Here is a 144,179-nt window from a genome sequence, read left to right on the forward strand (position 1 = left end):
ACTTTCGTACGTACCAAATTCATCAGTATCAAATGCATTCTGATTGAATTAAAATCCTATTTATCGTACAATTTAAACCCAAAGTAACATCATGGACAAAAAAAAAAAAATATATGGATAAATAAATAAATAAATAACCTGATAGACAAAGACAACACCAGTGTTTGTTTGAACTAAAGCCAATGTATTAGCATATATTAGCAGAGAGGCTGCACTGGACTCCTATTATCACAAATAAACCCTTTATGGAGGGGACAGCCCATTATCACTACACTTTTGACTAATTAGATGAAAAGGCATTGTTCACACAAAGAGCAGCCTGTTGGTGCTGGCTTCAGAGAGCAAGAGAGGGAGAGGGAGATAGAGAGAGAGAGAGAGAGAGAGGGAGAGGGAGATAGAGAGAGAGAGAGAGAGCGAGAGAGAGAGAGAGAGAGAGAGAGAGAGAGAGAGAGAGAGAGAGAGAGAGAGAGAGAGAGCGAGGGAGAGAGAGAGAAAGAGAGGGAGATAGATAGAGAGAGAGGGAGATAGAGAGAGAGAGAGGGAGAGGGAGAGGGAGAGGGAGAGAGAGAGAGAGAGAGAGAGCGAGAGAGAGAGAGGGAGAGAGAGAGCGAGAGAGAGAGCGAGGGAGAGAGAGTATGATGGCCCAGAAACAGCTTTGAGCAACACAGTGGAAATAGGAGATAGAGCAATGAATCCTTTGATGAGTTTGCATAAAAGAGGGAACTTTCACATCACAGGATCAAAGGAGGGACGAAAATTCAAGTCTGCGGAAGGTAGATTTTTTTTTTTTTTTTCTTCATGTGAAAGATACTTTCTCTTTTTTGGGCTAATTATAGCTTTTCATGTAGATTGCATCAAGTGTTGAAAGTAGCACATCAATCCCGGGATATACAACATACAGGGTGTAAAGATATCGTATGCTGTTTCCTGTGTTTCATCACTGAGCAAAGCTCTACCTACAGAAAACCAGATGACATGGTTTAAAATCTTCTTAAGTTTTAGTTTCTGGACATGTTCCCTTTCAAAATATGTTATCCTTGAAACTGGAGCAGGAAGAGCACAACCATCAAAGAGAGAGAGAGAGAGAGAGAGAGAGAGAGAGAGCACATGAAGGCAAGAGAGTCAGTCCCCCAAGTTTGATCTCCTCTTCTCTCTTTTCCTCCATCTCAACTCTTCATAACATACACTGACACATACGGACTCAGAGCTGGATCAATAAGAACAAACATAGAGAAATTACGTTGAACACAGACTGTACATTACCAGGGAAGATGTAAGTAAAAAAACAACAACAGCAACAAAAAAAAACAAAACAAAACAAAATAACCATAAAAGGAAGTCTTAACACAAATATTATTAAGATCAGCTGCATTTAAAAGAATATTCTGTGATTGACCCATTGAAATAAATAAATGAACAAACACAGGCATACATACATACATCACCTCACTGCATCTGATCAAGTGGTTTATCTCCAGATATATCTCCACAACGATACTTAGCTGGAATGAACCTTCCTAAATGAATGACTCAGTATCACATATAGTGACAGTATTAGGTCAGTCAGGAAACCAACGATTTTGAGCAAACAATACAACACATCTAAAGGTTCCTGGGTGTCAGGCTTCTCACTGTGCCTCACTGTTAGACAAATGGATTTATGATATCTGGCCGGCTTGTAGACTTAGCCAGCAGGTATGTGTCAAAACTCAACCTGCACAAACTGTCCATGCTCAACAATCTCAGTATGCCTATTTAAAACAGGAACTGAGAGGAGATAAGGGAAGTTTGGCAAAACATTGTTTGTATTTGAGAGAAGAAGAGGGCATGGAGGTATGGTTCAGCACACTGAAGAGAATTAGAACCGAGGAAAACAATAATCATATATTTATTGTCTTGTTTACTTTTAGATAGAGCAGTCCTTGAGACCCTGTACATTTTATTTCTAACTCAGCAGCAACGCATCTGATTCAACTAATTAAGGGCTGACTAATGATTGTCAAATTAGACCTCGCGTGCCAGTTTTGGTGTACAACAAAAATACAGTCTCCTGTTTCTCCAAAGCAAGAACTGAGAAACATAAATCTACGGTGTTAAGCCAAACGGAATGAATCGTTGTTGGTGAAAATGACTTGTTCCCGCTTGACAGCGGAGACGCTTTTAATCTTTTAATCACACATTCAGTTGATTCCGTCACATGTAAGAGTGGGGGACTTTCTATAATGGATATATAGAAAATGAGGTCCATCCTTAGAATGACGACAGCAAGCTTGAGATATACATGTTTCTCTCTCTCTCTCTCTCTCTCTCTCTCTCTCTCTCACACACACACACACACAGACACAAACAAGCGCGCACACACACACAGCGATCCCATACTGCCTAGAAAGACAAAATCGTCAATGTTATGACTGTCAACAATGTGATGATGCATGCACGAAAGCGTGTTAATCGCCCTTCCCCACTAATTCTTTTCAATGATTGTGGAAAAATTAAATCTGAAAACCTCATAAGGTTTTTGATCACCACTACATACCCGACCTGTATCAAATACTTCGACTCGCTGGACTTCATCTTCCTCGGACACACTGCGCATTCTAGCGTAACGTCAAACCAGCATGGAGGTGAGATGCATATGGTATACACCATCAGGTGAAAGTAAAAAAATGAATGATCAGTTAGGTGCCTCAAATAATTGTGAATCAAACAAATCGACTTACCTGGATAGTAAAAACCCTTCGATATCCAAAGGAAAACGCTGCAGACTTAATCCAAATGGCAATACACAGTATTTTCGACGTTCAGCATCATGAAGACGTACTGAGCGGGTAAAGGAGGAGGGAGAAGGACTTATAGAATGGTTAACGTCGGAGTCTATTGCCGCCTCTCGCTTTATTTAAAATGTGTTTCGAGCGCCGCTCACAGGTCGACATTGCGCACATCCTGTTTGTAAAACGACCAATACAATACCTGAACATTGAAATATAATATGAGCCTATGTCAAAAGCACTTCAGAATCGAGAAGCGTTAAAAGCTGTAAAACTCCATAAAACACATTTTTCTGACTTACTTCGTTTCTCTTATGCAGATAATCTTGGCCTTGATATTATAAAGAGTATATTATTACATACTACTTTGAATTAGGTGTTGCAAAATTCACTTGATCTCCACGTGGTACAGCTTGCGGTAATATGACTAATGACTAATATTGTTCCGCACAGCCTTTCATTAGGGGAAAATAACTACGTATTAACAGCAAGTAGTGCACAAGATCTCAGTTGTGTTAGGTTTTAGGATAGCTCGGATGTTCAATAATTGAGTGATCGGCATACAGCGAAAAGGAGAAAAAGATTTCATCGTAACACTTTATTTACAGTTTCTGTTTTACGCCGTACATACATTAATAGCAAAAGTACATTACACTGCGCACCCAATACATTTAGAAAGGTCAAATGGACAGTGAAATAAATAGATAGGAAATACAAACAAACATTAAAAAAACCCCAAACCTTTCACCTTTCCTAAAAACTCATCCAATGCAAAAACAATTTATTTGATGCTTTGGTACATTCCAGTGCAGTAACTGACACATCTATAAAGATCACAGCACTGCGTTTCTCATTTCTTTTTTGCTTTAAAGCAAAGGTAGTTTCTATTCACGCGCTCATGCACCAGCACACAAATGCGCAAAGACACAGTAACATAGTTTTGACTGAGATGACATCATCATCTCCTCTGATGATTATAATTTTAGACTGTATCCTCATTTTTTTATGAACATTGCCGTGATAAGTTCAGTTAAGGCACAGATGAGAGAAAACAAGCACAAAAAAACAAAACTGACCTTGTTGATGTGAACGTGTTGATATGTTGCACATGGATAGAAAGTGACAGCTACCGAAGGCTACGCATTCTCAGGTAAGCCTGGAAAGCCAGGTCCAAAATCCAAAATATTTCATAAGCAACACCAGGATCTCAACAGTTAACAAAGTAACCAATATTTCAATATGTTACACGCCAATCATATTTATGGCTTTCGATGTGCGAAGGAATTTTGCATCCACTTATAACAAAAACAAAACAAAAAGTAAATAAAACAAAACTCTGAAACAGAATTTGAGTGCAGCATACACACAAACGCGATTCATTAAAAAAGCCCATGATGATTTTTAGCAAGATAAGCAAAAAACGGTATTTACATTATATATATATATATATATATATAATTACATAGTTGCCTTTGTTTTGTTTTCTTTTCTGCATCCATACTATCCAAAGGTTCTAAACCTTTACATAACTTAAAAGGATATTACTGATAACAAACAATAAATAATTTTCCTTTTAAAAAAAGTATGTTTCTGCAGACTATTCATTTTGAAATTTGATTTTGTTTCATGGTAATGCACAGACATCAGGCAAATGTAACGGAATACATTTTTTGTAGTGATTCGAGTTTTTAAACGCAGTCTCATAATGCACGCAGAACCGTGACTCCGTCGTCATCCTCGTGTCCAGTAAACTTGTACAGTTAATATTCCAAATGGCATCCTTAAGTCATTTTTTTTTGGAAAACTGTTTGTAACGACACTTTAACAATAACCAATAACGCAAATGAAAATGTGATTTGAGCTCCGCTCAGCTCTACTGAGGGGAGAGGGGGTGAACGGGGGCACACGTTATTGTTACCGCACTGACAAGAGACACAGTTACTCTAGTGCAGCAGATATCCCTGAGAGAGTTCTAGAACATTCTATGTGTCTTCTTCCCACTTATCTGCAACGCTGATTTTGTTTTATACCAGCACCTAAATAAAGTAGTCATACGTAAACCCCACACCAACCCATATCTGACTCATGACGCTGAATAGTAACACACTGTACACAGTACATAAAAACAAATACCACTCAGTGATGTACCATTAGCGATTCCACTTCAAAATGTAGCACGTATTTTCATGCACTTTAAACTGTAAAAAAAAAATCTGCTAAAAGAACACTGAGCAGCATGACAGTGATATTTTGTTCAATATGGGGGTGTTCGTTGAGGTTTTTAGGAAGCAGAGAGGACCAGTTACGTGGTTATTGACATTCTAGCAAAGGCATCCAGACAGATGTTAACCTGCCACTCCCTTATTACATCATTCACTCACTGTGGATTTTGGCCAACCAAAACCTAAAAAAAAAAAAAAAAGCGTTCTCTTCTTATTAAAAACATTTCCAAACATTTTGGAGACAAGTCTATCGATCAGATTTTGAGACGTACAAGTCCCGTTAAGGGTCATTGTCTTCCTCGCCTGCGAAGGCAATGCCATTGGATAGAAATGCTGCCTTCTCTGGGATTGGCTGACCATTCATCATGGAGGCGGGCCTGTACGTGTTACTGCTGCTTTCCATGTTGTTCCTGGCCAAGGCTGCCTCTGCACTATTTCTGATCCCGTAGCTAAAATAGATGATAAAGCCTGGACCACAAGGGGAAAAAAAAGGACCAAATGCATTAGACCAGCAGTTAACCTCAATAAAAATAGAAAGTTATGAATCACTCTGAAATCACAGCTCTACCTTTAGGTTTAGGACTGATGTCAATGCAAAGTTATGACAAAGTTCTGCTGCAGACTGTGCCTTCAGCCCTCATATCTGCATAATATTAGCTACTTTACGGGTGACTCACACACATAATAGCTAAGGAAGTGCGTGAAATGACTTTGTTTCTTTCCCCCTCGCTCTCTTAAAATATCGCCCATTCAAAACTCAAGTAGGAAAAAAAAAAGCGCATTGTTTCGTTAAACTTCAGAGACTTACCTATAACCATCCAGATGGAAAAACGCATCCATGTGCCTTTGTCTAGCTGCATCATAAGGTAGAGGTTAATGAACATGCTGAGGACTGGGAGATACGGCAACAGAGGAACCTAAACCAAAACAGATCCACATCAGCAGCTGTCACTCAAATCCCTGTACAGATGTCCTGACAAACCATGTTATTACTTAATAACTACATACATGACTACAGTGCATGATTTGCATAGAGGTTTACATTGGAACGCCACTCTCGGTTTTTGTGTGACATAGGAAATTATTAATATTATGAACAAACCACATGACTTGTGAATGCTATCAAATACTTGAGTTCCTTTTAAGCAATACCGATATAAAAAATCTTTGACAACTCTAACCTTTTTACTCACAATGACACAAACTGCAAAATGACCTTAGGAATTTACTCATTACACTAGGAAAATGCAGAAATATTTCCGTATGGCTGTGTCGAAACAAAGCTTGTTGGGGATTTCACACTGTGCTGTGGAGTTCTGTGAAGTGTAGACACTGCCTGCTAAATGTTTTGCCATAACAGTTGGGTTTCTATAAAAAGAAAGGATTAAGTGGAGTGAATACATCTTTATATCTCCCTAAAACTAAAAAGATCCTTGGACCAGTATAGTAAGTATTGTTCTGATTGCCTACCCCTTAACTTGCAAAAGACACTATCACATTATATGAAACTTTATGTGATAGACTGTGCAAGGTCAACATTCACTCACCTTAAAGGAGAGCTTGGCTTTGCTCTGTGGCTGTCTTGAGATCAACAGTGTGATACAGAGAGAGACAACAATCAGCATGCTGAGAACTGCCAGGGACCAGATTTCAAAGCCGCCCTGAACTGCCACCACACAAAACACACAAACACAGACACCTGGAGAGAGAGAGAGAGAGAGAGAGAGAGACAGAAACAGAGAGAAAGAAAAGCATTTAACTCAAAGGATGTTTATACAGTTATTCTGGTGTGCGTCTCTTCGTCAGACGACACGTTGCATGTGAGTTTCTCTTTCTGTGTGTTGTGCATTGGTGTCTTCATAGCTCACCTAACACGCAGGTGCAGATGTTGACTATGGAGCCAGAGAGGCGTGAGGGTTCAGTGATCTTAGGGCAAAGCAGATTTCTGATGGTACAGCTCTCCTCAGGCAGGATGTCTGCACTGCTTTCATTAATGGAATCAGCCTCTTCGTCCTCCTGAGAGTTAGCGATCTGATACGTCACAATCACACTGGGCTGCTCAGGCTGGTACCTGCAAAGCAAAGAGCATCTTAGTTACTCCAATAACAGAGAGAAACAGACAATCATCGGTCAGGCAATTAAACGGCAGTGTAAACTGGGCCGCAACGACTCAAAATGTATCGTGATCCGTGTAATACAGAAAAATACATTACGATACCTTTTACAGTCTGACACGTACGCTCAAAGGATTTCAGCTAGCATCATTTTTACAGCAGATCTCAGTGTCAAATCTAGTACATCAGTGCTGTAACACTACGCCGTCCTGTGGCGCTGGAAAAGTCCAGCTTAAAGAACGGACCTGCGTTGAGAATGTAGGCTAACAAAATGCTGGCTATTTACTTTCCATTGCTGCCTTAGGTTTTCTCTCTGAGAGTCTTAGGCCTGGTATGTAAAGCCGCTTTACGACAATGTCCATTCTAAAAAAAGCACTGTACAAATAAAAGTGAATTGAGTCGTATGGCTTAAATAACCGTAGTTTGTCTTTTAGGGAACTGTCTGGTTTTTGTGCAGAGGGAAACTTCCTCTAAGAGGTATAGAACAAACCTTAGAACTAAGACACAGGCAGCCACTAAAGTGTATGCCAACAGTGTGCCAATGGACATAAGATCAACCAGATCCTTCAGGTCAAAGAGGAAGGCCATGACCGCTGGAGAGAGAGAGAGAAACTTGTATTAGAAGAATGATTCAGTCCTTTTAACAATGAGTTAAAACAACAACTGAGAGCAATTTATAACCCATCTTTATAAACAGAAGTGTGGATGCATTGTTCATTTTACAGAATGGAATACGTACTGTATGCATTTTCAAAAACACAAGACATGAGAAAAGTGTATTTTCAAGTTGTTTACATGCTGCAATCATTAACAAAAAACAGCCCCCAAAACAGTGTTTCATAGTGACTGTGTACTTCCGTAACTTTTCTCACACACACACACACACGCAGACACACACACACACACACACAAACTCTGTGGCGCAACTTCCTCCCTGTTCCTCGGTACGCTGATTACCAAACCCACATCACACACAGAACTGGTGCAGTTTTGATCAGAATGTGTGTTCTTGCCTTCATCGAGGCTACCACGAGGTTAAAACATTGTTGTACTGTTGGCCATCTGCCAAACCTAGCCGAGCTTACCGGACAGGAGCCCTGCCATCATGGTGGCAATGATGGGCGTCTTCCTTTCACTGACACGAGCCAGAAAGGAGAAGAGAAGCCCGTCTTGAGCCATGGCAAAGATAATACGTGGCAGGGGGAACATGGAGCCCAGGAGACTAGGCGTGGGGCGGACAAGAAAGGAAAGGCCAAGGATGGGGCAGGAACAGAAGCAAGAGACAGAAGAAACGGGGGGGGGGCGAGAGAGAGAGAGGAGGAGCAAGAAGAAGAAGAGATTGATCATCTAAAAAAAATAAAAATAATACTAATGTTGCTTAGCTATGAAAACGTGCCAAATTCAGAGAATTTCATACAGTGCAAAAAAGATGTGCACTGACAGAAGACAAAGAAGAAGAAGAAGAAGAAGAAGAAAAAAAAAAAAAAACATAGTTCTTTTTCCTTTTATTTATTATATGTGTTCCATCATTCGCTGTGGTTCTGCTTGACCACTGGGACAGTGTTGTAATTCTCTGAATGTTATGGCACAGCTCCCACTCAAATTTTAAACTAAGAGAAGGTCAACGTGCTTGCTGGGTTTTTCTGCTTGTAACGGGGTTAGGTTTTGGGGCCGGGGGGGGGTTGGGGGTAGTTGGAGCGTAACGCTTTGTGTTGACACGATGCAGATTAAACGCGTCTGCGGCATCCTTTTTTGAAATCTGTAAAGGAAATCCACTCCGTTAGCCGTATTAAATCCCCGTGCTCACCTGCCGCAACCCCGGATGTTAGTGTGGCTGTTACAGGGGTTTTACTTTTCTCACTGATCCTGGCCAGAAACTTGAAGAGAAGGCCATCCTCAGCCATAGCCCAGATGATTCTGGGCATTGGGAACATGGAACCTAGTAAACTAGTAAAGGGAAAAACAGATGGATGCAGACCATGCATGAAAGCAAAGCCCCAACACAGCAATTTCAGTATTTTATGTACACCTCAGAACAGGAATATTACTGAGAGGTAAGGCTTCATGCCAGGAGAGCCTCATTCCAGTAGTACCGTAGTTAGGCAAATTAGGGAAATATCAACAAAGGGCAGCATAGAGGTAACCGAAAAAGCCTTGAGTCTTTTCTCCATATGTCATATGAACATGAAATCATACATTTATAATTATGGATAGATTTAGCAGGTCTCTTGCACAGGCAGTGGTGAGTGGTAGCAGAGGGTGGATGACTTACCTGGTGGACAGGGCGCAGAGAGAGCCCACAGCCACCGCGTACGTGGCCCCGTCCCAGCCCACGTACTTAAACGCCACGGGAAGAGGACTGTTCTTATCCAGCATGTAGTACGGCATCATCATGGTGAGGGCGGCCGACACTCCAAAATAAGCCACAAAACAGATGAGCAGAGAGGCCACGATGCCAATGGGGATGGCCCTCTGGGGGTTTTTCACCTCCTCCCCTAAGCGTAGAGAAACAGCACAATGACGCTCGGGTTAGTGGTGGAACATTTTGGGTTATAACAGGACAGCTGTTATATACCTTTACTAGCTGAAGACAGACAGAACAACTGGTTTCCTTTGCAGTTGGAATAAATGTAATTTGAAGCAGGGTTTTAATAGGCTGTCGCACCCCCCCCCCCCCCCCCCCCCCCCCCATCAGTGTGTGTGTGGGGTGGGGGCATGAGATGTTACACAATGTTACACAAAAATTTTTACCAAACATCTATTCAGGCCAAAGTTCAAAATGAAACTAAAAAAGTACTAAATCCACTTCATTTCCAATTCCAAAGTATGTTAGTGAACGATGTTCCAGGCATCTTCTGCAGCACTCAACATTTTGGCAACTCATAAAATCGAAACCAGTGTTTATGGATCAACGTGACTTTACAGTGACATTGGTCATAACACAGAAATAGGTCACAGTCTTTCTGTGTAAGAGCAAACACTGATGTACACAATGTATACAGCAAACAATACCAAATAGAGTCTGTCACTCACCTGTGGTAGCAATGCAGTCAAATCCAACAAAGGCATAGAAGCAGGTTGCAGCTCCAGACAAGACCCCTGTGAATCCAAAGGGCATGAAACCCCCCACGCCCAGGCTGTCACTAGATAAAGTCTCTGTCCCACTGAAGATTAAAAAACATAACAACAAAAAAAAAAGACAGGTTACGATACATGGGGGAAAAAAAAGTAATCTGCTTTTTGTGGACACAAAGCACAGCACAGATTTTCCAACCCACAAACAATGATGGTTCACATAAGGTGGTTAGTGTTTACACAGAAAAAGTGCATCATCTGTTCTGCTAAAAAGTGATCGGTTCTACGCATTCTGTATGCTTTAGTATTCACAGCACAACAAAAAACCAATTACTGAGGGGAAATAAATGGAAAAAAAAAATACAAGGCACGGGAGATATTTGTATTGGGAAATACAAACTCACTTAAAGCTAGCTGTGCTGTTGAGAATTTCTTCCGTGACGAGATTCCAATTTTTCAGCGATCCTTTGATCAGGCCCGACACCACGACAAACATGAGCACCAGGACGTTAATGCAGGTGAACACCTTATTGACCAGGGCTGATTCCTTCACTCCGAATGCAAGTAAACCTAAAAGCAGAAGGTACACACTCAATACAACATCGACTGTTCATTCACATATTATTAAGGATCCTTACGGCGAAGTTGAAACCGTCGCAAATTGTTTTAAAATGGTGAAGTGCTTTGTCACCACGCGACGATTTTGATTTCTTTTTTTTTGCCTTACCGGTTAGAGTCAGGATGATAACGACGGCAAACATGTCCGGGTACTCGGCCAAGACTCCTGGAGCATTCATGCTCACGTGGAGCTTGCAGAACTGCTCGATGTGTTTCCCGATCAGCTCGTCAAACGTGGCGCTCCACGCTCGAGCCACGCTGGAGGTTCCTGAACAAATGAAACCACCAAACACATTTTTATTAACGCTACAATAACACTGGCATTAACACTTCTCAGCTGCTAAGATTTGTGTTTGATTCATTCGGATCACAGGCAGTGTACTGTGGGGTTTTGAGAGACAGACGTATCGCTGTAGATATAATGAGGAAGTTAAATAGAAGCCCAATATTAATTTGTCAGTAGCAACAGGACAACAAAACACCATAATCTAAATTACGCATTGTAATCTTATGGTAAACATTGTAGTTGCTATGCATTATAAACCTTTAGGCACTCGTTTAAAATCCTTTATCCAACGTGGCAATTACCATAATTTATAGATAGACTGCGACACTAAGCATAATTAAGCATGATTCAGTAAAATCTTAGAACAAGCACTTAAACTGGAACTGTGTCCTGTAATTCGCAGTAATATGTCTTGATACATGTCTTACCAATAATATAGGAGAGGATTAAATTCCACCCAGTGATGAATGCCCAGAGTTCGCCCACAGTCACGTAGCTGTACAAATACGCAGAGCCCGTTTTGGGCACTCTGGCTCCAAATTCGGCGTAACACAGCCCGGCCATGACCGAGGCCAGCGCGGCGATGAGGAAGGACAGCACGATGGCCGGCCCGGCGTTATCGCGGGCCACGGCGCCGGCCAAGACGTAGACTCCAGCTCCCAGCGTACTGCCCACTCCCAGGGCAATCAGGTCGAAGGTGTTAAGACATCGGGAGAGTCGCGATTCCTCCGTGCTACAGTCCACCACCTTCACCCTCAGTAGCTGCTTCCCAAACCCTCTGAGCATAGCAAGACCCATGGCTTTCTTCTTCTCTCGGCTAAAACGTGACACAACACAGCACGGTCAGAACGAACCAAACGGCAAAGCAAATACAGCAGGGTTACGCCACATGCTAACGCTATACGGATCTCTATGACTTAAGAGAACCTGGCACTACTGCATAAACCAGGGCATGATGGAGAGCAGCCATCATCAGTACTGTAACAGTCATCATTTACTGACAGGCTGGTGGTAAGTTAGACGGATCGGTTCGAGCAGTTACAGTAGGATCCTTTTTTAGCGGTTGGCAAACGCACGGGTCCTCCCAGCTATGCTAAAGTGGATAATGAGGATCAGTTTCAGCAGGGAAATACTCATGTATGGCAGTTAGGCTTTCGGCCGTATGTATTTTGACCCTGGTCCTGTTGGGTCTTATCCAAACGTGATGCCCTACTCAAATTTCCAGAGGGCTATCAACCCTGGATAGCAGGCACCCCTCTCAGACCATCCCCCAATATGGTGAAGCAAAGTAGCTGACATTTCCCCATACAACTATGTCCCTTACCACTTCTGAATGGCAGTGTACCAAACGGAAAAAGAGACACTGGATGATGTATATGAAGACCCTTGACATGAAAAATGATTGGTAGTATTTCAAATGCAAGCTCTACTTAAGATATGTTCAACTATTCAGGCAAGGACTAAGAAGATCAAAGGACTTCAGAGAGTTCTGAGTCAAATTAAGAAAGTCCCATCTACAGATCACAATGTAAGCTGGTAAACAAAACAAGAGCGAAAAAGAGATAAAATAAATCTAAGACGTTAGTTATACCTGTGTTATACGATACGATATATAGTTCTATGATGTTCTTACCAACTGAGATTCTTAGAACTTCACAAAAATCCTTGTATTAGGGGAAAAAAAAATCTGGAACACTTGCCACAAAATCACAGCTCAGTGCTATCCACCACTGCAATATTCAAGGCAGGATAACAACTTCAAATGTCCGTATGTCAGGTACAGTCCTAAAAGAAGTTCTTCTTCACACAAAGGATAAATAGAAGAGCAGGGAGGAGTTTACAATGTGCGTCTGACACTACCTCACGCAAGTCAGATACCTCAATGGCTACAACCCATTCAGACCAGCAGCCTACAAATAGAACCGCGTCATGTCACATGGCCTGGTGAGTCTGAGCAGCTGTGATGACCACACGCACTTTCTTCACTCTGTCACCTCAGCCCGCCACCCTGTCATTGCCACCTGACACACACACACACACACACACACACCCTTGCTATACACATGACCAATACTGTATGTACTAGTTGAAAGAGTTGTCGCACGTGCTAAATAAACTTCAACAGGTTTGAAGAGAAGGACATTTGAAGTACGGACACCTTCCTGTTTATGTTTTAACTACGACCAAAACCCTGTGAGAATTTTCAAAGTCGCTGGGGAGGTAATTAGGGAGGGAGGTAATTAGCGCTGGCAAACCTGAGCCAGGGATGGGCATGAATCAACAATTAAATGGAGTAAGATAGCCTATAAGTTGTTCAAGTGGCATGTGTAGCTACACCATAAAGTTATTTAACTGAATTTCATTTTAGCAGTGACATGAGGAAACTGTTATATTTACCTCTATCAGGCTTTACTTCAAGCCACTAACTTAAAAATACATTGCTGATATTCTTTTTCTCAGTACTTGGGTTAGACGTACTACAAATAAAATAGCCCTGTTTTGAGTAAATGACCAATCAATGGAATTAATCAGTTAATCCATCTGAAACATGTTTTGGAAATGTAAATCTTTACTCTCTAGGTAGAGAATCAGGTCACAACATTTTCAAAACAGTACGCTACTCTGAGCCAGAAAATGAAGTAGTGGGAATCCCTGTATGTCTGCCAATTATGTAAGTTATGATTTTCCTGGCAGGGCTTCACGTGGTAGCCTAATGTTTCTGCAGGTGGAAACCTAACATGTGGCCTTACAAGGAGAATACTGCAGGAATTCACTGAAGAACCGCCCATGAAAATACCTTTAAAATGCAATCACAGTAAAGGAAAAGCAGTCCTGAGATCGAATAAAGAGTGGAAGGGTAAACATGACTCCAGAAACATCTGAGCCAAACGAGAGAACACAGGACAAACTCGTTAGAGCTCCACACACTGTCTCAGACCAACAGTGAATGGTAGGTAGGCTATGGAAACATTGAGGTATTGTACAGTCCAGTGTTACACAAGATACCAGAGCATTTAACATTCTTTGCCCTAAGGGAGAAAGGACAGGAACAGCTTGTGGATGCAAACCCACGGAAGTTGGGCCACTGACAGCAATGCACGCATGTTAACTCGTGCCTCTGTGTGGGCTGGGAGAGGGCCCTGCCCTGCTCTCCTCCAATCATGAAGCAGAGCAGCCACTGGAACAGAAATAAGTTTGGAATGGCAGGTGGTCACACGGAGTTTATTCGCCAACATCTCCTCGGGGGGCTCAAAGTGTCTAGTCAGATCAAACACTGACTTTGACTCCTTGTTGAGGACAAAATCTTTAACCTGGCTAAACTCAGATGAAAAAAAAGAAAGAAAGAAAAAAATGTAATGCATTGTCACAGAAACTCATCATTTCAGTAATAAGAGGCAAAGGAAAGATTCTAGGATATGTTTAAGCAAACCTTGGGAACCCACAAAATAAACAGAATAATCTTTCTGTTCTTTCACAAAATGAACAACACAGAATGAACAACAATCTGGTTTGTGATACAGAGCTAAACTATATAAAGATTGATGCTTTAGCCTACTTTGACTGAGATTTCGGTTTCAGAGCGACATTTTGGTTTCAGAACGACATTAGACTACTTATATTTACGGGCTCCTGCCAGGAATCTCAAGGGCACAGCAGCAAAACAAACCACCCACCATGACACACCCCCAAACACCCCCCCCAAATACAAACACACACAGGTCCACCAAACAATGTGTCATGTGACAGGATCCAGTTAAGACGTTGGTAAGCTGTGTCCTTTCATCACCTTTCCCAAATAAAGCTATGTCACAGTGATCGACACGTTACCGGGTTATCCAAACACTACATGACCCTTTCTTCCGCCACTCTGTCCAGAAGAGCAAACAAATTTCTTTAGAAGTTCAATACAAATTTCTGTAAACCTGTCAAGCCTTGTCCTGCACATCTGCGGCTTAAAGACCTAGTGCTGCGTATTCTATGTGATTCAGAACCCAAAGGACCACAGGGGGCACCTGAATGAACTGATCATAGACCAGGTAGTTGGTTAAAAGTATACCGAAGCCAAACTGAAACACAAGACATACTGTGAAAATAGATACCTAACATTTTTCAAATCTTACAGATATAGGGCCTATATCATGGCAAACGAGTGCTATACTGATAAGGGTTTGGGATATTTACTTCTAGTGAGACTGATGTAGCGAATTCCAGTTCAAACAATACAGACCATCTGAGACCAGTTCAAGCAATACAGACCATCTGAGACCAGTTCAACCAATACAGACCATTTGAGACCAGCAGTTTCTATCAGCTGTTCAACTGGAACCAGACCAAAACATTCCAGTAGAAATTTCTATTGGTTTTTCTACTGGGCATTCCAGTAGATACCAGTTATGAAACCACTTGAATGTGTTTCAATTTCCCTATAAAAACCAATAGAAACCAGTTAATTGCTACTGGTTTTTAAATGGTTTCTACTGGATTTCAACTGGAATTTCCACTAGGGTTGTCTTTAATTTCTATGTAATGTCTTCTATTTCCTTTTATCCAAATTTTACATCTTAGTTTTCCTCTTAAAATTGCCAATTTTGGAAAAGCACTTTGTAAATTGTTCGTTGAAAAAAGTGCTAGCTTATTATAACAGCCTTGTAATCTTTTAGACATCGTGTCAGTATTGGAATATAAACAAGTACTTGATTAACCCACTGAAACACAGACACAAAATGTTATAACAAACGACGTGTGCTGCTATCAGTGACAGATTTTTCGTAGCAACATGGACAGCAGTGTTATTACTTGCTGTTACTGTTTCACACCATTAACTAAAGTGCAACAACAGAAGATAAACAGAAGTAAAGTCTCTGCGTGAAAGACGAATTTCCCGCACTTTTCACTCACCAATAGCAATCAGCGCCACGACACTACAATGTGGATAGTACGACTACATTACCACAGCGTCGCTTGAGTAAATCCACATAGCTATACCGATCAGATTAAAAAAAAAGAAAAAAAAAAAAAACACCTTTCGGAAGCGCTCAGGCCGGCCCTTCACTGACATGTGTTTCAATTGAAACAAAGTCAAAACTGTATTGTAAAGATCCAGATCCGAAATATATGCTGTATCTTAATTTCGTTGGCCATTTCATTACCGAGTTATATATTTTCATGCTATTGTGTGTAACATCTGGCATCCAGAAATTCGCGACATCTGAACTTATCTATATAAGGAAATGCAAGCACGTGCAGTTCGCCATCCCATCCAAGCCACAAAGAACATTCCATAAATCCCACAAATCGTGCATTTACCGCAATGAATAGGTAGGTACGTCTACGATAAAAAAACAAAAGTTAAACAAGCTACAGTCAAGTAGCCTAATGGCTCACATCACACTACCCAAAGTGTGATTGCATCAGCTAAGATGGAGACCATGTGCAACTGCAACTGCATTTACCCCTTTCATTCAACGATGGGAAAGATATTAAAAAGAATTAGTCTGAGCATGACGAAGTTACAACGGTTAATGCTGTGACTAACGAATGAAATACTTAATTAATTGTGGACGATGCTATTCACCCAAAAGAATGATGTTTAAAGTACAAACCTGGTTAGTATTTTAATGCAGTGGCGATGATAGGTCCAGAAATTGGGTTCTGATGATAAGCGTTCTTATTTTAAAAACAATATTACTAAAACTAAAAATAACAAGGTGGACGCAACCGCGCCCTCAGCACGCTACTTAACATTTCTTACTACAACCAAGGAACTACAACCTTGAATGGTGTACTGATTACCCCGCCCTATACATTGTCGTTGGTTGGTTGATATAATTCGTATGTGTGCCAACAACCAAACTTTTTGGTGGGCAGTTTGCAACACCATGCCGACACAGTCACAGAACAATGATAGTATGTTTGTAGCAAGAATTCTGGCACACTGAAGTTATGAGAGCTTTCTAATTAAAGGTTTCAACGATCACTGACAGTGTTACAAACATACAATATAACCGGTTCTCATTTCTCTTTCAGGAAATGAGTGGTTCTTTCTCGCTGCTTGCATGGGTGGATGTCTCTGACTATTTCCGCAGCCAAATAAATCTGAAGAATTGTCAACACATATACGTTGTCAAAGAAAAAAGGGCCAGTTTAGTGTAAGCACAGTTACTCTCTCTGGCACACAACAGTTCATTTTATACTGCACCACACAAAATACAACTGGAATGTGATATATTTTAATGACACATGGCATGTTGTGGATTTTACAATATTTAGATCATTCAAAATTATTTACTTGAAATTCTTAGGCTTCCTCTTTAGGAATAACATGCCTACTTGAAATTCTAAGTCTAATCATAAAATATGAATTTTATTTCAGTGCCTCAAAACTCTAGCTGGGGCCCCAAAAGAGGGCACATTTTGTTTCAACCTTGTACCAACACACGTGTTCAAAAAAAAAAAAAAAATTAATCATCAAGCAAGACATTTGGTAAATAAGGTATTTTTTCTTTCGGGCAGGGACGAAATTGTGCAATCTTGTCAGTTTGCTTTATTAAATGCAACCGCTTTGTGAGCCATGACCACCGAGGGGAGCCAGAACACTGTAAAATCTGTAGCCGGAACTCAGTATTAAAACTCAGTAGTTCAGATTTATAAAACTCTGAGGTTCAAGAATTACAAATGCTGAAGGAGATCTGCTATATAATCACATTAAACCGGCAGAGGATGAGCTTCCTCTCTAAGCTGGGTTCCTTTAGAGGTTTTGTCCTCACTGATGGCTGAAGGGAGTTTTCTTCATTGCACAGGCATGCTCACTGGAGTACTAGAGCCTGAGATCCGTTAAAGCCTCTTTGTAGCAATTTGTGGATTTTGAAAAGTGCAATACAAATCAAAAAGACCTGATCTGAATTCAGTTAATGTGTGTTTTACCAAGGCAGACACCCTCTTTTCTTTGCCCATGGTGTTATCAACTCGGTGCAAACTCATCTCGGATAAAAGTGCTAACAAAGCAACTGAGAAGGTCCTACGTAAGCGTTTGTCAATGTAAGTTTTACTTACGTCAAATATTTACATTTCCACTGACTTAAGGTTGTGTGAATAGAGAACAAAGGTATTAGTTAAGTGCACAGATATCTCAGAACTGAAAACTTTAGATGAAACAATGGAAAGAAAGAAAGAAAGAAAGAAAGAAAGAAAGAAAGAAATTTGAACTACTTTTTGACAGTGCCAGTAAAAATGCACAAACCTGTCACAAAGCCTCAGACATACAAACCAACAATAACAAATGCCAGAAACACGCTGTCGGATGCGTGAGAAATGACTGGCTTCCTGTCCACTAGGGAGCAGCAGTACAGCGTGGGTATCCATTAGCTCTTTAAAAATGAGAACAAATGTTCAGGCACTGTTTGCTTTGGAAGGGGCTTTCAGTCATCAGATCAGCAAATCAGAAAATAGAAATTCCTTAAGCACTGAAGGAAATTTAATGCAGAAACCGAAAATGCCAGTAGACCACCGTGCCTTGCAAGAGAGATTGAACTGCCAGTTCCTAATCTTGATGTTCTGAGCATACCGGAGACTGGGGAGCAAGTCAAGGTCACCAGTTTTAATTGCGTCAATATCATATCCTTTAAAACCCCCAAGATATCATTATACTCTGCCTCCAAAGATTACCGGATGAGGTCATTTTTTTTTTTTTACTGCAGTTGAAAAATAAGGGAATCAAACGCATTCTCTGCCAACTCTTTTCATTTATCATAGTGTTATATGCCCCTTACAGTGTTTTTATATTCTGGAAACGCAGCATCAAAAATATAAGATATTTGAACCTAGTTATACAAATTTTACAATGAACGTCAACATGGTTGCTAGGACGGAAGCAGAATGACATAAAATCAGTTCTTCTAATACACAATGTAAAGTGAATCTCATTTTCACAGCTGTAACTGTAGTGCTGGATGTGTCACTATATTATAGTCATGTGTTACAAGCGCATCCAGTGTGATATCACTGCAACGATTACCTTTTTCTTAAACAAAAGTGTGCAAGGATTACACATATTCTGGGTAAATGAAATAACTCAACATATGAACAACAGTGGAGAATAGAAATCTCTGCATCTCAATATTGTGACATTCTTTCATCAGTAGTTGTCTGCAATGGGATATTTCATCAGGTAATATGGAGAAATCTAATGTAATGCTGATATTATGCATTCATTTATCTAGCATTATGGTTTGAGTCTTTCTGGTCAAAAAACAATTATGAAGGACACTTCAGTTCTGGAGGTATTGAACTTGCAGTGAAATAAACACTAAATTAATCATACTGCCAGAGGATTAGGAATTAGGATTGTTGTTTTTTTTGACTGAAGTCAAGAGTCCAAAGACTCCATAAAGTGTCAGTCTCCAAAGATCCAAATTCACCATGCCCAAAGTCTCTGAATTAAAAACAAACAAACAAAGAAAAGCGAAACGAAACCGAAAAACCCCAAATCCATAACAAAGTCTACAAAACCTGAATCGATCAAAAAAACCTGCATGATGAAATCAACAAAAATACTTGAATTGGATCAAATTGTTATCTGTAAGCATAATACTCTACATAAGGTTGTACAGTGCCTTCTCTGCCCGCCAGTGGCTATATATAAATATATATACATAAACGAGGTATAGAAGGCATAGTATTTCTTTTTTAAGCTCTAACAGGAGATATTTCCCAGATATTTCACCACACAATACTGCAGCCATTTTGAATAAATCCGATTTGGTTCCATATCATTTTCATCTCTTTAGCATATGGGTAAGCCAATGAGATAATTGCTGGGATCATGGAGAAAACATCAAGAGTTTCAAAAGCCCACGGGGAAGCGCTCTGCATGGAAAAAAAATGCATACCGTTGCCTTTGAATAAAATCTTCCCAATCTGCATTAGAGCCCAGCAGGACTCCGTGTTTCAAAAACCTTATAATCATGCTACTGGATCCATGTAACCCCCCCCCACCATCCTTGAAAATAAATAAAGAAATAAATAAATAAATCTACGAGGTCTCACTAAGTCTCAGAGCATTGGAGGAGACTGAGGTCAGGCTGATGGCTTCATTCTACTTTGATTTTCATACCTGGTTGCTCACAGACTTGGCGGTGATTAATGATAAAGAGCTGTCCTGATTAGTGGAGAGAAAAGAAGCCCGTAACAAAGTAGCTTCAGTGCCGGTGGTGACCTCTCCGTTTATATTAACGCATTCGATTCATGAAGAGTCATGAAAATGCCACTGAGTAGGATGAAAGATGCGATTAAACACACGCTTCCTCCTTCAAAACTCACAATGGTCCTTGTTCGTGCGTTAGATACTTATGCAGATAAGGTTTTTCTCTCTCAAAGCTTTTTTTGGAGAGCTGACAGACATTTTTAAAAAGAAAGCCTACGGTTTTATATAAAAGGAAATGAGATGTTCGGAACACCTGTGCTAAGACATTATGGGTATGGCTTTGAACATACTTTTCTTCTTTTCATGATGGGGAGAACAGGAAAAAAAAAAAAAAAACAACTGTATGGTGGAATAGTTTCAAAGCCTGGGACCTTATGAACTGAAGAATAGTTCAACTGAATTACAGCAAGCAGAAAAATTTGCGACGGATTATCATCTTTTTGTTTGATGCTGACTGACACTGCTTAGTTGGAAAGAAAATAATGACATTTAGTAAGTTCCGATAATGCTGTGAGACCGAATTAATTCGTTGAATATGTTACAATGCTTGGAATTCGCCTTTAGTTTCTTAGCGTTGGACTTTAACATACAGCACCTAAAAAGCAGATTTCTCCACTTCACTACTGGACACATAAGACGTGGACAGTGACATACTTCCCTGCTGACTTCTAAAATAATGAATAAAAGGCAAAGACAGGGTTCAGTGGATTTATTTTCATTTGTTGAGCATTTTACCACAAAATAGCAAGTGACATCAACTTACAAGTATGGACGTGAGAACCACCATAAGGAAAATACAATGCAGTATTTAATGTCACTTGCGCTGGACTCTATCCTTATCTATCTCTCTGTTTATTGATTTATTTTGTACAAACCCACACATGTTCACTGCACTTTGAATTTCAGATAAGATGTTACATCAAAATCTTTGCCACCCAAGTAGAATGCGGAAGATCAGGGGAAAAGATCCACATTCAACCCATTAACCTGTGTCTCAATTAACTTTTAAATCATGAAAGTGAGGACAGCTGCATCTAATTATTGCTATGTAACCATTTAATTTTCTAGGCCAAATTAATCTTCTTCAAACCACAAAGCGGAGAAAGAAGAGCTGCTACAGAGAGCAGGAGGGAACAGAATAAGAGTTTCTTGAGGTGGACAATTTGCTGTAAAAGCCTCCAAAGTAGGACAACACTATCTTCAAGCTGCTACTTGAGGGTAATGAGAAATATCACTGATATGTTGTTGTGGGCCAACTATCTATCAGTTCTATAAGGCAGACCAATATTAATTGGGAGCCTAATAATTTTATGGTACAGACTGTCTGCTGCCTATTTTTATAATTCACAGTGCTTAACCGTGCTTGAATAAGATTTGCATGAAAGAAATCTGAATACTAACTACAGTCCCTGTAGCTGTTTAATTGAACACACTCATTTCTCCCACATACAAAATATGTATCTGCAACGTAAATTAATTTAAAATGCAAAATGCGTTCGAGAAGCTATTATTTGGACAGATATGCTTGACACAGTAGCAAAAGTTACTAGAACAGGTAAACGGCCTGAAAAAATTTGGTTTTTTGAGCGGTGATTTCAACAAGGTTACTTGCTGAATATACCTTGTGAAATTTCATTCCATTCGAATTCAGATCTCTGAAGCAGTAAATGGGTTTTCAAGTGTAATAAAAAAAAAAACACTGTTAGTATATAAATACTTATATACTATAAGCTGCAAAATCTTGTCACAAAGTGCTTGTGTCTTTTCAAATTAAATAGCATATTAAAAAAAAAAAAAAACCCAAATCTAAATCTAGCCACTTAATTTCTATGCTGTAACAATATTTTTGAAATTATTTTGCATACATAATTCAGTTATTTGAATACATAAATAATGTAACTGATTGAAACAACACTGTGTCTAATACTGACCTTACTCGACTTTACATTTCTATAATTAACACAAATGTGTCATGATATAGACACTGTGCATACAGATGGTCTGGGTAGTGGTGAGGGGCCATTTCAGTAGTTCTAATATTAGTGATATATCCCACTGGGCAAACAGGTCACATGGTCTCCGAAGACAGTTCTAGAAACACACAGCCGCTAAGCATTGTATAATGTGAAGCACAAACTAAAATAAGATACGACGTGGACTGATTACATATTGGATTCATAACACACCACAGTTATATCTGCGAGAGGCTGAAATTGGAGCTGGATGGAGCAACCGTCCGATTGCACTGGTATTTTCCATACTGTATGTTAAACCTGACCATTCAGTCAACACGTACAAACTCTTAAACAGACACATTCCTGATCCTCTTAGGATAGTGAAAAGCAATACAAGGCTCGTGTGAGGTGCATGGCTGGCACGTATGAGAGGAGGTAAAGTGAAGAAACGAGGGACTCTCGGTTGCCTTCCTTCTTCACAACACTGATTGTGTTTCAGTAGCAGTAATCGATTTCTTCGTTGGCCAGAACAATAGCTGTCCTGCAGGGAATGTAAACCTGGAAGACAGGGAGAGCGAGGGAAGAGACAGTAAGACTTCATGAAAGAGAGAATATTACACTTTGATAACAGGTGGATACTAAAAAAAAAAAAAAATCCTTACATTCTTCAACACAGTGAAAAAGGGCTTCTTGAGTAACAGAGTTGAAAAAGTAATGAGAGATTGCTGGAATGTTCTTCCATACAGTTCAGCGTTTCGATCAATTAACAAACTGCTGTAATCCAATATACTGCTGTCAATAGATGACGAAACAGTTTTCAAATCAATAAAAAAAAAAAAATGATTTGAAGACAGACAAAACCCAGTAATCTCACCAACAGTGCCTTGTATGTAAAGAAATGTAGTGTGCTCTAGCAGAAAAAAAAAAAAAAACCTCTGCAAAATGAAGGTTATGATTACAGCCACAGAGAAAAAAAACAACAACAACAACCAAAAAAAACATCTTATCCTCATTAATAACCATCTAATCATCATATTCAATAAAACCCTGTCCCTAATATTCTATCATGAATATTCTTTTTATGTCTGAAGAGGAAAAAGGCTAGTGGATTTTGTGTCGAGGCACAAACAACTGTTTATCTAAAGTAGGTTGTGCCAGCAGAGCTGGGAATGGAACTAGCTCTCCGGGTTACATAGTGATCTCAGCACAAAATATCAAATGATTTTTGGATTCAGTAGAAAAAAAAAAAAAAAAAAAAGGCTGGCCGCCTTAAAACAAGCAAATGCTACGTGTGCTGCTGGCCTTCTGGGCTTAGTGGTGAATCGGTAAAGCTGCCATCACTGGAGTATAGCATGACGCAAACACGCATGAAATCCCTCTGAGCTATTCTTGTTATGCCTTTGATACAAACCTATTTATTTTATTATTTTTTTTTTTTTATTCTCTTTATGCTTCTGTTTTGTCTTTTTCGATCCTGAGCCGCTGGTTTTCCCCACTGTGCTCAAACAATGTTTAAAATGGGAGAGATATGACTGTCTAAATACAATATGCACTTTTTCCTCACACACACACAAGAAAAGAAAAGAGCCTACAGTTTTTCCAAATCTGATTCACTGTAAGTCAGCTTTCTGCTCTATTTATTGGTTTCACAGCACTCCGTTTCAAGTGGACCTTAAAAGGCTGGAGAATCCTGTTCTAAGACTTTGACTTCTGTGCAAATAACACACGTTGCCAGTTAGTGTGAGAACGTTATGTTAAACAGAACTTCTTCGAGATTTTCTTGTTTTTCCAAGAAACAAACCTACAGTGCCTCGTCAACCTTTTGTGAAACTATACTGAGAGGTAATTGGTTTCTTTTGTTTTTTCCCCTATTTTAAATCAAGATCATCAGAACTTGTGACAAACCTCCCACATCTAGTTTAACTACAATTGATGGCAATCACAAGGGTGGGGGGGGGGGGGGCGTCTTTTGAAGACCTGTTTAGTGAAACAATTAGCAGTCTGCAGTCACACGTAGTGAAATTTGTGACAATTCAGCGTGCTAGTCGATACTGAGCTATTGAGTCACATTAATCCAAACTGTTAACTGCAGTCTATTAGAATGAGAAAGCATGGAGGCTCCTTCGGTTTCTCCTAACCCCCTGCACCCGTCTCTGCACATCAGTGAGCGCTCACTCTCAATAGAACATTCATCATTTAAATGACAAAGTGTGCCGGGTCAGTTAAGCTCTCCAGCATATCTGAAACTCAAATCTCAGCTCTGTAAGAGCGGGAGCTGCTTTTAATACTAGTCTCGCCCAGTGAAGCCCTCAATTCATCCCAACGCATTACTGTCTGCTTGAGACTGTGTGTGTGTGTGTGTGTGTTTTTTAATACTCAGATGGCACTATGGGAGCAGCTCAGCGCTACATTACTGACACACAGGAACGCACACATGCACACACACACACACACATATACAGAGACACAGAGACACACACACATATATAGAAACACAGAGACACACACACACACACACACACACACAGACTCAGACTGGTGACTAATTAAACAGACACAGTGGGGAAAAGAAGCTGAGCAGAGACTCAGTGGAGGAGAGAAAGAAGACAGAATGAATGACTGCACCTGTTGAGACAAAAGCTACCACTGTGCAAGAGCTGCAATGTGTCAACAGCATTTACTTTTCACTGCTGTTCAAAACAATGGTGACAAAAGCAGAATTAATCAGCAAACAAAAAGAAACAGATATACCTGATGTTGTTATTACAGACAAATCTGCTGCTGCTAATTAATATTCCACTGCTAAGCACACACACGTATACACATACACACATACACACACAGACACGTATACACACACACACATATGCCCATACACATACACACACACACACACACACACACACTTACACACACGTATACACATACACACACATGCCCATACACACACACACACACACACACACACACACACACAGACACATATACACACACACACACACACACACACACACACACGTATACACATATGCCCATACACACACACACACACACACAGACACGTATACACATACACACATATGCCCATACACACACAGACACGTATACACATACACACATATGCCCATACACACACACACACACACACACACACACACACGTATACACACAGACACGTATACACATACACACATATGCCCACACACACACACACACACACACACACATAGAAGACACAGATATACCTGATATGTTGTTATAACAGGCAAATGTACTGCTGCTAATTAATATTCCACTGCAAAGCACACACACATATATACACACACACATATACCCATACACAAACACACCCTCACACACACACACACACACACACACAAAAAACCTCCCACATCTCAGGATCAGACAGTGGATGATTCAAAATCACAGACAAGTTATGGTTCTTCTTCAGAAATTAGACTTTGCTCATAATTTGTGACTTTTTTCATGTTGTGATAAAAAAAAACAACTACATTTAAGACATGAAAAACCTTGAGGGCCTGGCGCCTGCAACAGTAACCGATGATCTTAGAATTCCCCAGGGCAAACAGTCAACAGAGGAAATCCCCTACTGATTCTAAGTGGTGAATGCCAATCCAGGTGTCCTTGAAATCCCAAGACCACCTTGTGTGCCCTATGAAAGAGAACATACTCACAGGCCTTGAACACCACTGTGCCTGCAGTATACTGCATAAACAAACAGCATACATTGAAAGAAGAAAACACTTTTGATGGGGGTTTCGTTTCATGACTCATGGCAACTCCACAGAGGGCTTTGATTCCACCCTACTGCATGATCTGGATCCCATGTTTTCTGAGGGGAGACTCAGCAAAGCCTTAAGATGCAGAGTTCAATATCAGTGGTGTTCACATGGCAGAGATAAATCCTTATAAACTGTATAGCATAGGCAAACACAAGGTAGACTCACACAGGCCTTCATGTCTGGTTATGTCTCCAGGCATTCAGAAGTACTCTTATGACCTTGTGAGAGGAGAAAAAAAAAATAAAAAACAAAAAAAAACTTGCCTTTGTTTCCTGAACCCTCAATCGAAAACATTTCAAACCTTCTCCCTCTCTCTCTCTCTCTCTCTCGAGTTTCTCAAGTACGCGAACCTCTCATCAGTCCATTTCATCTCTTTCACCAGTCTTTCAATAGTTTTCAATAGTTATTACAAAGCAGAACTAACTCAGAGAGCCGAACTGAACAGTGATTCACATGCGGATACTGTGTGTGCAAACACACAAAACAGATCTAGAGAAGTGAAGGGTCTAGAGAACTTATTCCACTCATTTCAATAGAAGTTAATCCACGTTAGGCCAGCGTGATGGAACTACACATGAAACGGAGCTTTTTGTGTTTGTTTTTGATCATTTAAACTGAAGCAAACAGGGTCATGATACTGAAATCCTTGAATATAAAAGCTCTACAAGCCATAAAGAGAGAGTGGTGTGACTATCTAATGCACAGAATATTCATGTTGTCAGTGAAGAGGAGCTGAGTTAGTTAAGCACCTCCTCTGCATAGATGAGTCACTGGCTTCTTTTGATTACTCCATCAGAATTGTAAAATCGGACCTCAAGCGCTCCACTCAAGACGCATAACTTCAGAATATAACCATTTGGACGCACTTACTACTTTAGAGCAAATAATGTTCAGAACCAGAAAGAGGAAAAAAAAACAAAAACACGTTTGTTTATCATGAAAGTGGAAAAAAAAAAAAAAGCGAAGTCTACATTAATCTTTCTCTAGCAGCTAAACTTCTGCATGCTTAATGCAACTGGATTCATCAGTTTATGTGTGTGGTGTGTCAGATACCCAACGCCTTCAGAGAGAAAATGAGAGTTTATTGTCACTCAAAGGAGGAGGAGGTGGGCGAGTTGATGGACCCATTAAAGGAGAAAGAAAAAAAATGGGAAAAAAAAAAGGAAAAAGAAAAGAAGTTTATGCAGACGACACTGACTTTGAAGTCATAGCACTTAAATAAATCATGGAGAAAAAGAAGAAGACCTTTACGTGGCACCTGCCAACAGTTGCGATGATTAATTCCCATCACACATAGACATGCCAGCGAAGGGCTGAGAGGAGCCGAGAAGCTGATAGGAATGTGGAAAGAAAAAAAAAACGTGCTGAAAACCTCCTTTGTCCCATCCACCACTCCCATGTGTCCCTGATGGGAATGAGATTAGGAGCAGACTTGTTAGCTAAACTTTACATTTGGCTGAGAGGGGTGGGAATGACATTGTGGTGTTTGAATTAATAAAAAGTTAGTCAAGAGAAAAAAGAGAATGCCTAATTTAAGAGCTTTTTCACTGATGAAAGCTGTCTTAATACAGCTGAGAATTACAGCGAAGATAAAAGGAGAGTTTTGCAGGGTAGAATAAGTCTTGAGTAGTATTGACTTGATGTCCTAAATGTGGGTGTAAGAACACGGCCAAAATCTGTTATTAATTTAAGTATAAGTTCCACAGAAAAAAAAAAAAAAAAAAAAAAAATCCAGTTTCTTTTTACCCAATATGTGACATCATTGTGCACTTAAGCTTTTAAACTGTAGTGATTTAAGAAGAACTAAGATTTCAAACACCAGGCTGTGATGGCTTGTGTAGCATAACAGCATACTGAAGATATGAAAGAAGCCTCTGGAGAGACTTTATATGATAATTTTATAGGATGATCATAAAAGACCTGAGACCCAGATCAAGTGCATTTTGAATAGACCCTTGTCAAGTCCACTACATGTTTAACGTATCTGAAGGACAAGAGTTCTTAATATGACTAAGATAATGTCCTTTTCAAAGAACGAGGAACATAAATGTCAAGTGTGTAGGATTAGCATTTGACATAAAAGGCAACAAATTCAGCCACGTTTTCAGTGAATGTAAAGGATTGGTCTATACGGTATTTCTGTGAATATTATACAGTAAAAATAAATTCTCTGTATGTTCATGCTTTGCTTTCTTAAAAGGCCTCAAGCTTTCTCCATAATGCAAACCTAAAGGTCTTCCTTCACTTTAAAGTTCTGCATCTTTAACAGTATAAAAATAACCATGTGTACTCCAGAGATCCGGCTGATGTTTCTCAGGTAACCGTTACCTCTTTCTCTAAAAGATCAAACAACAAATCTTAAATCTAACTCTTGTTTACTCAAGATTCAAATCCCTCTCGCTTACAAAAACAACCAATCCTTTAATTAGACAGCGTTAACAACTTGGTGACAAGTGAGAAAGTTTCACAGATACTTTACTGCTCATTGCTTTTCCTCTGTTCAACCTAGACCATGGTCTGGGTTTATATTGTATGCTGTTGTGGGTTAAATGTTTTAGCTACTGAACTCATTGTTTTTAAATCAAACCACACTAAAGTCATGCAAACCACACAACAAGATCTACCAAAAATAATCCAATCCAACACAACTAACATTGCAAGCTATGGCTTGCTTTAAGTCAATTTGTTTGCTTTGACTGTTTTGAATGAATAAAATAAGTACTAATCCTTACAAATCCTTGATTAAATCATATCTAACAAATACTGACCAATGCTTTTTTCAGTAACAAGTAAAAGTGCTTCAAAAGTGTTTTTATTTATTTATTTCTTTAAAAAAAAGTGGGAGAAATGGAAAAGTTTGCCAGAACCTTGTTAGAGCTTTTGCAGAGAGGAAAAGAGAGGTGAAGAACACTAGACAGAGAAACTGAGATGGGGCTTTGCAACACGTCACAGCCAGAAAATAGAGGTTTAAATTTCATGTTACGCACTTTAATTCAATCAGCCTTTTGGAAATGAAATATCTAAAGGAGAAAAAAAGCTGAAATATGAGAGAGAAAAACTTAAATGACAAAAAGTATATGACTCCCAGGTATAGCCAATTTTAAGACAGTGATTTATGGGCACCCATACATTTACGCTATGTAAAGAATATGCACCTAAGTAATATCTGCAAAGCCGCATCTAAAAATAAAACTAAAACCAAGTACTGTGTGTATTCTTGAGATATCCCTTACTATAGGAAAACAAATAATATATTTGTGGGAACAGGTGGTTAAGCAAACTAAACTAATGTGTTCACATTAGAAGTCATGCACAACCTAGGAAAACATTTTTTAACCATACACAAACAAGACCTCATGTGACATTAATATCTGTTTTACGTAATATAACAGTACTATTTGTTTTACATGATCGTTATATAAGGGACAAACATGAAGCAGAATTAACTCAATTAGGATGAGTTAAATCTATTATTTTCTAATATAGTGGTGGCCTACCTGCATAGAGTTGGGTTTCCCATTGTGAGGGACGGGCTCGGTGAAGAACTCAGTGTTATGGTCCAGTCTTCCATGGCCACCGTACTGAACCTCATCAGAATCAAGTTTGATCTTGTATCTGATGCAGAGGGTTAAGGGAGTTCAAACTGGAAGGACAAAACTTTCAAAGCGTTAAGAAAAAAAAAAAAAAACGCAATCAATTAAATTGATTAGTAGTTATACGAAATGAGAACTTTTTCCTTTCTTTATTTTTTTTGATGCATTCTTCCTTCTTTTAACCAGACATCCAGTCTGAAACCAACACAAACACCGCAAAATGAGAAAAAGTCTTCATTCTCATATTCAATCAGTTGATATATACGAGCTTATAGTAAATCAATACTGGTCTCAGTTAGAGAGTGTGAAACTGTGCAAATTAGGCAAGAAGGGGTTTAAAATAAAAACCTCTACACGCCAACATGTTCGTTCTATAGTTTCTCACTTTACATTTATATCTTCCTGATTGTGCTAGATGTGCACTGGTTGGCCACTCCTGGGGAAAGTTAGCATTCTCTTCAGCAACCTCACACGTCAACAGTTCTGATTGCTCTGAGGCCCCTGGGAAACAATGACAAGCCTTGTCCCATATAAACATGAGCTCTGAGCAAAATGGATCAGCAATGAAGCATCCAATTCCAGGCCAAATTATTCTTCCATTTCAATATATTAATAATGTATTCCATCAAAAAATGTTTCAAACAACACCAAACATGCACACGCACAATTTTTCTGTGTCTGTGCTACACTGACTAAATTAAATATTAAAAAAAGTAATTGCCTAGACTCATGACCAGAATAAGTAATTTCTAAGCAAAAAAAAAAAAATGGAGAGAGAGAGAGAGAGAGAGAGACGACAAAGAAGACCGTAAAAGAATAATGAAGAGAGAGAAAAACCATTTTGGTGGAAACCATTTCCATTTCTTTGGTGAATTCTCTGGTGTCCTTGTGAAATTCATTCTCTATGACCTCAGGGTTGACTTGGTAATCTGATATTAAGTTGAGGGAATATGAATGGCAACTTCTGACTTCTGTCATTAATCAATCATTACAGAAAAATATACATACTGTAATCAATACTGACACCATTCTGCATATTCATTACATATTTACTACCTTGTAACAATTCATGGATTCTAATATGTCGAAAGAGAAATACTACATATAGATTCGAGGCAAAATACAGTAACAGTCAATGTATATGTCAATGTATAAAACATGTCCCAATAACATCAGACACACATGCATAAAATATAATGAATCTCACATATGGGCTTATTAAGTGACACCAGCGAAGGAACCATTGGCACGAGCTTGCAATGATCTACTACACATTAAGTGTCACGGGAAAACAGCTATATCCCTACGATACAAGGAGAGTAAATGAGATACTTTACTCCCCGGAGAGTTGTCTCTCCTCTGTTTACCTCAGTCTCTCCGGGGTTTAAATTGTTGTGCGATATAACAAACAGGCATCTAATTGGCTGGCTGAATAATCACCTCATCTCCCTGCGGGTGAGTCTGGAGGTCTTAGTGTGATTCTCACACGTTCCCTCCCTGTGCCCCAGAGCTGAGACGGCTTGCCTTTTACTGCCTGCTTGTCGACTTTGATAGTGATGATTAAAAGGAAGAGCTGCTCTGTGCATTGTTTCTGCTGAGGAAGACGATATCCCTCCCCTTCTCTCCTCCCCGCGCCTATTTGCATAGGAACCTCTTACTGTCAGAACAAACTCCGTTTGTTATGGATATTTTGGGATGTTATCAAAAACAGAAAGGCAGAAAGAGAGAGAGAGAGAGAGAGAGTGAGGGAGTGAGAGAGAGAGAGAGAAAGAGAGTGCGAGAGAGAGAGAGAGACAGAGACAGAGAGAGAGAGAGTGAGTGAGAGAGAGACAGAGAGAGAGAGGGAGGGAGGGCGAGAGAGAGAGAGAGCAAATATAACTTAGCAACATGTTTCCAATCCTATATTCTATTCAGACACTCTCTGTCTCACATTCTTTTTGAGTAACTCTGATACTTCACACAACTTTTTTTTTTCTCTATTCCCTATTCATTCCAACCGGTGAGTGAAGTACTCCACAAAGTGTATGAAAACATCCTCCTAAAACATCTCAAATGCACTTTAACTGTGTACAGTTTGGTATGATCGACAAATATGACACATTTCAAGCCTTTTTTTTTATCTTTTAAAGTGCAGTAGGGCTTTTGGCTTCATGTAATATTGGCCTTGTCTAACTCACATTTACAACTTAACTTCAGTGTGATATACTATATAAGCAATATACTCTATCTATCTATCTATCTATCTGTAGATATTGCAGAGAGTAGAGTTGGCATTTCAGCCAAACTGCAAACATAATAACTCAATATTGTAGTTGTAATCCATCCATTCAAAGTCTAATTGTAAAACATAATTGTACGGCTTGTATGGGTGAACCAGCCTGTACAATGGGTTTGTTGTTGAAAAATATTGGCCATTAATGACCTGTGCAAACCATTAAGGAACCGTTTGTCCTAATTATCTGAATCCAGCAGAAAATTACACAAATTACATTTGACATTTACTGCAATAAATAGGCATTATACAATTTGTTTTTAACAGTTATTATTTGAGTACATATGCATAAAAAAACTCACAGAAAATGAAGTGGAATTTAGGTTTCCACTAGAACAGACAGCTCTTTTCATAAAATTACCTATTTTTCAGTGAATTGAACTCTTGTAAGAATGTACCATACCAGTACATCAACAGAGTATGCAATTTCAATGACAAAACCGATTTCCATTCTTCATTAGATTAGATAATGACTGAACGAATCATTCAAAGCAAGCCTGTTTAACACCTCATTTAAAGCCTTTACAGAGTGTAGTAATATAATGTGCCACAATAAGGATCATGACAGCTTACCTTAACTTTTAAACATAAACATAATCACACCAACACTGCCCTGATGCTTAGTGAATCACAGCTTTTGTCTCCTGATGCCTAGATAACATACAGATATGAATAGCTGTTTTTCACTGATGTAGAATAATTACAGAATAGAATGGTGAGACCATTAACTGAAAAGTTGTTCAAGTTTGAACTCTTATGGCTAGCAAGAACTTCTGGAACGTTCTGTTGGCAGTGTTTTCAGGCTTACTGAATGATAATCTTATTAGGAGCAGTTCTGAGCAGCATGTGATGTTTCAGCTGTAAGAGAGAGTGTTATCAGTGAGATTTGGGGTGGGATGGGGGTTGGGGGTGGTGAAACTGCTGTGTTACAGAATATCCGTATTCCCATTGTGAATTCAAACCACCAGTCTGTCTGAGATTCAAAAATGAACACAGAGAGAGAGAGAGAGAGAGAGAGAGGGAGAGAGAGAGAGACACAGAAACAGAGAGAGAGAGAGAGAGAGAGAGAGAGAGAACTTAAATGAGCTGTATGAATCCTTCATGAAAAGTGTCCCCCATAAAGTCGGCACTGAAGGATCAATACAACTGAGTTCAATTTAGAGCAAGGCCCTGGAATTCACCAAAGAACCAAAAATTTTGCAACGCATAGTGCAAAAGGACAATTCGCTGAACAAGAGACACTTTAGGAATGTGTCTATTTTTGTGTGTGTGTGTGTGTGTGTATGTGTGTGTATATGTGTGAACATGTGAACAGAATGAGGACGCTTCTTCCTGTATTCCCATTCAAACGCATCATGCCATAGAAATAGAAACTCGAGAACAGACTGGTAGATCTGTTGGGCTGTTACATTTTTTTTTTTTTCGGCAATTACGTTTTTTTTTGTTAGTAGTTACAGATGTCTGGCGCATCAGCATGCCCATCAGCCCTCAAGTATTGTAATCAATGTCGCCTTTGAAAATAAAGGGGCGGACATGGAAAGGCAGTTAATTTGCTCTTATGAGTCAGTCAGCCTGAGAGAGTGAGAGAGAGAGAGAGAGAGAGAGAGAGAGAGGACCATAGAGCTGCCAGATGCAAATAACCTGAGAAGATTCAGGCAATGACGGTGACCGCAGAGAACACGCCTGTGGCATTGTCATAAACAAACATCCTCAAGGCTACAGAGGGGCAACAGTAGTCTGTATGCAGATTAGTATGGCAAAGGAAGAGGTCTCTTGTTTCTTAACACACATCTGTGACTTGATTTATAACATTAGACTCTTTTTTTTTTTTTTTTTTTTTTTTGCACAATGCACTGCTTCATATGCATGATGCTATCATGTAGAGATAAAAAAATGATATTCATGAGTTTTTCATACGAGTGACAAAACCATGGATCATTCAATAAATAATGGGATCTCATTCAAAATAAGGCAGTAGGAAAAACAAAGAAATCATAGCAACATCTGCAACAGGAACCAGATAAGAGCGATGGATATCACCACATTAAGTGACTTACCACAGAGCGCTGTACCGTGTCACACTCTCCCTTAGTTGTGTTTAAAACAGAAAAGAGGGAGTTTCACGAGCATAACATAGATTTAGTGTGATAGCATTTACGAAGGTAATGAAAAAAAGTTTTATATAGTTTTACCTGGTTAGGCATAACATTAGGGACTTTTTTTTTTTTTGCCTGGGGGTGAAGATGCTTATTAGATATTCAGAAATGATTGCTGACACTGCTAAATTATTCAGAGTGGTATTCTAGTAAATGCCCCTGACAGGTAATACAAGAATGATGACCTGACACAATTGCAGACGCCTGTTGGAACGCTACATATCAAAGACATATCCGCTCTGACAGGTAGTGCTTTCATGCCAGCATCCAACTGGGATTTCAAATACTCACACCAGCTGGATGGAGCGTACTGCCTGAAGAACATGCCCATTGAGGGGGAGAGCAAGAGAGCGAGAAAGTGAGAGAGAAAGAGAACGAGAGAGAGAGAGAGAGAGAGAGAGGGAGAGAGGGGAGAGAGAGAGAGAGGTTTGAAGGTTTTTGAGCGTCTGTCAAAAAGCTGATGTCGACAGAATTTTAATGGCCAGTGTTTATTGTAGAGAGCTTCACCTGAGGAAAACTTGCCTTTTTTCTTTTCCTCTCTCTCGCTCTCTTTTTTTTTTTTTTTTACATAAGTGGAAAACTTTCAGAAATAAGATTACTTCTCAGCCACGGAAAGCTTGTCAAGCTTCTTAAAAGTACAATGTATATGTTCCTGTTATCCAAAATCTACGATAGGAATGGACTTTTTTTTTTATAAATGGCTTTACATCCTTCATTAAATCTTCGACGAACACCGCAGATAAAGTGCATGTTCTGCTCACCACTTGTAGATACGGACACTCTCTTTTTTAAATGGGTTCCATCCTCAGATATCATTCTGAACGTCGCTGCTCATTCCAGACAAAGTGTTGAAGACCCCCTAGGCCCGGGGTCTATGGGTGAGTTCTGGATTGAAACATCACTGATGGCTTTTTGATGTGAGTGACACAAACTCTACAATGCTGCTTTCTCTTAATGACCATCATCAGTTTCTGACTGTCTAATGATTCTCTCTCCTCAAGGCAAACAAAAAAAAAACAAAACAAAAAAAAAGAGAGAGAGAGAGGGAGAGAGAGAGAAAGAAAAAATCAATCTACAGACGGCAGACTGCACGTTGTTCCTGTGTACCTAGTAATAGACGTCTGTAATAGACGTGTGGGGAAATGTGGGTATGTGACTGCGATCGCTTTAATGAAAAAGCACTCTGGACTCTTTTGGACCGGCCTTGTTTACCTCCTCTGCCTCTGAGTGGCACTTTCATCTGTCTTTTCCACTAATTGGATCCTCTGCTCACACTCCCATCGGAGTCACAACACCGTACGGCAGCTCACGGCAATGCGTTTCACACACGCGCGCGCACACAGACACACAAAGACACACACACACACAGACACACTCACACACACGCACGCACACGCACGCACACGCACATAGACGCAAACAAACACAAGCCTGGGTGAATTTGCCTGCTTGCGTTTAAGGCTTGTCGCTGTAATGACATCCATTGCTCTGGCCCTTTCAGCTCTTTGCGTTTCCTGCCTGGTTTTTTTCCCCCCTATGTCTGAACACATCTCCTTTAACTTCAAAAGCCTGTGGGAGTCAGCGGGAGTGTCTGCTACTCTAGCTCAATAAAAATCTACCAGCGCTCAATGGCAAGAAAAGGAAAAAAAAAAAAAAAAAAAGTATGCAACTCCATAAAGTTACAATTAAAAAGAAAAAAAAAAGCCCATAAAGTTACAGTTTGATCGTTAAGGTGCTCTTTCTTGAAAGGAGTAAGATCAAATACATAGTAAAATTGTTTCTTGTTCTGCCCCTCTTCTTTCTTTTTCTCCTCGATTCTGAGCCGAACCTTTGACATACGCCTCTCTCTGGATGACTGGTCCTGGACAGGTCGAGAAAACGTTGTGGAAGAACGTGAAAAGGCATAGTCTTCGAATCTTAGCGGCGTAGCTCAAAACATAATCCACCTAGTCTAAATCACCGTCCGTCTTTGGTCCGGGGCCACCACTACTAGAGTGCTATTATATCCGTACATCTTATTGCTCTCCAACATGCTATTCACAAGATTGTGTTTCAAGCTGTAACGTCTCAGTATGTGACAGACACAACATATGGCTCGCCTTGTCATCACCCTCCCAGGCTTCAAAACGCTTACCTCCACAGTGTTTGACAAGATAAGACAGAGGACGAGAGTTGATAGAAAACAGAGTTAAAGGATACTTTCCCGGGGGTCCCGCGGCCACCCTGTAGTTGCTGTAGCTCTTGGTAGGATGAAAATTAAAAGCGAAGATAACGTTAGCTCTCTCGAAGATGATCACCTTGTCCCCTTCATGCTTAGCACTAACAAAAGCCTGGAGAAATGAACAGAGAGAAGAAGAGGAAAATGAATTAGTTTCATTTAGACACCATGATTTACTGTGTTTTAGTCACTTTCAACAAAAAAAAAAAGCCCCAAAAAATGAAAATCATTATTCTGCATAGAAGCATTCATAAAGAAAAGTCTGCTAAAACTGCTCAAAATGAAACTTTCATGAAATCGCTGACAATGTCCTGAAGACATTTACGTGAACATTCTGACTAAAATCATTGGTCCAAAGCAGTAGAAGAGAAGCAAAGTGTCAGCTCTAGACAACTCCACATGATTAAACTGCCAGTTTCCTGAAGAAAAAGCCACTGTGGAATGTGTCATTAGGAATGATTATCAATGCCACACTGGCTCTCTATTTTTAGCATCTTGTCCCCCTCGTCCATGTAGGAGCTGAACATGCAAAACAGAAAGAAAGAAAGAGAGAGAGAGAGAGACAGAGGGGGGTAGAGGAAGAGTAAGAGAGCATGAATGTGAACATAAGAAGGTGATGTGAGGTGGATGAGCAGACACAGTTGACTGGGATGCAAGATGGAAATTGAGTTGCCTCTAAAATCCAACACATCTTATATCTCTATTTATGTTTCTCTTTCATAATCTTCGTTCTCTTTCGTAATTGACGTGACATCTACCGAAACCATCTCAGTCCCATGAATAAGGATGAATATCAACTGGATCAGTCTACAACGGGACCATCCGGGATTGAATTCATATCACTTTTAATGCATGGATTCTGCATTTAAACTGTGTTTTAACTTTCTACGACTTCGCCGAGGAATACGAAAACGGTAAAAATAAATAAAAAAATAAATAACTAAATAAAAGGGGCGGGTTTCCTTTCAGTGTCTTTTCGTGTGGCCTGGGACGCCGAGCTGAAGTATTTGTGGAGCAAATAAAACATGGCACCAGTCAGGGAGAGAGGAGCCCGGTGGTGACTGCGCGTCCATGCTGTTTATATCACCGCGGGAGACGCCTATGATTCTATCACTGTTTCAACAAGACTAGCTTAGCATCGAGGTCTGAGCTCTTTGAAGCCTGCAGAGCCGTGTCTTCAAAGCTCCGGGCTCATATAGCTCTTTTAACTCAAGTCTCTATAGTTTTCTCCTTCCCCTTCATTTAGTTAGGCAGTCAACCCCAAAGTTATCACCCTCTCCATTCCACTCCTCTGTCCCATCTTGCTGTCCTTCAGATGACAAAATGCAGCCCTTCCGTCTTCAAAGAACGCTGCTCGCTGTTTAGCCAAGTCTGGGAGCTAGGGGCTCGGGGGAATTAGTTTGCAGGAGAAAATGAAATGATCAAACTACCGCTTTAATGAAAATGTTATGGTTAGATAATATTAGTGGAATACTCTACATCTGTGTATTTTGAATTCTCTGTAAAAATTCAAAGGATGAAGTAATGAAAGGTAGGAACTGAACCAGTAGGAAATATCTTAGCTAAAGTCAGTTTCCATGCATGCTTAAGCATGAAGATTTTATGCACTTTTATCTTTAAACTCCAGTGCAGTCGAATCTCACATAAACGCAACTTCATATATTCCGAAACTCACTTAAGACATCGCGAAAGTGACTAGCATACACATTAGTTAAACGAAACAGGGCTACACATAAATTAAGCATCGCCACAAATGTTCTCGATGAAATCATAATCTCTGCCTGTGAATTTTTTTTTCTCCTTTTTATCTATCTCTAAAATAACACATCAGTGAAGACCTTGAGCTTGAAATGCAAAAAAAAAGGAACACAAAAAAAATTGCAGAAGAAAAAATGCTTATTATGTTATTATTTCCTGCTTACTGCGGGTTTAAATAATACCCATAAAAACAACATCAAGGTCACAGTGTGCCAAGGCAAGGTGAAGTAGCTGTAATCTGTGTCCTGAATCAGTGGGAGAGAGAGAGAGAGAGTATTACTGAATCAATTACACAGCCTCAGTCCTAATCCTCACCCATTCAGCCGCACAATCTCCATTTGCACAATCCCATTACTCTAAAACTCACTGAACACACTATGGTGCGCTCCAAGGCAATATTACTCATACAGACTTCCACCGCTGTTGCTGCAGCGTAGAAACCAAATGCACCCCCCCCCCTCCCTTAGACTCAGACGGCAGTCGGAGACAGGCTTCTAAACGTGAGCCACACCGCATTACACAGCCAATAATTCACGATTCCTTTGGTAGCTCGGCTCGCGATGAAAACCGAAAGATTTAAAAGAAACCGAGAGACTTTTAGATGACCCTGTACTGTGTAACAAAGAATAGTGATGTATATGACAAAGACTGTGAGGTGCTTATCTGTTGTACTACATTGATTTTGTGTGTAAATAAAGTGTGTGTGTGTGGAGAGGGGGGGGGGGGTGATGTTTATTGCGATGGGTACGTCTGGGTGAGTTGAAGCTTAATGACTGTCAGTTTCCAAAAAAGGACCCGGGGAGAAAAAATGCTTGATGAAGGCACATTTCTGAAAGAAAAGGAAAATGAGAAAGACAGGGGTAGGAGAACAGACAGATAGGGAGAAGAACACTCGTGAGAGACAGCCTAAAAGAGAGAGTGAGAGAGCATACATAAGGGAGAAAGAGACAGAGAGAGACAGCGAGAGAGACAGCGAGAGCGAGAGCGAGAGCGAGAGAGAGAGAGAGACTAGAAACCCTGTGAGAAAGAGAGTAACATCATAAGGGAAAGAGTCTGTGTCCTTACAGGGGGGGCAGCCAACCAGCCATACTTGTCCTCAGTGCGGTTCATGTCTCGGTCGAATGCGTACAGCTGGCGGTACCGCAGGTGATCCGTGTCTATCAGGTTGAACTGGCGTCGGGCGTAGTGGTAGCTCTCGTTGTTTCCTTTTCGGGGAAAGTCGAGCCATTCGGGATGGCCAAACTCATTACCTGCAATTACATAAACAGAGGACTTTTTTCTTCCTTCCTTTTTTTTTTTCTTTTTGTTTTTTTTTTTTTAACATTTTCAAACACGCTCATTGCAATTACATCCCACTCCCTTTACACCAAATGCACTTTGCTGTTCACAAACTGGCTTAGCAATCCGGGTACTTAAAAAAAAAGAAAAACAAAAGAGCACATTCAAAGCCACCGATTCAAGCGAAAACTATGATCTGACAGCAAAGGAAAGGAGAGGAATATATGTCTCCCAGAAATCTGCTCCTGAAGCATTATTTGATTTATTTTCGACGATCAAATGTATGCTAAATTAATTCACTGGCTGCCATTTGTACCGTTTTTTTTTTTTTTTTTTTTTACCAAAAGCGGTGGGGGAGCGTAAACTATGTGGCAGAGTGAGGAAAAATTGAGAAAATGAATAAAACCTTTTGAAGAGTTGGAGTTATTTGGAAGTCGAACAACAGAATACTGGATAAGGTCTAAAAGTAAACATATCTATGCGTGCTTGGTGCAGTGTTTGAGCAGTAACAGCGTCATATCCCACAAATCCTAACCTGACCAGCAAAAGACCCGACAGACCTCCGGAGCCCAAGTGTTGTTTTTTTTTTTTTTGTCAATTCAATCAGTCAAATCTGTCTTCACAAACTAAACCTTCTTCAGCCTTGCTAAATATGCATTCGATTTCCGCCCGTGTTCTGAAAACAAGGGCACAATTGCAGCTCTCATTAAGTAAGCTCACATGAGAATAATGAGCGTTCCCATTCAGGATGTGCTTGGCTGTGAGTTAAAGTTTTGGGGAGGATGTCAAGTCAGAAGATTGACAAGAGCACAGAGAGCGTCAGAGCGGCGGGGAATACATTTACGAGCCTGTTCTGCAGTAGAGTGGGATAGAAAAAAAAAAAAAGAAGAAGAGTTTGGGGGGGGGGGGGCGCAGGGTGACGGTCTTGTCAGAGAGAGTGATGAGATAATGAATCCGTCATCAGCTGACGAGACAACATCATAAAACAACAGTCAGGATAATTGAATTCCGAGAGGAGGAGAGAACGCATTGACGAACGAAAGAAAAGAAGGGAAAACAATGGCGATGAAGCAAGTTGTTTATTCAGAGAGAGACAAAGAGAGAGAGAGACAGAGAGAGAGAGAGAGAGAGAGAGAGAGTGAAAGAGACAGAGAGAGAGAGTGAAAGAGAGAGAGATAGAGAAAGAGAGAAAGAGAGAAAGAGAGAGAGAGAGATAGCAAATAAGACGAGGAGAAAGAGAGAGCCAGAGAAAGACAGAAAGCATGAAAGAGAGAGATTGGACGAAGTGGAACGGACAGAGAGTGACAGTCTATTCTAATGAAATACATTAGTGAGCTGTTAAAGAAGCATCAAACAATACGCAGCCACTCCCGAGCGAGCACACACTGTTATGCATGCTTATTGGGAGATTTCAAAAAAAAAAATTTCAGTGCCGAGATACTGTCTGCTAGACAGACAGATCCACACACAGGCTTATCCCTAGATAGAGCCGTGATCTGAAATGCTGGCAATATGGAAATGGAAAGATATCAAGAGAATGTGAACAATGACAACCACAGCAGGTAGTGTATTCTCAGTACACAACAATGATGTCCAAACTTATTCATGCAAATGTAAACTTCATCTGGAGTAAAAAAAAAAAAAAAAAAAAATCTCCACTAGTTTGTTACATTTGATTTTTTAAATAGTGTTATTGCTGTTCAGTTATAACTTACAGTTTAGCTTACTTGACTTTTTCTTTTTCGTGAGTTTTCATTACTATGTGATAGGGCTGCCCCCCTGAAAGTCGACGAGCTGAATCATCTGTCGGGAACCCGTCAGTCGACTGAGATTCTTCAAGTCGAGCAGTGTTTTTTTTTTTTTTGTTTTTTTCTGGTCGGTCAGCGTGCATTATAACAACAGGATAAAACGGATAGAAGCTTCCAAAAATATACAGGGATAACATTTTAGTGAGGAATTATAAATAAGGAATCATGAATTTGTTTTTATATTCTAGCAGGGCTTGCTGTCGTGCTCGCTAAAAAAAAAAATCCACGTGACAACATGAGCTGGTGGTTAACTGATGAGAGAAGCTGAAACCTGAGGTGGAGAGGTGGGTAAACTAGGCTGGCTATAACCATGTCTCAGAAGAAGTCTAAAGTATGGCAACATTTCGAACTTTTGAAGGACAACCCTAACAAAGTTAAATGCAAGAATCTCTGTATGCAAGAATTAGCTTATCGTTCAACAACATCGAACAAGTAGCAAACCACTCGAAACGGTAAAGTTGCATAGCTAGGTGGCCATCGAAAAAGAGACTGAAGACAAACTTTTTTTTTTTTATCTTAAAGATTTCAAATCTAGTGTTTTATATGTTTATTTATTTGTTTACACACAAGACTGATTTATTATGTTGAAAGAGAAATACAGTAGCCTAATAAGCCTGTCCTGCTGAAGACGAGAAGTTATTTCATAGCGGGCGATGCCGTGAATTTATTTAGCGGGCGATGCTGTGAATTTATTTTCAACTGTTTCATTTGTTTATTCATTTACATGCTGTTTTTAATGTTTAAAGTGAAATTAAAAAAAAAAGCCTATAAGAGCTTGATTTAAACAGAAATGCATGCGTGCTGCCTGTCTCACTCTTCCGACAAATCCATATGGTAGCACGACATTATAGCCTACGTTGGCGATTAAAATGGGCCGCAGTTCAAATCTTGCATCATATGCAGCTGTCTTTTATTGATTTTTAAATGCTCAAAAACACGTTCCCATGACTCTGTTGCATTTTACTATGTTCATGTGGTCGAAATCATCATTGAAACTCATGCCAATGGATTTTCCGATCGCCAGGTAGTCTATATGAAAAACAAAAGAGGAACGAATAGTCGAATATTCGTATTGAACAGCCAAATCCGATTCGACAGACAAAACTTTGAGTTGGGCACAGCCCTGCTATGTGATGACCGTCTCTGTGTCTATAGGTTAGTGTCTAACTGAAATATATAACAGTGGACACTTTCACAAGAGTGGCTATGAAATTATTTATAATTTATTCATAAACAGTGATAACAGTGACAAATATTGTAAATAATGATGCATCACCCCCTATGAACCTATATTTAAAGAAAAAAAAAACAAAAACACATGTCGTATCCAGCTGAGACCGGCGCTTTTTGCGACCGTGATTCGGGAAAGCAGCCAGCGACATGAACATTTCAGATATTCTTATCCTCAAATATTCTTTACATTTTCTACTCAACAAACCTGCCCTTGAGCTTAGATCTGTGATAATACTCTTGTAATGTTAGCTAACTGCCTTCTCAGGGCTGAAACTAGAGGTTAAAAAGATGAGAACGTCCCTTGAAGAAGCATTAGATATCATGTGACTTCCATAGCTGAGTGAGTGTAGAGTCACCAGACACCACAGACCAATAAATCGGGACAGCTATAGAGGCCCCAGTGAGGAGCTGATCTTTTTCACACACACACACACACACACACACACGTTTGCACTCATATCCTTGGGGATTTCCCATTGACTCCCATTTTCCTGTAACTAAAGAATACTAACCTATCCCTAACCCTAACCCTAAGCTTAACCAAAGAAATGTTTTGACAATTTGTTTTATCAATAACAACAATATAGCTTAGAAAAGTGTTGCACTTTTCGTCAGATTCAGATCTTTTGGTCCCCAGAAAGATACCAATACCTGGTTCACACACACACACACACACACGCCAACAAAAAACTCATACAGATGAAGAGACCAGCAGCAATGTAAGCAAATCCATAATGAAATTGTTAGTAGTGCTTTTATGATGAACCAAATCCAGGGAGTCATTTGTTTTCTTCGTTTTTTTTTTTGTTTGTTTATCTGGGATTGGGGAGCACCCTGTAATTTTAAGTATTTTCTGTATTAACTGTCCCTCCCTCCAAAATCAATTGCTTCTCTCCGTTTCTCCTCCATTTATTTTTGCAGGAGTGAGAGAGAGAGCTATACTCTGTCATATTAGGGCCTGCGATTTCATCTATAAAAAACCCAAAAACTTTCAATTTAATGGGATTCTCTGTCAAAGAATTTAATTAATCTACAATCCAATTCATAAAAAACATTAATTCATTAAAACACTCACATTCCAACATGTACTAGTTCCATATCTAAGCCTTAATACAGCACCAACAGTGCATGAAGGTTAACACGACATTAATGTACTTGTACAAGACTGAAATTTTTCAGCATTAGAGGTGCAAAGAAATCAATATAAGTGAAATAATAGCTGACTGCTTATGTTAACAGTTCTCTCACTTGAGGAATTTCTGCAGCATTTTCGTTTAACGTGAGGTGCTGTTGGAGTTGCTTTGAGGTGAGGTCTTTGGACAAGTATTCTGAAGTTGATTTTAAGGGGGTTGTTTTTTTTTTTTTGTTTTGGCTCTGAAACCTAGGAGTAAATTCCATTTCATTCTCAACCATCGCACCAATTCAAAAGACAAAGGCACCGAGGCGCATCAACTTTGCTTGGCTCTGTGTGGTATTTTAATGTCAGTGACTTTAAAAAGCTTTACAGTGCACATCTCTCTGCATGGCAAACACGCTCTCTCTCTTCGTGGCCTTTTAGCTCATGAAGTTTTCTATTGCCCGTGAGTAAATAGATGGGCTTCTCTAGGCCAGGCGGTTCAAATTGATTTGCTTGCTCAAACAATTTGTTCTTGCTTTGCACCGACTAAATGACTCCACAGTCATTGATCCATTGACATGACATGTCATCTCGTATTTACCAACGCCCCCCCCCCCCCCCCCCCCCCCCACAAAACCCTTCGGGTCCTGCATTTTCCCTCGTACCTCCACGTCATTTAAAAAACAAAGACTTTTTTTTTTTTTTTTTTGCCCCGGGCACATAAACAGGTAGGAACTTTGATTTTGTAATTTGTTTTCTGTGTCTGAAAAAAATTGTCATCAGTGGAACACAACAGTCTTTTATCACTAAATTCTCATCAGGGAAACGTAATGACACGGTTTGAATTCGACCAGACCAAAGCCTGCAGAAAGCATGGAGTTTCGCTTCAGTCTCACTCTCTCTCTCTCTCGCTCTTCTGTTCTCCTTTTCATTAAGGCATCACCCACTGTGACAGTAAACAAAATCTACAGCAGTTTCACAATCAGGGACTCTAGAGCCATCATTGAGCAGATGGAAGCCTTTTACAGAGACGACGCGATTCTATATGTGAACATGGACTGTTTCTCCATTTTACATACAAAGCAGTTGAAATACACGAAAAAGGTGTTATAAATGTTCTCTGGATGTCACATTCACAAAGGTGTTGTTAGGACTGAGTTCACAGATTGTATTGTTTGTTACTCTGAAGCTGGGAAGACTCATGAAAAGACAATACAAGACTGTAACACTTGTCAGAGCCAAAATGGCTATTATTGCCAAGAGCTGTGATCAGTTGGTAATAAGAACTGTCAGTAGACACTCTCGCTAAATACACAATGCAACACAGGTCAGATAAATACAAAAAAACCAATACAAGATGTCAAAAATAACAGAGAATCTAATTTCTGTGCTTTGTGTTCAAATCCAGGGTACTTTCATTTAGCATAAAAAAAGGAAAACATCCATTAGGTGCCTTCAAACCTCACTGTTTTCTTAGTGGACAGTTCACCTGGTCAGTAGGTGGGGCTAGAACACTATGCAGAAGTCTAGCTGCTGAATGATCTCTTCCAGACAATTCAGCTGGTTTCAGCTCTAATGGTTTCACAGACAGCTATGTAACCGTATCAAAAAAAACCCAAAAAACAAAAAACAAGCACAAAAACAAAGGCTTCCAAAAGAAAAAAAGGCTATTTTTCATGAACTGAGGGCGTAGTTTGCAAACCTATCCTAAAAATCCTTAAAATAATTAGGCTCAAGCACCGCAGGACTTCTCTGAGATATATGTTACCTTTTATCTCTGTGATGGAACATCTGTCCTTGAAAGAGAAGCTTTGTTTATGCTTGTCACTTAAGCCCGGATTTACGAAAAGCTTTAGTCAGAGCCGAAGTTTTTGACAAAAAACTAAATCAATACCTCATTGAACCTTGTTTTTGCCTGCACAAACACCTTTTAAATAAATAATATTAAAAAAAAAAAAACAGCCTTCAGTGATGTATAAATCTCTTCGAAATCCCACTATATTTAATTCATCCCTTTTAAACGCCATGATGGATCTTCTGAGTCAATGTCAGGTACATTTAAACAGCATTCATTTGAATCAGTTTCATAGCCTCTAACCATCAGAAAATCTGAGAGTGTTTCTGTAGATACTCACCCATGAAGTTGAGGTAACCTTCCCCTCCCAGGCCATGGGTGAGGAGACGGATCATCTTGTGCAGCTGAATGCCGCGGTCAATGACGGGGCTCATGGGAATAAGGGCGCTCATATTGGTGTACATCTCTTTGTCCATTAGCCAGAACGCTAGGGATTTGTCTCCTACCAGAGCCTGACCAAAACGAGGGGAAAATTTTAAATGTATACTACACTCTTCCTTTCCTCTCATACAGATAACAAAATAATGTTATTAAGTGCATCCTTTGGGAAAACTGTCGATATTCTGTCTTTGTCAGTGAAGAAATATCTCAGTGTAACAGCTAAAGGTATGTGTCTGTATATATATATATATATATACACACACACACACACACACACACACACACACACACACAGTGCATACGGAAAGTTTTCAGACCCTTTTGAGTTTTCCACATTTTGTTATGTTTCAGACTCATCTTAAAATGGATTCAATTCAATCTCCAAACAATACTCCACAATGGCAAAGCAAAAGCAGGTTTTCGGGGTGTTTTGTTCATTCATTAAAAATAAAAGACTGAAATATGCCATTTACATAAGTATTCAGACCCTTTGTTCTGACACTTACAATTGAGTGTCCTACTTCCATCAATTGTCCCTGAGATGCTTCTACAACTTGATTGGAGTCCACCTGTGCCTAAATGAACTCATTGGACATAATTGAGAAAGGCACACACCTGTCTATGTAAGGTCTCGCAGTTGATGGTATATGTTAGATCTGGAAGCCATTCCAGCACATGACGGCCTCCTCAGAGTCGTTCAGCTGCTTTCTGGCAAACTCCCAGCGGGCTGTCACGTGCCTTTTAGTGGGGAATGGCTTCCATTTGGCCACTCTGCAATAAAAGCCTGATTGGTGGAGTGATGCACTGATGGTTGTCCTTCTGTAAGGTTCTCCCATCTCCACAAAGGAACTCTGGATCTCATTCATAGTGACTATTGGGTTCTTGGTCACCTGTCTGACCAAGGCCCTTCATCCCCGATTACTCAGTTTGTCTGGGCGGCCAGATCTAGGAAGACTGTTGGTGATTCTAGATCTCTTCCATTTGCGAATGATGGAGGCTACTGTGCTCTTGGGTACTTTTAATCTGAAGAAATTTTCTTGTATGCTTCCCCAGATCTGTGTCTTGACACAATTCCGTCTCGCAGGTCTGCGGACAACTCCCTCGACCCCATGGCTTGGTATTCACTCTAACAGACACCATCAACTGCGAGACCTTTCATAGACAGGTGTGTGCCTTTCCCATTCATGTCCAATGAGTTCATTTAGGCACAGGTGGACTCCAATCAAGTTGTAGAAGCATCTCAGGGACAATTGATGGAAGTAGGACACTCAATTGTAAGTGTCATAACAAAGGGACTGAATACTTATGTAAATGGCATATTTCAGTCTTTTATTTTTAATGAATGAACAAAACACCCCGAAAACCTGCTTTTGCTTTGCCATTGTGGAGTATTGTTTGGGGACTGAATTGAATCCATTTTAAGATGAGTCTGAAACATAACAAAATGTGGAAAACTCGAACGGATCTGAAAGCTTTCCGTATGCACTGTGTGTATGTACACACACACGCACACACACACACCTTTAAACATAAGGTATATATATTGCTAAAGCTATAAGGGGTTTATTTGAGCATTCAAGAATTTTGATTAATGTGATATGAACAATTGACAGGATGGAATAATAGTTTGACTTTTGTTACAGATTTGCTGATAAACCTCTGTTACTACAGAAAGTTACAGAAGCTGCATGGAAATGCTGAGCTTAAGTAAAGTTTTACTAAGACTTTGTCTTTCACATTCTCACCCTGACCTATCAAAGCCTCATATTGAGTAGGTGGAATGATTATTTTCAGGGCTTGGAAATAAACACGAGAGGGAAAAAAAAACCCCTCCTCATTCTGCCTCTGAAGCAGGTATGTATACAAACAGAGTGGATGTGTTAATTTCTAATTTCACTCTTTCCCTGTGCTGCCCAACCTGTAGTGACACCAATTTCCATTCCAAATGACGCATTGATTACATTTGGACCTCTCTGACCTGTCTGTGGAATAGAGGTTGACGTGGCACTACCTGGTCATGACTCTCTGCATATGCAATGCACTTCTCGCTGTAGCGTCTATTGGTCAGCGTATACACAATGTTCCCCATGTTCCAGTCCTCGTCTTTCAACTCCTTCAAGATCTGAGGGGAAAAAAAAAAAAAAAACAAAAGATGTGAAGATGAAAACGCGAAGCATGGAAAAAAAAAAAAAAAACTAAAACACGAAGGGAAAGAAAAAAAAAAAGAGCTTACACAAACATTTATTATTCTAGCGAGTGACTTTAGTGCTGCAAGGTTTTCCTAAATATGCCCCCCCCTACCCCCCCCCATCCCCCCCGCACCCCCACCCCCCGGCACCTCACCCCGTCCTTTTTGTTTGCGTAGTTTTTAGATGGAAACACGAGCCGACATCTCTGACTCTCTTTGTTCTCAATAGAACTAGTTTTCTTTTCCACGATGCCTATGCAGCAGCTGCTGTGTCTATCAGTCCCTCAATGCTGTATGGTAATATATTCCAAGGTCAGGATTACAGCAGAAGGCAAATAAAAGGGGGAAGCAATGATATCTTCTCTGCAGTGATGAATGTATGCTAGTCACTCACCCAACAATTCTTAGTAATATCTCACACAGCAAATGTGTCTTGACATAGACACAATGGTCAAAAGTTTTCACAGGTTGAATAAGTATTAAAATTTGAGAATTTTGCTGGGGACTGGAGACAGCACTTAAAAAAAAATAAAATAATATAAAATTACATCTGTGTATAAAAATACTATTACAATGGAACAAGGTTTATGATTGCTCTTGATAACAGCATAATTATGGCATTAAAAAGCTTGTTTAAAGGCAGGGGGTTTTAACTGCTTGTTTTTGAGTTAAAATGTGGATAAATTCAATTAAACGTGATCAATTATAATTAAAGAGAGGCTAATGCAATTTCTGTTTCATTACATGCTTTTCCATTACCTTAATACAGAACGTACATGGTATGTACGTGTAAAATGCTACATTATTACACATAAATTGGTAGACCCCCTATAAGGTTGATGGAATTAAAATTGTTCAGGTACAATGAAGGCTATTTATGTTTTGTTGTACAGAGTCTGCATTTTCAATACTTGAATTTATTGAGCTACACAGCCGGGCAACTGTTCATACGAGCCCATGTTTAGAAAAATGGAGGGAAAGAGTAAAAAAAGAAAGAAAAAAAAAAAAAAAGCACTTTATGAAGCAGTACCCCTCCGCTTTTCCACCCACATCTCCCCTTTTTTACCAAGAGCCATCAGGAGAGATTTACAAGAAAGAGTAGATGGCAATTATTTACTCGTCTTCCCACACAGCTCACCTCTGCTTAATGCTGAACCCCTGCTTAATTACACTTACATTATGATGAAACACTTGAAACAGATGAGAGAGAGAAAAAAAAAATACTTGATTGGGAAAGGGGACTTGTTCGCTGACAAACGGACCAATGGGACATTAACGTTAAACTTTTTGAAAGAGAAAAAAATACTAAATTATGAGTTGGTTCAGGGATTTCGTTTTTTTTTTTTTTTTTCCCCCCCCTATAAAATCCATAACAGTCTGAAACCCCAAACTCTTAAAAGAACGTCATTCAAACATTCAAGTAATAATTCAAATCATCCAGAGCTGTCTGTCTGTTTTGCCTTGCATCTCAAAACCAATGCGCAGACATCACAGTCACGGACTATGCAGTACCCGCCGCGGTTGACCTTAATGGATAATGTCTCTCCCTAACACTTTCACGCCAGCAACCCCAGAGCCGGTGTTCCTCATAAAACATCAGAGAGATGAGCCTTTCTCGTTGAAGGCCTTGCCAAACACGCCCGTAAAATCACCCCTCTTTTAAAGTTACCGCGATGGCCGCCGAAATAAAAAGGGTGACTGGCCCCTGGTAATAATTTGCATGACCCTTGGCATGGTGGAATAGTTAATGCTTAACTGACTCCGGGGGAACCACACCTGTGTTGGGGCATCTGCTTTTCATACAACCTGCTTTGTATACCTCATTTACTCAAAAGCGTTTCTTTTATTTTTGGCAGTTACCTGTATACGGCTATATTATGCCGTGCCAAAAAACAAACAAACAAACAAACAACAACAAAAACAACAACAACAAAAAAACATTTTGCTAATTCGCTCAGCCCAGCTGTTACTCTGACTTCTCTGAGCGTTTTGAGAGTTGCACCTGGTATTGTAGCCTTTTAGAGTTCATACAAACACCAGCGGTTTAATATTAGTCCAGACGGCATAGGTTGGTCTTAACTAAATAAATGGTCTGGGCATTTTTTTGGGGGGACTTTTTGCAATCATTCAACGTAATCACTGGTACTGCAGCACTATACCTCACCCAGTGACTCTATGCCGCTACAGGCGTCGGAGCGGTTTTGATAGACAGGAGCCTGGGAAGCCCATCAGCGTGACAGACAGAGACCTGCTCGGTGTGATTGGGGATGACAGGTGACTGACTCACAGGGAAACCTTTTTATTACTCCACGGCTACACAATCAATGCAGGGAAGGGGGGAAAAAAAAAGAACCAAATTATAACAATCACCATGCAGTTACAATGAAGTGCCTGGTGCTTCTAAAACAAAAAACCATTTCTCTCTCTCTCTATTTCTGCTCTCCTACATTTGGTTAGTCTCCATAGCTGTCCTTCTGAGAGTCAGAAAGTCAATTTAGGTGAAGGCCAGTTCAGAGAGGATACTGCTGAGTCATTCTGAGAGCTAAATAGATATAAAGGTTCATGGAGTTTGTAGCTACAATGCTTTAGTACAGAAATGAATATAGTTAGTGTGCATCTGGAACTTTCTTTGCTCTCTCTCTAAAACTGCTCACCAGCACTTGTCACGACAGAAAAGATCTGAGAAGATATTTTTTGGTTTAAAAAGTAGACACTGACAAGGCCTAGAATATTTTTCATCAGCAGAGAAGAGAAGGTCATGAGATGTAACAGTGGTAACACAGCACTGTTCCCTAACATAGCAAATTACCCATTACAGAGAAGCATTCTGTACACACACACACACACACACACACACGCAAACACACACGCAAACACACACGCACACATATACACACCTAGTAAAGAACACATCTCAAACCTTAATGGACCAGAAAGCACCCGATGGTCCTTCTTTGGAGCATGTAGGTACCCGCACAGCACACACACACACATACCTCCAATCATCTGAAACAACACTCTGAGTAAATAATGTGTTTTCCAATACTCGGCATGAGCCCGTACAAGATAGGCCTAGACTCCCCCGAACTAAATAAAACAAGCATATGTTAATTGTAAGCACAGTTGTATTTAGACTATTGAACACAGAGGAAGTCTCTGCCTGTATAAATTCTATTAGCCTAAGGCTAAGCCACAGTCAAATACGCTCCTGAACACTCTTACATATGAAATCTTCCTTTCAGACACACTCGCCTGCCTAACCCCACTGAGAGCAATTATCTAAAATGAATCAAATGGGATGAAGCAAAAAAAAAAAAAAAAAGAAGAAGAAGAAGAAGAAGAAGAAGAAGAAGAAGGCTTCAGCTGGAGAAGCCGGGCCTCATGTGATTCTAAAGTGGAAAGAGGCTATGAGAGAAACTGCCTCCCTCTAATTGTAAAGTTACCTCACAGTGTTACATTCCCTCCCCTCCTTATTTTTCCCAATTAGCAAAAGACGGTTTGATTGCTGTGGGTTTCCAAAGTTTACAAGTCTCTCAAGTACTTTCGTGATTTTTTTCCCGTTATTTTTCGTCATGTGATGAACTGCTGTTCTGTCTGAGACTGACGATACAAACCGAAGTTACCGCACCACGCGGCGCGAGCGCGTCGGGCACGGCGCCGCCCCGATCTCGCAAATCCGAGGTTAAATATGCGTACACACATTTGAATAATTTATGTAATACCTGGATTACATACAGATAATAATCAAATACATATTTTTTTTTTTTAAGCCGCATATTATGAATAATTCATTGGATACGCACGGGGGGGCGACACGCGGAACGATCGGCGAAAGTTACCGTGGGGAACGAGAGGACACCAGACGGATTTGCCCTCTCGCTCTCCTTGTCCTTGCGAGGCGCAGACGAGCTCCACTCCCTCCACCAACTCTAATTGTTTCCATTACATTTCAATCTATTGTAGCTGGAGGGAAGGACGCATTTTAAATCAAAGGGCTTTTGTAACATTATCCATTAGGAGTGACAGCATTTTCGAGTAGTAATCAGATACAATCAGCTAAACTTGTGTTGTATGCCTTATCTGCTTTTCTTATTAGGAGGTCTTAATTTCTCTCAGGCTGCCAGCCAAAAGAAGCTTTGCACTGTCAGAACATGTTTCATATTAATCAGGCAGGTTAGGGGACAGTGGAGTCAGGGATGGTACGGCATGTGCTTACAAAGACACTACTGTAGTTCTGTGAATTGTTAGAGGTTCCCCGAAAGCACATCTTAGTTCACCCTCATTGGCAATTTTGGAAAATAAATAAATTAATAAACGAATACATAAAAGAAAAGCAGGGGGGGGTAAGCTCCGTGCTGGGGTTTCACATCTGGGTTGAAGAAAGTTTTGCACCAAGAACAGCAACGCACACCCATTAACACCACAAACCAACTCTCTCTCTCTCCTCTCCTCTCTCTTTCACACAAACACATACATGCACACACAAAAAACACACCTACACCTACACACACACACACACACACACACACCTACACACACACACACACTGACTTTTCAGAGGTGTCCAAATGCACAAACCTTAAAAAGACTCGAGTCCCATGGTCTTTTCGGTAATGCAACATTGAATGAAATCGATAGCTATGTCAGATGAAAAAACCCTGAATAAATATTGCATGCTGGGCAGCCTGGTATGAAAAAGGAATGTAAAAAGGAACTAGCTTTCCAGAGGGACTTCCCAGCAGAAGGCAGCATGTGAAGGAGACGTGTCAGTGCATTGAGAACGCCGTCCGTAGCGGATCTAGCGGAGCGTGGCCGAGAAGAGGTCAGATGGGGCAGAGGGGAGTCAGTTACTCGTGCTAACCCAATAAAAAGCCCCCGAGCTCTGGGCAGTTTTGATTAACAAAGCATGAACATTTTCCATGGAGACCGGGAGCTAAGCATAAGAGGGGGAGCGGTAGCAGTTCACAGGGCATACTCTCCATATCTCCGACACTTCTCTAGATGAAGTAACGATGAAGTCATACCTCACTTCACAGAGCAAGCCCTCTAAGAAAATATATGGCGCTAATTTATGTGAATCTGTTAAAAGCAAAACTTGCCATCAAAAATGTAACAGTAATAAGGTCAAGTCCTTTCCAACATTAGAATTCTGTAAAAATTGTTTTGTTTTTTTTCTTCTTTTTTAAGAATCGTTTGATTTACGAGTTGCAGTTTTTACTTTCAGGATAAGGACTAGAGGTATTATCTAAAGAGTTAGATTTAACACAGTTGCATGGTTCTGAAATTGTAAAATTAAGAACTTTCATATCCACAATACAGACTATATACCTGGGAGGATCAGTTCCATTTGTTTGAAAGAAACCAGACCAGCCACCCAGTGAGTTCTAATAGGCTGTTTCTCTGCAGTCAACTTAATACAACAATACAGCCTTCTAGTGCAGTGGATGAGTCATCAAAATCTAATATAGTTAGACTGTGCAAACTCAAGTTTTTTTTTTGTTTTTTTTTTTAAATGGAAATTTTAGCATTGAAAAACAACAAAGATAAAACAGTTTGGTTCTTTGGAGTTTTGTAACAAAAAAATCTAACGGCCTTCACAGTGGAAAGGGGTCAAGAAAAAACTTTTGCGTTTCAAGAACGCCTGAGATAATGAAACATGCTCCCCAGGTAGCCTGAGGTTGAGGGCCAGAAAAATCTATGGCCAAAATCTCCACAATATCCAGAGAGAGGGGAGAAGAGGGATATTACACTTTTCAAGCAGGTAAATATGTGTTTGTGTGGGTGTCCTTAATGTCGTTACAATCCAATTCCATCTCATGTTTAGCAAACCAGTGTTCCACAGGATGACAGGTAAGAGTGGTGCAGAGTTTGATTGTCGAGGCTTTTGAGTACCTTGTAATATATCAAATGATGTGACACAGTATCATTTAATATAAGGCACTGCTAATTTTTATCATAAAAAAAAAACAGACTGAATGGAATGAAAAACCCATAATTATTTGGAAACAGGTTATCTACCTGCTTATGCCTTGCTGAGTGTCAAAGGAAAATTGATATTTTCTGATCTCGAACCCAGCAGTCTGACAGACAGAATATTCATGCCTCTGCCTTTGTAAAAACCTCAAAAAACCAAAACGTAAGTTGGTATATTTTTCATGAATATGCATGGTCACATTAGCTGTGCGGTACAAAGAAACACTCCAAAACAATTCACGGAAGTCACACTAATTAAACAGTGATTAAAGAAATACTCGGCTGTACTTCTGAAGATACTAATGCATTCCAAGTGAAAAATGAGGCATGTGTTGCCCCCCCCCGCCAACTCCACCTCCCCCACCCCCAGAAAACAGACAAATGTTAATGTGCCTTAAAATAACAAATGTTAGCATGCCTTACAATAAAACGACATTCATAAATCTTGTTTCTGCCAAAAGATTATGCACACATACAGGTATCAGACCATGTATATATATATCAAATCCCCCTTGAGGAGAGGGAAAGAGGAGAGGGAATTACTCTTTGCCACAGAATTACAACCAGAACAAGCATTTGTTTAGTGAGAAACTAGGAAAACTTTGTTTTCTTTTTTTCTTGACACTTCACACTCAGTCAAAACCTAGAAAAGGCTAAAATGTGAGAGCAATCGGCAACGTTGTCAATCACATTTCCATTCTTGCTGGGTGAGCGCGGTCTGTTGAATGTGTGTGTCATCCCCGGCACAGTCTTTGTAATTAGTCTTTGTAATGGCACCTTAAAAGGCATATCTGAGGGATTTCAAAGCAACTTTCCATCACCTCGTGTCGCACTTTCCGGTGGTAAAGAAAGAGGAAAGGCGGAAACTCACCTGAATCCACTTGTCTGGAACAGCCATCGCTAGACGATAGTCGAAACCGCAGCCTCCCTCCTCCACTGGACGACACATTGCGGGCATTCCTGACACATCCTGAGATAAAAAAAAAGAAAAGGAGATGTTGGTATGACACACACACACACAGCACATGTCTTCCTCTTACACAAAACATATGAGCAGAGTATGTCCACAAACCTAAGAACGAAAAGACAGAATATTCTGACTTTGTTTGGTGTACAAACACAATGTACAAAGAAGCATTTGCGAGGAATGTCGGACAGCGTTTTCCCCTCTAGTGCCGTACGGTGTTTTGTAGCAAAGCAAGACCCGTTTCAACAAGAGATGTGAGGTGAACAAACATAACGAATAGCGATCAGTGTCATTACTGAGCCTAGTGCTCTACATATAAACTGAATTGATCCACTCTGTTTTCCCACGCTAAAGCTCACACAAATATTAATATTTGCTTTTTATGTAAAGTGCTACTAAAAACACAGTAAGGATTTTTATTAAAGTTGAACAAGTTTTCTCTCTTTTGACAAAGCGGGTGGTATTTTTCCGATACTAGTAAAACTGTGATGAAATGATTGCCTAATGGGTTTGAAGAGCAGGAAACGTGAAGATGTATAAGCAGGTAGCTGTCAGTTTCAATGCAAAAAATTAATTTGAGGATACCGATGAAAATAACTAACATTTTATGTTTAAAAATCAATTTCCCATTGTGCTCAGTAAACAGCGAAATATGAAGGCAGATAAGCAGACAACTGTCAGTTTATGACTAGGAACGTGTATAGGCTACTGTGTGGACATACAGACGGTTACAACCTTACATATAACAGCATAATAAAGATCAATGGAAAAAAAGCCCCATTATTGGGAATGACTGTAATAAATTATAGCATAATCAGTGATCTCATTCCATTACGCCGGTTAACAGAGGTGATGTGCCAGGATCCCGAAAGTACAGCAGTAAGCCTGCTGCTCTGACCCCTTCTCAATATGCTCTGTAAAAACACAGCACCATGTTTATGACAACCCGACCCTTCGCTCCCTTCCGCGACGTCCTAACTTCCATCAGCCCCCAGAAACAGCTCCTTTCTACAAGATATTTCTGTCTCTCCCATTTCAGGTAGGGTCGAGGTTAGAAACCCCCGCGCTCTATAAGAGAAAACTCGTAATATGAAAGCACGTTTCGTGCTGTGTGATATATTGCATCGAGGGACCAATATCCTATTTAATGAAACAAAAGGCTGGAGAGCCATTAAGAGTTAACATTGTTCCTTAATTACACAGATGAAGAAAACAGTGAGTCAGAAAATTAAGTGCTTTCATTAATCATGACTGTGGACACGGAGGCTGAAAGGTAATTTAATGTACTTTACACCTTTGACTTAGGAGGTTAATTCCTCTGCGTGAGGATAAAATTGAGGCCCACCATTGACAAGAGTATGGGGTGGTGAACCAAGGCTAACAGGAATGGTACTGCACAGACTTACAATGGTATTAACAGTTTTCGTGAGGAGAATGTGGGTGAGGCTATGTACTCCCACTCTCTATAGTAAACTAGCGCAGGGAAAAAAAGATAATGTCAAGATATCAGTAAGACTTTGGAAATTTGTATGACGTTGAAACGTTTGAGAGGGGCGGCACAAAAGCGACAAAACACGAACGCGGACATGTTTTTGACCTTTTTTTTTCATTTTCTTTGTGATTTCCTCCAGGACATTCTGACTTCCCACGACTTCCCAATTTAGAATGACCACATAATAAACCCGCTTGAGGCAAAGACCAGACTTACGACGCGTTTATTACGCCTTTAGAATTCTGCTCGGGTGTGCTTTGTCTCACCTCAGCGATTGTGATGCAGTCCTCATAAAGTCTGTGTAGAATGTGGTTTGCTAACATGAGGTAAAGCAAAGAGTCCTCATCCACCTGAAGACCAAAGTACTCTGAGTAATCTCCACTGAAGCCCACACCTAAAGATTAGATCATTAGCATATTATAAAACAGTAACGTTCACTGTCTCACAATGCTCGTTTTTAATTGGTTTTGAAAATGAGAAGCATGGATTAACTGGCTATGTGTACTGCCTATTGACAACACACTATAAATAGTTGATTTCACACTGAGACACAAGAAAATACACACATATCTGCAGCTGAAGGCAACAGATACTCCAATTAAAAGAGCATGGGTATTCTATTGAAACACCTTTTATAGACTTGCATAGATTTTGATGGTATGTTGTTCCACACTCTGCTCACTTACCAAGGCCGTGATGATGGTAAAGCATGGACGTCACCCCGTCGAATCTGAATCCGTCAAAACGATATTCCTCCATCCACCAACGCAAGTTAGAGAGGAGAAATCGCAAAACCTCCCAACTGTAAGCAGACAGAAACGATGCACACGCACACACACACACACACACACGCACACGCACACGCACACGCACAGGGCATGTTCATAATTATGCTGACATACTAACAGACATGACACGTGAACAGGTATGTAAAAACCCATGTATCTGTCAAAAAGAAACTGCTTAAGTGACTCTACAAAAAAAAAATCCAACTGGGATTCAACTGTCATTTCTTGCACTCAGTAACCATGAGTGTTTTTCCACCGACACCCACTGAGAGAATGGAGACGATGGTTTCTATAACTGGTACTCAGTGGGTGGGCAGCTGTCACTAAGTCTCCAGCTTCACGTGCTCGCTGACATTAAAGTCAATGGCTTACGTTATGAAAGCTTGAATGTAGCGTACCAGGCAGAGAGTAGTTACTCTTAAGGTGTACTCTAAAGATTCTGTATGGAACAGACATTATGAATGATATAAAACAACAGTGTAATTTAACGTAATGCGGTGGATATCACCAGAATATTCACTCCTCATAATTGGTCCTGAAAAGTGTGGTTTTTATCTTCCGTGTCACAAACCAGCCTGAGCCTAAAAAGACTACTGGTAACACAAGTTATGCAAATCCATGTGGATTCCATGTATCCCCTTCTAGTTATCAGTGTCTCTATCATTAGTGCATAGACATGAGCAAATGAGTTATGTCTACTATGTAAATGGCCCTTAAATATTCACAGTGCACTAATGCATTGCTGATAGGGATATGAGGTTAAAACACATTCAAATTATTTGATGAGTCACAGAGCCTTTTGAAAGCTGGACCAATGATGGGGGTCAAGACCAGCTCAAAAATGTTCATAAGAAAACAACTAAAGAAATTCCCATTTTTTGTGTGTGTGTGTGGTAAATCTCCTGATAATGCGCGGCTACAAGCGAAACTTAAATATCTGAAAAGATAAATCAAGCCAGCGGATCCATGAAACAGCTGCATGTCCTGGGGTGTTTGGATGATGATGTGTGCGAGCACTTCTGACTAGCTTTCTCAAGCTAAGTATCCTCAATACATCACCCTTTGTGGAAATAATGGCCATGTTGCCATAGAAACATAGTTAAAATGCAAGTCCTAGACTTCTTGTGCTTTATATGTCATGCACACACACACACACACACACACACACAAAATAGGAATTCTGTCCGCCTGCAGAGGCCAAACTCAGACTCAAACTCTTGACACTGAGCGTTACAGTGCCTGGGACCCAAAATAGCGATGTGCACGCCACAGCCCAGCTGAATGTAAAGTAAATTACGCTGTCTCAAAGGACGGACAACCGGACACGAAGCGCTGTGACAATCATAAAACCGCAGACACCGGTTCCGTGCAAAGTGACGCCCTTCATGAACACCCACAGAACAGTCTAGGCCCTGTCATGCACGTATTACGACACGCACAGCACACGGTTCACACCGCACAAACAGGTATACTTTAAATAGTTCGATTTAACGAACAATACGTTTCGTCTCAAAATAGTCACCCAAGGTATTCAAACGATAACGCAGATGGGCACAAAGGACACACGCACAGACGCGCGCTTAACGTTTCAGCAGCCTATGCAGCGTTCCCAGTAGGACCCGGCGTTAATGTTGCTTTCCTCAAGCGTGATTATGTAAAGTCCTGCAAAAAAAAAAACTCAACTACAACTTCTTATTTCTCTCCCTTCAAAATTCAGTGCAATTATACAAGTCCCCGGTCCACAGGGGGAATGGGGAAAAATGGAAATGTAACTTTTTCAAGGATTTGACAAGCGAAAAAGGAAGTTATTTGAAGTTATTCACAGTTTGCCGGAGCAGTGCAGATCTCAGATAACATTAATACAATGTTACATGTCACATTCTTAATTTGAAGTCATGCAATGAATTAACTCAAGGTATTCGTCGCAAGCTGTGCCAGGCTGCCACATCAATGTATGCTAAATCAAACATATGGACGGAGGTTCCCGCCGGCGAGAAAACGAATTCTCCGGTGCTTTGCCTTCGCCGTTCAGCTTTTCACAATCGGTTCCGCTCGAAACGTGAATTGGTGATGGGACACATTGTGGTTTGCTTGGCCGCAGTGAAAAACGCTGATGTAGATACCCCCGGTGCTGTTTCATAAATAAAGGGGGTGAGGCGCCGTGTTATACAGGCACAGAATCCTTTTCCCTAGACGCAAGGCCTGTTGTGATCCGATAAGCGCGCGGCTCACGCAGTCACGCAGCCCCCCCTGTGTGATAAATAGATTAGGTCTAGCTCGGCACCGCACAGACGGAACAAAAGACCGCGGTAACAGTGCGTCCTCATGGGAATGAGATAATGGCTGGCGTAAGCTACGGCTCCATGACCAAACCACGCTACCGCATTAAACCTTAAGTGTGGCCATTAATCAACGTGCCCAATTACTGAGCAAATATGTTATGCACTTTTGGGGTGAAACAGAGGAATTCTGGGATTTTTTCTGGGGTGGGTTTATGGGACTTGCCTGCAGCCTTGGTGCGTGGACTTGCTTAAGTAAATTGATTAGCTGAAATGATGATGGAGTTGGTTGTCTGATATTGGCAGAGCACTCAAAACTTCCCAATGCCCTCAGGTATCTAAATAAGAAGGATGGTAAATTGATTCCGTCCACCTTTGAAATCTTTTCTTTTCTTTTTTTTTTCCAATCCTGCAGGCTATTCTGTCAACAAAGTAAGACCAATAATTATGAGCTTTTTTTGTTAGTGACAAATCACTGCGGTGTTATTTATTACGTTTTAACACTGTGAAACACCTATTTATATCTGTTAAAAATCCTGCAGTCCATTTAGGTAGGATTATGAAAATGAATGAATCGAGGACAGCTGTTTCTAAAATGGTGCAGGATTTTATAAATGGACATCTAAATGAATCATATCCTTCACTCTGATGGTCACATTGTTCTTATTAATGCCTTTATCGTCGTTGGCTTAGAAACCGATCGTGCCTTCGCGCGTAATATGCACCAGGGCCGAGAGGACAGGATTCACGAAATCTCTGTTCGGATGGCAGCGGTGTGACCTCATTTCCATATCATGTCCCTGGAAGTGGAGGCTCACCATGGGTGCAAGGTAACATGTCACAGAGAGAGGTAGAATGATTTAAGCCCCTGTGTTCTCAACATTACAGTCAACCTGCAGATAAGAACAAATAAATTTAGAATGTTGACAGGTCATTTCACAGGAGGCGTAGTGCTAAAGCGACAGTGCCTGACAACATGATGGACTGTGAACCGTCTGGCCCTGTGGGATGACTAAGGAACCTCGTTCTGCACACTTTTCGAAGAATCTTTCCGTGCTGTTGGCAAAAAAAAAAAAAAAAATAGCTTCCTCACTCATTCAGTAAAAAGACAAGCGCAACGGATTAATGTTCACTAGTTAAGAGATGGATCACGCTTCAAAGAAACGGCGTGACGCGAACCGTCCTGGTGCCATTTCCATGTCGTAAGGGGATCCCAGGCTTCAGTGCGAAGCTGGCAAAATTAACATCATCTATTGACAACCAGCTGTGTCTCCTGCTGGCTTCAGACATTTGTCTCAATATGAAATTTATTAAGTCAGATTGAGAGACATTGACAGAATAGGCAATGAATCCAAGTCATGAAAGAATTTTTTTTTTTTGGTGCCAAAAGGGTATTTCTTCAAATTAAGAGGCTTCTGGGATAGAGCTGTAATAAGATATTTCAGTGACATTGTATGACATTCTCCACATATGCCACTGGAAATCTTTTTTAAATATGACCATACACTTCAATATTAACTCATAATTGTGTCAAGCGTGTCCCATATAAAAGGATCATTATGCTTGCGATGACTATGAAAATCACATGAACACTTTTAAAAACATCTATAACAAAAAAAAAAAAATTCGAATCAAATTCAACACGGAGCGTGATAAAAGACTCAGTTAATGCCTGTGGAGTGCTGTTCAAATAAACTTCACGAGGAGGGGGGGAAAAAAAAAAGTCTGAAAAAGTCTATCATCTGATGCAGAAGGCAAAAAAAAAACAAAAAACCACGTAGTGATTGATGAAAAATAGATGGAAATGAACCAATATAAGGCGAGTGGTAGAAAATGTAGATTACTGGAGAGAGCCCTCTGAAGTCTCACATCTCAGACCCTCGGCTCCCGGGAGAGGGCGACCTCGGCGGAAAGGAGGAAGACGGGCTGCCATTCACTGGCGCGACATGCGGGACTAATTTAACTCTCCTTCACAAGGTGTCCTTGCGCCTCTTTGAAGAAGCCTATTAGGGCGTCGTTGAGACGCCCACAAACGTGGCCCCTGCGGATGTCTCCGGGCTAGTTAGCTCTCCACTACAAGGGCAGAGAAGTTCAAACAGTCGCCCGTCTGTGTTTCCTGACGGGAGTCGGGAGATGGTCCTTCTGTTATCGCCGACACTGTGAATACTTCATAAACACGTTCTCTTAGCCCACCTCCTCTCCTATGCCTTTTTTTTTTGGTGGTATGTGTTCCCTTCCATATTTCATATTCAAAACCCTAGGTTTGAGAAATGAGTGTGCATTTCTGGTAGCTTTCACAGATCAAAACGAAAAAAAAGAAAAAAAAAGAAAAAAAGAAGTCTGTAAATGTAAATTATTGTTGAGACAACTGATAATAAATCAACCTTCCATTCTCATAAGCTGTCACCGTGACGCGTTTCTAACTGTTGAGGAGACTGTTAACTCATCAAATGCAAAGCACAATGCAAAACAGAGCAGAGATGGAACACCTGCTGGGCGTCTGTAATATTCAGCTGAGGGCTAACCACTCTGGAGAATGCATTTGTTTATGTGGAATTTGCTGAAACTACTCGAGGCTTTCAAAAAGCTTGGATGAGTTCTCAGTCTGAGGGGACACGGCATCTACTTTACTCATGCATATAAATGTAACTATGGTAGGAGATGCAACCAAATGGCAGTGTACAATAGAAGATAAGAAGATAACCGGCTGTATCCACTCACATCCTTTCAATCCTTTACCAAAAAGCTAAGAATACAAGGGCAGTTCAATAAGTTTCACCAACAACCTAAACGACAGAACTTGCCAAAGGTCATGGCTTGTAATGCTACGATACAGTGAGTTACGGCAGTCTCCAATCACTGCGTTCTCTGTTTCTGGATTGAACAGAAAGGCTGTAATGGCCTATTTGAAGTCTATCACATCCTCTCATTTAAAAATCCTGTGCAGGTAATTTCCATTCCTCTTTCCATTGATGTTGGCCGTGAATGTTTTGCCACGTTAGTTGGCTCAGAGTAAACTGTTATATGATAATTGAGCTGACTCACGGTGGAACGGTGACCTGGTTGTCTATGACAGCAGTTAAGCTGCATTAGATATTAAAGAGGAGGCACCAGAGACAGAGGAGAGGAAAGCAGAACGGGGTGGGGGGTGGGGGGTGGGGGGGGGACGGAAATGAGGAGGTGAGGCGAACTCTACCGAATCCCCCCCGGTCTTTGCTGCTAATGGGAGAACTGGCGTGCTTCTTTTCTGATCATCAATATCAAAGTGTGTTGATTAAAAACTCGAGGTTTGCTATCGTGCCTGGCTCAGAAGGCTCCCGCCATTCCCGCCTCGATTCATCTTCTCAGAAGCGAGTAACAGGAGCGCTTGACACGGAGCTGCATCCAAACAAGCGCTGAGAGAAAAAAAAAAAAAAAAACAGACAAATGAACCAGGGATGACACCATGGCCGTCCTTTGGGCTTTTACAAATGACTCTTCAGATGGCTGCCAGTCGCAGCATATGTCTGCTCTGCATCTAATGAGCCCCACTGATAACAGCCCGGCTCAATAAGTGATGAAACCCAAGTCCTGCTCTCTTATTACTGGATCCCCTCACCGTCTGACACTAAACACCAGCTAATGTATTGGAGGCAGCGGTTCTTGGCAGATGCTTATTAAATGCAGAGTACAAAAAGGCATTTGATAGACTCCACAGCTGCGACGGCTCCCCTTTTAATGTGTGGAGGAATGATTTCACAGCCATGGAAGCGTAAGGCGAAAAAAAAAAACAAAACTTCATTAACTCTGTCCGATACAACGCCAATCAATAGGTTTGGTGTACGGCAAGGACCATTAAGATGTGTCCCTGTCAGACAATAAAGTGTCCCACGTCTATGAATCCTGCATATACATCCACTGCAATGATCTCAAAATCAACCCTTCTCTGGGATCCTATATTACAAGCATGATCACAAGTCACCGACGATGAGATGGCCATTACATTACATTATTAATTCAGGTGTGAACACCCATATGTACAGAGTACCTCCTGTGATTCATCTGATGAGGTCATTTTCGCCGTTTCCTTCCGACGTGTCAGAGAAGGAAAGAATGCCCTACATATGACCACATTTGACTATTACTTTAATCCCTTTATGTCTAATTTGTGTCTCTAGCTCTTGTTAGTATAATGAATATGAACGGCACAATCATAAATATTCATTATGTAATGTCTTAGGAACCGCGGATACGGCCCTGCCAGCGACTAACTTTGCCTCTTTCACCTTCTCGTTTCAGGCTTTGGTAACTAAGCATTCAGCTCAAGGGCAATTTGAGGCCTCCAACATAGATAACAAAAACCCCCCCCAAAAAAAGAGCCATTTCAGTTTCTTTTTCCAAGTTGATGTGCCTCATTAGTGCGATGCACTCTCATCAGGCAACTCTGGGAACCTTAAACAGACCTGTGCCGCGCCCGCAGTCGTACTTAAGAGAACAAGATACAGATATAAGAGACTATAGGGAGAAAAAAAAAAAAAAAGGTTGGGGAAATGGAGAGAAACTTTTTCTTTGATCTTTCTAACAGCACCCTCAGATTAAAAAAAAAAAAAAAATACAAAGATTGAGTTGTCAGTTCAGCAGCTGGTTTGTTTTATCACCCAATTATGCACCTCATGAGCTGTCACTGATGTTGCCGTACAAGCGTAAGGTCAGTGTTAGGCTGAGCTTGGCTTTCTAAAAGCAGCTTCATTAAGAGCGAGGTCAATTTTGACAGTCAATCAAGTTTTCTTTTTTGAGAAATATGCCAACACCTGCTAAAAAGTCATTTACAAGCCCTCTGCATCAGGTCTTGTTCAAGCCTTTGGTTATTCCTGCTTAACATTTAAAATAGATACAGACTCTAGACTCTTTTAGTTATTTACATACAATCAGTGGCTGGTCTATTACCTATATTTGCCCATTCGTGAGAATGGTTTACACCCACAGACAGGGAGTCACAAGACCTAATTTTGTTATAGAGGGTAAAACAAGCACTGACGGATTTAGTTACCGTTTAATGAATTGTTAGATTGGGTAAAATGAGTGACTTCAATAACTTTAAGCATGTCATGATTGCTGGTAACATGTGTGTCGGTTCCACTATTTCAGAAACAGCATTTCACGGATCGCTGTGTCTAGGGTTTACCAAGAACTGTAATGCGAAAGAAAAGAAAAAAAAAATCCAGTCAGCTGCAATTCTGTGGGTAAAAATGGCTTGTTGATGAGAGAGGTCTACAGAAACGATGACGGCAAGAACTCTGCAAGTTAACAAGCATGCCACAAACAGAATGAGCAGAATGCCATCTCAAAAACTTGTTACAAATTGTCTCCAGCAGCAGACAAGCATAGAGAATTTCACCCCTTTGAGCTAAGAGCAGGAAGAAGCTGTTCCAACAGGCAAATGACAATCACTGGACAACTGAGGACTGGAAAAACAACACCTGGTCTGACGAATCCCAACTCCTGATGGTAGGTTCAGGATTTGGCAGAGACAGCTTGAGTCCACGAACCCATCCTGCCTAGAGTAAATGGCGGAGTCTGGTGGCGGTAATGAGGTGAAGAATATCTTCCCGGCACAGAATCGTTCCCTCGATACCAGCCGAGCGATGTTTGAATGCCACAGTATATCTGGACACCGTTGTCAACCAGGTACATCCCTTCATGGCTACAGTTTAACCTTTGCCTCATGGATACTTCCAGCAGGATAATGCACCATGCCAAAAAAGGAACCGTCTAAAAACAGTTCTAAGAAGATGACAGCGAGTTCACTTTTTTGTTGAGTGGCCTGCATAGTCCCCAGAGAGCAACCCGATAAATTACCGTGGGACTGGGATGCGACACGCGGTTCACAACATGAATTTACCGTCTGCAAGCAACTGTGTGATTCCATCACATCCGCACAGACCAAAGTCCTTGAGGAACATTTCCAACGCCACCTTAGAATCCATGTCCTGTTCCAAAAGCTGTAGGGTGGTCTCACCTACTGAACTGGTAACAGGGATTTTATTTTTTTTTAAGTGTTCAAAGCAAGTTGTGTCATTTCATTCTGAATCATGTGTATATCACTACATGTATCATATTATTGCTTCATATTAAAGTCAGTCAGTTGACAGTTACCCCTCAGACAGCTGTTTACTTTTTAAACTCTGAATTTACTACAGGGAAATTGGACAACAGACTTCACATCAAGGTTGTAAACATAAACATACAAGACACCAGAAATCCCCCCACCAGAAAAAAAAACAAAAAAAAAAAATCCCAAAAAAGGTCCGGTAAGCCGATCCCCTAACCCCTCTTTGTGAAAGCTGGGTTTATTCAGAGCACTTAAGCAATTGCTACCAGAGTGAGAAACAGCAGTAGGAACATTGCCTAGCTGACTTTTTGCCTGAGGCTTGAAGAATTTCTGCTGAAGAGTTAGTGTATTTAAGAGCTGCTCATTTACTAAAGTTTCTACGGTTAACTTTCACTGACTTCCCTTTAATCTTTTAGAAAACGCTTGAAAATCTGTCCCTCTAGTCGGCATGGCGACTCAACATTAATTATGGCTCAACGCCAGCTGAAGCCTATTGCTTTTGATAGTCTGTTTGTCTGTGAAAAGTTGTTAATGTGTGGTTCTAGCTGATGCGAAGAAAGTCAGCAAAGGCCATGAGAAAAAAAAAGGAGTAGAACTTTAAGTCTACCAATACTACGGCAAGTATCCAATTTTATTCATAATTACATGAGCAAAATTGGACTAGTCAGCCATTCTACATTGTTCCTTTGTTTTCCAGTGATGAATCTCCCTCTATAAGGAAATATTATTACCATTGTTAATGAGAAAACGAGTCTATAAATGCTTGAGGCAATTCACATCAGTATTCTACCATTACTGATAAGCACAAATATATGCTTGGTCATGAACATGAGACAAAAGTGCTGATGATGAGCACTAATTGTGGAAGTACGATTTTATTGCACATTATTAATTACAGGAATATGACCTGGGAGCATAACACAGACGGAGGAGAGCAGTGCTTTAAAACCAGCGTTGTTTGCTAAGTTCTTCACAAAGTTGCGGAGACACACGCTGAAAAAACTGAACGTCTTCTGTGCATAATACATTTGTAGCTTTCCTTAGAACTGTGCATAGTGCATAATGCATAAAGTACTGATCTTAGGACTCAGCGGTGGAAGTTTTTTTTTAATGTTTTTTTTTTTGTTTGTTTGTTTTTTTAAACAGACAAAATAAAGAGGATACATTCCTACGACAACAAACTTTTAAAACTAATAATGCCAAACAGAAGCCGTACGCGTTTGATCTTTTAACGCTCCGGAGACCAGCTTTGTTCGTATGGGGAAGAAAGAGGCAGGGAGCACAGTGGCGGAGTCTCACCTGGAATAGTTGAAGAGGCGACTGTCCCACTGCTTATGCTCCCCACGTGGCCCGCCGTGGAAGAAGCACGAGTCGGAGCCGTCGAAACGGTTCAGGCCGTCCTCGGTGTTCTTGGAGGCGTGGCTGTGCACGACGTCGAGCAGCACGATGATGCCCATCGAATGCGCCGTATCGATCAGCTCCTTCAGCTCCTCGGGTGTGCCGTACCGACTGAGAACGGACACAAAACAGCCATCACGCCGCAGGCTTTTTCTGCTGTCTGAGGGATGTGACCTGGCCTTTCTTAGTCAATATCGGTCAGACACAGTGTGTGTGCGTGTGCCTGTGTGTGTGCAATCATGAATTTTTAGTAAGTCACATGCAGGTGTATATATTCTATCTACGTCTGTGTGCCTATGTTTGCTAGGTGCCATTGTAAGCGCTCTGGATTTGAAGAGGCGCACAAACACTACAAGCTATAATATTCAATTGCAAACTATTTATGATCTCACGGACACCGAAGAAAGGTCATTTTTTTTTTTACTATTCGGGTTAGAGTACCGGAAACCATACGCTTTGAACAGCGAAAAGGGCGAGCGGGTTACGTTCTCGCCGACACTTCCTTTGCGTACCCTGCTCGTGTAATTGCACTACGAACGGCTCATCTGTCCCTCTGGCTATCATCATATCAGTTTCTCCTCCAAAGCCAACGCGCGGTGACAGCATTACCCCAGCTCCCCGGCATCCCACCGCTGCACTTTTAAATGACTCTGAGGGATCAATCATGGGTGAAATTGCTCTGTATATATTACACTGAGGCTATAGGCTCTCCTAGAGAGCTGGAATGGGTGACTGGTGAAAATAAAGTGAATAAATATCAATCCCGACTGGCCTGCCTTTATCTAAGGTCTCTTCTCTCTCTCTCTGTCTCTCTCTCTCTCTCCCTCTCCCTCTCTCTCTCTCCAGGATTAGCTGCAAATGTGTTTACAGAAAGATTATCACATATGTCAAACTCTCTTACTTTGATTTAGCACCGCAGAGCTGAGAACTGTTTTCAAGAGCCACTGTTAAACATAATAAACTTTCCTAAGGAATTATATTGACATCTATTGATTGTAAAAAGTGTAACAAGGTTCAAGGCATTCCACCAAAAGCCTAATAGTGTATACAGACGCTTATGGCTTTCATACTGATGCCTTGTGGCTGCATTCAGGTGTATTATCATATTTTCATTCAGTGTTTATCACCTATTGGTCTTAGAAATGTAGACAGGTTAATTAAATATCTTCTTTTTTTTTTTTTTTTTGACAGTACTAATATCAAGAACATTTACCTGGATGCGGCGAAGAAACTCGTGACTTGGTAACCAAAGCTAGCATAATAGGCATGCTCCATGATTGCCATCAGCTGAATACAATTGTAGCCTGCATGTGTAAAAATAAACAGGGGAGAATGTGTTCAATGAGAGATCACAGTCCAAACAGATTGGCACTTCTGTGCAGATTTCATATGCTGAGATAAGTGAAGTCGTACTTGTTTGTTGGAAGCTACGATCATGATTAAATTAGTCTTGGTTTTCATGCAGGTGAGGCATGAAATTTTGAATTAGAGCAAAAAAAAAAAAAAAAAAAAGTCAGCATGTGTATTTTTTGCTTGATAGCTAAGTACATAAAATTCATTATTGTCCCTCCACATCTAAAGATCTGATCTAATTTCTCATACCAGTATAGCTGGGAGGATATGTAATTGATTGGACGATAAAGAGAAAGTGAAGGTTGCTAACTACACCAACCTCTTTCATACTCAAATGAACAACCCTAAAAACAACAACTGTTGTGAGGGTAGAGCACGTTCGATCACAAACACACACACACACACAGACAGACAACAGCGATTTTGTGACTTACAACAGACTCCCATGTATTACCTTCACGAGTGGCAGCTTTGGCCACCTGCATAGGCAAACTGAATTCCCAGTCCTCCCAGTTTTTAAACAAATGTCAGCCATCCCACAGCTGTCAAACCAGACACACTCCGCAGCGCCTCTCCCAGCCCGCGCTTGACAGGTAAGCTCAGGCCCAAAGAGGGCACTGGGTGGGTTTTGTTTTGTTTTTTTTGTCAAGCCAATGCAAAAAAAGTTTAGATCTTCAAGACAAGCTACAGCCACTGGGATCTACTGGCTGGATGAGTCATTAGGTCATACAGAGCCCTGCCGTCCAAGCTTACCCAGCCAGCACTCTCGCTTTAGCAGAGAAACAACACTGACAGGCTTTGAAATTGCATTCAAGGACCCGAGAGGGAGTCCACTGCTCTGTTTACTATTGTTGTTTTGAGTAGATTCAATTATTTATTTATTTCCTTTTGCAGCTTCAGAGAACGTTTGGAATTTTTCGGGGTGGGTTTTTTTTTTTTTTTTTTTTTGATGAATTGTGACAGTGCTGTGGGTTGCATCGCCACACGTGTTGCTGATGCATGATTTTAGGAGAAAATAATGCAAAGAGACTGGCATGAAACAGAGACGACTGAGAAGAGCAAGGACTTCACAGCGCGCACAGGGGGCCGCGGCGGGATGTGTAGGTTTATGTTTTGACAGAATTCGCGCCGACTACTTCAGCTCGACACTTGAACAGGTAGACATTAGCGAAGAGGAAACACCAGCTTTCGCTACGCGCTTGGATTACTGTAGTCACAGCGTTTTGTGTTTTAATGCTCTCTGTGCGTGCGGCTCGTGCTTAAAATTCAAAGGAATGAACGGCAACTTCATTGACTTTATGTGCTACTTAGAGAGGGCCTGAAGAGGGGATTACAAGAAGAGATCCCAAAAGGCATTTTACGTATGAACTAAGCTTAAAATCAATAACACTTTATAAAGTCAACACTCAAAAGACAACACAAACAATTAAAACAGGAAAGGGCCTGAATTCAAACAACTGAGTTCAAACAAAGCAGCTTTTCAAACCTGCTTTTATATAAATATATATATATATATCTACATGTGCATATATTTTTTTTCTGTCTTTGAGAGGTAGCCCCTCTTGGCTGTTTTCCTTTGCTATCAGAATGCTAAGAGCTACATAATTGCCCATAAAATCTACTTATAACATTGGAAACAAGTTAGCACATAATGTTAGTGGGGGGGGGGGGAAAGGGATGTGGTTTAAGATTCAGGGAGCCCTCTTTAGTGTTTTCTGAACCCCAACAAAAAGTCCCTGCAGTCTGAATTGCCTCCTGCCCTCCCTATGTCTCAGACATGCGCTCCCCTGTCTATTCCTGCCTGGCACTTAGTAATGGCCACTTCACATAACAGCTTCAGCTTGTAAACAGGATGCTGACTCAAAGAAGTGGTTCAGACCTGAGTGATCCGAACAAAGCGCTGTCCAAACCAGCTCAGTCTGGTTCGCTAACGCGGAGGACAGTCGCACCGCGACGATTCGATAGGTTCACGAGGTTAAGAAGCACTGTTTGTTAAGGAGAAGGACACAGATAATAATCTCTATCCTGCCAATATCAGCACAAAAAACTTATTCATTTATTTATTTATTTAGTTTTTAAATCTAATTATATTAAAGCACTCCACAGTGCCCGTTGCTATGGCGCATCCAATCATTGCCTCAGTATCTTCCAAATAATGCCTCATTGCCAGTGAAGCAGCTTGTCTGAACATGGTGAAAGAATTCTGTGCCTTTGAGACTATCTGTGATTATGCATTTATCTTGCAACATTCACCTGCAAAAACACAATGTTGGATGCTGCTTCGATCAATATGATTTGTGTTGAAATGAAATGGCTAAGACGCTACTTCCGCATCTAAAGGATTACCTTACTTCCAATTTGACGAATATCCTGAGGCACCGAAGAAACTGTTAGCTCTCTAATATTTCAAGACGGAAGCTTTAGCATGGATTTTAATTGCAGCCATTGTATCAAAGATTAACGTTCTTGTTAGAAAGCTCAAGTGCGGGTTGGGCATTGGGCTTGCGGACAGGAACGCAAGACAGTTGATCACGTGCGTCCTTTAAAAAGCAGAGAAAGTCTATATTCAATCATCCATCTCTTACCAAGATCTTTTATTCGTGGAAGCACATTGTACGTGAAATTAGTGTACGATGCCACTTTTCCCTCAGGCGAAGCAATGCCAACGTGGGACTCATAAACACGCAGACTTTTCGGCTTCTTTGGCCGAGGGCTTCGGTGCTGCAAAAAAAACAAAACAAAACAAAAAACAAGTGAAAAAATGATGAGTTTCCCCTCTGAACATAAATTTCTCCTGACTGGTTAATGACAACAAACACTCCAAAATGTTTTGGCATCCCTTTTGTCTGAGAATGGCACTAGAGTAAACTTGAAACAGAGGAGAGCAGGGAAAGTATTGGATGAAAACCATGCCCTTGAGTGTGAAGAGCACCAGATCTGCTCCCGTAAACGCGGCGGAACCGACATCGGCAAACTGAGAGAACTACGTGGTAATTGAAAAGGATGAAAGTGATTTTGCAAAAAAAAAAAAAAAAAGAAAAAAAAAAACCCACTGTGGAGGTGGGTTTTGGAATATTGTAATTGCTCCAACTGTTGTGTTTTCCTTATTTCAAATAATAACAAAAGATATGTGTCTTCCTGTTTTGATTAATGTATTTTATGCACATTATGAGTCATAAGAGAATAACATTAAAGCATGTCGGTTATTGAAAAAAAAAATAAAAAGGAAAAATGATTCAAGGATGAAAACAGAAATATCCATGATACTAAGTTCCAAATATAAAGCCCTGACGTATTGCTGTATTGAACCGCTTTTTTTTTTTTTTTTTTTTAATGAGATATGATATGTCTCTGTTGCGTTTTCACTGGTCCTGTTAGTCTGTATCAAACCCTGACTGATTATTTCTCGAGTCGTTTGTCTGAAATGAGATGCAATGTCCACTAGGATGCCATAAACATATAATATTCCCACAGGCGTTGCTTCATAAATGTTCACAGAAAAAAAAAAAAAAATCATTTCAGAACATTTAATTGAATAAGGCTCTGATTCCGACAAAAGCGCACCATTATGATCTCTATCTGGGAGGACCAGCTAATGCGTTTCTCTGCTTAAGGAACATAAACACCATCCCAATGCCGCATTTCTTTTTTTCACTTACAAAATAGGGTTCCGGAGGGTCCCAGTGCACCCAGTCATAGATGACAGAGGACTCATCCTTGGTCACATACTTGGCCCAAGGTGAGATCCGGTACAGCCGTTCACCTGCTGGGGTGTGAACAACTACCTGGGGAGTCCGAAAAAAATGCAGTGTTACAGCAAGGGCATCCAAACCAGACACAAAGGACAAGCATTTAGCAAACTGACCAAAAACAAAGCCACTCCAAACATATATTTCATCATATGGGTGTTAACAGGATGGTGAGTATTCTAAAGCCTAGAATGAATAGAGAGCGTAGTGAAGTTAAGAATGGTCACTCAAATCGAGAAAGGCCACTGAATCAGGGCTTCATTAAAAAGGTAACCAAAGATATGAACATTTGAATGGAATGATGAAAAGTGATGTGGATCACAAAGTAGATTATAGACATTAGCATCTACAACAGTAGAGATTCAACTTGATTTTTCATTTCAAAGCACGAAAAAGTGCACGGGGAGCAACGAATCTCATAAAAGTCACGTCTGAAAAGAAGACCAATCGTCCAGCCGTAAGTGTGTAAGTCTGTCTGTGTATGTGTGTGTGTGTGTGTGTGTGTGTGTACACATTTTCTCAGTCCAACAAGCTGACACATTGACCTTCCACTGCCAACAGAGATTGAGAACAGCCTTCAAGAGAACATTTCTCTATGTCAGTTCATCAACCATTTTAAGATGATGACACCACCGCCTAATCTGTGTGAATCTCCTGTCTGTCTTACTCCTTCAGAGAGGACACTCTTCCCGGAGCATGCCTTGGAGACTCCATTCTCCACAGTAGTGGACAAACCATTGATCAGAAACGGAAAGGGTCATTTAATCCTTGATGCCGTATTGACAAAAGTTATTTATATCAGCATATTCATTACTTATTTATTTATTTGTTGAACGAGCTATCTGTTTGTTTTTTTTTCCAGTTTGATCAGAGTAGCCTCGAAGCCAGCCGACCAGAGACATTTTTCAAAGGTGTGCACGGCTTATTATCATTACATTACTCCTCCTTATTCTACAACATTATTTAATGTGTGGAAAAGTCACAGAGGAGTAAAACCACCGATGCACAGATGCACAGAAACTAACATAGAAGCAGACACACACACACACAAACACAGAAAGAGAGAGAGAGAGAAAGAGAGAGAGAGAGAGAAAGAGAGAGACATACAATACACATAAAGTGCTCCATGAAGGAGCACAAATCCTGATAAATGCTTAGGGGAACAAGGCAGACACTTCCACCATCCACTCCGGGCCCGAGCGTAAAGGGAGCGTACTGTGGGTGCACTCGGCTGTTCTAATCGGAGTTACTTTCACTTACTTTCTCTTCACCCTACAGCTACTGCCGCGGCACATCTAGCACGGAAGAAAGACAGGGGGGAAAAAAAAGAGGGAGAGAAAAAAAAAAAAGATTGAGAGAAAAAGCTGCTCAGAGGATCGATACTGAATGTTTTGCACAGCGTGAACGGATCCCTGGGCGTCAGTCTGCCTTCCTGGCCCAAAGCGACTGGATCATTTGATTATGACTTGCATTGACGACCAGAGCGAAGTAATGACCAACCCACTGCCACCTGCCTCTGACCTTCCATCCAACCTACCACTGGGGTTCCGTCATTAGTGCCAAGACTCTAGCAGACCTGGAGCTGGCAGCGCCGTATGACACCTCTCAGGGTTTAAAGAATTATAGAAAAATGGCAGGACAAATGGACGGATGCAGAGAGAGAAAGAATGGTGCTCCAACAAAGAAAAATTACTGTCGAGTGGCCAAAATGAAAAGGGAAAAGAAAAAAAAAAAAGAATCAAACGGAAGATGGGAATTGACTAAGACTGCCATCGTAATCATCATAATTCTACCGCTTACCATTATCTCGATTTGTGGTTTATCGCGAGTGATATTTTGACAGTTAAGGTGACTGTCAGTAAAAATGCTAAGAAAAAAAAAAAAAAAAAAGAGTCCGATACATAATGGATGAAGCTCTAGCAACCCTACAGGAGAAGATTAGTCCACTGCTGGAATGAATATAATTACAGTACAGCATTTTTCACCGAGAGGAAAAGCACAGGAACTTAATCCAGTTTTCTGCCCACATCCATTCCCAGTCTGGAAGGATAAACTGGGACAGGGAAGGTGCCAAAGGCTGCATCTGGTTCTTATCGTCCTGAGCCTGACCTGAGCCAACAATGAATGCAGAACAGACAGTTTCCCAGTCTGTGTACACTGAGCTGTTCTCACTGAGAGTACCATCATTGTGTCATCAATCCCACTTCTGCCACCACCTAACACAATGGCTGACAGACGATTGTGATGGTTTAGGCTTTTTTTTTTTTTGTATTTCTTGAGCGCTGGAGGTAATATTTCTAACATTCTTTTAAAGTTTATTCCGTTTGGCGAGGGTTAGACTCTAACGACGGGACGCACGGGCGATGTGAGTGTACTCGTTTTTTTTTAAATCTGCATGCAAAATCCATCACTCAAGGGATTCCAAACTCACGTGGACCCTCGATGAGCATGCTGAGGGAAAGAGAACCCTTCCCCACTGAAATCATATTACAGTGAGCTGAACCCAATTTAGCCTGCGGTGTAGTGTAAAACTGATATGAAAAAATACGTGTAACATGTCATGGGATACAGCATCACACTCATATTATGCAAGCCAAGGTCGAATAGCGTAGGGATAACACTGAAGTGTACCTTCAGTTTGGAGAGATGGGGAACAGCTGGTGAGTGATCTTCTTTTCGTGGGATGTGAAGCTCCCATTTCCCAAACTCCATCCTCTGGTAAGGGTGTGAGAACTTGTTCCAGCCATCTATTCAAGGCACAAAAAAACCCCAAAAAACCTACCACTTTAGTTACTTTCAGCTGCAAAGATGAAGGATAAGTGGTGTGTGTGTGATACTCGCGAGTATATGCAATATTTCTGTACATATCATCTTTTTACAAGCAACAATTCTGTACATAACATTTCACAACACAGCGGAGGATGTGTATTGTGTTCCAAAACTTAACAAGTCACATCAACAGCAACAACACTATAACAAAGAAAAGAGAGAATTTTAGCCCTGCACCAAAAAAAAAAAAAAAAGCACACTTGCACTTTCTTCGAAAGAAAGTGCTGCATTTGAGTACTAACAAACAAACAGATTTCAAAAGCAAGCCCCCCGGTGACTTCTGGCAGTAGTTTTGCTTTACAGGGAGCCTGATAACCTTGGAGTGTTTTATTCTTTCTTTTCTTTCTCTCGTTTTCGTGTCTTTCTTTTAACTTAGTACAAAGTCCTTTTTATCTTATCAAAAAATAAAAGAGCCTGAAGTTGGTGGGTTTTCAAATAATACCATACGAATCAAGTGAGCCTGCAAAAGACGAAACGGGTGTGAAAGGTACGATTTTTTTGTGTACTCCAGACATCTCAGTCTTTAAAATAAAGGCTTTTCCTTCTTGGAGTTTGCCATCAATATTTAATATAGAAGAGCAAGCATAATGTGAAGAGAGACAATGTTTTTAGAATGTTATCCTAAGCTTGGCTTGCTGCATCATGACGCTGACTGCACACAAAAAATGTTCAGCTTGAATATTCAAACTAAACGTATGATACAGACATATTTGAAACTGACCCCTGTATACTGACTTATGCTGAAACTGAAAGTACTCAAAGTATGTCGTGCCACATATTATAATTACACATCAAAACAAATACAAAATAACAGAACAAAACACGTACTATGATTAATGATTATTCAATCATAGGAAAGTTTTATGTAAATGTGGCTTCATGTAATAACAGTGAAGTGTTTGCTCTTTGCACTCATTGACAACACTGCACGCAGTGAATTATAAATGAATGCAGTTTGGACTTTCAGGGGCTCTGTCTTTGTAAGTGGTAGAAACCTTTGGCCAACTTACTGAAGTCTCCAGTGAGAAAGAGGGCTTCAGCCGCTGGGGCCCACTCCCTAAAGATCATGCTGTTGTCAGGCAGTCGTTGTACACCGAAGGTCTTATAGCTGCGCGTGAACTGATCAAAGCCCCCCTCAGCCTCCTCAAGGAGACAGAGCTGTTTCTGGAACAGCCCATACCTTCAAACAAAGAGCAGAGCAAAAACACATCAGCAAACAAGGATAATCTTTCCCAAATCACACAACCCCTCGGCCTAGAACACGCAGATAAAAGCGGGGCTCCTGGAATGGTAAATAAAACGATTTTCGTTTCAGGTGATATTCTCCTGCATCCAGCTAAAAAAAACCAAAAAAAAAAAACATATCGGTACGTTTCAGCGTAAGTGTGCTTGGGAAAAATACAGATGATCTGTTCAAAAGGAAGTGCACCGTTCACTCCTGGACACGAGGCAACTCTAAACACATTGCTTTGGCAGTAAAGTGCATTGACTGAATAATTTAACAAGTTAATGTTCTATACTATTACATATGCATCATACTGAGCATCCCATTGGCAAAACTGCCTAGAGGATAACCTTTGAAATACACACTTGTGGAATTCAAAATTACCGTTCTATTCTAACAAATGGTCTTGGCCTTTCATCTCCAAAAAGTAGTTCAATCAAATTAACGCTTTCAAAAAAAAAGAGAGAGAGAGAGAGAGAGAGAGAGAGAGAGAGAGAGAGTAGCATCACATAGTTATGCCACAGCCTGTGAAGGTCAACAAAGGACATAAGCGCATACACGTTAGCCTCTCTGCTATTCTGAACAATTCATAGACCATGTCACATTCTGGGGGCACAACTGGCCCTACATAAGGGTCAACAAAGAGTTCAGAAAATAATTGAACATTAATATAAAGTGAACTAAAACGTCTGTTACTGCTAATAATCAAGCAAAGAAAAGTGCTAGTAAGTCATATCATGCGTGGACTGCTAATAACGACCCTCCAAGCAATCACAAAGATAAAGAGCTTCTGGAAACTCATCAGTTGATGGTTACTATTAGCAACCATTCAAATTTTGAACACAGTTCTTCTGTGTGTATAACGGTCAAAATTATGACAATGAAGGAGGCTGTGGGAATTGGCTGGGTGCCGCCCCCTATAGATGTTATATTCTCTGCATGCTTCCACCCAGGCGTCCAAGGTGATTAGAGTGTAGATGAGAGAAGAGAAACTGCATCTCAATCAGAATGTCAAGGTGACTTCACAAGATGCTGATTTCCATCATAGTCATTCCCAAACCTTAAACCTTGCTGAAATCAAACCTTTAACCAATGTACTTATTAGCAATAATATGAAAGCAAGTTAGTTAGACAATATGCCCTTCATTCTTGTCCTCTAATTCAACATATGGAGGAAGTCACTTTTCTACACTGCTCTTCTTTTTCTACTTATTGACTATTCTCTGTAAATTATGAAGACTACCTCATTCAAAAATAATAGTGATGTAAGCATTATAACAATAATCTACAAATAGAAAAGAAATTAAATACAGCATACCTAAACTGTTATACCTAAACTGCAGGTTGCAGTTCTCCAAAAGCAGACATGCCTTCAGCAAAAGTGGGCGAAACATTTCATTACCGTTGAACATATACTGTCTCATTCTGGATATGTGAATATTCAGAATAGATGCTAAGACTGCCCAAAAGGTCTTACCACATACTCCACAGAGAGAGAGAGAGAGAGAGAGAGAGAGGGAGAGAGAGAGAGAGAGGGGGGGGGGGTGTGTAAAAATGCACACATGCAATAAAGTTAACCCCGCCTACAGTTAACCCCTGTGTCCCGCCCCTCTAAGCACTGTCTGAACTCTAGTGACAAAAGTAACATTAACACAATAACACACAAAAATTACACACTGCTATGGGTTCACTACAATACAGACGATTTGAATGGTGGAAAAGTTTTTTTTTTAGAAAAAGATTTTAAGAATCTTTACACCTTTTGTGGAAAAAGTTTATAACAATGTCACCCTGACATCGTATTAGATCAAGAAACACAAGAACAACACATTGGTTGTAAAAGATAAGGGTATTCAAAAGCACACAAAAGAATACATTTGAGAAGCCGCCTAGAACCTCTGTTGGCTAACGCACTGCACTTCCTGCCCTAATCAGCCGCTCTGCTTTCTCCGAGGCATTCATTTCATTCAGATGTGTCACAATAACATGACCAAAACTTTTGATATCTTTCTTTTCAAAAGCTAAGATGGACTGACACCAGGAGCCAGATTTAAAGATCTCTGTAAAGTGCTTTTTGTAACAATGGCGTAGTTGGAATCTGTTGCTTGGCTCCAGCTAACTTTGAAAAATCTGAGAGAGAAAATCTAGTATTCGAGAAGAAACATCAAAAACCTGTCAAATTACCTTTCCCGTCACAAAAGTCACATAATAACACCATCATCGATCAGCAGACTTAATTAGTGAAACTAATCAGTGAAAGATAAAAATAAAATAAAAAAACTGCAAAAGGTTATGGTTCAAGCTTCTTCCAGTTTTCTTACTGACTCTCAGTGATGTGATCAGAAGATGAGTTATTCCTGAAACAAAACTCATTAAGTTGGCGAGTCCCCTGTTAATATGGGTTGTGGTGCACTCAACCATTAGGGCACTAGGGGGAACAAGTGTGGTACTTTCTGAAAACACTTGTCCAGTTCACAGTATCATAAATATCTGAAGATGTAATCAGTGAGAAGTGTGTGTGTGTGTGTCTGTCTGTCTGTCTATATATATATATATATATATATATATATATATATATATATACACACACACACACACACACACACACATATATACATATATATATATATATATATATATATATATATATAAACATAATACTCATAAGTATATGCATGTAAGATGGGGAGAAATGGGGAGAGAGGGAGAGAGAGTGAGAGAGAAGTGGGATTATCCAGGCTTTAATAAGTTATTCACCATGTTGAAGTAGCATTTGAAGAGCAATGTTCAACAAATTGGCATGGTATGAGAAAGAGCCCCTCTGACTTAAACACAGATTTGATCAGAGAGGGCGAGAATAAGCAAGTTATGAACAGATTCTAAAACCACCTAAGACAGAATGAACAACAACCCAGCCTCACTGTGTAACCGGTTGCATCCAGACTAACCTCAGACTTTCCGACCAATGAAAGAACATATTAATAGCCAGTGTGGGGAGTCATCTTACATCACAGTCATGCCAAGGACACATGCAACATTCATAGCCGTACTGCCATTGTCAGTATAATTAATTTAGCGACTGTCGTCATGGCAGCTATTCTGCTGATAATACAAAGCCCAGTCTGAGACAGACCACAATAGTCTTATACGCTTAAATTCAGAACGGCTAAATTCTGTTTTTTTGCTCCTGGATTTTCTCATTACTGCGGTTTCAGTGTCTGCAAAAACTTGTGACTTGTGACTTGTCCGTTGTTCTCATACTGTTCCTCATTAGTCAGTTTAAATGTCATGAGCAGCTTGGTGCATGTCATAGAGAGTTCCAAAGCTGTTCCAAAGTTTGCAGTCACCTCTTTCAAACATCTGTACCCTGCAGGACTGACTGATGGAAACAGCTGGAGAACCACAGTGATCTCATCTAAGAAAACAGAATGGGGACAAGGCTGGCATGACCAGCATTTTCAAAGTGGAACTCAAGACCCTGGCACCAACATTTAGGCTGCTGATGCTAGACATTTGAGGCCAGCACACAAAAAAAAAAAAAAACAGTACAACAAAACAAAACTTAGCTTAAATGACTGTCAGATAATCAAAGACAAAAAAAAAAAAAAGACACTATCCCAAAAGGTTTGTGTCGAGACTTAAAATGTAAGTTAGTGAATCCACAGCAAAGACATTACAGTGGATTATTAAGTAATGGCTCCAATTCTCAGTCTGAAGAATTACTAAAAGACATATCGTGTTTTGATTACCGCCGGTGCTACTGATTTACTTTCATTTCAGTGACGCTTACATCAGCCATCTCATTTAGTCAATAGATGTAGACAATCAGACATCAATGCTAAAGAAGGCTGGAAATTTCAATTAGCTTTTCTGAATAATTTAATCTAAATGAAGTGATTGTGTCTCTGAGAGGACTTACATATATGTGTGTGTGTGTGTGTGTGCGTGTGTGTGTGTGTGTGTATGTATAGTGTAATTATCAATGTGTTACATATACATACTACCAGATTTTGTGGAACAAGTCAAAGATTACGCTACACATTCTAGTGTGATAATTATGGACATTCACAGACATTAGACACACTTCAAGTGAATTAGTTCCTCATATATTATCCTAGCACGTACACCTTTTACTCGAAACTTGTTTAAAAGAAAAAAAAAACAAAAACAGTCAAGTGTTATAGTCTGTGCCGGCAATCAGCCAGAAAACATCATTCATTCACTTTGCTGTGAGTCCAGAGCGGTGCATGCCCACTCGGAACAACACTGCGGTACCGCTGCCTTGTCTGGGCACAGGTCTCAGCGACAGACTCGTATGGAGCGTTGACGAATCAGTCCCTGTAGGGTCAACAGGTCCCATTTTGACTAGTCATCTGAATTCCTGACACCGCACGGCAGCTCTAACAGCACAGCGCGACTCCATTTGGCCTGCAGAGGTTGTTGATTCTGATGCTTACGTTGAGGGGGTGGGTGGGGGTGCAGGCAGAGATGAGGGGCGGAGGAGGGGGGGGTGGGGTAGAAGGGACGCTGAAGGCGCTCTGGGGGTTTCGCAAGCTGAGTCTGATCAAGAGCTATCTGAGCCTCACAGTGGTGTCCACGTATGTAAAATAATTTATGGGAAGGGCTTTCACAGGCCAGACAGGTGTCTTAGACACGTCTGCAGTTCTCCAGAGCCTGAAGAGCTCAAGCTGTGTCAGAGATAGAACTGACACGCTGATCCAACCTCTGCACGACCAATCATTTTGCTCGCATCCTACAAACACTAACCAGGTTGTGTTACCTTTTTCATGCGTTGCGGCAAAAAAAAAAAAAAAAAACCCCATTACACCATTGGGTACGATGTAAATTGCATTCAGGTAATGCAAGAGCAGAACAAGTCAGTAAAAAAAAAAAATGCGTGAGGAAAAAACTTCAGTTTAACCTCAGCAGAGGAAGAGTGTGAAATTCAAACCGCCGACGATGCGACACACTGTTAAAGTTTTCTTAAGAGAAAACTTTGTGAATTTAAAAAAAAAAAAAAAATGTAAGCCTTTTAGCAAAGAAAGATGAAATGTACGCCAGTCTATTAAGCATTCCACCCAGGGATAATGTCAAAATCAAATATTTCTGGGGAGATCTAAGAAAGCAACTTTTTTTGTGTGTAATGTCGAGCATAACGGTATTACCGTGATTATATCCCCGACGGTCTGTAAATCATTACACTCTTTCCATGAGTTGTATTGTAGGCCTCAGATGCCCTCTGGTTCAGTCTGTTTACAAGGGGAGAATGACCCCGTTCAACTTATTTGAGGTGAGTAAAGAAATACTTACCACAAAGAGCTATAGCAAGTTCATCTCAGTTCTGTTAAACACAGAGTTCACTTCCAACACAACAGTCCTTATTTTTCATTAACAAAGAGCATTAGAAAATAGCACAGTGACAGCAGGGGCTAGATGTAATATCTGCCAGGCAATTTAATGTAATTTCCACTACAGTTTTCTACAAAACTTGTGTCTTGTGTCTCAGGAGGTAACTGTGCGTGAATATGAGATGTTCGGACATATTATTCTGAGATATGGAGACATAAGAGAGACATAGGATATTGAGACGGTTCTATGAAGTGCATTCTATCTGTCTATCTAGACACACACACATACACACATATATATGGATATATATATATATATATATATATATATATATATATATACACAGAGAGAGAGACACACACACACACATATGTGTGTGTGTGTGTGTGTGTGTGTGTATGTATACACATATTCATATACAGAGAGAAAGACAGAGAGAGAGAGATACACACACATATTTTCCCGATACACCTATGGTAACCTCTTTTGACTTTTCCAGTTAATTAAAATGATAATGAGGCCTTTTATTCGCCTCAGTCAGATGTCTCTGTGGCAGCGAAAATGACTGGAGAGTCATGACTCCTGCAGGTTAAATACAGTGTAAGACAGCATTAATGAAATGGGGCACCATTACTGATAAGAAAAGAAGCTCAGGTCTGTATAGTTTTACAAAGAAGCATCAAATAATAATAATAATAATAATAATAATAATAATAATAATAATAATAATATGGTGAAGAATACAAGCATTCTTCGTGCAAAAATTAGGCGAGAGAGAGAGGCAACCCTGTTAACATTCCATTTGATGCACAATGTTACTTGTTCTTTATTTAAATGGCGTGCTACCTGTTTTCTCACCTACATTACAGATACACGTTGAAATCTCTCTCCAAAGACAAATGGAGGGGAATCACTGAGCGATGCACTTATGGTGTGTAGCAGTAAGACAGACAGGCTGCTGAAACATACAGCACTTTTGAGCATTCTGGGTTAAAACATAATTTATGACCACTTCAAGAGTGCTGGAATTTATTGTAACATGGCAAAGGTAAAGTCTTTTTCTCCTACTATGTGTTCTATATACCTCTCTAAACTGTCTCGTATACACACATACACTCAAACACACACACACACACACACACACACACACACAGACAGAGAGTACATGTATGCTATGTAATTCTAGGTGGCCATGAAATAATAACTCATCATTATTTTCGTTCAAAAAATAATAAAATAAATGTTATATGTATACAATTTTCTTAACTTTCTGCATACACTTTTCATTTAGCCTTTAAAGTATTCCGTAACACACACAAAAGCACCTTACCAATCACCTTACCATGATTTTTTAAATCATATTTCACAAATGAAACCACCTGAGTCATCTAACACAGACTGAACACGGACAATTAAGCTAAATATTCGGCGACTAACGAACTGGTCATACAACCTATCAAAATGCAAAAAAGAACAACCAGGCTATTTTCAGGCTTTCTGTCCATGCACTGACAATGGAGCAGCCTTTTGCAATGTCGGAGTTGTATTTTTAAAAGTAGGCGTTGCCGGACGTCCCTCACAACTGTCAAACAATAGGAAGTCTATTTGGCCGACCAACCTTCAGTCATTCGCTGAGGACTCACACGTGGATTCAAATCATTTCGTAAACCATGGATGATGTGCTGTTTCTGTGTTTTCCTGTGGAAGAAACCATACTGCCGGGCTCGAGGGGAATGCACTATCATCCTCAGGACCGCTCTAAATACACGGCCAAAAATACGTAATTTTTTATTTGCTTGTAATGTACCTTTTTGTGTTCATTCATTAATGTCAAGTTCACTCTTCTGCGATTTTAACTGCGCCATCTATACATATACAGTATATGTATTGTGACATGGGCGTAATGCATTCAAGATTTAGCTTTCCGAAGACCAGACAGTCGTGTCCTGATGCGACCACCAAGCAAATATGCACAGCAGCTACATGCACCTCTCAAATGTCGAGGCAGAGTATTGCTCGCGGAACTTCGTGTTGATCACATATTTTGACGGAAAATATTAACATCGTTGGTAATTCTGTGTCACTGCTAACCGACATGCTTGTCAGTGAATGTTAGAGAATAGGGTGGGGCCAGAAAGGAGCGGTTTACAGCAAACAACACCATAATGCTTATTTTACCTCCTCTTGAAGTCCTTCTCATATGCTTTGAGGTAGGGATCCATTTGTAGAAGGGAGTTGAACTGAGGAATTGAAACATTATCCTCAGCATCAGCCATATTCACCACAGTCCAGAGCAATCGAGTACCAATTCAGTCAGTGCTACAGAGATCTCCGCTTTAGCTGTTATACATGAGTGGGCAGGGTCATTGTCCCGTTTAACCATTGATGTTGGGACGCTCGCGATTCAGGTTACTCGATTATGCCCATCCCATTTGAAACGAACAGCCAATATGCAGAATCAAATATCTTCCAAAAACTGCATTTGAAAGTAGGTCTTTAAGACGACAGCGGAAGCATTAAGACGTAGACCTTATAAATCACTCGAAGCTGTCTGCCCTTGAGGAAGTTCAGTGTTGTATGGGTTTGCTAATACACAGTTGAAAGATTACACGTATACCGTACTTTTCCGGTGACAGTTTTTTGTTTGGTTCGAAATATTCAGTATGCAAATTCAGTCAGAATTGTAGTTTCAAATGAAAAAATGAGAATAATAGTGGTGTTCTTTCTAGCGACCTGTGGCTCACAAGCTGATAAATATTTGTAATGGAGAATGTTATATCTTTAAAACGTACTGTATAACCTACATTAAATGTTTTAGATTTGACAGTGGGCGTTTTGAGATTTTTTTTTAATGATTTTGAAACGGAATAAATGCGATTACGCGTCAGGGAATCTGGGATCCCAGGGTTTCTCGAGCAGAGTGCACGCATATCTTCTGAGAACTAGATTATGCTGCACCATGCTTTTAATTTCAAGGTCAGGCACAGCAGAGGACAAACTATCTGAAATGAGACTGCTCAATGAAAATTGACCGCACTGAAATGTAAGTAGTTTCACACTGACATTCACTTAAATGCCTTAGGAAAAGACGAACCCTCCCCTTGACACTTAGACAAAGGCTTTCTGCTGAAATCTGATTGTTGGAGAGGAATATTCCCACCCCAACTATAATGTACAGGGAAAAAATCTTACACTTTATCTGTATATCACTCATGTGAAATATTGATCATCATTGAATTTTTAAACTAATTTGGCACATCTTTACACTGGCAATGAAAGATTCTCAGATACTGATGATACATCAGGAGAAAACAGACTGTTCACATGCCCTGGCTGAAATAATGCACTTTGAACTTGTTGTTGGCAAGATAGTTAATTGAACTGATATTGCATTGATTTGACCAGAGTTCATCCAAACTCAGATGTCCATAATCGGATGACTGGATTGGGCAAAAGTGATCAGCATCGAAAAAGTAACTTCATTTTGTCTGCCGTAACATCTAAACGCTAGTTCCACTTTCCGCTTGTGTAACACTTCTGTTTTTGTCCCTGCATTGCAAAACTGTTGCAAAGGGGAAGACAGCATACCTAATCATAAAATGCAGAGATACAGGAATTAAAATAAATATTTTAACACATTCTCCTGAGGGTGTCTGAGGGCTTAGGCTGATCTGGTTTATCTGATATCTGCACATATTTGATAATATTGAAACATTTTTCAAAGCTTGTACTTTTCAAAGTCCTCCATTTAGCCCGAGTTGCATCAGATTTAGTTTGGATGTGCTCCAGTTAGATCAAATGCAAGGGATTAGAGCAATATCTGAGGTATAAGAAACCAAATATTGTTTAAATATCAATAACCCTGACTTATGGCATATCTTGTTTAATCTTTAATTTTTACATACCCCGTCAACTTAGATCATGCTACTGAAAAGCATAGCACATTCTTAAATCAACAGAACAACCAAAAACAAATTGGTCAGAGACAAAAAAAAAAACGCTTTTGATAAATGTGAACCTTCTGCTGACACACATAATATATGTTATAATGTAAAACTTGCAGAATTCTGTGGTCAGTTTTTTTGGTTAATATTAACCATATCATCTGTAAATTCCAGACTCTATCTCTGTTTTTGTAAGGTAATAAAGTCTCTTACTGATATCTTGTTATATTCTCAACAAAAGAAAAAAAAATCTAATATTCAGTTGAGATAATGTGTTATAAGAGCTACCTGGTTCTTGGAATATTCCAGATTTAGTAATGAAGATCATTTGGTTTAATGAAAGGATTACGTTTCACACAAGTGTATTTTCAGCGGTGTGAGTTTTGTAATCGTCAAATGAGGGCAGCTAGAAAGACATAGGAAACTTCTGGAAATACAGGGTTACAGAGGGGTCAGGTTGAAAACAGCTGCTCGACTTCACACTAATCCCTGCCAAGTCTGAGAGTTGTTCTGCCCCAGCTGTAGCAGTGATGGCTAAATCCAAAGTCTTCAGCTGATGCAGCAAAAAAACTTTAATGAGCCATAGATGCAGACTGATCAACTTGATCCCAATTCTTACCCAATTCTGACAGTGCCTAGTCACACAAATGTGGTAGTACTAAAGAGGTATTACAAACTGGTAGTAGGATTTCTAATCTGTCTCAGCTGGTGTTGCAAAGGCAGGAATAGTAAGAATTTAAGGTAGATTAGCCAAATATATTTAATCTCTTCATTCAGCCACTCTCATATTTTATTCCTTTATCTCAATACTGAAAATGCTGTCCAGTTGTCCTTGAAAAGTATCATTTGTAAGTCTAAAAAAAGACAGTATACAATCAGAGAAACTGTATAGTTAGTATATCATGTCATCCTCACACTAAGGGACAGTAATTGTTAGTTCATCCTGAAGGTTCAAAGATTCCATTCATTTTAAGCTGACAGTTCATCCCAGTTCATGACCTTACACTTTAAAGGATCATTTACAACACTCACTGTGTGAGCACATCTTTATTCATCGGGCGGTACCTGAACAGTGTTTTGTAGAGGATCTCAGTTCAAAAAATTCTACACTCTAAATACCCTGCTCCCAGGGCGCCAGCTTATACAAATATGATAAAATCATTGCCATGTGACAAGCGGGGAAAAACCCCCAAAACAAAACCATTTATGCTAAAATCGTAAGGGTCATGCTCAAAACCGTAATGTATTATCTGAAAAGTACATACAATGTATGTGTTCATTCATCATGTCTTTTCAATAAACATTGTTATAATGACATTGGTATGGTGGACGTATTCTTTTTAATTGGGTTTGCGTAACCAGACAATGTGCAGCCGGAAAAACACTACTTGGTCACTTGGTCTTAGAGCACATATTGTGCTACAAAGTTTTGTTGAGTCTTCAGCGAGCTTTACCGAGAATTTGATTGGTACATTATTATTCCCCGCCCTACGTCCCTATCTGAGAAAGAACCCTGTAGTGTTTCAGCACCTCAATAATTAATGTGTTTATGCATTAGATCTGTGATTTGTTTAATTAGGCTTAATCAGAGGAACTTTAGCAACTCTGCCTGACACTAATTGCTGTTGACTGAGGAAGCACCATAAGGCACAGAGACAAATGAACAGATATGAGAGCACTCTTTGATTCTTTGGGGTTTTAATTGCTTCCGGTGCATTTGAGAAAGGAAGCTAGCGAAATATCTAAATGTGCAAATGGTAATGACAGGGCCAGGGGGGTTTGTCTCTGTAAACAGTGTCTTATTGCTTTGGGGCAGAGGGAAGTACAGATGAGGGAGATTCTGTGATCAATGTTCCAGTGCAGTAGCTTTCATAGGAGTAGAGAAAAAATAAGGATTCCATAGAAATTTTATATGGCGTGATGCACTTTTAAATGAGAAAAAAATAGAGGGTGGTTTGTATTATGAAGACACAGGACTGTGTTTTATTTCATGGTTGAATTGTTCACTCGTTGAAATAGAATACCCTTGATATTTATGCATTTTTCCCCAAAGGACAACACAAACAATCATGAACTTTGTCTAGATTTAATTTTCAATATTTACGAAATAGGGTATACAATGTAAGCTAACTTTGAAGCAAAACTGTGTATCCAAGCATACGTGATTGCTCCATAAGCCTCCGGTGACCTGAGTTCACTCTGCCCAGGGTTCATGGACAACATTCTAGAGAGCCCTCTGTGGGCTATCACAGGAACTGGTCTACAGAACGACAGTACTACCGCCCCTCATCTCTGCACTGCAGAGATCTTTTATAACTCCCAGATTGAGTGTAAATTTCAGCCAGACTTCACCATTTGCACCCTTAATTCACAAATGAATAAAATAAGACAGGGTGAGAAGAGAAATGTGGTTTAACGATATGTTTTAAAAATATATAGCCGACCAATTTAGCAAGTCGGTAGCTTGTACGTTTCTATTCGAGGACATTCATTCTAGCTGGTGATCTGTGGGTAGTATATGTGAGTGTGAAGCAATTCTTCTCTGTTCATACTAATCAGGTGAATTTAACTTTAGAGGACAGGCTCCTGCCCTTGAAAACCTGTGTGATCTCACTGCATAATAAATCTGACGCTGCATAAGTAAAGCTGATCGGGGGGATCTGGGAAGTGGCCAGGATGTCACCATTCCCATTTCTGCCAGAATTTCCTGCCTGACTGAGCATGACGCCTCTTGGCACAGTCAGCGGTGAGACGGTCAGCAGCTGCTGTGACAGCCAGAGGAGCACACATCATGAAGTCCCTTAAATGATCTCCTGGACTTCATCGCCCCTGGTAGGAGGCTACGCGACGGACAGTTTTGCCCTTTAACATTAGACACGAGAGCATATTGCTTGTAGTCGTGCCAGTTCCATTTTGAGCTCATCATTTCATGTCGTACCATATAGCGACACACGGTCGTGATTTATATGCCGGGTTTGCTTTTTGTGTTATTGAAATTCAGGTCTTCAGAAACACTACTATTTAAATGTTAATTTTAACCTTTCACTTATCAATTATATTCTAATTCATCAATCTCGATACTACTTTACATTCGCTGTTCCCGGCAACTGCAATTTTTTACGTATTTAAAAGAAATTCTTCCCTGAAGTAATTCCATTAAATTTATCATGATATGACCCACAACAAGTAGGGAGGAAAAATAATGAAAAGCAACAACTAGAAATACATTTTGACTGCTTTTACAAGTGTTTTTATCACAAAATTACAGACAGAATGAAACATTGGGCTACCTTTGTGAACAGATGTGGCAAAACAATAAAGACAGAAGAATTGAGAGGTAGAAAGAATGGGCCTAAGGAACTTAGGGACCACAACCCCTCACAGTACAGGAACTGATATTACAGTGCATACATTCTGTTCACTGCACACACACACACACACACACACACACAGAGCAAACATTTGGAATCATCAGTCCCAATGCAAATAGCTCCACTGAAAGCTATGAGCGGAAAGGTTAATTAAGTGACACACACACCACAAGTTACCTCACCAATGCCTGTCGCCCATGGGAAGGCCCAGCAGTTGCCGTAAGGTCCAGGAGAGATGTGGATACACAGAATGCAAGGAACAATGAAATCAATCAAAATTAATACGAAAAACATTGCACATCTGACATGGTTTAACCCCCTAGTACAGGATCACTTTTAAATCCAGCATTAAGAATTTGGTTGTATTCTTTGCATATGATACAGCGCCAAATAATATAAAATAAGCAGTAATGTTGCTTAAACTATACACAAGAAAATATGTGCAAGTGTTTGACTGAAAACATAAAACCCCTACCTAACAGCAAGCAATTGTTACTATTACCAATACTATTAAATGTCTTCAAAACTATAAACTTTTCAGGATAGGGTCATGCAGTCACAAACATGCAGGGATCTGCAGGAAATAGGTCATTAGAAAGCAGCTGTTTAAATTCAAGCAATATATAACCCATACGCAATTATCTCTCACTACGTTTAATGAGCTCCCACCCACAAATAATCTCTCAAAAGACAGTGAATCTGTAAAAACTTCACTTCTTAAATCTTTTCAATACAAAGCGTATTTACGTGACATTTTACCGTGTTTTTAAAGGAAATGAAGAAATATCTCTCTGCCAAAAATGAGCACCAGCATGACAGTGCCACAGTACATCACAATGACAGATGTAGGGGCTCTGTAATGAAACAAGAAAGTGTGTTAAACAAATGTGTTAAACATCTGTACTTACATACAAATTAATACTGGCCTGTGAGGAACATTTTACCATTATAACACAGCTCAATTTGAACACCTCAAGCTGTCTGTATAGATGTTTATTGGTTGTAAATACTGGCCTTTTTTTTCAGGAGACATGCTTCAGCTTCAGTCATTAATCATCTCCAGCATCACCATTAGCATCTAGAGTGCAACATGCTGATTTGGTTATGGTGATGATTTGAATAGTTACATCAGAAAGATTTAAAACTCCAAGGGAAGTTAAAAGTACATTTTGCCGGCCCTACATTGCTTTATTAGCTATTGAAATAATATGAAAAATTCCTTGGTTTCATCAAGGCATTCTTATGGAACTTATTCAGCAACAGCAGTGTTTCGTGGCCAAAATCGACTCCCCAAAGTTTAAACTAGTGTTCGGCCTGCTTATCAACCTTTCAGTTAAGGCCAAACACCGAATGCTTTGGCTACCGCTGGATGACACTTACTCAGGGAGTATGTCATCCTGTAAATTAACCTGGCCACTGAACTTCTCACTCTGTGGGTTTGCTACTTCTAGAAGAAGTAGCAAAGCTAGAAGTGCCACCAGGAAGTTTTTCATTTCAGGAATCTAAGCCTGAACCATAGCTTTTGACAGAGACAAAGTGGTCATCATAGCTGCAAGTTCAGCTCTTGTTCTTCCTCTTTGGTTGATACTTCGAGCATATCGCATACAACTTGATTAGTATACTCTTGTCCAGCTTGGTCAGGAAATGTCCCTCACTGAATAGAAAATACCAGTGGAGGTTCTTTTAGTATGTTTACCTATAGGTGACCGCAAGTCCTCTTATTTGTTGGTCTTGACCAACTTTCTGACCCAGAACCCCCTAGAAGGCAGCTTTAGTCTCTGCTGACTCTTTTTTGGGGGGGCTGGAATGGAGACCCTGGTAGGATCGCCCCAACTGCAACTCACGTGTTTTACCTCGGCTCCATTCTCTACCAGGAAGATGGAACACGTGGGGTTTTCTAGGCACCATACAACCTTATGTGGAGTCCCAGGTGTCCTGGATTTTATTCCAGCCTCCCATTTTTATAAGAGTGCTGTTACACCCGCTGACTTGCCTGTAATAAATCATACTATACCTCAGTGTCATTTGTCTTGGCCCACTGGGTGGCTCTGGCCTGGAGATGGGAGCAGGCTCCATATAAGATCTACTCCTGTCTCTCACTCTGTATAATCCATTCATGCCTGTACTGGTCAAGATGATCTCGTCTCAGCATAAAATCAACTGGTAACTGTTACAGCCAGCAGAGTGATGTACCACTTGGAGCAACTATTCTACTAATCTGTATTATTTTTTTTCCTAAAGGAAAAGTGTGCAGGAGGTTCTGAAAGGTATTACCATGTGGTCATTGTTGTCAAAATGCTGTAACCCAGGTTTTCGTGATGCCAAACATTTCACAATTTATTTTGGACTGTGTCCAGGGCACTATCCTTGGTCGGAGAAAATTTGCCTTGGAAATTCAAACACGTCCAACAGTTCAACCAGTATCTGTGGTACTGTCCAAACAGACTTGTCCTTGGTTGACACCGCCTGTATCAGGCCAGAGAACACATCAGTCATAATGAGAATATTTTCAATTCCATTGCACATACACAGTGAAATCAATGGTCTTTCTGCTATGAGGTACGTGCCCTAGGTTGTGTTACTTTGGCCAGTGTGTATTAGGGGTTGCACGAGTGCATAATTTTACAACTCGAGTACACCGAAAAGTCAGATCGAAAAGGCTAAGCAACTATGATGGAGTTGGTCTCAGCACATAGAGAAAAGCATAAAATTAATGATATGATGTGAAGATAACACTTGGTCTTACCTTACACAGTTCTGAAGTATGGATGATATGGACGATATTTTAACGTTATTGTTAACATTGTACAGTTGTCCAAGATAGAAAGTTCAGTCAACAGAGTTTTTCACTAAGCGTTCTTATTGTGATTAGATATAGCATCTGTTTTTTTGGGGTTTTTTTTTTGTAAATTCGTTGAAACCTGGTCATCATTAGTAAACCTAACTGGCTTAAAAATAGAATTAATCATATTTGCTTGCATCTATTTTTAAACAACATTAATTTGTTTAGCCATGTTGGTGTGGTAGCCTAGTCTATTATATGATAGACGTGATGTGAGAGCCATCCTTGAGAAATCAGTCCACAACTCAAAATTGCTGCGCATTTATTGTGTTTTATCGAAGAACTTCCAAACAATTGATTTATCCCTTTCTGCTGTCACCATCCTTCCTCTTGTTTACCGAGGGCTCTAGCTGGAAACTGAGTGTGTGCGAGATCTAGCATCACATGTTAATGTAGAAACTCGCGAATTGATGTAACTGCTTGAGAACTCAAATGCTCAAGTACTCTGTGCAACCCCTGGTGTGTAGCTCTGACAATTTCCCCAACCTTCTTCCAAACACACTTGCCAGAAATACCACTCTCTTAGTAGACTTGAGATTTGATCTGTTCTTCAACGGCCATAGCCATCACGCAGGTTACTGGGGACGTCCTCTTTAAGCTAGGCCTGCAGGACAAGTTAACTGATTTCTTCAGTTCCATCTTTATCTACTGTCACTCCCCTTTCACATTAGTAAGATAGTTCCATGACCTCTGCTGATTCTGTTGCTCTGTCCTCAGGGGTGCACAGCTGTTTACAGTTCCTGTTTACAAAGGGATCAATTCCCTGCAATTCACCAAGGTTGCAAGTAGGCTATACAGAGAGAATGAGCAATTAGGCTATACAGAGAGAATGAGCAATATTTTGGGTTGGTATTTTGCTTACACACAGGCACACAACACTATCTCAATAGGCATAGCTCTTGTTAGAACTGCACTAGTGTTTGGTACTACATATTGTCATGACAGGGTATCAACATCCCCATTAGCTCTGCTAGTTTATTAACTAATATCCATGTCAAAATCTTCCAGTTGGTGCGTTCCACCTTTGTGTTCTAAGGGTCACAGGATACTCGCAAACCTCAGTTAATTTGTCAGTGAGGTAGATCCACAGTTTGCAGCTTTTCTGGGAGTGGCTTATCTTTGCCATGGGTGAGTAATGCTGCAGAATCCTTTTTAAAAAGCGTTGGTAATAGCTTGCAGAACAATGAGTAAACTGCAGATGAGCTATCAGTATTCTTCCACCACAACAACCTTATCTGCAGGTGACCCCTTTTGCCACAAAAAATATTGCCAAGGTAACATACCTCTGAATGAAAGAAGAAGCACTTTCTTTGATTTATTTTCAGGCTCCACTGCCAAAGCTACTTTACGACCGGTTCACACCTCTGTAAGTGTTGATCAATGGAGGTGGAAAACATGGCAATGTCTTTGAGATGAAGTCACAATGAATGTTAAGATCCTAGTGGCATCATGGAGCAGAAAAACATGCTGTTCAACTCAAGTAATTCAGAACAGAATGCCATTTTTTTTGGATTGCAAATATACCACAGTCACCTGGTTATACCCACTATTGAAGCCCAGGGCCCCAGTAACAGCATTCATGGACCTCTCTATGCTGGGCATGAGATGAGTATCTCTACAGACCTTCATGTTTGCCACTGATAATTGTCACACATCTTGAGAGTGGTTTTCCGTTTTCTTTAGTAGAACAGATGGACATGTTTAAGGACGACAGCTCTCCCTAATGACTTGGCCATCCAATATCTGTTTCATGTGAGCTCTTACAGCCTCAAAATGATTTGGGGGAATTCTTTGATAGTGCTGATGAAAAAAGGGCATTATCTAATAATGGAGTCTGATTAATGCATTCTCTGTCACCATGAAACAGTAAAAACATAGAAACATCTTTATATTTACCGTGGACAAAACTTCAGATTGTACACTGTGCCCCACTGGGTTAAATGACTACAGTGTAATATAGTGTACAGAGCACTAGACTACAGGAATCATTCAGTTCACAAAACATGTTAGAACTCCACATTATCTGGCACCTGAAGTTTACCAAATACAAGCATGTGGTTATAATACATGTTGATGATTTGATTCACAAAGTGTTTCAGCACTTTTTCCCCCAATCTATTGAATGCCTCACTTCTATAAAAACACAAGCTTATATAACACATATTCTTTCATACTGCCACAGCCATGCCGAGATGAGATAACCAGACAGCTGTAAGCTAATATCAATTTATGTTTGTAACATACTCTCTTAGCAGAATGTCTGCAGAACGACTTTAAAGAAAGCGTTTTCTCTGATGTAAAAGGGAAGGGAAGACAGAACACTCTGAGACTGAATAGAAAGTCAAGTTCAGGGCAGTGCCCTGATTTTTGCACCGACTCACAGTTGATATTTTCATTCAAAACACAAGATACATAAAAGTTTTCAGACTGTTTAAGGTCAGTAGTTTTTTACAAAGCTTTACAAAATAAGGAATGTGTTTATGGTAAAAAACGATTTCTGGATATGGAGTTGGGCACTGGTCCAATCCTGTATCCAAGCAAACCGCTGTTATATTTTGACATGTTCAGATTCATGGGTTGCATTTGTACAGCTCTAATATAAGTCACAATCTGTGTACAAGGAGGAGAGGTTCAGTTCCCCCTGAACACATAGTAAATTGTCACTGTGTAGGTTGTAACTGTCTGAGTATTATCTATTATGTATATAATATACATCATATAATATGTAGTTGACACAGCAAATAATATGGGCTTTTCCTTGTCATAACACATATCGCACCCTAAAGTTTGATTGTGCTTTTATAGTCGGTCATATTTAAGCAGATGCTTATTCGGGATTTTGTAGAGAAAGACAAGATTTTCTTTGCTGAATATCGATCTTTGCACAGTCAACGTGAACATGCACTCAGGTATGAAAACTAGCCTATGTTTAATGTTATTGAAATTCTCAAAATTTATGGACTGTCACCCTCTTGAATCTTATGTATTCCACTTAGGTTGTGTGTAAACACTGACAAGCATTAAAAACATACATCCTAAAAGCGGACTTACAGAGCTTTTTTTTACAATGGATATACATTCCAATACATGCCAAATCTGTCAGTGGTTCATGCCTTCACAAACTGACAACACGCTGTGATAGATTCTTCGAAAAGGTCATTAAGCTGTAACGCTATCCTGTGATAGATGGGAAAAATGAAATGTTATCTGATTTAGACAAGTGCAAGCAAAAATGTTATCACATGTATACGTTTCTTTTTTTGTGTGCGTTTCATTTTCTTTAACAGCATCTGAATGACAGAACACACGCACTGTAAGACATATTACAGACCCGTAATTTTTGTTTTTCTTTTTTTTTTTTTTTTTTTGGTGGTGCCTTTAAACAGCCCTGAGGAGCGCTCCCTGGAGCCAGAACACTCCGTTCTCTTAAAACCACTGGTGTTGCTGAATGTTTAAAAAAAAAAGAAAAAAAATACACCCATGTTCAGATGGCTCTGTAAGGACCTCAGTGAGTCACAGGGATCTTTGAGTTAGGCTGTTCTTTAGAAGAGCAGGTTTCTGAACAGACGGCTCTGACTTTGTGAGAAAAAAAACAAAAAACAAAAAAAAACCTACCTCCTGTTTATTTATCAGCATATCATGACCATCAATCATGCTAAACTCTGACATATGGAGCGGGGCTTATCACTGAACATGAATGACTGATGCTGCAGGATCTCCATATGTGCTGAGAGGAAAACATAAAGCAATAGTGGTCTTATGCCTCGTGTGCACCATCACATGCGGAAAAACCTTTAAAAAGAAGGCCTTATAATATTTCATCAATTAGATTAAAATATGCTCACAACATACTAATTATTGTCGCAGTACATTGTGATTCGAGAGACCAACTCTGTAATCTACGCTAATACACGTAAAACTAATGGTTATGTTAACCACATCATATTTCACAGAACACAGAACCCACCTCCATCACAGTTTTGAATAGGTGAAAACAGAAATGAATCCCAGCTAGGGTTTTCAAAATCAGCTGTGAATTGGTGAAATTAATTAGCGACAGAGTCATGTTCTAGTCGAGTTCTACACGGCACAAAAGCCTGCAGATTTACGTTTTTTTTGTCGGCACGATTTTTTTTTTTTCTTAACGTTTTCAGACGAAGCTCATTTGGATAGATATATTCAGAACACATGTTAAAGATGCACCGGTCTATATGCGTGGCACTTAATAACGGCATCTCTGCACCTGCCTTCGAGCGCACGTCTCTTCCGTCTCATCTTCAGGCAGATCACACTGCCTGAGCTTCACTACAAATCCCATCACATCCACATAATCAAAGGCATTTTTTGTAATTGTTGGTTGTACGTGCAGGAGAGGCAAGGTGAGAGCATCGAAGCATGTTTTTGTTGTGAATGGAATATTCATTAGAGAAGTAATTGTGACTTTTTTTGGAGGTGTCCGGGCACGTCTGACAATGAGCTGCTCTCTCATGCTTTCCAAAAGGAAAACCGTCACGTACTGCTTTTGACTTACAATCGGGTTCATGTCAGTGTTTTTTACATGGAATTTTAGATTATTTGAAGTCAGAGGGAGGCTCGAGGAGGGGTGTGACTGAAATCCGGTCCATACATAAATCATTGTTTATATATGACATTGGAGGCCATATACTGTTACAAGATACTTTTGCTGCATGATTGAAAAAAGAAGGAGATGAGAGAAAACCCATTTTAGTGAGGCCTTGACAAACGTATTTCAAACCAGACTGTGGCCTCTAAATTGAATGTTTTGCAATTTCATGTTGTGATTCTCAGATTCCTAGCCTTTCTATCAATGGGTTGAAGTTCACCAACAACATGACAGACAATGGAATCAAGTCTGCACCAGTGACCCTCTTTCAAATGCTACTTTTAATCCACTGTAACATCAAAGCTTGGTAGATCATTTTACTAAAGCAATGCCCTGGAGTTTATGCCTTTGTGCTTAACCACAGTGTGTTCTGGTCATAACAACCACGATATTTCATGATCACTATTATGGCATTTCAGGTGTACATTTAGGTACTGAGTTAATGTCTTTTTGTAATCTTACTGGGTTATGTTTGCTTTGGTCCCCGCAGGAGTGTACCAATGCATTAGAAAATGCATTGGAACACTCCTATAGGGAATTTGTACACAGAGAAGCAACACAGTATAACTTACACTTTGTCCTCAGTCACCTTAATAACTCTCATGTTCTTGTAATATATTTTCAATTATCGTATGGTCCCAGGAGCAAAAATAGTGTTTGCTTAATTCTCTTTTAACTTTTATGAGAGAAGGAACACTCTGGAACTTTGGGTGGTCACTTGTTTCATTAAAGTCTGAAACACTTGATACATCAGGCAGTTCAAAGCTTTTTACACAGTCGTTATAATAGAAAATAGACGTGTAACATTTATCAGCGCAAATTGAATTCAGGTATTATTTCCAAGGTGCAATTGGAAGTGGACATGTCGCAGAATAACCCTCTACTGTTTGGGATCAAATTAGATGTCAGGGATCGCCGTGGTGAAATATGGCCACACATATAATTCCCCTAGAAGCAGGCTAGCGCTCTCCCATGAATACGTTGATGTGAGAAGGTTAACATTGAGCAATAAAAGGAGCTGGGAGAATGGGAATGAAGCTAATGAGAGCTGATAAGATTCATTCCAGACCTCAATTTCAAGGATGGAGGAGCCAGTGTCTGAGGAAGGACTATAAGACTGCCACTCGGAGAAAGGGCTTTAATGAAAGACATTAGCCACAGAGGAAGCTAGTGATATCCCTGGATCTCTCAAAGGTGAAGAGCAATTTTAAACGGTTTGTTGACATTGCACGCTGAGCTTAGAGTTGCGTGAATTCATTTTATGAAGTTGCTCTTGAGAATCCTGCAACCCTTGACATTTGCATACTGTTTGTTTAAATGCTGGCTGTTTCACCTATATCAACATATCCATATATCCAAACATCTACACGCTCAGGGCGTAGGATAAGTTTCGATGTGTTGTAGTGAAAAACCTGTGGCATATGGATACTATAGACACACAGAGTGAGTATGTTTTTTAATGCATTCTTTTCCCCTCCTCTGTAGTTAATGTGTGTTGTGGCAGTCAGCTGAGGGTTGGCTGTGCTGGTGCAGCAGGATTTTCACGAAACACAATTACAAAATTCAGTCTGCTAAGCTTCTGCAGCAAAACTGAATTGTTAACTCTTGACCCTCTGATGAAGTGGCAGAATTGGTTTCTAGGGAACGAGTTTAGCTCTGAGGAAAGACTGAGAGAGAGAGAGAGAGAGAGAGAGAGAGAGAGAGGACGAGAGAGGAGGAACAACCTTTGTGCCTTTTGTAAGTGTCAGCAAGAAGAAATCAAATAGTGCCAGAGCTAATGTTACTGTAGGAGGAATGAAATCATTCAATTCATCTCCACTTAAAGACAAACTTTAACGTCTCCCATCCGTTTTGCTTTCACTTAAAAGTCAGAAATTCAAATGCTTTTGTTCACAATTCTAAACACAGGTACTACCTGTAAGAAAACCCTGAGCGCTTAAATTTTTGCCCATGCGCTTGGTAGTCCTTACTATTCAAAGAGGCATAGCAGGTTTTAAAAAAGGGAAAAGGATTCTGGCTAATAAAAGCACACAGCAGAAATCACATTATAGTCATTATACAATTTGAACTCAAGAGGCTTCCAGTTGTCTAATGAAGTTCTCAATTAGTAAGAACAAATGCTTGAATACCTTAAAGCGCTTAATCCAGTTCAGTTCTCCAAAGTGTTATAATCACAGAACTGTCCATTACCACGCATTTCATTACCATTTCATTTCATAACCATTACATATTAGGAGCAATGAAAACATTTTTGTTACACTTCCTACACTTTTGTAGTCTTTTTCCTCTGTTTGACAGCAAAGATGGAACATACTAAAATATATGCATGATAATAAGGCATCTATGACGACACGCTAGAACACATCCCCATTTTACCTATCTTACTGTGCTCTTTGTTATGATAGGATGAAAAGAAATATATATATTTATTTATATGCTGTCCTCTCTCTCTCTTCTCCATCTCTCTTTTCAAAAGCTGACACACAAAGCCTTTTACATATATAAGAAACCCAACAATAGTCACAAAAATGGTGACGCTGGTTTCTCTAAGATGAGCTAAGAGTAATTATAGTCTGGTGTTACCTCACCAGTGAGTCCCTTAAAATTACATTCGGCTCAGAAGTATGGTATGAATGATTCTCCACGCAGGATTGATTAAAAATCGGTGAAATTCGAAAGAAACAACAACAACCAAAAAATCTCTTGAACATCAGTGTACTTGACAAGACAAATTCCCTGTCTTCCATCCCTTTCTCTTTCTCTTTCTCTTTCTCTCTCTCTCTCTCTCTCTCTCTCTCTCTCAGAGTCTCTGCTGACAGTCCAATTAATGACACTCACATTGTATTCCAGATGAGGTGCGAGCGGGTCATTATCCCCTTCTCCACTGCTCTCTAGGCAACACTCGCACTCCTGCGGCCTTCTGCACAGACTTGTTTTAGAACCCTACCACAGATGGTGATGAGCCAATGCCCTCCCCTAAGATTTCTGTGCTTCATAATCAACATGACAAGCACCAGGTCCTTCATCTCTGGAAAAGACACTTTGGAGTCAGTAGGTGTGCAGGCATGCTGATTCAAGGTGGGGGTTGTAATTATTGCAGACAAGAGCAAACACGCAAAATGAAATCAATTTCATAGATTTAATTTCCGCATGATTAAAAGATACCTGCTGATGTTGTTGCTGTTTCAACCTTCCTAGCACATGAACTCGTTTCATCTATTTAAAGATTATAGCTGTTTTTAGTACATAGCTCATTCTGAGGACAGGATATGTCATCACTAAGAGTACATGGTGCAGTATTGCATTGACCACAAGTATATAACAATAACCATTTTAGTATTAGAAGAAGAAGAAGAAGAAGAAGAAGAACAAATAGAGGAAGTACTTTATTCATCACACACACACACTGAGCAGTGAGCAGTGAAACGCTGCCTCTGCATTTAACCCATTCTAACACCAGTGAGCACACACACACTAGAGCAGAGAGCACACACTCACACCATGAGCTAGGAGCAGTGGGCAGCGGCCGCCGGTGGACCAACTTCAGGTCTTTTTGCCAGTGCCTCGGTCAAGGTCACTGACAGGAGTACTAATCTTAGCATGCATGTCTTTGTGGTGGGAGGAAACCAGAGCACCCGTAGGAAACCCACACCGCAAAGAATCAACTGTAGAATTTTACTTACATAAAACTTACTGAGGTGGTCTAGTGTCAACTTAGGTTATGTTAACTAACGAGTTGAATCACATCTTAATTTCTTAGCCTATTTACATTCAATTTACATATTGTGGATGAGTGGATGGACACTGCTGTGGCCCCTCTGCATCATTAAATGCTCTCATGTCAAGCTCCTCTTTCAAACCGCTTTGTGCAACACAGTCCGATATCCATAGTATTTAACTGTAATACACATCATCTACAGTCAGAACACAGCCTGTAATTTTACAATATGTTACAGGGGAAAAATGCTGTCATTGGAATCATTTTGGACCCATGATGCATTGTGATATACAGTTAAACTTTATAAAATGACAGAACAGGAAGTTACTGTAAAAGTTTATGGTAGAAATTACAGCTATTTGTTACAGTGCATGCAAACACGGGGAGAACATGCACACTCCACCCAGAGCGGACCTGGGATTCCAACCCAGGGCCTTCTTGCTGTGAGTATTGCTGTTGTTGTTGTTGTTGTTGTTGTTCAGGTGGTGGTAGTTGTTGAGGCTGTTGAAATAGAGGTAGCAGCAGCAGTAATGGTACTAGCTGTAATAGTAATTGTGATACTAACAGCACAAAGAGGAAGATGAGGAGGAGGTGTAGAAGTTGTGGCATCCCTATATAAGGTCCAGTATTATACCCTTCTAACACAGACACCCCGCAGAGTTTTATTCAGAAGCATAACCAAAACCATCCAATAGAGAGAAACAATACACATGCTTGGAAGCAATTCAACTTTCCTACATTTTTCATCATTTTTCATTATTTAGAGAGGTTGAGTTGGTGTTCAACCTTTGCGGATTTATGCCCTGAAACCCTGTCAGATGGCTCAGTAAATTTTTCTGTTGCAGTGGAGAAGAAATGGCATTTGATCTATGAGTCAATACCATTATGTTGGAGAAGAGAGGAAACATAGGAGATTACCCTCTGACATTTTATCTGTAGGTATCAATCAAATAACCCACACAGTAAACCAACATATATGGTATTTCAGAGTGCTCATAGATCACTTCTTTCTTTATGCTATCTCTACACTTCAGAGAACCAAACCAATGCCTTTGGGCTCAATGTCTTAATCCTAATAGCAGCAACATAGGTGTGCTGTACCGTACGAAGTGAAAATAATTTCTAACTTTGTGTTTTATGCGCATTTCCACAGTGTAACGTTCACTGCATTATTTTACCAGAGAGGCTATGGTCAGCATGAGACTATTCAAACATTCTGAATGTGTCATTTAAATATAATCAGAATGAACAAACAAAACGCTGCCAACCATCCATTGGTTAAAATGTTTTTGGAGTACTTTTCAGTCCTTTTTGCCTCAATAAATGTGTTTGACTGTGAATAAAACCTAATTGATTTGTTGAAAAATGACTGTGTCCCTCACGTCCGACCTTGTTCTAAACATGAAGGGGAACAAAAGACGTCTTTAAAGCCACAAATCAGCGGGTATTGCACCCTGTCAGTAATCTTTGCAGGTAGCCTATTTACCTGCACACTTATCTTTTGATATCTTCGGAAACAGATTAAAAGATTAAATGCAACAGGACTGCACCAATTAAGCAATAAACGTAAAGGCAAAGTGGCAGTAATTTCAAAATCCGATGAATTTGTAATAGTGGGTGAAATTGGCTAAATTGACTGAACAGTGTGAAAAAGCGTAGATTTTCATATTTCCAAGCGGTGAGCAAGCGTGATAAAAGAGTAGTCTAAGGCTGACAAAAGACTGACAACGTTTGATGTCATTTCTGTCTTCATGTGCAGGACTCTTCGCACGCTATCAGCATTGAAGGTGTCTTGTAACACCCACGAAAGATTTCCCGGGCAATTTGTTTTTTTTCTCAAATTGCATGGTGTGTGGTCTCACAAACGCACAAGAGACACAACAGATTTTGCGGCTGCTGTCTAAATAAGTGGCTGACGAACAGAGCGAATGATTTGCGATGCTACGCACTTATCAGGAAACGGTTCAAGTTGTGTCTCCTTTGAAGCACGTCCATCTTTTGGCATTTTGACAAAACGGACAGCCAGGGACCAGTGTCCTAGAGTGCGAGGAGCCTGACATCGGGCCATTGACTTCTATGTTGAGGGGAGTGGGTGGGGTTGGGGGGTTGACTCTCTTGGGTTCTGGCAGTTTTGTTGTGCTCCAAAAGGACATGTTGAAATTCTCTCCTTACAGGAAAAGTGCAAGTTCCCGGTAATGAGTTCATCGCCACATCTGTCACTGCAGCCAGCGGTGCCAAAGCAATGTGACACCTCTGTATCTTGTGTTGGCACTGTTTAGTAATGACAAATGTGTTTTTGTCACAGGACTCAGAGGTGGTATGGATCACTACGCACACAAGGATTCTTCAAGCAAGCGGCAATCCTTACGTCGAAACTTGAAATTAACAACACAGCAAATGAGTGTTTCAGCTTTTATAGCACAGAATTTTATAACTGAATGCCCATATGAACTAACAGCTGAGGACATATTACATACAGATGCATCAAAAAGATTTAAGATTAGACTTTAAGAAGGAGCAACAGTTTCCTTAGAGAATGACGGTTTATTTTCAGAGCAGAGTCAGTAATTTGAAAAGTTTGAATCCTAGAGTTTGCAGCCTATAGCTTTCAGGAACTTGTGTATTAAATATTATGAATTTATCCCAACCACGTATTAATGTTAATATAAACATAACCGTGGTTCAACAAACATGACTAACAACAAACACTTTAAGAACTTCTAAAAGCAGTGATGAAATTTTTGAACAAACTGTTTATAACTGCAACTTTTGGTGCACACAAATTGTGATGCCTAGCACACTTTGAATTAAATTTTCCCATTTCCTTTCAAATTGCTTATGCTTTTAGAGCACCATTAGCCTGAAAACTGGTTTCTATCTCATCATAACTTATTTAAATCATTTTATTTCACTTTGATGCGAGGAAAGCTTGTAATTACATGTACCTCAGTCATCATGTTTTTCTGATAGTCATAAATTATGCATCTTTCATGCATAATGCAAACAAAGTATAGATTTAGAAAAAACAGAGACTTTATTAAGTATATTTTTTCCATTTCATTAAATGAGGATTATGCTATTGATGTGTTTGAGATGGAACAAAACTTTCATGAAATTTCAACATTCAGCTGCTGTAGAAGCCTCAGTAAGAAAAAAAAAATTAAAGAAGGAACATTTTTCTTTCTTTCTTTCTTTCTTTCTTTCTTTCTTTCTTTCTTTCTTTCTTTCTTTTTAGCTATAACACAGTACCTCTGAATGCTTTGTTTGATGAAAACCAGACTTTGACATGTTTACTATTTTAACTGATGTGCCATAAGAATCAGTGGCAGCTATGCTACACAGAAGAGCATTTCATTCAAAGACAATACACTTTAAACTGATTGTACGTTTCAAGGTCACGGTACTCCGACCATTTCTTCATGTTCTATTGCTTTAGAGAGGACATGCATCGGCCCGTTCATGGTTATGTGCCTGCCGTTCCAGTATAACAGAACACCTGGAGATGCTGAGAGCTGAATGTCAACTAAGAACGTCTAAGAGGAACAGAGGGTCTGGGCTTAGTCTGATCAGATTGGTCTGTTCAAACACAAGCAAAATTTCTCATAAAAGTAAGGCATGTACACCTAAACAGAGCTTTAACATCTTTAGCATGTCAATATCTGTTAATATCATATTAACAGTATCTGCATGTCAGTGCTAAACAATGTGAACATCCAAATGAATGTTCATGAGGATCCTGGACCAGGCACACTTCACAAATGCTGAGAGTAACCACGGAATAATGTGGAATTCAGCGCAAATTACGGTGAAAAATACGTCTAAATCGTGACACGACTATTTCTTTGCCAGGAAACGGTTTACGTTTGAGTTCTGTAATGCGCTGAGCCGAGGCGTCCTCTGGCTACGAGTAACACAGACGGTCCTTGCTAAGCACCGGGGTGTGGGGGAGATGCCACTCCGCCAATGCTGGATGGAGTCCTCTCATTGAGTGTCACAGTGGGAGGAGGAGGAGGGAGGTAGCAGCAGTAAGATCTGGCACACAGAGAAGATTGGCAGCAGGGAACAGATGGTCAGGAGAAGAGAGGAGAGATGTGGACGGGTGGAAAGGAGCTGTGTGGAGCTCTAGGACACAGTGAGCCTGTGGTGGAATTGAGAGAGCTGATGAGAAACTGCAGCGAACTCAGCAGAAAGAAGTGAGATCTTCTCTTTTAACCTCCAAGACAATACTCTCAAAACCAGAAAGCCCTCGTCCACTCATAATTGTCAAGTGTTGGATTTATGCATCTCAGACTACTATCTTCAAGTGGGTTTATTACACTTCATCTGCCCCTCTTGTGACACTCACAGTATATTCAATTGAACTGTTCTCACAGTAATAGACAGAAAATATGGACCGTCACTACGTGGTGATGAAAACAACAACACTTAAGATGAAGGTTTCACTTGCCTGGATGTGATAATGCAGTGGGTCGCTTCTCAAATCACGTTTGAAGCGAAGGCTCGGAATTTGTTAGTCAACTTTAATTGGTCCTAACATCACTTGTTCCGAATTCTGAGTAACTTTAATAAAGAAAAATGATTTTTTGCTCTCTTGTTATATACAGTTTTTTGGGGGGTTTTTTTGCTTTTGATTTTTTAAATTTTAATGTTGTTATATTTTGCCAGCGAGTCCTGAAGTGAAATGTTTGTGGGCGTTTTAGATCTCCCAGCCTGTGACACATCACAGAGGGAAACTGTTTTCCAATACCGCATTTTGCACTGTCACCCGTTTGAGGTTACTTCTCAGTAAACAGCACAGATGGTAATATAACTAATCATCAAACAAAACAGGTTGCACCATTCCTCAATTAATTCTGTCACTACATCAACGGCTGAGTGAAAGCAAACCCAAAGCTTGTTAAGGGGGTAACATGAGCTATGACAAGGAAAGAAACCTAAAGAAAGATACAAGATTATGTTGACAACTCTAAGTGATTAGTTTTGATGGGGTCGCACCCAGCTCATTTTGTTAAAGTGCTGTTAGATATACAGAGGCCTAAGCAAATGTGAGATAATATTTGTATCTTGTTCAGTCACTCCACTTTTGTGCCCAAAGTTGCCTGTATCAAAATTTGTCTTCCGTGCCTGTATATGCTGTGTTTTAGGTTGTGCTTTACCGTAAATATACTGTCGTTTTGATTGTGAGTGGATGAGTTTTCCTGTGGTTCCATAAACATATTTTGGAGAATAAAAGCATGACAAGAACGATCCATTGTGAAAGAGGCAAGTGCCAAGTGCCCTCAGCCATACAGATCAGATTAGTCTGGTCAGGACATGTATATTTGCCATTGAAAATGGTATGGAATTACTCTAAACTTTTGAAATTCTAATTTTCGCAAAGGGATGAGACTCAAAGGCAATGATTAGAAACAACCACAGCTGCATCAGAGCCGTACGCTATCTTTGGTCCAACTGCAAATAGTCAGTTATGCAAATGAATGCTGCGATGTCGCAGCTCCAAAATGAACATAAACATAGTGACTAAGCCAAGGAGTGGATGGAACATCTTGAGCTGATACACAAATCTCATCATTCATCTTATTCTGGTTGGCCTCTAAATATTTTTGACTGCTTGAAGCTCGGTGACAGAAATCTATCGCGGATAATTAAATATGAAAATCGGCCCATTTTCCGTGCGCGAGAATGCCAGCTGCCACGGGCTATTCTTAATGCATACTAGTGAGCGCAAAGCAATCTATGTTGCATATCTCTGATCGCAATAACTTTTTTTTTTTTTTCTTCTTCACTAGTACGGGTCACTGAGGGCAGAATATTGCTTCAGGGATATTCCAGAAGAGTCCATCTGGTAATAAGAGCAGAGCCCTGCAAACAGAACAGTCTGGAGTGTCTCTGAATGCTCTGATATCTAAGTGCCAAAGTGATCCTCTTGTCATCATATTTCCCCCTTTTGCTTTGCGTTTCTAATGTCCTTTCAGATGAGCCCTCCTTTTCTGTCCTCTACTCCCTTTCTGCTGGAGTAAATCCAGCTATTGGCAAGTTTGGCAACTAAAAGTGCACTCCAAATGCTAATGATGGTCTGTGTGCATCTCATTCTCTCTCTCTCACACACACTCTCTCTCTCTCTCTCTGTCTCTGTCTCTCTGTCTCTGTCTCTCTCTCTGTCTCTGTCTCTCTCTCTCTGTCTCTCTCTCTCTCTCTCTCTCTCTCTCTGTCTCTCTCTCTCTCTCTGTCTGTGTCTGTCCGTCTCTGTCTCTCTCTCTCTCTTTTTTTATGTCTTTTTCTCTTTCAGGAAAAAGAAAAACGCTGTTTGAGTAATGCATTTTAGCACCATTCAGATGATACAATTCGAGCTCCAGAATAGCACATCAAACATCGCCGGTAGCGACCCTTGTTCATGTTTATGTCGTCCTTCCTTTCGACAGTTGACAAATCCTAAAATTTCTATGGTATTTTTCGCCATTTGCAATAGATTAGCTAAAATGACTTACCAAGAAACCAAGAGCATTTCAGTATCTCTGGAATGTATCGGATGTATGGCATTATTTTCCCCAGAAAAATGTGTTGTTTGTGTTGGGGCCAAATGCTGTGGAGTCACCAACCCTAGATAAAATCTAGCAGAGTTTAAATTTTTTTTTTTTCAAAACAACTCTCAACAACTCTACTTTGGTGCTCGCCTCCCTACACTGAGATGCACTCCTGCAGAGCTTTACTAGTACTGTGTAAACAAAGTGAAAGATACAAGTTTTGTGATTCTGGTCCTACATAAGAATTTTTCTCAAATTATTTTCCAGAAATTACATCATTTCCCTTTGATCAGTTTTATTTATTATTTAAAGTGGTTTTTATCTTCGTGGCGGAATCTTTAAGTTAATTAGCATTGCAAATGCTTGTGTTGTACATGTTTTTAGTCTATCTTGAATTGTACATTAAGTGTGCCTTAGTTTCAATTTAAAATAAAAAAAGGAACTACTAGCCCTCTCTGTCAGTAGAAATAGAATAAAACTTTCCATGTTCATAGGTGAAAAGTTAACTTGATAATTTGTTCAGAGGAAGGGAAACTCAAGTTTTTTTAGATACTGCTCCAGAGAGATCAGAGTGGATATATCAAAAAGGAAGCTACCAGCCAATCCCAAGCTTTGTAAAGCAAAACGTACAATGAATAAAACTTTTACCTTGAGAAATGTAATAACACCTAGTCAACCCATGGCTTTCCAGACAGAAGAATAATGGAAGCCATGGAACTGATACATTCTACCTTGCGTTTCCCCTGTGGCTGAGCATAAATTAGCTGTCTATGATAGTGGCTGTGTGATTATAAAGATGCTGAAGGATAAACCTTCAAAATATCTGCAAGACACGTGTACAGAAATTAATGGAAGAAAAAAAAAAAATCTTATATCCCAATATACTCAAATTAATTTAATGATGTAAACCACAAAACACTAAGCGATTTCTGAAAATGTAATTAAAATGATGACAATCAAAATATTTTAGGAAAACTACAGCCTTTCTACTCCACAATGATGTAAATGTTTGCCTTGATATCAAGATGTATAGTCCTGGTCATTTCCTGCCGCTGAATGAAAATGGAGTGAAGAGAAGGAAAAACTGGGCAGTTCCCTGTACCAAGTGAACTCACACACTTCAAAATAAGTCATAAATTCTCAATGTATTCTTGATTAGTGTATATATGTTTAGTGGTAGCAGAATACTAGGTTCAGTAGGCTTGCTTTTGAACACATTTTATTTAAAAAACAACAAGAACAATGACAACAATGACAACAAAAAAAAACCATTCTATACCATATGTTTAAAAGGTGGAAGTGAAATATGTGGGCAGACTAAGGAACTCTAAGTCAGCCATTTTTCTAAGCCCGCTCATTAAAATTTCTTAGTCTCCTCATTGTTGATGATTTGGTTAATTTTATTTGAAACCAACCTCCTTCGGAGCAATAATGAGCAGTCCACTGTCAGATTTAACGTCTCCACATTTACTGGCGCAACGTGAAGACTGGTATACTGGCTAGGATTGGATCAGATCTTCATTACATCCTGTAACATATTTCTGACAATATGCATCTTCCACAAAATCTCACATGGTCTCACTGATTTCACACATGATAAAGACCTTTGGTCTTATTTCTTCGATACATGAAGTGAGCTTATTAACATTTATCGTAGCACCCTTATCTTTAATAAACAAAAACATTGCATGACATCACTCACTGCGAGGAAAGTAAGGACAGTTATTATTATTTGTTTGTTTGATATGGCTCGTAGTTCACTCTTTCATATTCATGACATGTATTTTTTGAGTACCACAAAAATGTTCTTTGATCAGGCAGCAAACAAGAAACAAACTAGAGCTTATGATCCATCATGTCTATGCTAGATATAACAGGGATGATACTCATTTGTCAGATCAAGCAGTTTTAATGCTAAATATGACTTCAGAGAAGCGATAACAAAAAAAAATTGGAATATAATCTTGAATTTAACCATCTTTCAATATATACAGATAGTTTCTCAATCTGGTTTGCTCTCTCTTCTCTTTTATGTATCAGAGGTAAAGAGATATTTACACTTGAAGTCAGGGCCGATCAAATTTACATCCTGGGGACAAAACTTGGCTGTCTTGTTCTGTGCTCTTAGACTTTGATTAAATACTGAAGGTCTATATTTCATTATTTCAATAGAGCTTCAGATGGAATTACTCACAACAGCCCCTGGCTTTGTAGCATGACATACAATGCCAGTAGTAACAGTTGTTTTTTTTTTTATGACATCTTTTGGTAAGTGTCAAATGAGACAAAGTTTTACAAAACATAAGCTGAAAAGCTAAATAAATAAATAAATATGTTATACAGAACAAAAATTATTTTCACTTGACTCTAGAGACTCAAAATGATTTGTGGGGGCAGGCATTTACCCAGAATGTTTTATAGATTGGGTTAATATACCGATGAGTGGTGGAAAGCATTTCTCTAGGCAACATTTTTGATTGAATATTTATAGATTTGCTGTGTAATGAGATCTGTAGAGTGCTGACTTACATGTTCGGAACAGGAAACTCATTATGATATACAGGCGGGTCTACTGTTCCATCAATGACGATACGTAATTTTCATTATCATTGCGTGTTCAAGTTTGAAATAGCTTATTCTTCATTGGCACGTATGACAGATTCATGGGGAAAAGTAGGACTGAAGCAGAACTGAAAAATAATAAAGGATTTAACTGCATCTGTATAAGTAATTACATTTGATATGTTTCCATATGTAAATGCAAGTAGGCATTTTAATGCCATTTAATTACAAGTCCAAAAGCTTGACAGTCTCGGCTTTAAAAAGTTCTGCACTGAGACTACATCAAATTCAGAGGGACTGTTGAAAGGCTAATGCCTCAAGGGGTTGAATGTTATGTCGAATCATTGCCTCACACTGTATATCTCACTATACAAATGTCTAATGGAGAAATTACAGCCCTCTGCCTTGCTATTGTCAGAAACTGGCTCTGTCTTTTATCCCACAGATAAATTCATCGTGTAAGTAATCAGCCTACTTTGCAAAACACTTGAATTTTTTTTTTTTTTTTGGAGACTAGTGCTATGACCGTTAGAAATTATGCTCTGAGTATACGCTTCCAGAGTTAATTTGAAAAGATATTCTACTACGTATGTGCCACAGTCAAGTATACAGAGATATGCTGAAAATCTAAGATTACATGACCAGTCACCTAGGTCTCTTTGAGTAATGTGACAGCAGTCAGTATTGAAGTTGGAGGTGGACTCACCAGATATGCCCTTGTGCTAAATTGGATGAAATTTGGCGAGCCGCATGTCAAACCAGGTGTAAAATCCCCATGATGGCTTTAGAAAATGATCTCCAACTGGAGCAGCAGCATTGCCCTATGTCTTCAGTCATGGATGGTCACTCATTCTCCTATGTTCATCACTCATAGCTTGTCTAGGAGGAAGACTAATGTCCGGCATCATGTTAACCTTCCAAGTGTGGAGGCCACTTATGATCCTCTCTCTCTCTCTCTCTCTCACACACACACACACACACACACACACACACACACACCCTGATAATAACGCCCCGAAGCAAGTTCACACAACATGTGTTTCATGTATTTCCATTTCAACATTAAAGTGAAGGAGCTGTATTTGTGTCTTTGTCTTTGACTGGGGGACTTTTCATTTGAGAATAAAGTAAAAACACCAGAAACATCTAATTAGCAAGTGCAGTCACTGCTGGTTAACTGTGTAGTATACTTCCAGGCATTTACCTGGCACGGGCAAAGACAATCCAATGGGGGGGAAAAAAGAGAACTGCTTCGTCTGATCTCTTTCCAATGCATGCACAGCAGATTTCCTTAGAAAATCAGTTTCTTCCATCAGTACTTGTAGAGTTGAAAGCAAGCCAAGGGATAGACCAATTACCACAGTGGGACCTGCAAAATGGCATTTTGCCTTGTTTGCATGAAGTTGTAAAGGTTGTCATGCCAAATGTTTCCGATGTAAAGCTGCTAGCTGCTGATACAAACCAAAGTTACTTGTGAAAATGTCCAGAAACTGCTTCCAGACATTCTTTGTTCTCCAGCTTTGGTGTACTTGCTTCAAGACTAGGATACTGACTCACTCTATATTCCTCTAAAAAAAACTATTCATTACAGCAATAAAATTCATATGGACAGCATATTTTTGTAAATGTAGGTCTACTGACAAAAAGCTGATCTCAAACCACGATCTCAACACACCGTAGTTTTTCACTATTAGCGTTTTTGTCTTTAAACAAATCCTTTGAATGCCTTAAGTCAAGAAACATAAAAAAAAAAGTTTTTAGAGCACACAGCAGAACTCGTTAAGAACGCATTAATCAGTGATGCATCTCACAGCTACAGATTGTTTATGAAGCTTTTATCGTTCGTTGGGGCTCCTAGGCGCTTGCTATTGGTGAGGCGTCTTCATCTGTCAAACGGCGTGGGCGGGACTCTGCTTGCTGCGGCGCGCAAGAAGCAGGGAGGGCTGAAGTGGCACTTTTCCGTCCTGTCGCGAAAAGCATCTCTCTCCAGCGAGGGTACAGTGACGGCAGCGTAGTCTCCGGATCGAGCACTTGACAGGAGATTCAGGGTCGTTCCATTACGCGGAGTCCATGCAATTCCTCCCTGTTTGAAACTGTACGCCCACCTGGATAAGCCAATCTCAGTAAGGAGTCGACGCGAGACGGACGCCAGCGCTGTTGGCAGAGGGAAACGACAAGAATATGATGTTCAAACAGCACTTGCTTTTTGTGCTCTACACCGTCTGTGGAATTGTCATTAAAGGTAAGTGCCTAAGGAAAGCCACCGTTTATTGCCTCTGGGTGTGGTGGGACAGTTCTATCCGGGCAAGAAGCTTAAAGGGAAATAAATTCTTCAATAGTTAATTACACTTTAGTAAGACTTCCCGTGTATCTAATTGGGGCAAAGATGTCTCACTACTGAGTAGTTCAGAATTTGTGAGGACGTTTTAGGTTACTCATGCACGATGACATCGCACCACAGAGTTCTGCGGTTGGTGCGCGAAAGGTGAACGCGCATTCTTCCACTGAAGTGTTATTGATACCACAATGGTGCGTAGAAGTTCTCTTCTGCTAGATAATTTAATAGTGCATTATTAAATATCCATTGTCCAAAAGGCTTCAAACTTTAAAACGGCACACAACAAGAGTACACCCAAACAACATATTATCTTTGTCTGTCCTCAACGATGGACATGAGCACTGTATAAAATGTAAGATGACTGACTTCAGAATCAGTAGCCTGTGCTGATAGTCGTGCATCTTATTAATTTCATATTTAATTTCGATCTTTGCCACTGAATTGAAATATTCTCTTTAAATTAAGTTTAAATAAAACCGTATCTTTCATGATAACCTGCACACACAGTGCAGGAGAGAGCTTTATCTCGTTATTAACTGGATAAAGTGCTTAACTTTGGATATGTGTTTTGACTGCGCGCCGACGAAAGAGTGGCATTTGCAGTACTCTACATCTTGGGGTCGTCGTAGCATAAGATTTTCTTTTTCAGTTGCGCGGAGTGCCACCCCAGATTTACCACTCTGCTATTTGGAACTGCAATGCACCTGCACAATACAGCGAACACTGCGGCTTGATTGCGTTCAATAGTTAACTGTTCCCAGCCTCTTGAGTTATAGAAAATAAAGTTACACATAAAACTAGTCATAAAAACATGTGGTCTTTTAAAATAATCCCTATGTCAGAGATTAAGCCACTTACAACATCAGACTTTATGACCATACAAAATACTCGTGATTACCCGCGCGCAATACAGTTCACGGGACCAAACAGTTTGAACAGAGTGGGTGGAATTTAGTTGATGTGCTGCCGCACCCCGTAAGTCATCCCGCCCCCCCCCCCACCCCCGGGTAAACCGCCACCGCCCTGACCATCATAGCAGCTAACTGAATGCAGACAAAGTTCTTCACACGTTGAAGAAAACAGACGGCGTCCACAAGAAGGGATTTACGACGGCAGATGAATTAATAGTGCATAATAGATCATGATAGAATGAACTAGGTATAGCCGCGTCCTAAATATTGAGAAAGTGACATTGGGGGGGAAAAAAGAAGAAGCTTCAGCGGGACATTTGACAAGGGAGGTGTCATGCAATATCGATTCTCTGTCTTGTCAATCAGTCGTTTAGGAAGACTCTGAAGAAACCACTGGGTTAAAACCTGTCACCCCCCCCCCCCTCCCCACTCCCCCATTTAACTCAGCAGTAACATGTCACTTAAACTGATGATGTATTTGTAGTATTTGTAGACTAATCACCAATTAGAAAAGGCAATGAGTTATGTGCTCACCATGTACACATGTACACCACATTGAGTCGATACTGTGGAGCATAAATTGCCTGTGCTTGGATGTCTCTAATGGTTTTAGGAAAACAGCTGGATTTTGCTCCCCGCTCTCTTCGTCCCTCCCTCCTTTCCATTTCTTCCCCTCTACCCTCTATCCCTTGCTCTTCATTTCACAGTATGAGTGAGGATACTATTTGTTGCTTTTGTGTGATATCCAGTCTAGGTGTTCTTGTCTCTGAGGGCCTTTCACATGCTGTTGAACCGAACAGTATATCTCCATTGTTTTTTTGTTTTGTTTTTTTTTAAATGCTGTTTGAAGCCAAGCATCCGGAGCTACATCTGGAACAAAAACGTTTAGTCTAGGTCAGGGTGTCTTCTAGCATTTTCATGTTCCTTCACAATACAATTCCCACAAGATGGGTCTCTCTTCACCTTAGTTAACGATTTAAGGGAAGAGACATCTTTACTAGAGAGATGGAATATCTGGGTCTCTGGGATGCACAATACAAATTGGGCTCAAGGGACGGCAAGTGCTAAAACATTACGCTGCTTCGGAGCAAAAAGGGGTCGAGGAGAAAGCAGGGACGGATCTCTTCTCGGTGGCGCGCCGGCGTCCCAGCTGTTTGGGTCTCGGCCATTGGAGTTATAGCATATTGTGGTTTTCAAGGCGAGAGGCTGAAAGCACTTTATTCTCCCCCTTTTCAAAGATGTCCGGTCCGGGGCCATTGAGGGTTAGCTTTTTTCTGGGCAGAATGCCTGTAAGCCTCTGAGCGCCGTCCATAGAGCTGTACTGTATACCGCCGCATGTAAATAATCCAGTAAGAGAAAACGGCTGCGAGGAGTGAGAGAGCCTGAGCCCCCTAGCTTTGTATCTGCTGACGTTGTTGGCAGGTCCAGGAGTAAGGAGTAACTTGGAGAGTGTTGTCAAATGCTGGATACGGGCCAGACTATGGATTCAAGAACTGCATGTAGCTTTTGGAATCGTTATTGTCATTTATTATTCCCAGTTTTATTCCATATTTGCTGATAACAGACCCACCAGTTGGTGTAAAGCCGAATCGATAATTTTATTGCTGACATATGATTACTTATGCCATTTGTTGGCGTTATCATTCTGGGCAGTGAGACAACGGGAATATTCATTTAAATAAGAACATACCCTCAACGCGTTATCTCTGTGGTGTATTTTGATGTAGCGGATTAAACTGAAAATAGGGATCGAATGATTTTTAGGGCAAACACAATAGTTCTATGACAGCACCTAAAATGATGTCATTGTTTCCCCAGGCACATTGTGGGGTAGTTCAGTGTAAATTCAGATGTATGCGCAATTAAAGTTCTATGATTGTTGAAAGAGATCTTAATGGAAACCTAGATATTGCTTGCTTGAGGAGAGCATAGTAACTCAACTGATGAACAGTGCTGTGACACGGTCAATTAATAAGATGGCCTACCTCTGGGCAAACAGACAAGTTAATTGGTGTCTATTTGGAGCCTGCAGACACAGGGAAGAAAGGATAAGAGATGATTATGTTTGAGGTTTTTTTTTTTCAAAGTATAATATAAAATTCTCAGGAGCGGAAATGAATGAAATAAAAAATCATCCTCACCTATTAGTCCACCATATTGTATTACATGTGTGTATATTTACACATTTAATATTTATACATTTGCATCATATATATGTATATGTATATAAACATACACACACACACACACACACATGTGTGTGTGTTTGTGTGTGTGTGTGCATGGTATTTTTAAATAGGAATGATTCAGCTAAACTCTAACCATGTAGAAATTACCACCACTAAGTACTGTGATGAAAAAGGCCGAAGTGTTTTGACTTTTTCTTTTGTATCTGACGAGTACTTCAGACATATGACTGTCCTCAGCTATAGAAAACTATTTTCTGACTGAATGTAGTAGATATGGCAAATTAAGACTCAAAATATGAACCCAACAATCTATGTATGAAAGCAACAATCCATGGGTTGCTTTCACGGATAGAGGTGAGCTAATTATTATAATAGTTTACAGAAATTATTATGGCACTGATGAGGATGTTTACATCGTGTAATGAATTGATTGGAAACATGAGCGAATTTAACTGTGCACAGCAGTGAAATCGAAAATGAGAATGATAACTCTTCACCATACATTCAGTCTCTGGAGTGTTTTCATTCATGGGTTGTTTATGCTGCAAATTATTGTTCATCGCAGTACAAATAATGGAAAAGAAATAGCTCACATTCCATAATGTCCTGTAATGAAAAAGATACTAGAGAAAGAATGGAAATCAAATATGATATGCTGGCTTTGTGTATACCATGGGAGGTAATTGGTGCTTTACCGATATCTTAACATTCTCTGATTATCATTATTATTACTCTACAATAGAACAAATGAGTCTATAAGTGATTTGTAGAACTGTGGGACTCTGAGACCAGAGTTGAGAACGCACAGGAGGATCAGCATGATATAAAAGAATTGGATTAAAAATAATTACAGGCTGACTTACTGAAAATAAATCGGTCAGTTGATCAACATAAAAAAAAAGGTACTAATAAAAACTCGAGACACTGAAAAACAAATCAAAGCAACACAAACAACTTTGACAGGTCAACCCCTAGAGTCTGTCTTTTTATGCGATATGAGTTGACAGTAATTGTTCTGTCTTTTCATGCACACAAATCCATGAACCTGTTTAAAACATATGTATAAGAACAATCTGGCAAAGGCTGGAATTTTTGAGCTCAAAGTCAGAGTTTGCTGTCATGTTAGACTTGCTGATCAGATAGGTCTGGGACAGAGTGCAAATTATACAATGACAATTGGGGGCGGGGGGGGGGGGGGGTGTCAGCTTTTTCTCCAGGGCTGTATAGCATCTGATACATAAATGTTTCGACCCCCCCCCCCCCCCCAAAAAAACTATAGTTTTTTACCTCTTCGGGGGGTCCAAGTCTTAATTAGGGGGGTCAGACCCACCCAACCCCCCCGCAATTCGAACCCTGGTCTGGGATTTCATTTAAAGTTCTAGTATAAACATAGCTCCACTCACACTTACAGAATGAAGACTAAGACATGCATTATCAAGGATGTAAGGGTTATTAATAAGACCATGGACTGTCTACAATGAACCACAAATCTTCAATTTATGACGATTTCAGCCTGTTAAAATGACTGTCTGTTTGATTAAATGATTTGTTAGTTAGTTGTAGTGAAGGACAACTCTAAAATGCTCAGTGTGCAACATTTTGCATAAGCATGTAAGGTGTTCCAGAGAAGCTGGCCCCTCCAGACAGGGCCACCAGAGTAAGAGAACAGGTTCTGGTAAAATAGAGAATATATGAGGAGAGACAGTAAGTAGTGACTCTAGCTGCTATCTACTGGACCAACATACATTCATTTACAAAAACAATAGTATATGACAAGAATGGACTCACAGAAGTTGAGTTAAATCCCACTTGTCATTAGCACTGTTTACTGTTTATTTAAGTTCATGAGGTCCACTGTGCCTCTCCCTGGAGCAGAATTTTGTTACATCTGCCACACTGTCGGATTCCATGCACATTTTCAGCCGACCAATATTTCAGTTGATCCGCGGAGTGGTTTAGCTCAGAGACGCAAGTTACAAGAAGTGGATTATTTTTTTTTTTGGCTTCAGTGTCTGTTTGGACCTTTGTGCTTGGTAATGTGGGCAGAAAAGGTACTACATTTTTCCACATATAGAAAAGAGTGCAGACCCTGGGTCTTGTGGACAACCCCCTTGGATGCAGTAGTGGTGAGTGATATAATCGTGATCGTGTTTCTCTGTGGGAGAGCGAGGCAATTTTTAAAGTCGGTGAAAGGGGGGGGGGGGGGGGGGGGGCAGCCAAAACAGTGAGCACAAGAAAAACATCCAGTAGGTGGAAGGCAAAAGTCTGTCGTACCTTCTGGGTGCTCTTGTTTTTCATGTGATATTTTAGTGCTAGTCCAAAATGCTTCTCATATCATCTGTTATGCACAACAACATTTTCTGTACAAGAATCAAATCCACACCATATATATATATATATATATATTACCTCTTATACTGATTTGTGATATTTTGATATTTGGTCAGCTCAAAGTTTCAGACAATTTATTCATTTCCAACTCAAGAGAAGAACTGAACTTCAGATTGGAAATGGAAATTAATTGGAGTGGCGGAATATTGAATGGAATTGAATGCTGTGCAGTTCAGCATAATTCCGCTTTGTTGGGGTTGAACACAGATCCCGCATGTTTGACGAAGGAAAATACTGATAATTTTTTCATTGCTTTTGTGTTCAGAACTGAAAAATGACTTTAATTTTTTTTTTTTTATTTTGGAGACAGTCACGGGTCTGACAAAAGGAGTATAATGCCATTTTTGTGTTTTAATAAATGTGTCACAAACAATGATTTACAGAAAGACTAATAGTATTGTTCATATTCTAGTTTTGAAATGGTTTATATGTCTTTGACAGAGCAATGATTCAGAGTCACCCAGAGGTTCATTGTGAATGAGTGGCATTTGCCTATTTGCGTTACGGGAAAGGGCTTGTTCACACCATTCTTCTCCTCTTGCTCTTTAGACAAAACTTGATAAGAATGACAAAAAACAATATGTTTTTCTTATTATATCGCTGAAGGACAGTTTGAAGAATCTCTCAAAGACACGCTGTCAATATCTGAATTCTGGCTCTCAAAACACAGCCAGAATTGGCTATGATTCACAGCCAATCTTGAACACCATCTTCAAAAAGGAATAACAAAAACTCTTTCTTCATGTAACTTTTCAGATACTCGAAAAGTCGACCCTGATAATGTGTGGGGACCAGCAGAAAGCAGGTTTATATTCTGTCTTCAGTGGATGTTGTAGGATTTATACAGTCATTTTAAATAACAGTCATGCACTTTTCCTCAATCTTAAATACAACATGGTTAAGGATAGTTGAAGCAACTGCAAAGGACATACTTACAAAACTGTACCATACCACTGTGCTAATAGTATACTATATACAGTAACACATTATCACATGACTCAATCCATAGAGTCCCCCCTCCCACACACACACACACACACACACACACACACCAAGAACTTGCATGTCCTCTTACTCTGTCCCTTACAGGAATATCATGTCTGTCATTATAGTACTTAAATTCCACCTACACAGATATGCCACAAAAAGAAACCTCTCAAATGCTTCACATTATCTTATTTTATTCCATTTTATTAAACTCTTCCCCTGTGCCTACGGACAGATGAACTCCTGTAGAAGGCTATTTAACCCTTTTGATAAAACCAATCCACTGACTGCTAAAACTCACATGATCTGGATTGTGAAATTGGAAGTTCTGGATGAAGACCTCAGACGTGATAAATCTTTGCGTGGAGTAAGGCGGCGCGCATGGATAATGGAAACTCAGTGAAAGCGAAGAAAATGATCCTGATCCGAGCACTGGGTGTACTCTCCCTCAGTGAGGTTTTGCATTTTAAAGCGCCAAAGTCCAGCCATACGTATATGGAGTAAAAGAGTCCCCCCCCCCCCCCGACTTCAGAAAATATGACAATGTCTTCTTTGTCCCATTCCTTATTCCTTATTCTATTGTTTTTGATCGGTTTAGTAAAGAGAGACTGCTGTTTGACAGCACAGGTCAAATCTCTGAAGCATGGTCATACTAAGACGGTCAAATAGCTTAAGTTGGAAGATCACAAATGTAGGACAACTAATGTTGCAGCATGTGTGGATGTGTAGCTGAATGTAAAACTCAGAATGATTTCTACCTTTTTCTGAACGATTACCAAAAGCTTGGGAGTGGTTAGTGGCATTGTTTATTTAATGGTGAGTTATATGGCTACAGTTACTGTGGCACAGGCCGGGATTATTCATTCTTTATATTTTACTCAAATCATAGTTTCATTGTTTATTTTACAATAGTTATGATAGCGTAATGCATCAGGCGATCCTATCCAGTATTGTTGTTTGAAAAAACATAACAGCATAACAGTATCATATTTTCAGCACAGAAATAGGCTACTTTCTGAATTTGGCAGTCTCATTTCATTTTGGTCCAAACACACTTGGGGGGCCTGATTTGTTGTTATAAATGACTGACAAGGAATTTATAGATGTAAAACGACAGTAATTTGCACGATTACACTGTAATAGCCAAAAAGCAAAGTGAAAGTGTCTGTTTTCTTAACAGTACGTACAATCTGTTGATTATAGGGCTGGTGAGTTCAATCCATGTTACACATACCAAAACAAACTTCTCACTGCTTGAATAGATTAGCAGCTTGAGCTATATAAGTAACCTCATTACCAAAACCTCATCAGCTCAAATGAACTCTTTAAACAAGTCTCGTTCCATTTCTCATGATGTCTAATGTGGACAGTTAAGCCACTCACTGCTCAACAAATATATTTGAACAGTTTCCAGCAACAAACTCTGCTCAGTTTTACAAAATTCTACTCAATACCGCGAACTGAATACTTCTTATACAACAATATTTTTTCGATAATATTTCCAGTAAATTAAATTCAGCCCTCTCCATACTAATGTCATTTCCAGTTCCAATTTAAAATACCAGGAACTGAATTAACAATTAATTCTCAGGCTGATTTGGCATTGACCCCATCCTTGGTTTTAACTACATTTATATAATCCTGACAATAAGGAGAGAATGTGTGGTTTTTATTGGAGTCCCTTTGTTGCTGTATTTGGTTGAAGTCTATGAGAGCGATACTTCATTTCACAGCCGTCTGCAGCCCTGACCTTTTAACAGTGTCTCCTGGCCCTAATCAAAGCTAAAGAAGGCGCAGTGCTTGCCTGCGGATGGGACACACACAATGAATCTCATTTATTTTGTGTGGTTCTTTTCCTTTCCCCCTGTCTTCCACAGCTGGCTCCTGGCTGAAACTAGGCTCTGTGGTCGTTTGATTCGGTCTGCCTTGTGTTTCTTGTGCCTGTATTGCGCTGAATCAACTAATCCCCTGATGCATGTTCTGTTCCTCTCAGTAATGCATCTTGCAACCCAGTAGATCATATTACTCAAATAAATGACATTTTCATTCTGATAGTTTTCTATTCTTGTGTGGTAGTTGGTCTTACTTCTGCTTTTCTCTGAAATCCTGTCTTCCCTAGTGGATTAGAGTCCAGCTTAAAAGAAAACGGTTATTTACTATAGCATCACCATCATTTCCTTGACTGAAAGATTTTCGATATCTCTTGAAGAAGAAATATACTGGTATCATCTGATAGCTCACCCAGCAATCAAAGAAAGAGGGGGAATGATTACTGTGTAGAATGTGCAGAGATATATCTTACTTGTGTTGGTACACAAACACAGTGGAGACAGATAACCCTGACACAAATTGAAAGTGTAATCAAAGATTAAATAGGGAAAGGCAAAGGCTATTTAATATCCGGTGCGTATTATGATGATATGAGTGGTGGAGAAGTGCAATAATTGATTTCTGTCCTTAATTTACTTGGTGAGACAATTTAATCTAATCAGAGGAAGAACGTGCCCACAGCAATAAATATAACATGAGACTTGTGCCGCTTCCATGATACTGAGTGTCCTATTCAGAGAGAGAGAGAGAGAGAGAGAGAGAGGAGAGAGAGGGAGAGAGATTGTTATAGGTATTCAGCCTTGTATTGTTCAAAAAGTAGAACTCCACAGTGAAGTCTGCAGTCTGTTCTGACATGAGATCAGATTAAGGCTACTTGTAGACATTAGCCATCCTCTTTTGAAAGAACTTATATACACAATTTCACATAACATAATGGTCTGGCACAAAAAAAAAAAAAAAACCCACACAAGCATGAAAGTTTTGAGGGCTGAATGAGGTGACCACTCACTATAACTGTCTTTCAATAGAAAACGCTCCTGTATTGACTTCTGAATGAGATACCGTGCGAGGGTCTTAACTTTCTACAGAAACAGCAATGAGGTACACCAACTTTAGATGATGTATGTTTATACTCTCTTATTGATTTGATCTTTAAGAGGTTCCCACGGGTTTGTGAGCCTGGAGAGGAGAGACTGAGCACAGGCAGATTTGCAAGTGAAGGTGGTGCTGCTGGTGGTGTTGATGGTGGTGGAGGGGGATGAAAGAGCTGCAAGTCCGTGTCCTCATAAAGACGGATCAGCTCTGTGAACGAGAGCTGCATACCGATCGCAAGGAATGGCAAAGCCCGTAGCCAGAGAACACGCTTTACTGAAAAAATGCCCTCAGAGCTGCTAAGCTGAGGGAGAGAGAGAGAGAGAGAGAGAGAGAGAAGGAGAGAGAGAGAGAGAGAGAGAGACAGAGAGGGGGGGGGAAGAGGGAAAGAGGGAGAGATGGATAGGGTGTAGTGAAAAAGAGGTGTGTGAGAGAGAGAGAGAGAGAGAGAGAGAGGGATGAAGAGGGAGAGATGGATGGGGTATACTGAAAAAAAAGGTGAGAGAGGGAGAGGGAGAGAGAGAGAGAGAGAGAGGGAGAGAGAGAGAGAGAGAGGGCAGGGAAGTGGGGGTGGTGATAGAGAGAAAAAGGGAAAGAAAGAGAGAAACAACGATGTGGGAGTAAGAAAGATACAACCTGTTCTTTCACATGTTGAAGGTACAGTCATTTCAAAGGAGAAGAATGAATTAAAAAAGCCTAAGAGGGTTATTGAGGCATTGTAATCCAGCACAGAGGGAGATGAGGAAAGCTTATGCTTTGGCAATAAGCAGGATTTTGCATTAATTATGTCTAGATTCCTGATTCACCATATTTAACCTTGTGTACTTCATAATCAACGGCTATACTTGTGCATATAAATGTTTGTCAGTCATGGCTGAGGATTAGAGAGTATATTCATTCAGTCAGAAATCACGAGCTGTTATGACTAATCACAGGGAAATAAGAAAGAAAGCCCAACTTTCACTTTTTGTGGTGAATTTGCCTTTTCAATAGGTCTTACTTATGGCTTAAAAAGTTGTCAAGCTGTATACTGGGCAGGAAAAAGAAGAAGATGAAGATATGAACTGGAGGGTTTAGAGGGTTGTTGGTCTGAGGCGTAAAGGAACTAGTTGTGTTTCCAGACAACCATCCTTTTTGCTTTGTAATAAGGCTCTCGACTCCTTGCCTTGGGGTTGTACAAGCAAGAATAAATTAAATAAAAAAGCTGCTTTGCATGTTTTTTTTGTTTTGTTTTTTTTTTTCAAAATATATCATGACAGATTGGAACAGGTTATTCAAATAAAAAATGTGTTTACAGATTAGGGAAATTAAGACAAGCATCTTTTTTTTTTTTTTTTTTTAATGCTGCCTTAACATGCAAATGACAGGAATCCATTTCCACCATCAATAAAAAACCAAACAAACTTTGGCTTCCTTAGAGGAAAATTACTATTACGACATCAGAAATTGACAGCCGTCAAAATGGAGCTTAGTGCTAAAACAGCGGCTGTATGTTTACAGTGACATTGGCAGTGCCGAGCAGGTGTACACGTTGTTGAGATTGCATTGGATTAATGCTATTAAATAGCCCAGAGTCAAAGACAACCAGTTGTCTTATGAGGGCACAGCACTTCTACCAAGCCACATTCTGTTATATGCAGGTACTGGAAAAAAATGACACATTTACTCTGGTCTCACCAGCATTGACATGAGAGCACTCTGACTTTTCTCTAAGTGCCCTTAACCACCTGCTCCCTTCTCTATCTCTTTCTCTCTCTCCCTCCCGCTCTCTTTCTTTCATACGCCTTCTATCTCTGTGTTGCATGAAAAAAGAGCTTTTTGGGCTAATGTAGTGAAAAAGATAGAGCACAAGTCATTCTGAGATTTTATTTAGGAAATTGCGTTCCAGTTAATGACTTTGTTGATGGACAAAACTATACTTTCAACATTGTGTTGTGTTGTGCTTTCATGCCAAATGTACATTTTCTGAATCAGCTGTGGTTTTAAATGTTATCCTGGTTGGATTTTAGCCCCTAAATGATAAAGAATGAGAGTATATTCTTGGCCTTAATTAAGAACAAGTAGAGTTATTTAACTAGTCAAAATGACGTCGAAACCATGGAAACAGCACAGCGGCTGGACAGAGAGAGTGGTACAGATGCACAATCGTCATAAAGAATCATTAATGATATGTCTGCTCTCATCATTTGGCCAAAGTTCGTTCTGGAGGCCCAGACAGTACAAGAGAAAACATTTCTATCTCCACCTGCCAACCCTGGTGTGGACAGACACAATTAGGCAATTAGCACTTCCTCTGTTGAGGCCCTTGTCACGTGGGCTGGATGACTGATTGGCTCCACGCAGAAAGGGAATGTGTAACCTAACTGAAAGGCTCAGTGCAGTTCTGCACTATGACTCTTCTCCGGCTTGGACTGAATGTGTAGATTTTTTTTTTTTTTTTCTGTTCTCTGTTGGGCTTGCTGGCGTATTTTCCAGGGTTATGGTGTGTGTGTGTGAGAGAGAGAGCGAGAGAGAGAGCGAGAGAGAGAGTGAGAGTAAGAGAGAGAGAGAGAGAGAGAGAGAGAGATTTACTGGGTTTGTGACATATAGCTCAGACAAAAGGTGCTTTTTTTTATTTACTCTTGAACCTGTGGTAATTATGACTAGCTCCAGCATCTCACTATCGCATTCAGGTTCTTCAAGGCTATCGTTATATGTTCAAACAGCCCATGCTTTGCTTTTTCTAATTAAGCAAAACATTAAATTAATAATTTAATTTCAATAAACCCGTTTTCTTTTTCGCCTGAACATCTTTCTATCTTTTTTGTCCATCCGTAAGTGGAGTTGTGAAATGGAGTTTACCGTTTGCTCTCCGGTAAAATATCTCGCACGCTCGTACGGTTTTGCTATGCCTCTGGTTTAAAGGGTTTAAGGAAATGTAGGGATGCAATGTCCGCTTCACTTGTGCACTTGACTCTCAGTTTAGACTGATCTGCTTTTAAAAGTTCTACTTTACAATGTACTGTTTTATTGATCCGGCAGAACTCATTTGAGCTTAGTGTTATTAACAGTTAAAGTGCGTTTTAAGAGGGAGAGAGAGAGAGAGTGCCAAGAGGTTAAACATTCCTTTTAAAGTGCTAATGAAACAATCAGGCTTTGGCATTTCATGTACTCCCCTAGCACTTTTTCTTTGTTAATTGGGTTTCATTTGGTGATATTATCCCCAAGTTCCATCAGAGTTAGACCCCCTCACACCCTGAAAACACACACACACACACACACACACTCACACACACACACACTAATCCATGTGCACACCCATACGATAATACACAGGCGTAGCCATGTTCTCTAGGTCACCTAGAACTGGTGTAGAACACCCTTAGCGTGTGCTTGTTGTAGATGTTGTTGTACATGTCACAAATTTCAATTGAATTATTTTTTTTTTTTTTCATATTTATTTATTTATTTGAAGCCATTTCTGTCAGTTCCATGCACTGTGGTGAGGATGGAATCCTTAGCTTAGGGAAACCTAGAGCCCGTAAACTGTGACTGAGATAAACGTTCTTATGGTCCCATATTCTTTGTATCACAGAAGATGGCATACAACAAAAGATTTTGCCAAGCTGCAGAGCTTGTGTAATCTGCATAGACAGGATGGCTGTTTTTTTTTTTTTTTTGTTTTTTTTTGTTTTTTTTTTGTGGTGCCTGAACGAGTTTCTCGCCAAGATTCCAGATTGTTCCGCCCAAGCAAGCCCTCAGCTGTGGATGCCTGGAGGAGTCTACCATAGAGTGGATGTCGTTTTACTTACAGTTTTTCAATTTTTTTGTCTTTTCTATGCACGTGTCTTATCAAAAACGAGAAATAATTCATTTGTAATTACTAAACCACCAACTAAAATATTGTTATCGTAGCCCTTTCATCTGGCTTCAAATATAATTTCTTTTAATATTGTGTAAATCCAGTCCGATGTACAGCTTCTCATCATAGCCCTGATTATTCATATCTAACTTGACATACCCAGTAACACTGTACACATAGTAAACGCTTTTTTTTTTTTTTAATATATCGACACATTGAAATGAGACACTGAAAAGCTCTTAATAAATAAAGATTTGAGAATCGGAAACTAATATGCCAGCGTGTACATGGATTAATTGTGCTCTTTTGATAATATAATCTTTCACACATTATAAAGACATCAAAAACTTAATTAATGGAAAATTAATTCCTCTTCTTGGACTCTCGTTTTGAGTTCCCCATAGCTCTGGGCAAAATGGTTCCTATGGTGTGCTTTAGTGTTGAGCCAGTAGGCCCACTGCTAAAGCCATTGCCAGAGAGGAACAGATGGGAAGGAGATGCCTAAAGTGAGGACCCCTTAAAGCATCTGTTAACTGCTTTTGAAGAGCCATACATTTTTTAATGACTTTCGGGAAAGACGTCTTGCTTTGATAGATCTGCTTCACGCTCTCTCCCTTTTTCATTCCTTAGTCTTGATTCTTCAGTGTCACGTTACAAAAAAAAAGGTTAATTTTTTGTAATTATTTTTAAATTTCACCGATATATAACCTTTTCAGTGTGAGTACATGAAATGTATGGTAATAAGGCGCATTAAATACAGAAATTTACCTAGCGTATATAATGGGATTATGTGGGCTTTATGTATTTCCATACTGGCCTAATATCTGGCAAATCCCTTTTCATCTGCTGTGGTTTCAAGTGCTCAAAAGATCCGTGTCACAGAATGTGTGTGCAAACTGCTTTGATACCTCTCACATCTGCTGTCCATTTTACTCTTCAGAAAGTTCCAGAGATGAAGGGAGGACAAAAGTTGTAGAGAAAGTTTTCTAGCAGCTGCTTCGGGAGCCAGCGAAATGATGATCCCATGTGCCATAACAACTGCTATGAAGTACACATAAATCTAATCTGTGTTTTGTAAGTCATTTTGAAGAAAACACAGTAAATTTACTATAGTCATAAAGTCTAGCATCCAGGCTCTACCTTCAAGACAACAGTATTTCAAGATTTGAGTGTGGACAGATATGCTTGACAAAAAGATAAAATAGTTTTTCACCGAGGTGGAAGTGATGCTATTGGTGCATTCTGACGTATAGAAAAACATAAAACCGGGGGCCCTATATATAAGATTTTGTCATCATTGCACCGAGGCAAAGTTGATAGATTTTATATTGCATGTGGCAGTGTGAAGACCAGTGATGTGTCAACTGTATTGTGTGACAGCGTGCATGCATAACGTCTTTCATTGATATTTCCAGTAAAAGGATCTCTGCAGTATACATTTTGTATACAACGGAAGACTGAAATGTCAAAGATCAATTTTCAACTCATAGATCAACTCAATTTTTGTGTCTGGTGTTTACAATAGCGGCAGATTATTGTCTCCCCTGGACTGAATGAAATATAATTTGCTGTGTGTGTAACATGAAAACAGCGTTGCTCAATATAATGTGTTGAAATGTAGGCCTAGTTGTGTAATCACACCTTCCATGTGTACCTTGGCTAAGTAAGCCCAAATACGTTTGTCATCGTTAAATCAAAGATAGCATTTACACTGTCACAGCGTCAGAAACACCTATTGTATCCAGGAATGTAAAATAACCTTTTAATGCATTTTGGAATGGCTTTGTACAGAATAAAGCATTCTTGGAATGTGTGATGGTATGTGAGAAAAAAACAATGCCAATTATCTTAAAGTGAAGAGACACTGAAGCTTTGTTTTCCAACAGCAAGCTTTCAAGAAAATTTTCAAGATGTTGATTAATGATCTTTACTTTGAATTTCAGCTATTGAAGTGATTCCTTTGTCAGAAATTCACAAATATTCTTTGACACCTATTATGTGGACTGGTGTGTGTAAAGTCATACTTATTCCCTGATGAAGATTTTCAGAAACACTGCTCATTAACACACTAACTTTTTCAACCAGCTCTGTGTTAATCTTCAGTCTGCCCATGACTCCTGGGCTTAAGGTCTCATGACTTGAATTTACCCCACCCCCCCCCCACCCACTCCCGCCCCCATAAATAATTCAGTGTTTTGCATCGACTAAGTGCCATACGCTTAAGGCTTGGGACCTAAGACCTTGCTGCTCTATGCATGTTAATGCCAATCAGAGCTCTTTCCATTACAAGAGGCAACTCTGAAATGGACAGTGTTGCTATGGAAATCCTATTTAAACCAAGGACACATGTCTATTCACATTCTACCGCAAACTTATAATAATAATGATTATATTATCATTAATAATAATAATAATAATAATAATAATAATAATAATAATAATAACAATAATAATGAAGACCTAACTCTTGTTTCAAATAGACTCAGTTTCCATCAGCCATTTGGAGCTTGTTTGGAAGCACCTGTCTGGTTTCTCGGCACTCTCACAACCCTCCCTGTATGAACATGTAAGTGATGGCAGCTTGTTGGCTGGTGTTGGAGAGAGATTACGGAGTGGCAGTAGGATGCTGGTTTACTGTCAGGTCTGCATGCTGAGGAGTGCCGTGGCTTGTCACTTCCCCTGCGTCAGGCTGAGCCTTGCGCCATCTGTCCTCACACGCCTCCCGTGTGGCCCTGTCCTTTTTCCCCCTGCGATACGCACTCTAATTACAAACACTCAGCCCAGTGGAACCAGCATGGAACCCAGAGAAAAGGCCACTCGTGCTACAGTCGGTCGCTTTGCATACCAGGGCTGTGCCGCCTGCTTTCGGAGAGCAAATGCGACACGGTAGCATATTGAAAATGACAAACTGACAAATCATTCTGCTAAAAAAAAAAAAAAAAAGATGTATTTATCTCAGTTAAAGCCAGATTAACATTTAATTTTTTGGAAAACTTTATTACTGTAGTTGTCTAGATTTTTATTAGTAATTTTGGCATGTTTCGAAGGTGTTAACCGTTTCTCTGCCAGCAAAATTCAACCAAATGTAAGTATTTGTTTTTATGCCTTGTGAGAATAATACATTTTGCGAAATCTTGACATTTTGTTCCTTTTAGAGGAAATTCTTAGTAGGCAACATGAAAGAGCGCTAGCCCTGAAGGATCAACACCTTACCAAGCAACAATTTCTCCCTCAGAGACAAAATATAGCTTCACAAGCATCCACCTATTAAAACTGTGCTCTACAGACATTTTATGTTTGATTATTTTGTTCTTCCTTGTGAAACCTCTTCAAGATAGTTCCCAGTGTCCTGAAAACACAATTTTCTTTGAAAGAGAGATGGGATTCTGCAAAAACTTCAAAATGTTACAGCATACCTTTTTAGAAGTCTTCCTAACTATCCTTACTTTTCCACAGTACTGGAAAACTTTTTGCAGGTTATAGTGTTTGATTTTTTTTTAACATATGGGTTCTATAGATTTCTGCATATCACGAGTCCTAACCCTGTGTTTAGTATCATTTTCATTTGGGACTACTTTTCTTGATCAGTCCTACATCAAACATCACAGTTATATGAAGGATAACACCACCATCTTTAAATTCATCACAATTCATCGTCCACTCAATAACGTCAGCCCCAATCTCAAAAGCCTATAAAATTACATCCAAAAAAAAAAAAAAAGAAAGTGGAGGACAAATTTTCATCTTTATCACTTTTTTATACATGCTTGTTTCCTTTGATAACCCACTTGTATCTTTACATCTATTCCGTGCCTATTATGTTTTCAAAGCATAAAGGTCTTCACTCAACTCTGCTTTTGTCGACAACCCACTTAACTTGCAAAGCGAGATAATCAACAAAAGCAACCTAAAAGTACTTGTGTGACATCAAGAACTTTTGAGTGTGGTGGTACTTGACTGGCTCTAGATTACAAAAGGAGACTGGAAGAGAGCTTCTTCTTGTTGTTGTACATAGCCTGTCATTTCTGATTCATGGTCCTTAGACGTGGCAAGAACATAATATGTCCACACTCGTGCGGACTCAAGAAATGTGCTCTAGCACAGACCCTTCAGTTCGACTCCTGAGAATCTGTCAGAATGTGCTGAAACTCTCATTAGCATAAAAAATGGATTTTGTGTAGCTCAGTGTGGCATATCACTTGCTGTCAGTAATTAGGAACCAAAGTTAAAGAGATGCTGTGGAGGTCACATCCATCCTTTACCACTGTGAGCAGGGCAGGCAAGTCACTTAATGACTAATAACTTGTCTATGACCGAGCAGATGGAACAACTCCTTGAACTTTGATATGTCACATGTAATGAGAACAAATGTTAAAAAAAAAAAAAAAAAAAAAAAAATATATATATATATATATATATATATATATATATATAATGAGACGTGACCCCGTGAACTGTAATTTTTATATTGAAGATGGCTGTGGGGAAACAAATAAATAAAGAAAGACGCAGAGATCAAAAGTAAATAATGCATTTGCAAACGTGCCTCCTCTTTAACCTGTCCATGTAAATTGTCCATGAACAACGGTGAAGGAATAGGATCCTTACAGGGATACATTGTAGTCCTGTGAGTAGCTCTAATGCTCATTTGAATGCACTAGATTGCCTCACGAACAGAGGGTTGTATTTAGCGGTATTAAATGCTAGGTAGGACCTGAGAATTTAATAGCCTTGAAACTTTTGTTCTGACTCTGAAAAGATATTGCTTCCAGACGCTGGTAATGATTGCCCTTTGTTTCCACAATCAGGGACTAACCCACCTGACATTTATGGGAGACAAACATCTTCGTTCTGGAGAATAGAAATTTATCTATGAAAACGAAATCACCAATGGCGATAAGCAGCTTGTCATTTTTCTCTCCTCTTTAAGATTCTCTCTCAAAAGTCAGTAAGCTTAAACAATGGCAGAGGAAGATTTGTTCCTCTTTAATTAAGATAACATAAATAGTGCAAAGCAGTATTCACATTAAGAGCTCTGTATGAGGTCATCTCAAGGGCCGATATATATTCTCACTCCAGTGTAATTGTGTAATCAGCAAAGAACCCTCCTGCCTGGCTGAAGAAACAGCTTTGAGTCTTGAGATAAACGCCATTTTCTTCAAAATATTGAGTACTCCTTATTTACATTTGCAGAAATCATAAGAACAGCCCCTCAGCATAAAACCATTTTATGCTTAAATAAAATCATGTTCACATAATCACAGAAAAGTATCTAAAATACTTGGATCACAAAATGGCTCCATTTGGATATGTGTTTCACTGTGTGAATTTATGATTAATTTTCTGTTAACCACTTTAAGATACGCATTACTGAAACTCAGATAACCTTTAGCGGCACGTTTTTTGAGGCCAGCTAAAACTCACTCACACTTTTAGAACTGTTTCAGACATTCATTTTGCAATTTTAACAGTCCATATGTGCTAAAGTTGTATTGATTTGTTACTGTTATTAAGATAGAGCATATCACATCTCAGTCAAGAAAAGATATTTGTTCTCTTGTTTCATCAAATTTGATCGGTTCGAATAATTCCCTTGTTGAACTCGTCTCTTCCCTTTTCTACACAATCTCTCTCAGAGTTTTCATTTAATTTGTACTTTTGGAAACAATTTTATGAAATCTTCAGAGTTGACATAACTGTCATTAATATAAGGTTCAGGCAAACTATGAATCCAAACTGAAATTTGGTAAAGGAAGTACTTTCTAACCATATTAAATCTTTGAACTACATCTAATGAAATGTGATATTTAAAGAAATTAACGTGATATTTAGTTGAGCCAGACATTGATTTTTAATCAGACAGTAACGACGAAGCCTACAAATTGCCTGCCATGTTCTTTGGGCCTTGAAACGAGATTAAATTCGACGCACTGTCCCTCACACATAACGTTAATAATTCTTGAGAAGTCAATGCATGCGCCATTAAAAAATGTCACCGCGTCTCCGTACGGCATCAGGACCACGGGACGGAGGGGGCTTTGTACGGTTTATGACATCATTTCTTTTCTCCAGCGCTTGCACGTGTGGTTGTGATGATCTTACTTATTTATCTCGGCTTCGGGACTGAGTGTTCTGGTCGCTTTGTTGGTTAGGGCTCAACTTTAATGAAGTCTCATATAGATGAAGTTGCCTCAAACCAAAGGGCTGTTGAACCATGCAGTAATAAAAGGTACGTGCTCAGCCAGGGCCTGAGGGAATTCAATACGCCATCATTGGTATTCTGTATACAGTGAGTCTGTGCATTGATGAAAATAGAGGGTTTGGAGAACATTTTGATTACAACTCTCTCATTTATCTTTCTTTCAATTAGCCTAGTCAGCCTCTGATTTGAATGTTGTTTGAAAGTCAAGCAAACTTAAATAGCAATCCTTTTTGACAGTTTCCTTGATATACTAGGTTTAGGAGTTTTTAGAAACTCATTGACGTCCTTCTAGGCTTTGATCATTGGAGAATATAATTGATGTTCAGTGGTTCAAAATAGTTAGCCAGATGTTTCAAGAATATATGGTAGCAGTGATTCACTTTCCACAACAAAGTCTTGCAAGGTTTCAGATGGTGCAGAGAACTACTTCGCTCATATGCCTACTTCTAAACAACTCTGACCAAATCCAGGTTCACAAAAACAGGGAAAAGTAATAGAAAAAGGCATTTGGTCATTTGGTGATAGTGGTCTGTGTCTGGAAAAAAGCAAAACAAAAAACAACAACAACAACAAAATACATGATATATTGACTTGGGAGTTTGTGGGGGAAAAAAAATGAAAATTGTACTGTAATGTGGAAATTTTACTGTTTTGAAACCAGAATATTGCTTTTTTTTTCTTTTTTTTCTTAAATTTGGTTAGCAGGTGATGCAGAGGTGGGCTTTCAACCACGATTCCCACACGCAGAACACACCTCTGCACTTTTAGATAGTCTCTTGACCGGGTGCACTGAGTGCAGGTTTTTTTTTTTTTTTAAATAATTCTTCTTTTTTGTCATCTCCTTGAAAGAATAGTAAAGGTTATCACCTTACTCAAAGAACATTTTTGGCAAATTTAGAAGATTTATTCCATATTAATTATACATGTGCATAATTAATGAGGAAATTTGCAGTCTAAAATTGGATGAATCACCACCCTAAGGAGACAGCCTCTTACCCTGCTCTCTCAACTACACCAAACTTCAGTCACCCTGAACAACCACCCACAGTGAGGCATCGTAGTGGAGACTCTCGAACTGCAAGCCTCCTTAGATGTTGTCAGAGCTGTTTTACTATGTGGTTTAGCTGGGCCCTGAAAATGTCTTTCCATCTATGAAAAAATCAGAATTACCTATAAAGGAACAGATAATCTTTCTGGTCGTCTTTTACGATGAATCATACTGCCTTTACGATAGGGAAGCAGGTGTCCTTGCTGTCGTTTTATATTTTCCTTTCATTTTCAGTCAGGCTGATGAAGTATACAAATATATTTCATTGTCAAAATGTTCAGAATGTCCACTAGTTTGTACAGATGTCGGGTTTTGCTGTCATCGTCATCACGTGTTATACATTATATCACATGACCTGTGTGTTAGAAAAATGGATTGCAACACCTCATCTAAATTTTACAGATTTCTTCCCCCTTGAGGCCTATGGGCTTTGCTGAATAGGATGATGCACACGTGTCTTTGCACAGAGTTTAACTTCTGTGTTCCACCGAAGCCTCACATATATATCAAACTGTAATCTGTCACCCGCAGATCAAACTGCTACATGACAAAAGGAACAAGGTCAGGCAAACAGTTTGGAAAAGCGGCAGACAGAATACAGTTGTCCCTTATGTCAAAAGAGAAGACAAGTCAATAATTATGGCTTTTTTTTCCTTTTTTTTTAAAGCTTGTTTCAAGGTTTTGCCAGCTCCCTCAACTCTGCCAACTCTTCTGGATTATCAGTACAATTTGTACTCTAGAAACACAAAGTGAAATAAACAGCAACTGAAAACGAAGTGTATCTGGTTACTGCCCCATTATAACAGGGAACAGAAATGGAGTGCTGCTACTGCGTCTGGTTCTTTTGTCCAAGAACCATCCCGAGATTCTTTCTGTTTTTTTTTTATCTCATTTCAGCATGTGGAAGGCCTATCTTCTGGGCACCCATTAGTGAGGATACAGAGGAAGAACTCTTAGTCAGAAAGGTTTTCAGGTGAACTGCACAAGAGCATAATTATATGAGAAATGCTTACACCTCAGCCTCGCCATGCAATTAGTTCACATTTGCATTTTGATTTAATGCATCTAAATGGGGTTATTTACTTTTTTTTTTCTTACCATGTAATGCTCTTTTCAATATATCATGCAAATGAGTAAATTACTGCTGAGTTGACATGCTCCAAACAAAAAAATGTTCTTAATCTCAGCAAGCTCATGTCAGACATATTCATTAGAGTAAAGTATTGCTGCATATTTATGACTTTATTATGCATACCACATAAACTTGTGTGGAACCTGAGGCATCCGACTCAAATAAGCATCTAATTACAAAAATCTGCCCCTTCAAACGAAAATTTGTCTGATGGCCCTATTCTTAGCTGATGATGCTGCAAATAGGTAACAGTGTCATGGAGAATATGAGGTTGGTGATGATGTTTTAGTTCAGAAAGTGTACACAATTAAAAAAAACACCAACAGGAATACATTTTGTTTGTGACTTACCATTATACGAGAATAAGCAAGTGTATCGCTCCAGTGAAGAGGAAAATTCCTTAAAATGCATCTTAAAAATGTCACGCAGTCATCGTGAGACAGTATCCAACACAAGACAGTTATATACAATAATTTTATTAGGCTATTTCACAGTCAGTGTGGTAAAAGTAAAAGTAGGAAAAGCCAATATGCTTTAAGGGACAGTTCTCCCTGTTACATCATGGAAAGGTAAAAAAGAAAGAAAAGAAACAGTTGATAACAACTTGAAAAGCAGATGGGAGGCTGAAGCTCAGTGAAATCAATCAATATTTGTTGAACGGTAATGTTATCCAATGGTAATAGAAAAATATAGCACTGATTAAACAAATGATCAAGTTCAAATGGTTTCTTGGGAAAAGTTTCATGTTAGAATACAGAATCAGCTCAGTTTCAAGACTTCACCACACTGTGGGAAGGTTTTTTACTGAAATAACGAGAGCTTGCCTAAAGGTACTAAATCAGTGATTATTTTAGTACGTCCCTAAACAAACAATTAATTGTTTATGTTATGTAAATGAATTTCAGTCCAGCTTTCATTTAAAGGCATTAATGCTGATAATTAAGGGCAGTTTAGGCTTTTGTCACTGATTCAGTACAAATGATAAGGAAATTATATTTATATTTAGTATTACACTCTCTTGTAGTTCTCAGATGTACTTAACTGAGAGAAATACCAACTAATAACATAGATTTAATTTTGAATAGAATAAGGGGTACTTATTATTACAGCTTTTCTGCTCTCGCACTTCTGGCCACAGATCCACACGCCAACCTATCTTTTCACTTAGAGGTTCCTCATTTTCATATGGTTTGTGTTAGTTGAGAGAATCCGAATTAACTTCTAATTAAGTCCCAGAAATTCAGACTCAGTGAAAAGTGTGTGTGGTTATTTCTTCCTCTCATGCGAACCCTAATCTTTTAAAATGGATTTAATAGTTGCTTAGCAGGATAGCAGAGGGTAATGAACGACCCTCTCAGACAGAGGGCTTCATTGAAATTAATTTGCTTTGAGCAGAACATGAAGTGCCTGGGCAAATACCACCCTTATTTACTCTATTTGCATATATTGTTGAAAATTTAGAGCAGAAAAAGCTGAATAATGTTACAAGAACAGATGTGGCCTTGTACTATATAATTAAGTAATGCAGTTGATAGAAGCGTTTGGACAGCTATTTACCTGAATAGATCCCACAACTGTTTTATTATGTCAGTTTGTATTGTCAAAATAGTAATAACATAATACATTGTACGACAATATAATACAGGGAATATGTATTGACAGGCATGACAGTGAATGTGTAGGTCAATAATATACCATAGTTCTTCAAAACATATTGGTGGTCCTAACAGCAAGCATAAAATGGAGTGCATTCAGGATCAGAGCATTTTATTCCTTGATTATGTGCAGCAGTTCGATGAGTAAGTAGCAAGATTCGTTCCACAGGCGAAAATTGTTAGCTTGATGGTTGGTTCAGCTAGCACAGCAAATGTCCTCAAAGTACCTTCACATCTCGTTTTACGGGAATGGCATGCTTGAAAGTGCATTGCAAGTCAAATGTAGCTAAAGGGATAGTTCACTTAAAAATTACTTTTTCACTTGATAATAAATCCAGGGGACCTTGATATATATACATATACATGTAAAATACAGATTGGCAGTGCCATAGGTGTTTGAATCAAACTGTTCTGTCGCTCTGTACTATGCTTAGTGTTTTAATCATGAATAAATATATATATATATATATATATATATATATATATAAGTACAAATAAATGTCACCTTTGCATAAGAGACATTTTTATACTTTGTATAAGCTTAATCATATTTGCACAGAGGAAAATGTTCCTAAGATGCTGGAGCAGATGGTTTCATTTGCATGTGTTCATTTAACCACGGACTGATCACTTATTAACAATAGGATTCAGATGTCTTTGACCTTGCCTCCCAATCCAACTGCCTCATCTTTATAGCTTCACACCTTTAATTGGCTAATTACCTCAAAACTTACTTTTCAATCCCTTCCATTCTTTGCTGGTCTTTTGCTCCATTTCGCAATATCTGTATATGTGATTATGAGTTATATAAGTAAATCTCTCCTTTCCCCTGGTAATTGCATTTCACTGAACTGGGGGCATTTTCACCTTCTTTGACTTCTATCAGCCATGGCCCTAACAGCAAGCTTCAAGTCGAGTACATTCAAGATCAGAGCATTTTATTCCTTGATTATTTGCGGCAGTTCAGTGAGTAAGTAGCGTGATCCATTCCACAGGCAAAAATTGTTAACTTGATGGCCTTTCCGTCTTGTATAGCAAACAACCTCAAAATACCTCCATGTCTAATTTTGCGGGAGTGGTATGCTTGAAGAGTGTGGCAATAGCAATGTACCTGAAGGGATAGTTCACCCAAATCCCCCCCCCTTTTTTTTTCAATTTTTGTTGACTGTGTTTGATACGTCCAAAGGATCCTCAAGTTTTAATTTGATTATTTTGTCCAAAACCTCTGCATTCAAATGAAACTTCTCCATAACTCTTTCATAAGAGGTGAAACTTTTGTCTAGATGATTTTTGATCCATAGAAAGACAGCATGGTAAAATGGGATCAAGTTTTCATTGCTACAGATTTAATCTTTGTAAATGTACTGTTCAGGGACAAAGGTGACTCGTTTGATTGTCTTCTCTCTGAGCTGGGAACCAATTTAAAGTTACCAACCCCCTGTTAGTGTTTGAAAATGGATTGTGAGACCCACTCATATGTCTGAATCTCTCAGGTCCAAAGGGATGTGAAAGTAAAGAAGGTAGAGCTAAAGCCAGGAGAAACCTAATGATGAAAGTGTGTGCAATGAGTTCAGTTCAAATAGTGTGTGTGTGTGTGTGTGTGTGTGTGTGTGTGTGTGTGTGTGTGTGTGTGTGTGTGTGTGTGTGTAGGCAGGATGGGTGGTGGTGGGGGGTACATGATGATAACACTATGTACAACATGTTGTCCATTACCAGCCTATTACTGAATAATAATCAGAACATGGTGGTATGGCTTGGAAAGTTCTTAATTATTTAGCAAATTCATCTGTACTAAATTAATTTTCCTTAGAGCTTTCCTATAATTGCACAGTGGTGAGTGAAGATATGGGAAAAGCAAGGCAGTTTAGTACAGTGGTAACTGTACCATATCGTTTCGGGAGGAGTGGAGAACAGTTCCCTCTCACCAGTCACTTTGACACTGTCGGTATTAATGGATATAAAACAACTCTAAAACTGAGCTCTGGAGTCTATGTAACACTAGGAAACCTAAGACTACCAAACAACATTTTTTGAAAATTTGCTGCTTACCTCTGTGAGGTCAGGCCTCTTGCTAGAATACTCTCTGTAAAGATTACGTGCTCCGTCAAGGTAACTTGTCTCTATGAGCAAAATGCCTTTATCACCTAAAAATATCTAAATTTGCACTAATGTAGACCGATATCTTTAGGGGGCTATCATATCTTATAATCATTTGATACACGTATTTCAGAAAAAAGAAAAATTCTCACATTAGTAAGCTGCATAGCAAGCACTTAAGATTCCCTTCCTCTCTAAATAGGGGAAATCTAGCACGTCAGCTTGTTTTGTGCCGCTTAAATGCAAACCTCACTTCCCTCAAGAAAAGGAAGCATCACTTAAGAGCATCAGTCCATTTGCACTCGGGTAAATTGTAGACAGTAGCAACGGGGGGGGCTCTGTCCCTACTTATTGTCAGAAAGGCTCATACTTACAGACATTGTTATTCATGATAGATTAGCTGCTGTCAATACAGAATTCTATAGTTTTCACCTGAAAACAGCATGAAAATAATTTCTATCATAATTCATTTGCATCTGAATGTCAGGTAAGATGTTCAGCATCTAATATTCAGGCTAAAGTGGTCTATCATGCTCCTGCTAAGTATGAACCTCTTATTATCTTTCAGTGGCAGTGGTCCCTGAAAATATTGTATCTTTTGGTACCTTTTTATAGGTTGTTACTGGCATGAGAAGAATACAGGATTTTCATCATTAAGGTTTTGTGTTTTAATAGGGCAAAAAGTCAATCGCTGAAACTTTTACTATGCGTTCTGATCAAGAAATACATTCTTCATTTTGTTCCAGGAAAAATGATCAGCCAAAGTTACAGAGGAGAGAGAGAGAAAATGAAACAGGTTTGGGTCTGTTATTCCACATGAAAGGGTCTCTTTATTTTATCATTGATTCGGTGTAATTATTGCATTTGCCACTGTATGTCCTCAGGCTGTCATGTTCCATTATACTGCAAAAATGCAGTATCTCACAAGAGACATCTGCTGTTGCTAACAGCACTAAGGTGACACTAAAGGAGAAACTTCTGCAACCTTATAAATAAAACAAAAGACAGTGAGATGCCTATGGTGTATGTTGAAAATATAAAGACACAATTCATATTCAAACTGACCGGGCTGTCCCACAGTCTTTACTTTATTCACCACAAAAGCCATTAACTAAAAGAGAAGACAGGGTTTTTGCTAATGGTTGTTAGCCAAGCAAGAAATTGCTGTACACCTAATGTAACATATAGCAAGATCAAAGCTATTAGCCACTTGTGCATTATTTTAAGTCATTTCGATACCATCCTTTACATTTAACTGCAATTAGGAAGGACGGTTTTTGTAGCCAAAGCTTTGCTATGCTCAGGGCTGTACAGCACTCTGAATAGCACTAATGGAAGGGTAATTGACCTTGGTTGAAAGTGAAAGGTAAAGGGAAGCACAAAGTCATTTTCCTTGATCAACAGCATTAAAGGGTAATGAGGCAGACCTGCAAAGCAAAGCAGCAGCTTGGGCGTATTACGCTTAGCTTAATGGCAAGTAGAAAAGCTGCATTTCAAAGCATGGCGAATTGGTCCCCTTTACTCCATAGGTAATACAGGTTCCAGATCACTGAGATGAATGCTTTTTCCACTTTTAGTCTCTAACTTGATTTACACAACAGTAGAACTTTGAGACAACTTCTGTAAACTGTTACTTTGTTACTGTTTGTGGCCCGTTTGTAAGAGGAACCCTTGGCCTCACTTATTACAGTATTGACTATCTTCTAGTATTAACATGAAAAGAGGGAATCCCATTTGGTTTGACCCCAAAACACCCTAGAAGCTTTTAGTGTAACCTGTTAATGGAATATTTCTTACGTCGGGCAAGCGATGGCGGCGTATAAAATCGTGTGGGGACATTGTTGACTGTGTTGTTTAAATTACTGTTGTGGTACTGTTGTAGAAGTCCCTCCCTCCTCTAGTTTAGTAACAGACAGAGGAAGACAGGTAGGGTACAGGGGGGAGGGCAATGGAGTGTGGCTTGCCTCAACCCTGTCATTTTGATAGAGCGAATACATTGTAAAAGATAATGGAAACTTTCTATTCAGTGAGGTCTGGAATAAAGAGAGCCTTCCTCCTCATTCATCAACATTGATTACTGTAGGGGCCTGTGGCCTGGAAACAGTGAAAAACACACCATTCACAAAGACTCTCCTGAATTGCAAGGGTCCAAAAAAAAAAAAAAAAAAAGAAAAAGAAAAAAAGACAATGAAGGGGTAATATGAAACCTTAAGAGGGTACCACTACGATTTAGCTCACCTTTGAGTGTGACTCACTAAACATGTGACTCTTGGAGTAGTTTTATAGAAGGCATGAATAGGATGTTAAGGTTGTAAAACTGAAAAGGTGTCTTTAGTCGATTGTTACGGGGTTCAGTCTCGTAGAGGGAGTCGCCTGGAGGGGGACATTGTTAAAAAATTGAGACTACGCATGTGTGGGGACTCTTAACGATATCACTACGCCGTAGGCTTGCTGTAGCTAGTATGTCTGAGGTGCTAGCCGGTAAGCTGTGCCAAATCCACACACACACAGACACACACACACACACAGACACACACACATCCACTCAGAGACACACTGGGAAACTGATATAACACTTTCATGAAGTGTTGGCACCATGAAGACATCTGCCTCAAAGGACAGACTGCAAACAGTAATAACAGACTGACTTGGCTTTAAGATGTACACGTCTCTATTTCTCAGAGACAATCTTGTAGAGTCTGGTCCAACGCGGTGCGTGATAAGGATAGAATGTATTGCTTGGAAACACTGTTGTTAAAAAGATAAACCATTTACAGTTATCTCCTTAACGGTTTGATATGAGCAGGAATGGGAAGTGCCAGATGGAGGTTAGAATTTTCAATGTGCGTAAAAAAAAAAAAAAAAAAAAAAATGACCGCGTAGTTATCACAATAATAACACAATAAAATGAATTTCCCTCTCTGACAAGTCAAAACCCATACATAACAGGTTCACTTACATGGTTCATGCCTAGAATTTCGATTATTTCATTGCTGCTCCTCATTAGTAGATGAAACACTTGGAGAAATTATTGAACAGTTCCAAAGGTTAGGAAGAGTTCACATCATATTTTAAGAGCGCCTGCGGCAGAGCTGAACAGGAACACACCGCCTTCCATGGAAACCAGTGGCACAATTAGAACAGCCGCCCTACATGCAGCTTAGCAACTCAGGACGATGTGCAGCCTACATCCCGTCTGCACGGCGCATTAGTAACCTCTTTGTCAACATGACTCGAATTTGGCCTACATTAGCCCTCAGTATGTCTGTGTGTGTTTGTGTTTGTTTGTTTGTGTGTATTTGCGTGTGTGTGTGTGTGTGTGTGTGTGATGCGCAGAGTCGCACAGGCATCTGTTTGCCAGTCAGATGTTGTGTGAGCGTATGATGCCAGAGCAGGGTAAATGACGAGCGGAGAAACGCTACATCAGTCATGTGTTTGTCTTCGGCAGGCTGTATTTCTTTAACACACCCTTTGGTTCTGTGAAATAAACGGTTGTCAAACACAAACTGCTGCAGCTACACAAGATGGCGGGGGGGTGGTGGGGGGGGGGGGAGGATGCTCTTTGTTTTGTGCTGACTTTCTCTTTTCAGCTTTTTGTGCTCTTTGCAAAACAAATGAAGGCAAATTACGCTCTCAATTTAGGACAACGTGTCTGTGTTGCCGTTTTTTTTTCTCTGGGTCATACATTGAAATAGAGCACTTTGAAAATCAGAAGATACAAGACCTGCTAAACACTGCTGCTGAGTTTTGCTGTGAATACAGTGTAGTATGGACTTCTCTCATGTGATATTTGATGATTTGGTGGCCGAATATTACGGTGCCTCTGAAGTAATTCATATCTCTCATGAGCTGGCGTAATTAGAGAGATTTATACGATGTGCATAGTTCCTATCATGATATGGTCTTGTACTCTGTACCTCTCGAGTGGAAAACTATATCCTTTCTAACAACTTTGTGACCTAACATAAATCAGCATTTCCTCCTGTAGTAATGATTTTGGTCTCCGAGCCATAACGGAGCTTTTTGGTATGCGATAATAATTTTGTATCCAGTTTGTCCTTGAAATTATGAAAAAAAAAGTATTTTGCAGATGATACTAAATTGTAGCGAAGGACATGATAGCTTTCCTGTTCTCAACAGAACAGCCTCTTAGTGCTGGTTTAAATCAATAAACTGCTAACAGGCAGAGCAGTGAGACAGACTGTGTGTTGGCTCCTTGCTTGCAGTCCTGTTGTCGGCCCTGATCTTGCCCGTGTTTGTGCTGCACCAACAATCTGACTTGCAGTTTGGACCTTAGCCATGACTCTAATTGAGTAAAAGTTTTATAACATCTATGCCTTAATGACTTCACAAAATGTAGTGAAATAACATCATACATCCTAAAATGCATCTATTTTTTTTTAAATAGTTTTTCTTTTCTTCATCTAATTTTTTTGACCTAGAGTGAATTGCCATGTCTTGGAAGGTTGTCAAGGGAAATATCTTGAGAGTGGAGTTTTTTTTTTGACACCAGATTTCATTACTCCATTTGGAACATATTGTCTTGCACTACATCAGTTGATGTACTGTCCATCTGTAACTGCCAAGAGTTTCATTTAGATGTGTTGAAATTTTGGGTACCTGACAAAATATGTGTGTGTGTGTGTGTGTGTGTGTGTGTGTGTGTGTGTGTATGTGTAGGGGCCAGCTGAGGGAACAAAGGAAATTTGAATCTCTGCTCTGAGGGGACACAGCTCTGAGGTCACTTCATTCTAGAACCTTCCTATTGCCATAACTCCCTTGCATTTGGTATTTCGAGTTTGATATTTCCTGGGAAATTGCTGCACATTAAAATGCCCAAGCAAAAAATTTACCAAGCCAGCATGTATATTATCACAGGCAAATTATAATAACCATTCTGTGGATTATGCATAAACTGTCCATAGTATTATATTAGTAGCGCATTTTCGAGTGGTATAGAAATAAATCTGTGTGAACTGTAGACATAGCCTATGCGCAGTTCCGTTCTGTCCTCTCAGAGACTTCACAGGGGACGCTCGGATCTGTCTGAGAAACATCAAAATAGACAAATACACAGGACTTCCTTCTTATGGTCTCTCGCTGCGAATTACAGAGGCATAAAGGCATAGCATTTCTCATGTCCCATTGATTGGCGTCCTCTAAATGCCAGTGATGTTGCGGTGGGCGAACATGAGCTTATGATGAGTGCGGTGATGGAAAGGGAGCTGGAGAAGACAAATGTCTCCTTCACAGAAGACTAGAGTCTGATTATCTGGCTCCCCGCAAACAGCCACGGTAAACTGTGGGAGGTGTTTTGAGGGAAATGAGGAGACAATGGGGTGGGGAGAGGGGCACGGAGGCGGGCTGGCAGACGATGGATAGGCATGGGAAGCAGGCAGACAGACAGATAAGACAAACTGAGTGCGATGGCAGTCTCTTAGCTGCTCATGCTGTTTTACCTGATTAATTCTCAGCTGTACCACAAATCAGATAGTATGCGTGTATCTGAGAGAGAGAGAGAGAGAGAGAGAGCACAGCATGTGTTTGTAACAGCAGTGTCACTGTATGTGTGTGTGTGTGTGTGTGTGTATTTAATTTGGCCTGATTTGTTTATGTATTTAGGAGTTATGTCTCCTGCTTTTTTTTTTTTTTTTTTTTCGCAGTCATTTCCCATGTTGCTCTTCATCTAGATTAAACCAACTAGGGCAGAGAGAAAATGAAATTTTCTCCATTTAAACATAACTTGAGTTCATTGATCAGTCTGCGTTCCTGCCCATTGGAAAAAGCTTTCTGTATTCAGCCGGCATGGCACCCTCGTCTCTTCTTGAGTACAAGTGGACGTGTGGTTCCATTCTCCCCGTACAGAAGTACACACGCTGAGACTTACGACCTGTTTCGTGTGTCAGCTGTGAAATGTGACTATTTACAGCAGGGTCAAGGTGAGAAAAAAAAAAAACCCTCGCTGAAACTACTTTGGCTATGTACCTCTGAAACCGTATGTTATTTTTAGTAGTAGTAAATTCATGAAATAAGGTATACTCATATAGATTCCTCTAAGAAAACCTTGGCTCTTGTTTTATTGTGTAACTTAATGGCCCTCTTCATCCTCTCTTGTCATCACAGTGCTATGCCCAGTATCTGTATCTTCCTACCTCCATCAGCAGCAGTCTTACTGCCTGAGAAGTAGGTGATTTACTGAGCCACATGGAGATGCAGTCTGGTGTGATAAACTCTTGTGAGTCTCTGGACATTTCGAGCCGACGCAATGGTGCTATGATGTGTGTTTTCATTAAATCGAATCATACCGTGTTTAAGACCTTATCTCGGTCTGGTATGTGCAAACCCGAAAAACAATACAACTTTTGACGCCTTTGACGTAGCCGTAGTTCAACTCAAGACGGCCGCTTCAAGGATACTTCGTTCATTCGCACGTCTAATGCGCTCTGTGATTGAAGAAGAACTACCTCATCTGTTGGGGAGACAACCCGAAAGTTTTTTACTCCACCCCCACCCCACCATCCACCCCCACTCCCCTCCCCCCACCGCCCCTTCCTGCTCTACCTCTACATTCCTGGTGTGTGCCCCCCTACGGTCCTGGCTAGCCGTGGCAGTGGCACAGGGGAGGAACAAGGGCGTGATTAGAGAGGCAGGCAGGTTTATCCTGGTGGCAGCCTGCTCTCCCTAGATAAGCGCATTAGTGTTGTGCACAATGGCTAATGGTGTTTATCATTAGTGACAGAGGCTGGCTGGGCCTGGTGAAGCATAGACTCTAACGCTCTGCCTCTCTTTGCCTGGCCCTGTTCATGATGAGCTGCCTAATTTACAGGCTCAGGTAATGATCTTCCTCATTTCCTGGCCCCCTAATTTGAGGATTAGTCTGCAGGTACCTCGCTCCAGCCTGTAATATCTGCTTTCGAAGCCACTTTTGTCGGATTGCTGGGAGACTTATTGCTTAATGGCTGGACATGTGATGGTAAAATCCAAGTCCAGTTTTGGGCCTCTAATGGTGAGTGTTTTTTTTTTTTTTTTTCTCAGGCTCAACGAGTGTCATCTTGGGGTTTTTTTTTTTTTTTTTTTGCTCAGGCAGGTCTACATTCTGTCCCCGAAATGCACGCTTTTCTAAAGCCCAACGTCCTGATTCACAGTGATCTCGCTCTAAATCTCAGAATTACAATGGAGTGCTCCTTATTTTCCTTGAAGGACAATGAAAAATGCTTAAAGAAACAAAGATAAATCTTGCTAGACATCATCACAAGTATATAAGATCCATATAACCTAACCACAGCAATTTTAAACTCCGGTATCAACAAGCATAACAATACAACGCATAATCAAGCATATGATAACACTATTAAATTATAACATGCCTGTTTCGTATGATAACATTCATTGATTTTTGTGTAGCAGTAGTGCATGAATGATGATGAAATTGATATGTATTGCTCATAAAGGTGTCAAAGTGGTTGTCTCAGTGCGGCGTTATTAAGG

At 39.9% G+C, this 144,179-nt stretch overlaps 3 protein-coding genes across 6 annotated transcripts in view; 1 reads left to right on the top strand and 2 right to left on the bottom strand.

The window, feature by feature from the left end:
- Positions 1-5,270: 5,270 nt before the first annotated feature.
- Positions 5,271-11,881, bottom strand: slc7a1b (solute carrier family 7 member 1b). Its single transcript, XM_030778001.1, has 11 exons — positions 11,512-11,881; positions 10,907-11,065; positions 10,584-10,749; positions 10,138-10,268; positions 9,377-9,599; positions 8,190-8,326; positions 7,595-7,697; positions 6,859-7,061; positions 6,538-6,689; positions 5,799-5,907; positions 5,271-5,458 (listed from the first exon to the last, which is right to left on the bottom strand). The coding sequence occupies exons 1-11, from the start codon at positions 11,879-11,881 to the stop codon at positions 5,271-5,273; spliced, it is 1,941 nt and encodes a 646-aa protein (XP_030633861.1).
- A 9,098-nt stretch (positions 11,882-20,979) lies between these two features.
- gbe1b (glucan (1,4-alpha-), branching enzyme 1b) lies at positions 20,980-83,750 on the bottom strand. 2 transcript variants are annotated; one of them, XM_030777864.1, is made up of 16 exons: positions 83,572-83,669; positions 75,830-75,999; positions 74,622-74,737; positions 71,901-72,026; positions 70,827-70,962; positions 68,102-68,192; positions 66,790-66,999; positions 57,019-57,134; positions 56,599-56,726; positions 54,745-54,843; positions 47,724-47,834; positions 45,612-45,783; positions 39,106-39,290; positions 36,264-36,394; positions 29,541-29,658; positions 20,980-22,798 (listed from the first exon to the last, which is right to left on the bottom strand). In XM_030777864.1, the coding sequence occupies exons 1-16, from the start codon at positions 83,667-83,669 to the stop codon at positions 22,736-22,738; spliced, it is 2,070 nt and encodes a 689-aa protein (XP_030633724.1). In that variant the 3' UTR covers positions 20,980-22,735. The 2 variants fall into 2 exon arrangements, with proteins under 2 accessions (XP_030633724.1, XP_030633725.1); XM_030777865.1 differs by lacking the exons at positions 20,980-22,798; positions 29,541-29,658 and adding an exon at positions 30,462-30,565 and having other exon boundaries at positions 83,572-83,750.
- Positions 83,751-110,887: 27,137 nt separating this feature from the next.
- The window catches only part of cadm2b (cell adhesion molecule 2b), a 106,745-nt gene continuing 73,453 nt past the window's right edge, over positions 110,888-144,179 (top strand). For all 3 annotated transcript variants that reach the window (XM_030778503.1, XM_030778504.1, XM_030778505.1), the window contains exon 1: positions 110,888-111,220. In XM_030778503.1, coding sequence (XP_030634363.1) covers positions 111,160-111,220 — 61 coding nt within the window. In that variant the 5' untranslated portion in view covers positions 110,888-111,159. The remainder of the gene's footprint in view (positions 111,221-144,179) is intronic.

This window comes from Chanos chanos, chromosome 6 (assembly GCF_902362185.1).
Source record: "Chanos chanos chromosome 6, fChaCha1.1, whole genome shotgun sequence".
Taxonomy (NCBI): domain Eukaryota; kingdom Metazoa; phylum Chordata; class Actinopteri; order Gonorynchiformes; family Chanidae; genus Chanos; species Chanos chanos.

Coding starts and splice junctions, on each gene's coding strand:
- slc7a1b (XM_030778001.1), bottom strand. CDS start 11,881: ATGGGTCTTGCTATGCTCAGAGGGTTTGGGAAGCAGCTACTGAGGGTG. Junction 7,698..8,189: donor GATGGCAGGGCTCCTGTCCG/GTAAGCTCGGCT, acceptor CTCTCTCTCCAG/CGGTCATGGCCTTCCTCTTT. Junction 5,459..5,798: donor TTCCATCTGGATGGTTATAG/GTAAGTCTCTGA, acceptor CTTGTGGTCCAG/GCTTTATCATCTATTTTAGC.
- gbe1b (XM_030777864.1), bottom strand. CDS start 83,669: ATGGCTGATGCTGAGGATAATGTTTCAATTCCTCAGTTCAACTCCCTT. Junction 74,738..75,829: donor CTTTCTCACTGGAGACTTCA/GTAAGTTGGCCA, acceptor TGCCTTGAATAG/ATGGCTGGAACAAGTTCTCA. Junction 36,395..39,105: donor GCTGGTTGGCTGCCCCCCCT/GTAAGGACACAG, acceptor TCATTTCTCCAG/GCTTTTGTTAGTGCTAAGCA.